This window comes from Zosterops lateralis (genome assembly GCF_965231275.1).
Source record: "Zosterops lateralis genome assembly, chromosome: Z".
Lineage (NCBI taxonomy): Eukaryota > Metazoa > Chordata > Aves > Passeriformes > Zosteropidae > Zosterops > Zosterops lateralis.
In genome coordinates, this window is record NC_139800.1 from 39,655,776 (window position 1) to 39,799,954 (window position 144,179).

General features: G+C 37.7%; 4 protein-coding genes across 10 annotated transcripts; 1 reads left to right on the forward strand and 3 right to left on the reverse strand.

Moving 5' to 3' along the window:
* Positions 1–4,086: 4,086 nt before the first annotated feature.
* On the forward strand, positions 4,087–34,702 carry HABP4 (hyaluronan binding protein 4). 3 transcript variants are annotated; one of them, XM_083884544.1, is made up of 7 exons: positions 4,087–4,465; positions 14,915–15,062; positions 15,841–16,002; positions 18,029–18,112; positions 25,148–25,316; positions 26,872–27,048; positions 28,068–34,702. In XM_083884544.1, exons 1-7 carry the CDS (start codon positions 4,174–4,176, stop codon positions 28,122–28,124), a joined length of 1,089 nt encoding a protein of 362 aa, XP_083740670.1. In that variant the 5' UTR covers positions 4,087–4,173; the 3' UTR covers positions 28,125–34,702. The 3 variants fall into 3 exon arrangements, with proteins under 3 accessions (XP_083740670.1, XP_083740669.1, XP_083740671.1); XM_083884543.1 differs by lacking the exon at positions 28,068–34,702 and having other exon boundaries at positions 26,872–27,512; XM_083884545.1 differs by lacking the exons at positions 18,029–18,112; positions 28,068–34,702 and having other exon boundaries at positions 26,872–27,530.
* A 1,782-nt stretch (positions 34,703–36,484) lies between these two features.
* Positions 36,485–79,601, reverse strand: CDC14B (cell division cycle 14B). 5 transcript variants are annotated; one of them, XM_083883754.1, is made up of 14 exons: positions 79,301–79,601; positions 71,370–71,463; positions 70,406–70,481; positions 68,399–68,491; positions 57,984–58,060; positions 56,405–56,471; positions 54,854–54,916; positions 53,926–54,013; positions 53,369–53,599; positions 51,456–51,594; positions 51,171–51,324; positions 50,316–50,416; positions 40,977–41,093; positions 36,485–38,115 (listed from the first exon to the last, which is right to left on the reverse strand). In XM_083883754.1, the coding sequence occupies exons 1-14, from the start codon at positions 79,443–79,445 to the stop codon at positions 38,079–38,081; spliced, it is 1,482 nt and encodes a 493-aa protein (XP_083739880.1). In that variant the 5' UTR covers positions 79,446–79,601; the 3' UTR covers positions 36,485–38,078. The 5 variants fall into 5 exon arrangements, with proteins under 5 accessions (XP_083739880.1, XP_083739881.1, XP_083739884.1 ...); XM_083883755.1 differs by lacking the exon at positions 40,977–41,093 and adding an exon at positions 47,718–47,863 and having other exon boundaries at positions 79,301–79,600; XM_083883758.1 differs by lacking the exon at positions 79,301–79,601 and adding an exon at positions 76,683–76,709.
* Positions 79,602–81,195: 1,594 nt separating this feature from the next.
* PRXL2C (peroxiredoxin like 2C) lies at positions 81,196–86,578 on the reverse strand (the record flags this gene model as incomplete). The annotated part of the gene is made up of 6 exons (XM_083883172.1): positions 81,196–82,733; positions 83,344–83,475; positions 83,718–83,823; positions 84,261–84,314; positions 85,832–85,900; positions 86,351–86,578. Coding segments are annotated over 6 exons (717 nt in total), but the record flags the coding sequence as incomplete, so codon positions are not given.
* A 47,180-nt stretch (positions 86,579–133,758) lies between these two features.
* On the reverse strand, positions 133,759–141,749 carry LOC310922387 (protein FAM240C-like). The gene is made up of 3 exons (XM_083882912.1): positions 141,643–141,749; positions 136,408–136,556; positions 133,759–133,967 (listed from the first exon to the last, which is right to left on the reverse strand). Exons 2-3 carry the CDS (start codon positions 136,551–136,553, stop codon positions 133,835–133,837), a joined length of 279 nt encoding a protein of 92 aa, XP_083739038.1. The 5' UTR covers positions 136,554–136,556; positions 141,643–141,749; the 3' UTR covers positions 133,759–133,834.
* Between the last annotated feature and the right edge of the window lie 2,430 nt (positions 141,750–144,179).

Genomic DNA, 144,179 nt, shown 5'->3' on the forward strand with positions numbered 1-144,179 from the left:
ACATTCACAAGGTGTAAGATTTTCACTGCTGGCTCTGAGATCCCTTTGCAGTGGGTGGCTTCAGTGACCTGATGGGTGCTGCATTTCAATCCCTACACACGCCACACTCTCCCTGTCAGACAGGCTTCCTTTGCCATCTTGATCCCGTGTTTCCTAGAGCAGTGTCTCAGATGGTGCATTCCTGGAAGTATTTTGATGGTGATGCAGTGACTCAGTAGCAGCACATGCTGTTTCTAAGTTTTGGAATCCTGGAGGCTAAAATTTCAGGCTTTCTGAGCTGAGGGATGCTGACCCTCAGGGAGACACTGCATTTGACTTGAGGCCTTGGAGCAGGCTTCTGAGATTGTGTGATAGCACAGGGATTGTGGGTGTGTAGTTAGAGTGGTGTTGTGTGATCTCACAGGGTGAAAATTTAGGTTTGGGGTTTTGGTATATAGTAATGTGTGTGGGCCAAGATGGAGGATTCAGGGTGTTGTCTGAGTTCTTCTTCTTCACATTCTTCTTCCATCTTCTTCACGGATCTGGGTGGCTTTCTCTAATTGGGTGAAAGATGTCTGCATTGCAAAAATCAAATGGTCACTATTGGGTCAAAAATATAAATAATGTAGGTGTCACTTTGGTATTGGGTAACTATCTCTTAAGTAGCCTTGGTGAAAGTTAGAAGCCCTCCATTTTGTCTCGTTTCTCTAACTAGCAAGTTGGTGCTCAAGCTGTAAATACTGTAAATAAATAAGATAGAATAAACAACCAAGACCTAACTGGATTCTACATTTCCCGTGTCTTTCATCCTGACCTTGGCCAAGATAAAGTAGGCAGAACTGTAACACTAAGGAATCCCTGGGCTTTTACACCCTTACAATCTGTGTGCCCATCCTTCACGCCCCTTGCACTTGCCCCTTTGGTCTAATGGTGTATTTTGGCTGAGGTCCTCTCCTGCTTTTTAGGTCCTGCAGAGTCTCAAGGTGACTGGCCACCCCCACCCCTACCAGCTAGAACCACAGGTCCCTGTGCCTTTTGTTAGCAGAAGGTTGGTGCCTATTCATGGCTTATCCAGGCTCCAGCCATTTGCTGCCAGGCAGGGCACAATGTCCAGCTCACACACAAACCTCTCAGTATTAGGTGTATTCCTCTATAAGCAGGCCCATCTTTGATGATACGGCTCTCCTTTTGGCTTAAGATTTCATGTAGTCGATCTTGCTTAGTAGAATTGCATTGCTGGAAAATGTATGTGATGGTTAGATCCTCTAAGCGACACTGTTACCCTCTCTACCTGTCCTGGTGCCCTGCCCTGGAATGGCACCTTGAGCCATGTTATGTGTTCATCATGTGAGGGATGTTTCTCCCTCAGCCAGGAGAGATGTAGGCACTAGAAAATGAAATGTCCAGGGATGAGAAAGTGTTTCTAAGAAAGGTCAAGGACAGGATGACCCTTGCTGGTGATTAGGTATTTAGCTGTAAAGCTCAGAGAAACACCACTCTCTGTTCTCAATTCTGTCTCTCGTAATTAGGCACTTTTGCACCTTGAAAAAAAAAAAAGGGAGAAAAAAGAAAAATAAGCAAGGGCTCTTTTGGTAAAGAGGCTGTTTTCCATATCTACACCTGCTAGGCAACCTTGTGTAGGGTGCTGTTCTGTGTGTGTGAAAAATCCATTTGTGAGAGAATGTGGATGGAATAGCCACTTGGGCAGGCAGCCCTCATCTTGACATAACATGAGTCACCTGTTGTCAGAAAGGTTAGGCACCTATGCCTAGTACTAAAACGATGAGATTGAGGCTTTGCATGCAAATATGTAATCCTGCTGAAGCCATCGCTGTTACTTTTTGGTGTAAAATTCCAGACAGAACATTTGGTTTCACTTCAGCAGTAAACTTGTTTTCCTTGTCTGTCGCTGTTGTTTGTGTAAGAATGTGACTTGACAATGAAAGGAATGAGAGGGAGATGTTTTTACAAACTAACTGTGGGCCTGCTGGTAGATAAGGCCAGATACTGATAGGTGAAAGAAGCAATGGTAGGAACCATAAATTCCAGAGGAATTCCACTAATTGACACAGACTGTTACTCACCCAAGGCTGCACTAAATTCCTGAACTTTGAGAAAAAGAACAGAGACACAAAGAAAAGGGAAGAGAGGAGGGAGAGGATACACAATAGAAGAGGGTCTGTTTGAGGTGATTTAGGAAGTCTGTACTTCTCAAGTACCTAAGACAATGGCGAAATCGAGAAGGAAATGGGACCGAGAAATTAGGATAAAAAGAGGCTGCATCCCTCAGCAATTCGAGAGATCCCAGTTTGGGAAATTGCCCCATGACCTCTCCTTTTATTCATTAATAAAGCTACGGGACTCCTCTGTCTCCTTTTCGGACATAAACCTCTGGCATTGTGGATTAATCTTCCTGACAGCTGCAACCAAAAAAGATGCAAATTACTTATATTTGTCATGCAAGACTTTTAATCAGTTTGGATGTTGGAATCTCTTACAGAAATTTTGTTTTGATTGACAGCTCAGAGCATCAGAAAACTAAGATTTTTTCTAAATCTTTGCATTAATTTTAGGAAATACAATTATACAGATAAAGATAAGTTATATTTATAGCAAACACTGGGTTTGGCTGTCTTTGTAGAATCTCTCTGAGCAGCTAGACTTTTTTTTCTCTTTTGAGAAAAAGAGAAATCTTTTTCTTCACAAAAACAAAGCCAAATCCCACAGAATACCGAATTTCTAATCTTACTGCTGAAATATTTCTGAATTCCTTGTATTCATACCTCTCCAGAGATATTATGACCTTCAAAGTACCTATTAAAGCTGCAAGGATATTACAGTCAGTGATGGCACTGGCCAGTGATGCTCCTCTGTCATCTTTCATATACGGCATAACTTTGACTTAAAGATGTAGAATATAAAGATGTAGATACGGTTTCTAGTTACTGTAATTAGGATAAAATTAATTTCTGAACAAGGTGGTGTACACAATGAAGCTATCATGACAGAGGAAGTATTAGTTTCCCCAGAATGATCAGAATAAAGACACCCTCATCACAGAAATCACGACTGCAGTCGCCATTCTTTGGGCGATTGTAGCTGGGGGCTAAGATTTTGTTGTTACTGTGGCTGACAAAAGTGCCACTGGTATTTCGCCCGCCCAGGTGCCCGTCCTCTGCCGAAAAAAGCTTTGATGGGTCTCACTGTCGGTCATATTTATTGAGACACATTTATTTTGGGACTCGCATCTCGGTGCAGACCCGTAAGCAGCCGCCGCTGCTCCTGCAGGGGCGGTGCATTAAATCCGCCGCCAGGGGGGCTGGGTGCCGGCGGAGCCCGGTCACGGTCTGGCCGGGCGGAGCCGCTCCCGGGCCGAGCTCTGAGCCCAGCGCGGGCTCCGGGCGGCGCTGGCGGTGCGGGCGGGCCGCGGGACCGCTGCGGGATGAACATTGCCGCGGGATGAACATCGCCGCCCTTCCCCGCAGACGGGGCGTTCCCGACACTTTGCGGTAACACCCGACCGGATCCCAGCGTGCCGGCCGCCCCCCGCGGAGCCGTCCCTTCGGAGCTCTCAGAGCAGCGAGCGCCTCTTTCCTTGGTGTCACTTGTTACAGGATGTACCGAAAGACACGCGGCGACACCGTTGTGTGATGGCGCCACATTTGCAGCGCTCGCCGCTCGGGAGCGGCCCCGGCCGGGACTGTGCCCGCCGGGACAGGCCCCTCGCCGTGCCCGAGGAGAGGCGGGCTCGGCCGCGCCGCCGCTGGGCTGGTGGGGCGCGCACCGCCTGAGTGATAGAGCGGCGCACCGCATTGGTCAGAGGCTGTGATTGACAGCTGCGGCGCTGCACGTTGGTTGGCCGAAACTGGGCACTCGGGGCGGAGCGGGGCGTAGCCCAGCGCCAGGATTGGCTGCTCTATTGCTCGCCGGTCGCGCGTGCAGGCCGTGGGCGGGCTCGGCCGCTCTTATAGGCGGCGGCGGCGGCGGCGGGCGCTCCGCGGGGCTCCATTGGCTGCCGGGGCGGCGGGGGGTGCGGGGAGGTGCGCGGCTCGTGGGCTCCGGGGCGGTGCGCGGGCCGGGCCGGGCCGGGCCGTCGTCGCTCTCGCCCGGCGTGCGCCTTGTTTCGGCCCCGAGCGGCAGCGGCAGCCTCGGCGGGGGCAAGGGGCGGTCGGGGGAGGAGAGGCGGCGGCGCGGATGATGACGGGGCCGGTGGGCAGCCCGCTGGCTGCCGTCATGCAGGAGAGTTTCGGGTGCTCCGTCGCCAATCGCTTCCATCAGCTCCTGGACGACGAGTCGGACCCGTTCGACGTCCTGCGCGAGGCCGAACGCCGGCAGCAGCAGAGGAAGAGGCGCGACGAGGCGGCGGCGGCCGGCGGGAGAGCCGTGCCCGGTGCCCGGGCGGGCGGCGGCAGGAGGGAGACCCAGAAGGAGCGCAGGCAGCCGGAGAGCGCCCCGGCACCCGCGCCTGCCGAGCCGCCACGGGCAGGTACTCTGGGGGGGCCGGGCGGGGCCGTGGCCGGTTCTGGGAAGGAGGGAAGGAGGAGGCTCCTGGCGTGTGGCCGGAGCCCTCGGCAGGCGTGGGGGCAGCGCTGTCACAGCACCGCTGAACAAAACCCGCTCCCCAGTGGGGTCGGCGTGGTGAATGCACCTGAAAGTGCCCTCAGAGAAAGCAGTGACACTTGGGCACGGTCCTGACACGATGTTGCGGAGCGCTCTCAGCCGAGAAGGTCTTTGAATATGTAAATGAAAACTTCAGCAGTCTCCCCAAGAGACAAGTGCAGGAACATTGACTCCTGCGGTGCGGCATCTACAGCGCTCAGGCTGGTTTAGCAGCCCTGATGCTGCTTTTCATTGCTTGTCACCCTGGGCAGTATCCTTCAGTGTCCGAATTTTCCGGCTGTGGTTTCTCGGTATCAGGGAGTTTTCTGGCCTTTCAGTGTCTTCAGGGTTCTAACATCACCTGGGATCTGTGCTTATTTTGCCTTGAACTTGCATTGGTGAATCAGCCTTTGAATAAAGCCTCATTTCCTGGGGTAGCTCTTCAGCACGGTGTTCAGGAATGGTCAGTTGCCATGTTTTGATGTGTAATATTGCTTGGGAAAAGAGGGAGTCAGTTGCGAAAATGTCTGTCACAGTCTTCTTTGCAGCTGGAGGCTTTGTTGGGAGCTGATTGTTATGTCTTAACGAGTCTGATTGTTGTTACTTACCCGATATTGAGCTTCATGTTGCTGGATTCAGTATCTGCAATATCTGAGAATTGGTGGATTGTTTCCAAGTATTGAGACTCTCTGTACGGGAGATTCTGTTTTCACACTCTTGGGTTGTAAATTCTCATTCTCCTGCAGGAGACAATGAAGCCTAACACATGATCTATTATTAAGATATTTTCTTCCATTAAACTCACAGTAATTGTACTGTGTGTTTTAATGCCCTAGAAAAGGCCTTTGAACCGGGGTTGTTGCTCCATCAAGTTGTTGCCAGTGTTACCAGTTCTATTGCTTAGGCTTACAGTCTTGTACACTCTTCCCTACAGCAGTTAGCTGATGCATTTGTAGGAGTTTATGGAGCAGAGAATCTTTCAATGCTAAATATGTCCTGGATAATGAGTGCCTTTGTAGAGGAAGATATAGACAACTTGTCACCATCTTTTTGGGCAGTTATACAAAATTAGTCTATTTGATGTTTCTCTGCAGATATGTGACTTTGTCCCCTAAGATCAATATTCTGACTATGACAGCTTATTTTATTTAAAGGTTACTCTATTGTGGTTGTCAGCAGAAGCTGAAGGAATCTGTTCAGTGAACAGAAAAATCTCAAGTTCTGATGAAAAAAGTTCTTGAACAAGAACTGGTGAGTATTGGTAGCTTACCAGGAGCATGGTAGTAGTGAAGACCTTCCTTTACCTCCTGCTTACCTGTAGGTGTCTTCATTCTTGGCAATACACTGTTGCCCTGTGGCCAGTATTCTCTGCAGCCTTGGTGTTAAGAAATCTCTTTTCTCACGCAGAGACAACGGGCATGTGCACCATGTTTCAATTTCCTGCTAATTTAAAATGAAGAAAAGACTGCTGACTATAGTACCCTTAGTGAAAGAGCATTAAGATCTAGTTTAAGAAGAGTTATTTCTCTTCTATATTTAAAAATGCACTTTCTTCTTTAAACATAGCATCTGTTCTAGATTTTATGTGTTTGTCTTCCTTGGGTAGGAAGTAAGGCCTATAAAAGTATAGTGATTAAGATGCTAAACCAGTGTGGATAGTCAAGACTTGGTCTTGACTGTGTGTTCTTCCTTGAATGTGCTGTCTTAGCAAATCTGCTCTGAATGGCAGGAACCCTCTGAGTTTGGGTAAGTACACAAGTGATGATGTAGCTGACAAATGTTAAGCAAGCGGCCTGTTGAGAGAAAAATCTTGCGGATTTTTGGAAGGAAGGAGGTCAGCTCTGTATTTAGGTCATACAAAGTTGGTTTGTTACATAGGGTTCAACCAGAAAACTTACAGATTTTATATAAGATTCAGAGGGCTATCAACTTAACAGGTGAGTGTGACCTTGTGACCCCACAGTTCGGCATAAAGCTTCTAATAACAGATGCGTTGCCGGAAGAGTGCACCTCTGTTTGGGGAAATAAATAGTACTGATTATTAAATAAAACTAATTGCCAAACTTTTAATTAAAAATAAAAAAGAAAAACAACACATCAAACTTAAGACTTTGTTAATAGACTTTCTTAGTGATTTCCCCACCCTCCCCCCCCCCCCCCCCGATTTTGGGCATAGCTACCTTTAACTTCTTTCTACTTACTAGTAATTAAACACCACAAAATAGCATCTAGACCCATCTGAAGAGCAGAATCAGATTCTGGTGGTATTCCAGTTTAAATGATGGAATTCACTGTATTCTGCTGGTGTTCTTGGAATCATCTCATGACAGAACAGGGCTGAAAGGCCATGTTGGAAGGGACCTCAAAGGATGGTCTGGTCCAAGATTTCCCAGGAAAGGTAGCCTTGGAGAGCTCATCTGCTGCCTTGTCCAGTTGCATTTTGAAAGCCTTCTTTGAAGGGGGCTTAACCATGAGAAGGTTGTTTCAGTGTAAGGTCGCAGCAGAAAGAAATTCTTAACACAGATGAAGTCTCTTGTGCAACTTGTCCCCGCTGTAGCCATTCACTTTCATGGGACTCCTTGTGCAGAGATCCTTCATCATTGTAGCCTTTCAAGTACCCGGGGTACTGTGATGTATGAAGCTTTATATGTATGTTTTATATTTATGATGTATGAAGGTTTATATGAAGCCTTGTCTGGGGACAATGTGACTCCTTCAGTCTTTGCTCATAAGGCAGTCTCACCAATCTTTTCATAACCTTCACAGCCTTCTTTTGGATATTCTGCAGCATAATCATCTTCATAACCCTCCTTTGGAGCCCTCTAGACTGTTCTGTCTAATTGCTAGTTTGTTCGCTTGTTTGGACTACAAAGTCTTGTAAAGTTTAATGATTTTTGTTTTATTCTAATATTATTTCTTGGGCATATTGGGTCTCTAGCAAAGGATTTTTAGAAAGACTGAAAGCACATCTAGTCTTCTATCTTGCAGTATAAGAAGTTTTATGGTAGTCAGAGATTTTTTCGTGGTATTATGTTTTAAAGTTTGAGTAGAAGATCTAGTCACAAAGTTCTGTAAGGTAGCTTTTTTTTAAAATATAGTTCTTCACTGAGTTTTCCAGAGCAGGTTTTACTAAATTTCTGGAGATATTTTCAATCTGAAGCAAACCTCCTGAGAGGCCTTTGCCAGATAATGTAATACTTTGACCTTTAGAATCCAAACTATTTATTATGAAAGGACACAACTGTAAGGAGAGCTTTTTAAGCTGCGTTTTTTATGGAGAAAATGGACTCCTATTTTATTGTCTACCAAAACCTTTTGACCTTAAATGTGTATTTTTTCTCTTCTACTGACTGTTGCTTTGTGGTTTTTAGACTGTATTAGCTGAAGATTTCAGTAAAGGCTGGTTGTGGGTATTTCAGCTCTTATAATTGCACCACTTGATGTTAACTCGGTTCATTCTTAGCACAGTGACCAAACTGCATTTGCCAGCTCTTTATTCAAAAGGCCCAGTTGCAGAGCTGGCATTCTTTATCAGTCCAGGAAAATTTAAATTTGTTGATCATGCAGTAATACTCTCTGTTCTTCTGAAATCTCTAAACCTTTGTTGCTAATATTCTAAAAGGTTTTCTTCTTTCACGTACATATGATGAGTCTGGTAACATTTATATGTAGCTCCTAAATACTGTTCTTTTGAGTTTTTAGCTGTGATTTTAAAATGGCATGGAAAGTTTTTATGTAATTTTATCTTTTACTGTAATTTTCTTATTTTTAAATATTTTATCCTGATAGGATTTTTTCAACTACAGTGTCATAAGGATTGCCTAGAAGAAAGTTGCGACAGATGATTCTGTAATTCAGCAAGTACTGGCACACATGAAAACAAAATGCTACATGATAGAGTCTAATTCCATGTGTCTCTCTGGTGTGTTGCTTGCAATAGCTGAAGCTTTTTTTTTTTTTGTATTTTGAGATACCCTTATTCTTTTGCAAATCATGTAATTTGCCATGCTTTAATTAATGAAATTAATTGTTTGAAGTTTGGTATAATAATTGTGTGGTCACACGCATTTAAAGGGGAGAAAGTAAAATTGTTTTTGTGGTCTTAATTCTTCTGCACTAAACTATAGCAAAATAAGTGCCTGAGTGCCTGAATTGCCTTTTACTATTTCTAGTTATGAAGTTTTGTTGTAAAGAAAGATTAGTTGCCTGTTTGTAAGTTGTTAGAGACGTTTATTCACCCTAGGCTTCCCACAGCTGAGTCTCTGACATCCAGTTTCTGGGGAAAAAACAGGAATTATTTTGTGGTACTGCAACAGGGACAGCTTAAGCTAGGTGCTTCACCAGAGGGACCCAGAACAAAGAAATACTTGTGATTTTATACCCTTACAACCTATGCACCTATTCTTTGCACACTTCACACACCTTGCATGGATCTCTTATTCCAATGGTGATTTTTGTTTTGGGGTCTTGTTCACTATTGATTCTTTCTCTGTACCTGTTTTTATCTGGATGGATTGCAGCTTCTGATGATAGCCATAACTTCTTAATCTTTTAGTTTGCACTGGTCTCTCTACTCCTAAACAGTAGTACAAGACTCATTCAGCATTTCAAGGTGAAAGTTTGCAGCTTGTGGCCTAAAACTTCAGCGCTTTGTTTATGCTAAGATAAAAGAATTCAGCTCACTAAACTAGTTGTAGACTAAACTGAGTCTACAACAGTCCTCCCTGTGTTTTTGCTAAGCTTTCCCACTATTATCAAAAGAACTCATGATGTCTTTCAAAGCATTTAACTGCTGTCCATAATGTCACATATGATGTTATTGCAAGTAACAGACATAATATCCTAATGCTTTAACAGCAACATAAGTGCACAGTAGAATGATGAATGACCATTTCCATTTAGGTTTTAATTTGGATTTCTGTGAAAATACCTTAATTAATAATTCAGTAATACCATTGAGCATGCCTTTTTTTTTTTTTTCCTCCAAGCTTTTTTGCATTTAACACACTGGGTCAGCCACTGATCTACTGATCTCCAAGAGGCTGGTCCTGGATGTAATTGCTTGCCAAACACTAGTTGTGTTGATGACAGCCTTAGATGTTGGGGAGGGCTATTTCCCAACATTGCATAATACCTTAAAGTATACTGCTCCTGAGCTTCAGGCCATTATAAAGCTATCTGACTACAAGTTGGAGGTTTTTTGGTTTTTTGGGTTTTTTTTGGTTGTTTTTTTTTTTTTTTGCGTTTTGTTGAAGCCTTTTGTATAAGCTTGAGAGTGTACGACAGAATTTTCCCTTGAAAGCTTAATAGCTACCAGAATAGAATCTGGATTTAAAATCCATCAGAAATGCTATTTTCTGCTGAAGCAAGGGACTCTCATTTTTTCCATATCATACCCCTTGCATGACACACTCCAAAAGCTTATTTAGACTTGGTATAAATAGTGACTCTAGCTGGTCATGTCATCACAAGGCTGCTTTTGCTAATTCAATTAATTTGGCCTCCTGGGCCATCAGCAAGGGTTGTAGAGGTTCCATTTTGAGCGCCTCAAAGTTTCTGAGCAATGCATAGCCTCTGTGCTGTTTTCCATTTACATAGTATGAAGATCCATTAGCGAACAGTTTAAGATCTAAGGTCTCTAGAGGCTGATTTTACAAATCTGTCCATAGCTGGCTGAGTGGAACACCTCATAGCAGTCGTGATGTGACTCTCTGTTGGAAGGAACAAATGGTAGAGTTGCTGAATTCAAAACATGACATTCTTTTAAAGTAATAGTAATTAAATTAATGATTTCAAATTCAGAACAATTCATGTTTTGAGGGGTCAATGTTTGTCTATTGTGTTAAGAATCAGTTCTACTTTGTGTTACACACACAGTTATGTGACCTATAACTATGTGACCTATAACTAGTATTCATTTTACATCTTGAATATCCTTTCTTTCTCCAGACTCCAATTCCACTTCCTCTGCCTTGATAGCTTTCAGTGTTTTACTTAACTGCTCTAGCCTTGGTAGTTGGGGTCTTCAGTACCCTCCTGTGCCTAAAAAATTCCTCATGATTGTTTTCTTTCTTGCTTTGTTTGGTCAAGGTATTTCTACCATAGCCTTGGACCTACTTGGTTCTTTTCAGGTGTCCTGGGCAGAAGGATCGTCTTTCAGATTTGGAGGGGGTTTCCTTCCTATTCTTTTTTATATTTTTTTTTGGGGTGGGGGGGGGAGGGTGGGGCGGGAAGTGGTTGTTGGCTTTTGTTGTTGTTCTGATTTTTTGTTTATTTGGGTGGCTTTTGTTTTGTGGGAGTTTTTTGTTTGTTCATTTGTTTTTGGTTTTATTTATGGATTAAGCACAAGCTCAGTTCTACATCAATGCTGATTTTACTCCACAGCTTTGTGGTTGTGGTTTTCAACAATTCTGGTATTTTTAACTCCTTTTGTAAGCTTTTGATGACCACACTGCTTCCCATAATGGTTAGGTTTATCCATTCAGGCAACAAATGTAATTCCATATCTCAGGTCTGTAAGAGGTCTCCTTTTATGCTGGGGAGTCTTCTGTCAATGCGACCCTTCCACAAACACTCTTTTTCCCATTTGCTCTTTGCAAGCAGTTATCTCTCTCAGCTTGTGAATTGCATGCCAGCTGCCACTATCACATCCTGATGTTCCTTACAGTAGGGAGTGGGAGAAAGAGCAAGGTTACTCCTTTAGTTTATAGTCACTGATAGCAGTTGCAGGCTGGGCTCCTTGTGGTGTTTGTCTGAAGTCAAGGCTTTGTAGAAACTTTTTTTTTTTTTAAACAAAAAAATTTAAAAAGGTGGGAACACACTCTCTCAGTACAAGACAGTGAAGAGCCACAAAGCAAAAGTCTCACTTGTTTAAGGATAGATGATAGGGATAGAGAAACTTGCTGAGAGCTAGACAGCAACACTGAAAAAGCATCTAGACTTTGCTGCATTGTTTTAAATCACTGTTAATACATATATATCCAGTGTCTGGGAAACCAAGCAATGCAGGTTATAAAAATTCAAGTTCTGCTTTTCCAGTTGCAGGTTCTATGTACGTATTTATTAAAAACACTGCTCTAGAAAATCTTCTTATCTAAATGCTGCAGTGTTAGTAAAACTAATACTAATAGTGAAATATTGTGGGCAAAATGAAAACTACTTAAGTATGTTTCCTCTTTATGATTTAGAGTTTTAACAATGTCTCATAAAACTGAGCTTTTTTTCTTTAGCATTGTCTAGTTCTAGTACCTGGTAATTTTAGTATTTACAGATTCTTTCCCTTTGATAATAATAGCTCATCTTCTTCTGGGGAAAAAAAAAAAAGCTAGGTCTGATGAAACACTTTAAACATCAGATTTTTTTTTTCTGATTTCTCAGTTTAAAAAGTAAAGTGTTAGGCAGCTTAGCCAACAGATTGGGCTGATGCAGTAACAATCCAGGGAAACTGTGGTGGAGAATAGTGGGACACATATTCAGGTGAATACAGATTACAGATGTAATTTTAAGACACAGGAAAACGTCTTTAAAGAGAGGCTAAACTAGGTAACCAGGAAAGAGTGATCTTTGGTTTTTAGAATTATGTTTGTAGGGCCTCGAGTAAATGACTCACAGAACTCCAAAGCTTTTTTTTGTGTGGTTTTGAAGAAAACCTGCATACCAGACTATATATACAAGCCAGCAGACAAAATTGGGGTGTACTTAGAAAGGTAGTTATTAAGCAAGCGTTCAAAGTGTACCCTAGTTCTTTAAGTTATTATGTCAGTGATATACAAGATGGTTCACGCTTTGTCTTGATTTTGTGGCCTTGATTTTTTTGTTCCCCAAAGGGTAGATGGGCCTTGAGCTCTGTAAATTAAACTGAGTCTGTGTTAGGACATACACGTGGCAGAGGAATAAAATTGTATAGCTTATACTATAGATGATGGCAAGTTCCAGTTTGGTTTGCGCTTACATGCAGAGCTGAAAGTTGTGCTGTTTTTTTTAACTGATTCACAAGCAGGTCACACAAACTTCTGCCATGAGGATGACTTGTCCTAATAGAGAGATACAGGTGCTGCATCCACTACAGTGTTGCAATCCCCTACTTCATATCTGTCAAACCAGTTAGGATGTTTTTGTGGCACTTACTACCTGTATAGAATAGTCTTTCTAGTGTTTAAAATCCATCTGCAGTCAATAAAGTTATGTGTTAGAATCAAAGTGAAATTGGAGTAGGACAGATGGCTCCATCCAGTATGTTCAGTGCTGCTGACATGTAATATACTGACATCTCCTGCAAGAAGACTTATTTTGAAGTACTTCTAAGTGGTACTAGGTAATAGAGCAAGACACTGTCTTTTTGAAATGACTTCTGCATCTTTTTTTTTTTTTTTTTTTTTTTTTTTTGGCATTGTTTTGCTAGTTCCAAGGAGCTCTTTGAATCTCAAGATGAAATTGAGGTTAATACTAAGTATGTAGGGATGGGTGCCCCTGACTACTGCCTTCTTGCCAAAGGAATCTTTTTAGAGTAACTGATGCTTCTGATAGCCAATGAGAGGATCAAAAATTAATAACACCATAGTCTTCTATACATTGTTGTGCATTCAGATCCAAACAAAATAACAAAATGAGGCCAGAAATTATTAGTCATTTTTTCCATAGCAAGATTCCAATTTAGAATTAACACTTACATAGTTGGTAGTGTAGTTGAGATTTGTGTAGAGCAGATGTTTCCCAAAAGCATGTATAATTCTGTATCTTTTATAATTTTACTTTGTGTTAAAACGTCCTGATTTGAAAAGCTTACTCAGAAACTGATTTCAAAAGTTGTCCTTTATCCAGAGATTAAATCATAATTTGGGTAATGCAAATGTGCTCAGTGCTCTAAGGATCAAGTAACTCTAAACCTTGAGAAAAGAGAATTACTGGAATGTATTATGTCAAGTGGTTTGTAGTTTAAAGAAAAACAAAGCTGGAGTTGCTTCTGCACCACACATAAAACTATCTTCTCTCTACAAATATGATTGTTCTTACTGCATAACAAAAAGCTTTATTTACCACTCACTCACCAAGTTGATAGTTCTTTGAAGCTTTCTCTTTGCAAATGGTATTAGACTTCCTCCTCACCACCTAAGCTTTGATCCAAAATCTTCTTATGTGGGCGTTTCTGTGGGGCTATGAATTAATTTGCATCTTAATATCGTGACATAAAATAGCCTTTTTTCTCTCTATGCTCTAGCAACAGAGGTACAGTAGCCAGGACTGTCACTTTTCCAGTAACCTGAGTTCAGTAATCTGCTCAGCATTCCACAGGTACTTCTTGTGGAAACAGTATCTTGGTTTTGTTTGAGACTGATTTTCCTGTTCTTTGCTTGATTGACTTACACTATTGGTGAAAAGGGTATTGGTTTAAATATAGAGGCCTAGCAGACAAAAAGGCTTTCTTTCTTTCTTCTGGAGAACTTGGTCCCAGATACAGAACAGAATTTGGGGAAATGGGAAGGGAAGCACATAAGGAACCTTAATCTTCTTCTTGATGTATACAGGTTGAGTGTAAAACTTCAGTTTATTGTATTATAATTTCACAATTTCTTTCCATTCATTCTGCCAACCCGATCCTCCGTGACCCCAACAACTGCTGAACAAAACCCTAAAAAGCTAAAATATATTTTATCTTGGAATATGTTTATATTCTGGAATTAGTAGTGTTGAAGTCTTTCTACTTTACTCTTTGGGTCTCTGCCACCTGAAGTCGGTTACTTTAGTGTTGTTGAATGATGCTTCCATGGAACAGCAGTGTGAGGCGGTGACCCTGTGATGGTTATTTGATACTGTGGCCATGAGCTTAGAGGACCTGGAGGCTTCGACTTCTAACTTGAGCTCATCTGGCTGGAGGCATGTCGTTTCACAATCAACACCTGTCTGTAAGGGGCCCTTCTCTTTCCCTCACCTTCATTGCTTCTGTTGCTACCTTTCAGTTAGCCTTTTCCATTGAAGCTTCTCCTCCTCATCCTGTACTATACTTTCACGATCCTTGAAGACATGAGAAAAACTGTTTCTGTTCTCCTTTTCTGTGACTTGTGAGCAAAATGAGATTTTTCTTTAGAAAAATCTTTCTTTTCTTTTCTGGAAATTTCTGACATATGTCAAAACCCATAGTATTTTGCAAGTTCATCAATACAGAAAGTAAAATAAATATGTGTCTTTCAAACAGTGTTGCCAACATTAACTATAAGGACTTTTAATATTTTGATGGACTTGGATTTAGAGGTGTAACCAACTCATTTCAGTCAGTGGTTTGGTAACTGCAGTTGTGTTACTGTTGAGCTGTCAGTAATCTCTGCATGTGTTTGTGTAGGCCCAAAGCGAGCACCCAGGCAGGGAGAACAACAAGGGTTCAGTAACAGAGGCACAGAGGGGAAAAAAGAGAAAACTGAATGGAGACCGTCTTTCAGGGAATACCGTCCCTATGGAGCACAAAGACAAGTGGAATTCTCAGTGGAACGGTATGTACCCTGCAGAGAGAACTAAGGCCCTCACAGAGGATCTGTGCATTATTAGCATGCAGGTTTTTTGCAAGGCTATTTACTTCATACCTGTGTGAGCCATAGTTTCAGCTTCTGGGAGGTTGAATTGGGACACTTTTGTTGAATGTTAGAAATATAAGGCAAAACTGAAAAATGTAAAGATCTGAAAATGTACCCCCTAGTCAGTAGCGTATTTAAAATGTTTCTGAGCTCAGTACTGAGCTTCGCTGAACGTGTGGGAGGTTCCAAGTTGGAACTTGCTGCTTGGAAAGTGAATACATGTTGATTTTGCACTCTTCATAAGTACTAGAAGATTGCACCTAAACCTTTAATGCTTCAGAATGTGGCTGTTCTTACTTTATACTATGATAGTTGATATCTGGCAGATAACAAGTTGTCTGAAAATTTTAGCAGTTGCATATATTTATGGGTTTAGACGGTAGAGCTGTTGTGTGATAAAAGTGTGAAGATTTGACAGTTTTATAATGTTTTCTTTAATTTCTGTAATGTTTCCAGTGTTAACAACTGCTGATCTTTCTGTGTACTATAATAATTTCTCCAAAGTTCACTTTGTCCATTTTTAATGACAAAACCAAAACAGCTGTAGTGTGTGCTGTATAAAGGTGCAGTCTAAAAATTGTGCAGTAGCTGTTAAATACTGATGTGTCCCACCACTGCACAAATATAACAATGATTTTTTTTCTTCTTGTTAACTGTTCTCTTAAAAAAAAAATCTGACTAATTATCTTCTTTTTAGACCAGTGGAAAGATTAGACTGTGAAAGACCAATAAGAGGTCGTGGTGGAGGAAGAGGCAGAATGAGAGGTAGAGGAAGAGGTGGTGGATTAAATGGAAGTTTTGATGGGTTTGACCAAAGAAGAAAATGGGAAGCTGAAAGACAAAGTGGGAATGATAAAACGTAAGTGTTCTGTGTGCTGTTTCTTACTTGATCTACAAGTAAATAATAGTCAGCACTGCTGTACTGTCTTGTAGGTATTCTGTTCCCTTCCATTATCCAGGTTGGCTGGCAAAAAGTCAATACTGATTTTAGTTTGAGGTTATTAAAGAAAAAGGAAAAAACCTCTTAAACTCAGAATTGCTTTCCTCTCTAGAGGAGTGAAAGCAGATGACAAAAAGGGTGGAGGTAGAGCTTAGAATAATTAAAGATGATATGAGGTATATCATATAATTGTGCCCATCATAGATCGAAATTTTCTGTAGCCTATGTTAGATCATAATTTTCATCAGTTTCGTGTCCATTTTGAGCTTTATAAGCATCGCTTTCTATTGTTGTAGAATTAATGTAATTTTACAGTTTTTTTTAACTTGGCCTCCTTCATGATAGTGAGATTAAATTGAAGGCAGGGCATGATGATACTTATTCACTTAAGACAGCCAGAGTATTTTGACTGGAGCTGAGTTGTCCTTTAATGAAAGTAAGCTATTACTTTTCTCAACAGTCAAGTAAGTGGGACTCTGGTGTTTAATGGAATTGCTCCAAAATGCTGATTCTAAGATTCAAACTCTGTTACTCAGCCTGAAGTCCAGTCTCTTTTCTGGGGTTTTATGGATGCTTTCTAAATTTGCAAAACCGTAGTACAATTCAGTGTGGCTCTGAAGGTAATACTGAGCTGACTGTGCCACTGAAGTATATTTTAAATGCTAGAAAAATTAATCACATGATGTGATTAATGGCCACTTTGAGTTTAAAAAATCAGAAATCTTCCATTCAGTTCTGTCTATCTTTTAGTGGTACTGGTTTCTGTTCAGATTTGTAAAACCTCACTGATTATGTTGGCTTTTGTCCATTCTTTGCACCTAGCAATACATTACTCTATCCAGTAGTTTTTGTTCTCATATACATCTACAACTCTTTAATTGAAGCCTGATGAAGGATGGATAAAAGGATGCGTTTTGAACTTAGAGGAAATATCTTTGGCCACATAGACATTCATTGACAAAATTGTTTTAAAAAAAAAAAATTATTTTAAAATAAAATCTTATTTTTAAAACTTAATGGATTCAAACAATCATGCTAAAAGATTGAAAAATACTGCTTTGGTGTGTAATAATTTTTGGGTCTTGATGTTCCAGATTCTTCTGAAAGGTTATACTAACCTGTCTCTCTTCTACAGAATTTCATACTAATATAATTGGTTAGGTACTCTGGCTTCTTAAAGGATCAGCTAGGTTATCATTGTTCTGAATGGACAGTACAGAACTAGCTAGAGAAAACTATCTTCTGTAGGATATCAGGGAAGGCTTTGGAAACTTACAAGGTTTTTATTGGCCCTTACATATTTTCTCCCTAGTTAAGGTTTGGTGGCTTGGTTTTTTTTTTTTCTGTTCAGTAGTGTCAGAACTGATATATCAGTTTTCTTGTGATGTGGTAAAAGTGGCTTAAATTTAAATCTCTCTGAATGATTTTAAAAGCATGTCTGTGTGCTGATTGTGCTAATCATGCATTGCAGCAAAAAGGTGTTAATTTTAAATATGTATGCCTGCTACTGGAATGAAAATAAGTTCCTGCTGTCATTTGACAGTGAATTAAAATCCATGTTACAGAAAATACAAATTTTGATTCTTTAAAAGAAGGAAAAAGGCAACCCCAAATGTCAGTGTTATACTGACAACTAATACTAATCATGATTAGTATTCATGATTGAGTTATTTAATCTTTGTATCTGCTTTTCTTTTTAAGGAAATAGAAGTTGTATTTTCCTAATACTTCTCATTTTGTTAGTTGCTCAACTAGTCATTTAATATATCTTTCTGCTTGTAGTCAGAGTTTTCCTTTTTCTTTTTTTTCTCCTTTTTTTTCTCCCTAGGGAATTCTGGTAAAAGAAGTAATGTATTGATTTGTTTTTTTCCAGTGTGACTCATGAAGGCTGTGGTTTTGTTTTGGTTTTTTGTGTGTGTTTTGGTTTGTTTGCTTATTGTTTTAGTGGGATGGAACAGACTGCACCTGTGGAGGAAACCGTGGAAACTCCTCAACAGCCAGGGACATCTGAAGGAGAGCCTCAGAGCAAGTACAGTCAGACAAATATTTTCTTTCTGAATGCAAAGGAAACAATTAACCCTTACTAATGTACTTGTAGAGAGGGGCCCACTAGAAATGTGAACTGTGAATGTACTAGTTGCTAGTGCATGTATTTAAAAATAGAAAAGCTTTGTCTTATATTTGTGAGTATCAGTGATGAGAGATGGGGAGATCTGAGTTCTGGTCAATACTTTCATACTTCTGATCAATACTTTTTCTCTCAATACTTTTATTGAGTATATAAGGCGTTTATATAGGGTTTTACTTGTATGGCACTTATATGGGGTTCTCTTTTTGGTAGCAATTTCCCACTGGTTACACATTCTTCATGACATCATGTCACCTGTTACCATTATCTTATGACAGTTTCACAACATGTTTCCTGGTCACTTTTTCACCAGGGAGCATCTATCTGTGTTTGTGTGTCCCATGGTTTCTGTTCAATCAGGCTTAAGATATCAGGCTCCTTTATCAGTTCCATTGTGCTTGCTGTTCTATTCCCCATACTGAGTATGGAAAATATGTGCTTATTCTGACTAAAGCTTGATTTATATAGTTGGAGATTGCATTTAATTGCACAGTGACGCTTAACTTCCTAAGATTTGGTAATAATTTAAGGAGGAGCTATGTATGTTTTACCTTGTTAACTTGTCTGATTTGCAGAAACTACCATGCTTTTTGATGTTCTCTGAGAACAGGTATATTCAAAATTCTCATGCAATTGTACAAACACATTTAAAATACACTGAGCTACTCTAAGTTTGTATTCACCAATTACTAATATCATGCAGATATCATGAGAGGACATGGCAGAACTTGGAAAAACTTTCTGGAAATGCAGTGAGCCTTAGAAGTAGAGAAATTGAGAGAGAAATATGCCCCTTGTCTTCTGGCATTCATTCTAATCAATGTCACAGCATATAAATTAATACTGATTTAAGAAAAATAACTGGACAGTCTTGTCCAAGTGAGACTTAAAGAATAATTAAACAGCATGTGGCGCCTATCTCCTAATGAGTGAAAGATGGCCACTGCAGTATGTCAGCCTCTTCTGTTGCTGTGAAGCTTTTTTTACCTCATGAAGCAGCTCCAGGTATTAGTGATATGGGTTCATTTCTTAATTATAAAACTAACTAGACTACAAAACTTGTTTTATATTTTCAGGTTATTTAACCCTGTAAGAAGTTCAGTTGATATAGCTTTGATTCTTTCAATTTTAAAGTAGGTTTTAATGTATAGCTAAAGATGTATGCACATGGGGAAATCTGTCTTTGAATGACTTATTACTGAACAAATGTTTTTAGGCTAAGTTAAATCAGTTGGGCAGTGTAGGTACACTGGCAAAAATACACTGTATTAGCTATATATGAAAACAGTTATTCAACTTTTAAAAATTTTTCATTGTGTCAATTGCTGATACCTTTACTTGTTTCACACTTGTACTTCGTTCTACTTCAATTCAAGCTCTTTGTAGATTGGTCCCAATATCAGTTCATTGTAGAGCTTAAGGCATGAGAAGTGTATACAGTGGAGAAGAACTCTGGCCAGAATCTGCCAGTTTTCTTTCTCTTTCGTCTTTCTTAGAGATCACTAGGTATTCAGTCAGACTGGATGCCTTTCTGGAGATTTTACTTGTGGGTGTGGTGTTTTGTTTTTTTTTTTTTTTTTTTTTTTTTTTTTTAATTAATTTAGGCACAGTCCACTGAAATTCAAATGATTCAAAAAAGCAAGTAACCTACAAGTACAAAATTCTGCACTGTGTACTCCTTTCAGTGCAATAAATACTGTCCCAAAGGCTTACAAATCTATATACAAAACATGAGTTACATAAATTTCCCTGCACTTACCTTTTTGGGGGTATCAGCTTGTATTTTAAAACAGGAGACATTGTGTGAACAGTGCCTGGGTCATTGGGGATGATTGTATGGCATATACCTCAACAAGATGGAATTGTTTTGTTGTTTAAAAGCAAAAGCTGGTAAGAGATAGTGTTCAGGGTTCAGGATGTATTTAAAGGTCTTAGTCGCCCCTGCTGTCCAGATAACACAAATTAGGTTACCTTCTGCTTTTTCTAGCCTCAATATTAAAAGTGTGTGTTGTGAGTTTGTATGGGCTGCTGCTAGGGTCTTTCTCATTTTGACACTAAAACACAGCGACTGCAAGGAAACCATTTATTTTCTACTGCTTTGTTGCAGTTGTGTGCTTGCACTGAGAAAGAGATTGAAGACTTTGGTTTGTTTCTTCTCTCATTCTCTTTCTTCTTGTGTTTACATTTAAAATTAAAAGTTAAATGTACTCTTGGAAGTTGGGAATAACCTGTCTGCATGAAGATGGTGTGTAGCTTTCTGATGTGGTACTGGCTAATTTTCATGCAACTCTGGAAAAGAGACTTTATGGGCTTCTGTAACTTACGGGGTCTTGTTTTTAGGACTCTGTTTTGCCATTCCTCAGCTTCTATTTGCAGAGTATTGCAGGGCAAGAGTTTCTTTAACAATTGCATAATATAAATCAAGCTGTTTTTTCCCATATCCTCAAGTCGTCTTGAGTGTATCAACAATGTTTCGCTAGTTATATAATCCCAAACTGCATGCTAATATGGGGGGGGCTAACCTCAACTCTGTATAAAACACATAGGTAGTGCAGAAGTGTAAACTTTCTTCAAAGCTGCTTTTGGTTAAATTTTTCTTCACAGTCCAAACAATGTAACACACTTGGGTTGACCAATTCAAATTAGATTTTTTGGTTTTATTCAGTGCAACACATGGGCTAATCGATTCCTATTCCTAAAGGTATTTGTAGAGCTTGTATTTAATCTTGTGGGTTTTCTTTACTTTTTTTTCTCACAGGATAGTTTTTGTTTTTGGTGGAGCTATGTATCATTTTGCTTATGTAATAGGAAGCTTTAACAATTTATCGTCAGGATTTTTTTAGGTATTTATCTTATTTGCTTATTTGCTTTGTGGTTTATTGGTTTTTGTTGTTGTTTAATGGTGACGTAAAGCTGTTCATAGATCCAGTCACAGCTTCATATTTGATTCAGTGTTTTTCTTCCGTAGTAAGTTTGTATAATTGTTGTTTGGTCTTACCTTGTTTAACTTTAAATTTTTCTGTGGCTGGTGATAATGCCCTTGTAAATAATGTTTAGTGGGAAAGATTCTTGTCATTGACTTCTTGATAAAAGCTGGCTAAGCATTTGCTTTGTGTAGCTGAATAATACAAAAATTGATCTGAGAGAGACCTGCTGTCATTATTTTTAATGATATGAAAATAATACCTGAATAGCTGACCTAAATGCCATTCCTTTCCATTTGCCTTTCTTCTGGTAAAAAGACAAGGTATTTTGTTTACTGCATGCACAATTATCAAGGCATAGTTAAAGGGTTATTGTATTGGATTGGAGACACTATTGAAGCAGTAGGAGCTATTAACAAAGGTGCTCATTTAGTGATTTGGTAGGACTTTCATTGTGAATTCAGTTTTTTCATGTCCAGAGGTTGTGCTTAGTTGTCTGGCAGTGTTTTGTAAGCATGATTGCTGGTATGCCAAGGAGCTTATTAATTTGGTTAATGAAAATGCACACCAAGCAGTTACTAAAAATGTGTACGGTTAGAAGGTAGAAAGCAATGCACGGAATGCACTTCCATGCTGGCTTGGTGCCCAAAATAACTTGCTGCAATTGAGTTTCTGTCCAAGATGTGATATGCAGGTTTCTGTTGCTGTGCTTCACTGATAGGTGTTTCCCCTTGGGAGTCTTGACATCCTAAAACAAATTTGTACTGCTAATACAAAAGCAGTTAAAACCATCCTTTGGAGGTAATGACCAAAACTGTACTTTGCAGTTGAAAAAACCAAATATTTGTAGTGTAAATCTACAAGTATTTCCTTTGGAACTGGGAAGTGGGTGTTTTTGATGTATGTGTACTTTTCAAAGTAATAGCTCTGTTTGCTTTTTGAGAGATCAAGTTTGCTGTGTGGTCAGATGTCCTCATGTTATCATATAGTCATAGCAATTCAGATCTGAAAGGGGAATTTCGGGCCCAAGGTATGACCAATTTTAATTGTTGCTTCTCATACCTGTCTAGTTGATTTTAATGTACTCTACTAATGGAGATTTCAATGTCCACTGGTGGTCTTTCCAATTTAGGAAAACAGAAGCTGCTATGTTAGTGGTTTTTTTTCCCCTGGGTGTCTTGCCTTAATGTCATGGATATACAAAACTTTTTCTAGCATTATGTATATTTCCTTTGCACATCTTTGGAGACTTCTTGTGTACATCATGTGTTTTAGACTTGTCTTGAAGTGCTATTGTGGACTTCTCACCTGTTCCCATGCAGAAGACATTACTCAGTTGAGATTTTTTCCACCCTACCAGCAATAACATCTGTTCCAAACAAAACTGTTGATGTAGCTCCTTATCATACATAGTATGTTGTTGAAGAATGAACAGATACTTGACTGCAATGCTCCTGCACAGTCTGGGGAGTTGGGGTCCCTCCTTCAGAACTTCTGCCTTGCTAGTGGTTCTTTCTGTGTTTGGGTGGCTGATACTTTTGCCTGAGTGTGTGTATTTCTGGTTGTTCTTGGGACTTTCTGGTGATTGTTGTTTTGGTTGCTTGTTTTCAAATCACTGGGTCACTTTAACATTTCTTATCACTGATGGTTAGCCATTCGGTATTCTTGAATACTTGCATTATTGCCCTTTTGTGCAGTCTTTGTGCCACAGAAAATGCAGTAAATATTTTACAGTTAAACTCCCACTCATATTCTTTGTTTTCTTTTGCAAATTGAAATATTGATAGCTAGTTCTCCAGCACTTTTTGCTATCAGTTGTGTATCTTTCTGCAGGCCTTACCAAGGACTGAAACATTGTCTCTGTAATGTGGTGAAGGGTTCATGGGAGAGGAGGAAAAAAGACTTCTAAAGTTCAGATATACAGTTTACTGACAGAGTGACTTAGGAAAAAATTAAGCCAGTTTAATAGAGATGCTTTTATTAGTTATGTTTTTCTTTAATTCCTCTGAGTGTTTTCCACTGGTCTTGTTTTTCTAACACTTGTTCACAAAATTGAAGCTTCAGATAATTGATCAAAAGTTATCTGGCTTCTTACTCTTGAGGACAACAAATGAAAATGTTTTGGGTGCTATGCGTTCTTAGCGCTCTTACAGGTGCAACAGTATCTGTTGGTGTTTCTCCAGAAGGAGCTGCTTCTTTCACCAGTATCCTTTTTATGTAACTCAGTAAACTAATTTTTTTCCCCTAACAGTCCTTCTGATTGTGCTGAGAGCGTGGAACTACAGCTCTGCTTACCAATCTTTTAACCGTGAATTTCTGGTTAATAAAGCTGGAATTTTCAAAATAGTAGGGCATAAAGGCATATCAGAGGGCAGGCATGTTGTCCAGACTTCCTTATTTTTCTTCTGTGAAGTGAATCTATAACTGTGTTAATCCTAGAACTAAAATTGAGGGCTACCTTAGTGTGCAGTTTCTCTTCTCCCAGTCGTATGCTGTGTGTTTAAAAAAATACTGTCTTATTTTGACTGGCAAGAAATATGAATGCTTTGCTGCAGAATCTTGTAAGAAGAGGGACCAGGCCTGTTCCTATATAGGCTAGATCTATAATGTACAGAACAGTCCCAAAAAATGTGTGTATTCCAATGGGCTGATTGTATAACTTTAAAAACAGAATACACACAGTCACTGATTGTCATTTGATTTTGCATCTTTCCATGATAAAAAAAATTCCAACTTGCACCTAATAAACTGTATATTTACATTGGTGAAATTATAATTATTTGGTAGGACTGTGGAACTATGACTGAATGAGGAAAACCAAATCTATTGTTCTCCCACTAGACAGATTCTAATGAAGGGGCTTTCCAGAAAAGTTATTGTTAGGGAAATATTTAATCAACTCCAACTGCTATTGTAACACCTAGCAGTTTTCTATGTAAGGAGAAGTGGTTTCTCAAGTGTCTTGGAGTGGGCTTTCCTGTAGTTCATGGTATTTGACCTGTTTATGCAGCAGACAGTTATGGTGATGTAGGAAGTTGTGCTCCCTGTAAGTGATGCTGGTTAGTAGGAAATAGCTTTCTGTTGGTATCATTAAATGTGCACCTATAGTGTTCTAAAAGCTGCTGTCCTGGGCAGGCCTGCCATGATCAGCAGCAGAAAAGTGGCAGAAGAGGGCTCAAGCAGTGATCAGTGGAAGATAAGATTTTTTTGCTTATGTATCTTCTCTCTGTGTGTCTTACAGGCATAAAACCTTCTGTCTTTACAGTTCAAAAATACGCAAGGCAGCCTCTGACGTATTGCATATGTTTTTCCAGAAGAGATCATTATTGTACTTAAGAGACAAATTAAAATTTGACTAGGATTAATCCAGTATTGCCCAGTGATAAATACTGTCTGCTTGTCTGTTACTACATCTGATAAAAAAAATCAGGGAAGCATCTTGTGAAATTAACAAAGGAAATATTAATAATTACCTGGAAGATCCCATGGTGTGATCATCATATGATGATCATTTTTGATGACTGAAAGCTACACTGAAACATGAATTCTCCTCATATTGTCACTGTGCAGTACAAGGCAATGAAATGGTGCAATTGGGGTGTTTTAAAACTTCTGTGTGCTTTTCTTTTTACTGTGGCTATATTTGCTAGAGGGTAGATCCACTATTAAACTGTAGGATTAAGAATATGCCAGATCAAAAGGCAGAATGATTTTGTCAGAATCTAAGTGCCTGAATTCAGGATGAGACTGGATGGGTACTAACACAAGAGGCTGCAGACAGCATTCGTTCATTTCACTAATTTCAAAGACTATATATACACTCTTAAGTTACATTAATGTAAAACTGTCAATGAAGTTACTGGGGGGGGGGAGTAGGTGAAATTGACAGCAATTTGGTGAGAAACATTCTAAATGTTTTGTTTAGTATCCTTACTTTGGAGATAAGTGTTCTTGTTTATCCTGGAAAGTTGCAAGCTAATGTTTTTTTTACTTTAAAATTGTAAACTTCTAGAGCTGCTGAAGGAGAGCCAATGGAAGAAGTGGTTCAAGAAATGACATTAGATGAGTGGAAAAATCTTCAGGAACGGAATCGACCAAAGCCTGAATTCAACATCCGGAAGCCAGAATCCACTGTTCCTTCCAAAGCAGTGGTGATTCACAAGTCAAAATACAGTGATGATGTAAGCACTGCCTCAGGAATTCTGTAGACTCCTTTATGGACCAGGGTTGGGAAACTGTTTCTATTTTTTTACTACTAGTTTTAGTATAATCTGAATAGGCAAGAAAACAGTATCTAAGCTTTATCGTTGCAATGACATGTGCCCCAAAACTGGCTTTAAATTGTGTATTCCGTTTTTTTGTCTCAGATCATTGCTGCTATTTTCTATGCAAACATGTAATATATCAAGTTGTCCTATCTTACTGCCTAGCTGCTGCCACCTGTATAGGTCTCTGATAATGCTGCTAGAAAAACTTGGTTTATGAAACTTGGTTTACTACACACTTCTTTTCCTAAGTTTGAATCCTGTTTAGCTTACTTGCCAGTATACACTTGCATGTATCTCATTGTGCACTTGGAAGTATGAACTTTTTATTATAGGGTGTGGGTTTTTTTGGGTCCTGCTTCTTAGAACTAACCCTGGAGAGCTTGTGGTGAAGTAGCATGCACCCCCTACCCACTTCCCCTAAACTTTACTCCATGGTACTATTTAGATTGAAATTTCAGGGAGAACTACTCCCTGGTCCTGAGGAGAGAGGGGGAACTTCTTTCAGATTCTAGCTTACTTAGATTTCAGATTTTCAGAGGTATGTGCATATAGTCTAGCACAATGGAAATTTGATCCTCGAAGTCTATGTGCATTTATGAATACACATCTTTTCTCTAGTTATGATGTTAACACCTGAACTTGCTTAATCACTTTAGATAATTTAGACTGTATTCTTTTTAATGAGACTTTAGGTCAGACTTATCCCCTCTTTATTTTCTGAAAGAGGTAGTGGTAGGCATGGGGAGAGTACCTTTCACTAACTCTGAAGAGAGAATACAGATGTGTGAAGAGGATGTACAAGTTTCTGTTCCTTTTACCCATAAAGTTTCTGTTCTGTAAGTATCAGGAGAAATTGTTAAAATGGACACAGAACAGGAGGTACAGGAACTGTGTAACATAGGCAAGTGAAATCCTTGAATTAGACACTGAATAAGTGATTCATCATTGTAAGGGATGAGTTAACATATACTTTGTCATTGCTACAGTCCCCATTAAAGTTACGCTGGGCAATAGTCTGACATGAACTAGCTATTAGGAACCACAGTTAAAACCACTGTAATCTCATAGCTGCAGGCATGTAGATAAATACATCAATTAAGCAGCTTTGGTAGGGCCTTTTATCCATTATTTGGAGATGACTGTAGGAGTAAGTAGCTTAGGTTTGATAGTCTAGTCCCTTTGAAAACCTAGATTATATTTCCGACAAATCTCTTCAGTATTATGGAGTTGGTACAGAAGCTTTTATTGTCAGGAATCTCTGAATCAACAAAGCACTATCCCAGGCATCTGGGAAGCAGCAATTATCTCATCTATGTTAAAATCTTGCGCAAGTTAAGACCTGTCTTCTACTCTAGATGCCATCTTGGTTCATCTACTGCTTAGTGCATAATGTAAGTGTGAATGTGTGTCTGGGAAGGGAGAAGCTCTTACATGGAAACTGTAGGCTTTAACCAGATCTTCTCTTTAGTTGCAAAAAGAAGACTTTGAAGATGATTCTCATGTCTTTAGAAAACCTGTGAATGATATAACTTCCCAGCTGGATATTAATTTTGGGAGTCTTCCTTACCCTGGCCGTGGATCAAGAGGAGCACGAGGTGGTCGTGGTCGTGGTAGAGGACCTGAAGGACCTCGACCAGAAGTAGTGGTAATGGATTTTATGTTTTTTTTTCCTTTTCTTTTTTTTTCCTTTTTTTTTTTCCTTTTAAAAATTTTTTTCCTTTTTTCCCCCCTTTTTTATTTTTTTCTTTTTTTTTCCCTTCTTTTTTTTTCCTTCCTGGTGTAGATGATGTTTGTGTGTGTCCTGCCCCTTTCTGTGGAATTTTGATTTCTGTAGTGACAGACTTGTTTCTAATTTCTGTCTCATAGTATGTTGTCCTGCATATTGAGTTCCTGGCCCATATTATTTTACTTGAAATTAAACACTGATTCAGGCTCTTAGCATATTTCAAAAGGTCTGATTACTAGATGCTCTAATGGTAACTAGAGGAAATGATGCAATGAGTTTTGATATAAATTGGGAAGTATTTAAAACAACTAAAGGCTTGTATCATCTGTGATCCTACTGAATGATTCATGTGTTCAATATAACCATTATAAAAAACTTCCACTTATTTTTCCTTTGGAAAAAACACATTCGTACACTGGAAAATGGCATCTGCATTCTTCATACTAACAGAAGCTTTACTGTGACTAAAATGCTTTAAGACCAGGAACATTCAGAATAATATAAGTGTTGATGTATTTATTTCATCTGGATGAAAAAGGTTTTTTATGGTAACAGATCAGAGAGATTAAAACTACAACCCAATATGTCCAGTAGTTCTAGAATGTAAAAATATAGTAGTGCTACTTCTAAAAATATGCAGTATCTAGCTTGAGACTGCTTTACTTTTTTCTTCATTCAGTGCTCCAGAACTTGTGACTTTCTGATCCTTTCTAGGTAGCATTATAAAAACATTTACACTGAGAAGAAATTATAGTAGTCATAATTTCTGAGATGAAAGTTTGTGATAGAGATGGATACAATTTGAATAGAGGTAGCATTTAGGAGTAGTAGCATTTGAGTAGAAGAATAAACCTTTTGAGGATAAAATACGTATACATAGCTGTCAGATACTTTTGAAATGCTTTGATTTTTATAAAACTTATTTTCTTCCTTTACAGGTGCAGCTTGTTGCTCCAAATCCTGATGACCCTGAGGATTTTCCAGCTTTAGTTTAAAGACCCATAGTGAGTGGTGGAATCTCAAAGTCACTTTGTAACTATGAAGAGACCAGTTCTATGCTGGTATGGATTAAGGAAGCCTGTTTCTTTCTGGAAAGTTGTTTGGGTGTTTGGTGTGGAATGATTGCAGCTGTCTGCTAATAGAGTTGGGTTCTGGAAATATGAGTGGACTTGGGATCCTGTCACAGGTTCTAATGTCTGCCTCCATTTGTGAAACCTATGGGAAGGCTTACAGTACTTCCCTATGAGGCTTCAAGTGAAGTTAAAGGGAAGAGTGTTTAAAAATGTATATATAGAGATTATATCAAGTTCACCATGGCACCATGGTGAAATGTAAACTGTACAACATGATCTACAATTGGGACTCAGTTTCACTGTACATTTGAAAGTAGTTTCCTTTGGGTGAAGTGTATATTTCAGAGAGTCGCAAGTTGCAGTTCCTTCAGAGTTTGGCAAATAAAGAAAAGTGCACATTGGTTTGGGTTTGAGGTATTATTTTAAGAAGTCAGAGTGATCAGTGCAAGCTTTTGCTATTTGGATGTAGTCTGGGGGAAAAAAAGTGGGGGGAAAAACCCAAACCCTAAACAGCAATCTGTACTTACCAAAAAAAGAAAAAAGTGAACATCTCTCTAAATGGAAGTGATCTTTAAAATCAAGGCAGCACAGACGTTTTGAATTGACACCTAACCGTAAGTCCTACTTCAGTAACAAGATAGATATAGCCTGGAATTACTTTGAAGATTAAATAAAATAGGAATTTTGATCTAAAGACACAACTATATTATTAAGGAAGCTTTTCATTTTAGCAGAAGCAGCTACCAACTAAAATGTTTCATGCCTTACCAAGAAATTTGTGATGTTGGGGATGAGGTGCCATGTACTTTCATTGCAGCTTTAACAATTTGGCTTCAGCCAGATTTTCTAACTGTTTCCTGTCAAGGGGACACTGAGAGCCATTCTAGGGGATCTGAGAGAAACAAGAAAATGGTGCCAGAGGTGATGACAGAAAGAAATGAGAGGACAAGCACACTGGACATTTTGGAAGTAGCTGTCAGCCTCAAAGGAGTCTTCAAATGCCTGTTCAACTTGAACATGTTCTTTCAATGCACTGGGAAAGCAGATGACTATAAACCTTTCACTTTTTCCAGTTCTGTGCCTCATTTCTAAGCAGTCTCCTTTGAGAGCAAATAGTGGATGAAACTTAAAAAATGTTTTGCTTTGGAGTAGGCTCTAAGAGTACTCAAAATCTTAAGACTTTTCTCACTGATAAGGCTTTACTCAAATAGGATGTAGTCATTCTAGAAAGACTTGTTTCTATATGCTCCAAACAGATGGTCTGCAGAGTAGGTCAACCCAAAGGATTTTTTTTTTTACATTGTTAAATTACTTATATGACAATTTGCTATAACGCGAGATTTTGTGTTTTGCAAGAAGTTCATTGTAGTGGCATAGAGATGCTCTGACTTGTAGTAGGAAGAATGTGCAAAAAGGAAGTGTTGGTGTTAGAGGAACCCATGCTGCTGCTATTTGAATAACTGATCTGGATGAAATAATGCATGATTACTTCACTTTGTAGTCACAAGTAAGTTATTTAAATCACTGCAATTTAAGATTTACATGATGCTGCCCTTTTTACAAGTGTTAGTTGTTTCTACCAAAAATGGCAATTTAATCAATGTGGAATAGAAATTATTTTGTCTACAGGGTTCTTGTTCTTCATTTGTCCTTCCCTTCTTTTTCCCATTGGACAGGATAGAATGTGTCTGAATTTTTATTTATATTTTTACTTGCCAGGGTGAGTGTATGCATAGAGATGTGGAGAGCTTCTTTGCAGGGCTTCCTTCTATTTCCCGTCATGTTTTGAATGTAGCCTTCTCTTCTACTAAAACCTCTTTTTGCTAAGGAAAGTGTTAATATACTTAAAAGTAACCCTTCATTTTTCTACTAAAACTTTAAATTTTTGCTATGCTGTGCTAGTGAGCTCAGTCTCCCGTGATGCCTTCAATTTAGTTCTGACTGTTTTCTGGGAAGGTTTGAGAGAATTGTTTTACTTTTTCAATCTCCTTCCTGCTGCTGCAAAGTTACCGTTTATTCCTCTAACTTTGATCTGCCTTTCAAAACAGAATGACAAATAGGTTCTTTGGGGAATGTTTTAAAGGACTTGTGAAAATGTATCTGTATAATCCACTTTTGGTCAGCAGATTGTTAAACTCCTGGTTAAAAGAAAAAAAGGCTGGTTAAAAAACTGTTTAATCAAAACCAGAACAAACCAACTAACCAAAACTAAAAAATACAACTCATCCAATCCAAAACTTCGTGAGAATGAGATTTAGTATAATTGATTACTGCTTAAACCAGAAGTTTTAGAGCACCTATGTGTGACAAATTTATTTTTCAGTCTGTCAGACTTGAATATGACTTAAGAGTGTCTCCAGTTGATGGTATATCCAAGTATAGAAAAGAAATTATTAATTTTAAGTGATGACAGTGATGTGATTTCTTTGTCTAGCTGAGATAACAGAACTGTGAATCTCAGTCATCTGTCATATTTAAGGTACCAAAACAGCTATATCTGCAAAGCACAGACTTGCTGCTGTCACTCCTGCTGTAGCTTTACTCCTTAATGTCAAGCAGTTGGCAGCAGGTGTAAATATATATACAAACACTAGTAGAACATGGCATGCATGTTAAGAAGAGATTAAATTATGTTGCAGACATTAGTCATGTTATTCTTTAACGCACTACTACCAGCTACTCTTTGGATTAATGTAGTGAGTGGCTTAGGAAAAACTGCTACATTTCAGGTTTAAGTTTTAGATTCATGTTAGTCGCAATAAGTTTGCAAAGAAAGGAATTCACCTCCCTCCATGACTGTCAATTACATATGATAGTGTTGATATGATGTAGTTCAGTTGAATCATATGCAGTAGTATGATTTAGGATTGGTAAAGATATATTAATATGAAAGTGCCTTTAGAAGAAAGAGGAGAGAAGTGTCTGTGCTTAAGATAAAAATGCCAAATAATGAATAAAGGCTCAGAAGTAAAAAACTGAGTTGATAAATAGGAATATTGGGCATTTGAGCCCACAGGAAATGAGCTTTAAGCTGGTTACACTTTTTTTTGCATGAAAACAGGCCTTAGGGTGTAAGTATGCTTTGGGCCCATACCCAAATACTGTACCTCTAGTACACTTAAGCCATTAAGATAATTCTTAATCTTATATTAAACAATTTTCACATAATTTTTCCTTTTTTTTCCCAGAGCTGTCACAGGCACATACACACACATTCATATAAAAAACCAAATATATGTATGTATGTACACACACACATGTATATATCCATGCAGTGTTGGAAGAAATGCAATGCTGACTCATTATCAGTGGATCAATAATTGAATGTGAAACATTATTATCTTTGCATAAAAAGTACATTTCAGTCACTGAATGGGCATGAAATTCGAGCTTTTTCTCTTCGAGTAGCATACGCTGAGCAAGTACTGAACAGTTTGTGCTTGGAGTCGGGCAGCCTTCAGTCTTTGGAAGAAATAACAACTGTTACACTTTGGCTATTTTACTTAGAATTTAACTTGAAATACATTATATTTTAAGCAGCATTTTATTTCTCTGAAAACAAATGCCTTTTAAAATTTGTGATACAAGTATTGCAGATAGCTGTGTCTTCAGTGCAGTGTAAATACTGCATCACATTTAATGACGGTGTTATGTTGGAGATGAACCAGCCCTAAATAAATTGAGTGAAGTTTCTGATTTCCCTGTTTAGGTAACTAAACTAGTTACTACTAAAACTAACTAGTATGACTATTCATAATCTGTGTTCTGTTGTCTCTACAGATGTTTTACAGTTAGCAGGATTCAATAAGCTGTTTGTTGCTTTTAGCAATAGTAGTTCATTCCTCTGTTGAGATTTACACAGTAGTTACTGTTTAAATGAAAGATGCTGAGTTTTTTGTACTGTAATTAAATCAGCAGTATAGCTCTGCCAAAACATAAAAATAACAGCAAGGTTATGATAAGCTAACATACTCTGATCCAGGAATGCTATACTTGTTAGTTGTTTGGTTATATTTCTGTTGCTTATGGATTGACTGCTCCTTTTCAGTTTTTGCTAGCTCTAGCAAAGACTTGGAACTTCAGAAGCTGTTGTGGGAAAAGTAAAACCTAGTAATCTTTTCAATGAAGCTGCCACCAGTGTGAAAGAAGACCAGAGGCTGCAAAGGTCTGATCAGTGGGAGAAAGGGAGAGACAGAACTCAAATCAACATTAAGCAGTAGTTCACTTTAAAATAGGTATGATGCTGGTGTAAGGAGATGGACAAAAAGCACTTAGAAACATGAATGCAGGACAAATATCCTGTGTTGTAAGTACTGACTAGAAATTCAGTCCAGTGAGCATGCCATTTTGGGAAGAATGGTGAAAGATCAATCTTGTGATAGCAGAACATGACCTCAGGAAGAAATACAAGGACACCTAGAGAAAAGCTGTGTTTGAAGGAGGCATGAGGAGGTTGAGCCCTTCCACTGAGTTGAAAACAATGGAATTATTCTGCCATCTTAAAAGAATGGCATCAAAGCACTGACAGAGGCAAAAGCAAGCTCACCAAGGGCAAGAAGTGATGTTTCATTATTTGCCCTCCTGCTATAGGTACCACTGTCAGTTTGGATTCTCTTGCATTAGTAACAGCTGATGCCAAGGGTCTGTTCCCATTGTGCTGTCAGGGTACAAGGACTTTTAAGATTTGCCACTTTATCCTATTAATGCTGTAACTGAGCTGCAGCAACTGGCATGGTTAGAAGAGCTAGGAGTTGGAGGCTAGCAACACAGAAGAGCTTTTCATCTGCTCTTGTGCAGCAGGGCAGCACCTGCTGAGTTGAGCGATCAAAAACACCAGTGTCTGGACTCTTTATTAGCCTTGAGAACTAGGACAGACTTTGATGGGGGACAAGGAGCTGTTTGAAGGACAGACTTTCTAGGTGCCGCCTTCTACCTGCTTTGTGACAGTCCAACACGACAAGGCTCTTGGAAATATCCAGTGGATGGAGGGTGTCATGTTTAATACCACATTTACTTACTTCAAGATGGTTCATGTGACATGGCATTTCTGGTTTAGAGTGATATAAGGTATACTGAAAACACAAAACCATAATATTATACTTAATATAGCAATTACAGTACACAGATTAATCACAATACCAGTATGACTCCCTTTACTAGTCCTGATGAAATATATTCTCACTTGTCACCATGTCAGGTGTCCCCAGGTGTCAGGATGGAATGGGAGGGTTGATCAGTTGAAGTCAATTTCTCTCTTTGAAATTCTTATGGCAGTTGTCTATGTATTCATTCTCCCCATGCTGGCCTGGTCTTCATTCTTCCTAAAGATCACTTGTTGATCCACTCAAACTTTGATAGCCATTTATCCAAAACAAAGGCCACCCCATGTTCCCCTTTGAGTTGAGATAAAGTCATCTTTGCAACTGCTTTGGTCTGTCACTCCCTGAGCTTCAAAAGCATCACCCTTGTCTATGTTCTCTTGGCCTTATTCCATATTTAGGATTTACTAGGCAGTCACATCCATATTAAACCAGCCCTAAAGCCAGATATGCAAGTAAAAAGATCTCTTCTTTACCAAACCCTTGGTGAGGTAGGTTTAAAGCATACTTTCTCTCTAAAACCAGACTCATATTTCACATATAGCAACACATCCTTTTTGCTAAAGCGTGCTTTTTCCTACTCTTACATAAGCAATGTAGAAGCAGCAATGCAAAGGAGGCTAAACAGACCCAAATTGAAGTTACTCAGAACTACTGTGAATAGATTATTCTTGCAGCGCATTAACTTCTCAATGGAATTGTCTTGGGCCACTGTTCAACTTTTCTCTGTGGGGTTCTTTTAGTCCTCTGCCCTCCAGTGCCCATACTCCTAAAACTGCTGCTGATGTGACACATCTTAACTCTGTTTTCCTTTGGGCATCACGTGCATAAACTGGTGTTCTCCCAGGCAAAACCCACCATTCACTCTTCATCAGGCAGGTTCGTTGTTAGGAAAAGCCGCTTAAACATCAGATAAGTTTGGAAAGGATCACCTTATAACAGAAGAACACAGATTTTCCAACTATAAAACTGTTTTTGAGGCAGGCTTGTCAAACACGCTCTGCTTGGTGTGTGCAAATTCTCCATTTTCTAATATAGGTGAGGTAAAGGTGATAAGTATTTCAGTTGGTCACTATTTTTTGCTGTTGGGTATTTTTTTTAAATACTTAGCTAGGCAATCACCAGTGCTTGTGCAAAAATCAGTGTTCCTAAAAATTTAATTCTTTTGGGAAGTCTTCATCATGGTAAGTATCAAAGTAGAGAGTATTTAAGATAATGTCTGTTTCTAAAAATTAATACTATATAATCATAGGGGAAGGAGAAATAATAACTAAAACCTCACTGATTTCTCTTGCTGTGCTTTTTTCACTGTGTAACAGTATCCCAACAATTCAAGTAAAGGTACCTTTTTCCAATGTGAGTTCCTGGAAATGTAGAAAGTCTCTATTTTTGAAATTTTAAAAATGTGTTTTAAGAATCTATGCTTTAATTAAAGGTTTTCAGGCAGCTGAGTGTGGTGTGTTTTTTTCAGTGTGCATATGCGTCAGTCTGGAATGGATATGGCTTTGTGATCATATTGGAAATAAAACAGAAAAAACCTTCTGATTACTTTTAATTTTACACAATTCATGCTTACACTTCTCACTGTTTGGTATCTTGTATAAAATCAAATGCAATCTGCAGTATTTTCAAATGACACACAAATGCATATTAAACTACTTAATATTACAAGATAATATGAAACTTTATCAGAAAAATACCTTCAGCAAAATAAACTTTCATTCTGTCAATCCAAGTTAAAAAATATTATTAGAAATATACAGTTTAAATATAATAAGGATGAACAGTACTGATCAGTCACAAACTTTTGGACCTTGATAGCGTGTCCATGAATTTGTGTGACAGTCTGCAAACAAGTAATATAAAAACTGCAGTGCAACAAACTGGTTAACATCACATTTATGTTTTGTTTTGTTTGTTTTCTACACTCTCTTTTAAATCAGCAGTGCTTCCTCTACTGTCAGATTGGGGCAAAAAGACAAGGTCTTGGTTAATGTCTGAGTTTTTTAGATGCTGTAATGGAAAGTAGCTGTTTCACCTAAAATACTCCAGCTTTTGAGAATGCAGTATCTTTTAAGAGACTGAGGAAGAATCTATCTGTCACATATTTGAAAGAAGAAGGAATTTCTAAGGAGAATCTCCTAACTGATGGCAGCAGAAATAACTTCGTTCAGCTGCTCTGTTACACAAAGATGATGCAGCTCCCACAACACATTCCATTTTGGCATGTAACACTTCACAATTCAAAAAAACATTTAGAAACCCAGGACTTCCTCACCCATGCCCACTCTTCATTCTTGTACTTAAGACACCTTTGGTATGGTATATTAAAAATGTTAGAAAAAGTAATAAAAATCTGTAACAAACTAAGCAGTACAATCAGATGGAGCACAATGAGGTGATTAGTTAATTTTCTATATAAGGCTGTTTGGAAAGTTCAAATTTAAATTCCTTTTGCCATTTATGTGTTTTTCACTAAGATACTGGATGGTGGCTGGGGTATCCTGAAACACATTGATGCCAAACATGCAGCTTTGGTCCAGCTAGAGTTGCTATTATTTGTGCACTTGTGTTGTGCAAATTCACTTCTGATGAACCTTCTGATGAACCAGACTCTTCTGGTTACTTTAAATGAGGCAAACTCTGATTTGGAATTTGGAAGGGGTGAAAAAGAGACCAATTAGTTTTAGCTTAAAAAAAAAAATGCTAAAAAGAAGCAGGTCAGCTGAGAGAAGGGCAAAGACAAACACAGTAAATATTACTAAATCTTTATTCTGATTCTCACTTCACTATTTGCAGCCCTTCTGCCTTCCAAGATGAGAATTTTGTTCAAAAATAAACATAGATTCATATTTGCACAACAGATCTGCTATTGTGATTACACTTACTGTACATAAGTGCAAATGGCTTACTGAAAAACCCAACCCGAACCACACAACCCTCACTAAAAAAACCCTAAGCAAACCAAAAAACCCCTGAACTGAAACAATCCCAAAAATTCCAAATAACTCCCCACAAAACAAACAGACCAACCACATTCAAACCCCAAGAAATTTTAATTGCCTTATCAGGATGACATCAGTCCTTCTCGTTTAGATGCTTTTTATCTAGAAGAAAACGGTGTGAAAGAGGAAGTTCAAGAAGAAAACAACAAAAAAATTCAGTCTGAGCCTTCAATGGTCCTTTATTTTGCATTGAACCTTTTTAATTTGTATTCATATTTGCAGATTTTGACTATTTACGCATATGGATGCTACCTGTAAGCTTACTTACACTGCACATCCTGTTTCCTCTCCAATGCATGATTTTTTGCTAGAAAATGTTTTCAAACCATTGCGTGATATTCATACTGGCATTCAAATGTCACCAGCCTAACAGAAGGCTTAGTTTTCATTTAAAAGGATATAGATTGAAACTAGTCACTGAACATTTACATTAATTGAAATAAACTACCCTCTCTCACAGAGGTAATCTGCATCTTTAAAAACTTCAGTTATTTTATTAGTAGCATTTCATATTTCTCCATTTCTTCCATTTTGTACTGTAAGAGTCATTAAATCAACAGATAACTGATTCATATTTAAGGCTATGTGGTAACAGCCCTCATATGAGGGATATGCAGCTATAACCATCAGCTGGTGGACAAGGGTACATTCATTTTAAAATGTCATAATGTGAAAATAGGAAAAAAACCACTGTAGTCCTGTAGGGGATGAAAATTTCAGTCTCAGGCCGATTCCTCCAAGAATTACACTGCTTTTTAACAGAGGTAAATTATAGTTCTTGATGTGTTAGGTGTCAAAATTTTTACCTGACCCTGAATTCCACTACCTTAGTTGTATGACAACCTTATTTTCCATTTTTTGTGTGCTGCACTCATTAAGTGTCCCAAAGCTAAACACCAGCACTTGTCCGCATTACCAAGCGTACCAATGAAATCTGGGGGGAATTCTTACCTTTCATATATGGGTAATTTAAAGTTTCACCTAAAGGACTTGATAGGAAAAGTAACAGCAATGTTTCAGGATGATATAGTAGTGACATTTCGGTATGACAGCACTGCTTTAAATGGTAGTGTTTTTCCACCCCTTTAAAATCATACCAAATTAAAGCAGTTATAACTAGTTCAAAGAGCAATTGGTTGTGAACAACTAAAAAGCTGTCACTATTAAAAACAATTTAATCACTTACAATTAGTTTTTCCTAAATACACAATCTTTGACAATAAAGCACTCTTTGGTGGACAATAGTTACATTGTATACTCAATACTGCAGCTTCATAAAAAACTTCATACAAAGTAAGAAAGAACAGCCAATCAACACAGGAGAATACCAATATTATTTTTAAAAAAAGCTTTTGTGGTTGATTATCAGACTCAAGTGAAGACTTCAGCCCAGTCTGAATGGACAACACAGATTTATATACTTAAAAGCCCCCACCATTTGGTGGTCAGCAGCTAAGTGATTGCCATCACAATTCATCACATACATCATACATACTAGCAAGCCCTCTTTATAATAGAGAGCTTAAATATTTACACCTGAGTCTGAATGTATGTAGATTTTGTTGGTTTTGAGAAAGTGTTAGCACGGTAGAAAAAGATCTACCAAATACGTTGATAGTTCATTTTATTCTACAATTAAGAAAGAGATTGTTCTATTTCATTTTTTTGCTGAAAAACAGAGCCAAAGTGATCTTCCTTGAATTGCATCAAGTCCCCTCGGTATCCCCTTCACTCCTGAATATCCTCTTCAACACTGGTGGCTTATTCGAAATTTAACGCAATACTGTTCTAGTCTTTGTCATGGACTGGCTGTTGAAATAAAACAAATATTTGAGGGAAACAGTTAAAGATTACTCAGTATGTATTTCAAGCAAGCATTTCTGGCAAGGTAAAATGAGCAAATGGCACTTCAAAGAAAGAAACAAAAAGTAAAAGTCACTGCATTTAATAACACGGCAATACTGATTGTTAAGAATGCACAGACTGGTCTGATCACAGACAGTATGAAGAAAATTCTGTTCCATGCAGAAATGCAAAATAGGATTCAAAGTGCCATAATTTCATTAATCACATTTGTGTAAAGCATTCCTTTTCTTTTTCTCCCTTTGAGACTGTAGGAAAAGTAGGAAGAATAGGACAGAAACATTAATATTTGTTTAAAGCTAGGTTTAGATTACATATAGAAAAGCTCTGAAATGCTGCAGGTAGTTTTCAGTATTTGAACAGAGGTGTAGAAGGCTGCTTTGTAATACCTGGCAAAGCAAAAGCATATGAGATTTTTAAAGTGTATTCCTCTTATTTAGATTTTGTGATATCCCTCAATACCGTTTTCATTCTTTAATACCCCATACTCCCCATTATAATTTTTGTAATAACTTTGCCTGCTTCCCTTAAGCACCTCTACCCATCAAAATGCCTTTACCACTTAAGACTTCATTCCTGGTCAACTACTTACTGTAAGTTTAATTTTAATTCTGTTCTGTGTGGTAACATGGAAAAGACCATTTAACTTGTGTCTTATGACTCAGTTGGTTTGGATGTGAAGTATGCACCTTGTTAAAATACAGACATGAACTTCTTGGTAACTGGCAAATTTACAAGGAAGATGTCTTTACTAGAGGAATAAGGGCATCCACAGAGAAATACTGGGTTACAGTCTAGCAATGTGATTTCCTGCAATTCAAAACCACTGTTATTTCAATCACAAGATAGGTGTTATGTCCATCAGAACTTTCTTTCGTAGAAGGCAGCTGATGTCTAAAGATGTTCCACAGAGGAAATGCAATGAGTGTTATAGATTCGGTTGAAATTCTTTGTTCTCTTTAAAAAGCCAGAAGAGTATTTTAGCTGTAAATAGCTGTTTTGGCTGAAAAATCATTCTGGAGACAATCCATGGCAGTGTGTCCAGCAGTCTGAGGGATGAAATGGCAAATGAATTCCCTAGCTCTGCAGATTAATACTGCATTAGGATGGGTCACAAGTGTGATTCACACACAGAAAGAATTGACTAAAGTGACATAAAGCAGCAAATGAGATTGATGTAAAAATGGTGAAAGATATTTCCACTGCAATGTATCAGAAAGAAAATGAAAGAATAAGGATACACAGTAATGCCAGAAATTCAGTGAAGTAAATGAAGTCTTAACAAAGACAAGTGTTGGTTAGGGCAGGATGTCAATATTGTAGAAATAATTATTCTCTACCCTGCAATCCACTTGATCTGTATTAAGTTCAATGAATCTGAGCAGTATGAGGTAATACGAAGTGTTCATACTTCAAGAAATTAAACTTAAATGAAAAGAAATGCTTAAAAAAAGACTGATACTTTTTCAAATGCTACAGGAAAAACAAAAGGACACCTACAAGAGTAACAACAAGGTACTGCATTGTAAATCCATTAAATGATATGATCATACCAACACATCCTTCAGAGGGCCCATCACCCAATTAGCCCTCTCAGATTATAAAACAATTAAGAGCTCAAAAATGGACAGAACAAGGATAAATTTGATTATTGGATGGAAATATAAAAGTAACTGACCTTCTTAGACCTCCAAAGTTAGAAGAAAAGAAACACTATATTATGAAGTGTTTGGGGTAGAAGTTTTACGAAGTCCATTAAAATTAGAATGAAGTAATTTATGAAGTTTGAGATCGAGGCCTGGTCCTTGGCCTTCAGAGTCATAGACCTGGCAATACACCTCAAGGACTTCTTAGAAAATTAATGAAATCTTCTGTGAACTTTGCTGTTTTCTCCTAAGGATAGGTATTCACAGATCACACAAAACAAGGGTCAGCTTGGAGAAGTGCTTTCTAGGAAATGAAAATCTCTCTTCAGATCACATATATGCATGAATGCAGTGACGAAATGTTGCAAGCAGGTTAGGTTAAAACAGGGAGAAGCATGAAGAATTAAAACAGCAGGCAGAATCCCATCAATTCTATTTAGACCAAAACTGACATGGTGAAAATTAGGCAAAATGGAGAAAAATCCCAACCAACCAAAAGGAAAACCTGGAAAAATATGACTGATTTTTAATAAAATATTTATTTTGGAAAAAAGATTTTTTTTTTGGTATGTTGTTCAATAAATCAAAACAAAGTCACAACTAAAAATTCTCTGAATAGAATTTACTGCAGTCCCTTGACTATTTCCACTGACTAACAGAGTGAATATTTCATAACGTGTTACGTTCAAGGTAACAGGATGAAGAAAGATAAAGAAGAGCTCTGTACGGAAAAAGAGTGTATTTTATACACTTCACCTTTCCACAACCACTGCATTTCAGCTGTCCACTGAATTTTTGCTTGTTTTGACTTCATGCACTGGCTAGTTTTTGACAATGCTGTAAAGAATTTTTCCATCTTTTACTCCAGGCAGAGGGTTTTTCATGTTACCAAAATCCCTCATCTTCAATAGTTCTCACTCTCATTAGGAATTACTATATAAAATTCTTAAACTTTTGCAGAAGACTGAACAACATAAATAAATTACCTAAGATGTAAGGTGCCAGGTATTCTCAGTACCTGACAAAAAGCATGTAATTATTGTATCCACTGCTGGGAGGAGCTTTGCTGTAGTTCAACTCCTTCTCCTAGCAATGGAAAGTGAGAAACAAAGTATTTGCCTAGAAAATGCTTACAGGATCTGTAAAGAGGGTAACTCTCACCTTTTTAAAGTGTTTTTTCTTGCAGCAGACCTGGTAGTTCTTTTAGTAATGTCTGTACTGGCAGAAATGCAAGGTTCAGAGGTTTTATTTTTCTGAACACTGGACTGGAGAGTTACTCTGTAAAGAGTAGGAAAAAAGAAAGATTATATAATTGGAAAGTTTCTAAAAACACTGGAAAGAGGGTGTTACAGTTGCAATAGCGCTAACAAGTATCAGCTGGCTTCTCACAAATGAAGTAAACTCTTCTGCCAGAAACACATCGTTCTCTTTCCTAACATCCCTGTTATAATTAGGGTAATGCAAGTTGTTTTTATTAGGAGCATAGCAGCTTGCTTTGCTGGTTGGTTTTGTTGGGCTTCTTTTGCTTTCAAAGAAGTGATCAAATTAATAATTTTGAATATTCTGTTAGGTTTTTGGAAGACAAAAATATCCAAAGCTGCATTTAAAATTATGCTACAAAAAACCCCAACAACAACAAAAACAACAACAACAAAAACAAACAAACAAACAAACAAAAAACCCCCACCCAAAAAAACAACCAAACAAACCCCCCAAACAAACAAACAACACCACCACCTCCCCTAAAAACCCCCAAACCAAAACACAAAAAAGACCCCACCCCCATCCGAAAATCCAAAAAATCTTCCCTGAAGTATACAACAAAAACAAACCTTATTTTCCAGACTGACATGGAATATACAGAATGAATTCAAAATAAACCCCAAGTAATTCAATTTGTGATGATCTAAGACTAAATCTTCAATTAACCATGAGATATCCCCTTCAAATAGGAAAATCATTGCAAATATTAGAATTTTGCTTTTAGAGGCAATTACCGAGTTTCAAATACTCAAAACTCAGCTTTACATGCTGGTTGTGCTCAAATGCTTCTCGAAAAGGATCTAGTGCAATATATTAACTCTTCTTAAACAAACAGAAAAATCCTAGTGTTATGTTAAAAAAGAATTCCAGATTCCAAAATGCAAATTGTTTTTATCCACCAGACAACTGAAAAGAAAATGTTGTCTTTTCCTATATACCTGTAGTAGAATTATGACACTATGGAGAAAGTGACAACTGGTCAATGAAGTCCATGGATATCTATTTAGTGCCTCATTTTATACATCTATTTTCTATTCCATCTGTGCAAGGTTCCAGCTATGAAAGTAAGCACCATTTTAGAGATTCTGACCTAAGAGCAAATTAGCTATTACTCTTTATTCTCCTGCTATTATTAGACTCTAATTTTCAATGGCTTCACTGAGTCCAGTTGTATGAGCAGATTACACTAGACTGGAAACCAAAACCTTCATTAAATTGTGTAAGTTACAGTCTGGTCAGTTAATACTCTGAAGAAACTACTTTCACAGAATCCTGTACATGAATGCTGAATGCTAACTTTTGGAGCAAAAGTGAACATGAATATATGGGGAGAAAATATACATTTATATATTCATGTAACATACTCACCAAAAACAGAAATGGAAAAAATATCCAATGTTTCCATTGTTTTATATGGGTTTGATTTCAAAATCAGAACATGCATTTGAGATAACACAATTTCATTTAAAATATATTCTTTATGCAGTAAAACTGATCAGCAACATTATTTTACTGTACATTTCTTGATTAGCAAACAAATGAGTACATAACCACAAATTTCAAGTATTTTAAACTTCTACTTGAAAAAATCTCTCTTAATAGTTCAGCCTTGAAAAATATTGTCACTTGATTTGCAAATGTTCAAAGAAAACAGCCAGTTGCTCTGAGGTAAGATACAAGGTTTCAATGACAAGTACTATGAAAATGCAATGCAAATTCTACTGTAAACACAGGACATTCGAAGCTGAAGGAATTGCTTTTACAGGAAGCAGAAGAAACCACCCTCAGATACCTTCAACCTCATATCATACTTCTTTAGACAAAATAAATTCTTCTAATGAAAATGTTTTCCTTGCATGCCCAAAGTGAAAACATTTTAAACCTGAAAACTTAAGCTATAGTTTCTACTGTGATTGTAAAACAGTTTTTACAAAAATATTGTTTGTTAAAATATTAAAATTATTTTTTCAGTGCTGCAGTTGTCATAAAGAATGAACAAATTCAATCTACCACACTTTCAACCAAGCACTAAACATTACAGCAGTGGTGAAATTAGACTTGCATTATACCTTTCATCTGTGCTGATAGAAATTTCTAGGAATAAACAGAAAGGCATGAAGTCTGCTAAACTTCATAACATTTAGTCACTGAAATATAAACATGAACAAATCATGGCACACACTGGTTTACTAGTGCTTATGCAGCCAGAAATAAGGAAAAATTATGTTTTCTCCTTAAATACGTACATTTGGTGTCTTTCTGCATAAAATGCATGCAATGTAGATATAAAAGAAATCAAAAGTTATTGGAATATAATTTTTATCATCTTTCTCTCATAAACACCAATTTTTTCTAGTTACCAGAAGTTCAGAAAACTGGTCAATGTACATGGTTTAAACCCATGTACTTATCTAACATGAACTGAAATATGAGCCAGCAGTGTGTCCTTGTGGCCAAAAAGGCCATGGTGTTCTGGGGACCATCAGGAAGAACACTGCCAGCAGGTCAGGGGAAGTGATCCTGCCCCTCTGTTCAGCCCAGGTGAAGCACATCTGGAGTGCTGTGTCCAGTTCTGGGCTTCTCAGGACAGGAGAGACATGGAACTCCTGGACAGAGTCCAGTGGAAGGATATGAAGATGATGAGTGGACCAGACATCTCTCTTATGAGGAAAGGCTGAGGGAGCTGGGTCTGTTCAGCCCCCAGAAGAGACAACAGAGGGACCTCATCAGTATCTGTCTGTATCTGAAGGGGGAGTGAAGCTCTGCTCAGTGGTGCTGAGCAATAGGGCAAGAGGCATTGGACACAAACTGATGCACAGCAAGTTCCACTTGAATGTGAAGAATTTCTGAACTTAATACCCAAAGTTCTTTACTGTTCAGGTGACCGAGCACTGGAACAGATTGTCCAGAGAGATTGTGAAGTCTCCCTCACTGGAGATTCAAGAACCATTTGGACACAATCCTGTGCCATGTGCTCAGGGATGAGTCTGCATGAGCAGGATATTGGATCAGATGTGGTCTGTGGTCTATTTCAACATTACCCATTCTGTGATTCTGTGAAGCACTATGAATTATCAAGGTAGCATTTTGCACAAACACTAAAACATTCATCTTTTCAACATATCATAAGGTAGCCCTTACTTCCCAGAGAATTTCATCTTACCTGTTCAAAACAAAGAAAGAAAATAAAAGAAGCTCTAAATGGAAATGTGACTTATAATAAAAATAGCCAAAACAACCATCATGAAACCAAAACAACAGTGAAAACATCCTTGTAAGTTTGCTGCATTTGCCAAAAGGAGATAACAAGATGCCTTATAGGACCAGTTCAGAAACAGCTGTGAGCAGGATAGAATCTTTAACATCATCTGCTCTTCAGTTGATATGTAATTTTTACATCTCAGATATATACAACTTCACTGGGCTACTCTACAGTAAAGAATAATTGAAATCGCTGAACAAAACATTCGCTAAATTATCACACAGATATTTTTATACAACTAGACTTCCAAGTCTGATAGCACCTAAAGGAAAACAGACAAGGTTCCATTTACACCACTGTCTCACATGTTGTTGCAAATAAACACCCGGAGCTGTCTTTGACCCTGACAACTGTCAGCTGAGGAGCAGCAACAGTGCTATCACAGCTTTAATCAGAGTGCCACTGCGTATATGTTAAAGGTGAGAGAAGAAACTAATGTATGGAATTTTGGTTTAGCGCAATTAGACTAACAGCATCACTTGACAGCAGATTCAATAAATACGTTTTATAATGGATGTAGATGAAACCATGGTAGAGGAAATCTTGCCAAAGTGTCAGCATGAAAAAAATACCCCAAACTACATTACAGAAGTGTAAGATCTCAGGACACCTACCTTACTGCTGTAGCTGTTCACATAAAATAGTATGTCATAAACTTCCAGAAACACCAGCAAAATCATCTGATGTACACAAAGCTTTTCTAACTCAAAGGGATATGATAAAAATGGAAAAAAAAAAAAAAACCCAACCAATCAACAACAATTAAAAAACTCCATAAAAACAACCAACCAACCACAAAAAACCAAACCAAACCAAACAAATCCCAAACCAAACAAAAAAAAACCCCAAACCTGCAGGCTACAGGATGTTGTAATAGTCACACTTTTAAACACACATTTACACTAAGAATTTTTCATCTCCAGTTCATCTGTAATAGAAGCATAACTTGGTAGTTCTGATCCTAAATACACACCACAAATAGCAACTAGTTTATACACTGCTTTCTTATTCAAGCAAATACCTTGGTCTTTAAACAAATAAAAACCTGTTTAAAAGGAACATGTTTGGGTCTGTAGCAGCAACTTTTAAATAACTCTTAACTTTTTTTCATCATTTAACTCAGTGCAAGGGTAGAACGTGGGCACACCACCAGGACACAGAAACCCAAACTCCACAACCCAAGACAAAATCCACAAAACTTGAATTGCAAATAGTGTAGTACACATTGGACAGAAATCCATCTACATGACAAGTTTTTTTAAAATACATGATTGCAATATCCTAAAAAGGGATGAAGAAAAGAGAGGTTACACAGGTGCATGTCTTCTCTGTCTGCAATAGGCATTTTAGTCTTGCCAGCCAGTCTGGGCAACCTGTATTACAAGGTCTGTCAAGTGCAATACTGCTTTCTCCTTCACCACCTCATGATTTTAAAGAAAATAGACCTGAGACTTCTTCTACTCTTCCAAGTCATTGATAAGCAACAAGTGACTGATAACTCTTCAGCATACAGAGCTCCAGCCAACACAACTGCCAGGCTAGCCCAGATTGATCCATGATCCTTACTGATAATTTGATCTCTTAAAACACGAGAGACATTAGCTGCAGAATGGAGAGAAAGTTAGGTAAGCTTTTAAGAAAAGCCTAAGTGTTTTTGATCCCTATACTTAAATCAATATTGTATGATTGTTAATCCTGAAAATCAAGCAGCAGCACCAGTAATTGGAGATTCACAGCAAATGGGAATAACCAAATTGCTTGCATCACATCTACCAACATCAAATTGTCTTTTTCCCTCTAGCAAGGAAAAAGTGTTACTAGTTTTTAGACAGAACACAGACACAGTATGGGAAAGAAAAGATGATAGTTGACTGAAATTTATCTTACAGCACAGAACTGCAAAACAAAGCAGAGATTGTTTCACCTCTTTAACCTGTGTTTTAAGTTTAGCTTTTTAGTATGTGTTCAGAAATCTGAGATCTGACTTCCAGAGACCACTGAGAAAAGAAATGATGCTCCATTCAGTGTAAAACTTTGAAAACACACTTCTTGTATTATTTGAAATAATGTGTCTCAATTATGTTATTTGACAAAGTTAGGGAAAAAAATTAAGCTGAAGTGATCTTTATTTCTTCACCATTTTTTTTCTCAAAAAGAACAGATTAAGATGACCTCAGTGAAGGCTGACTGAATAACTAACCTGTCCAAAGTCTCCTAGTTCTTATTCTATAGTTACTCAGTCACTTAGGTTAGCAGAAAGAGTTTCATGCTTTTCTAAATTTTGCAGACAAAAAGCTGCAAGGCCAAAGTTAAGGATGACAGAAAATCTCAACCCTCATGCCTGTCATGAGAGAATGCCTATTCTTACTTAGTAAAAGATTTTCTCACCATTTTTTAAATCTGAGAGCAGCAAGGTTTCAAGCATTCACCGAAAGTAACCATTCTACTTTGTGGGTGGTGATGACAGAGAAGCTCCAGGGAGACTCAGAAGCAAGCAAGAAGTTCATTTGCAGTTCCTGGTAGTTCTGTGTGCTGTTGGAATTTTTGTTTGATCAAAAGATATAAGTTGTCATTTGATGAAACATTGCACCTTTTAAGTAGAAGCAAGGCACAGAAATCATTGCAGCTACTCCGATGAAAGTGGAGTGAAGAAAGAGTGAAAATTGTACTCAAGGAACTGAGATGCTATTAATGTTTTCTCAGCTGATGAATCCAAGTAACAGAATAAAGGAATTTAAGTCGTCTCCTAAAGCTCCAGAAAACATAAGTGTGAACAAAAGACAATGAAACCAGACTGCCTGGGTAAACAAGTGAGCCGTGACCTAACACTGCAACCTGCCCCATCTTTTATGTCAAAAAGGTAAAAGTAGTCATGTTTTATGCCATGACATATAATATTTGAACTCTTTATGGAAATGAAGACCTACTGACATTTCTGACAAATTCTAATTCTTGGCATTTCATGGGAATAAAATCATGTGTTGGGAAACTAGCCTGCTTTGCAAATTCATGAACTTTGAAGTAAAACTGAAGCTAACTTTGCTAGCATTTGCATCTGCAATATGCAAAGGATAGAATCATATTTTAAAGCAGTACTTTTTCTTTCTTACAGATAATTTTGTTTATCTGCAGAGAAGAAAAGCTTCAAAACTAAAAACTATTCTAATTATAAGAGCTTTTGCCTTTGCATATTGCAAGCAAGCCATAAAAAGCACTCAATTATTCCAAATAGTATACACAAGAATGTAACAAAGCCGAGCAGTGAAATGCACTCTTGCAACAAAGCCAGTAAGAAACATGACACGAAAACATGCATTTATGAGACATACTAGACAGAAAGTGTGAGCTATTGTAGAGAAATGAAATGGGACACTTACACAGTGGCTCTTTCTCAGGGGGTCCTGATGGTTACTATGTTCTTAAACCATCTAGACAGAATAGCAGGCTGGGCAGAAGGGAGCCACATACAATCCACCAGATGACAATGCTACACAATGTAGACACCAGCATAGCTAGGAGCCATCTAAAAAGGGATTGGAGGGGGAGGTAGAGATGAAAAAAAAATCAAAAGCAAAAGCTATTCATGCATTTTAGCTTGTTTCAAGTTCTTCAAAAGGATACTGCTTTATAAGCTTTGCCAAGCATTTTTTACTTTCTAAGACTAACAATCCAGGCAGTCATAATTTGCCAGTGTAGCACCCATGTGCTGCTGGAATCAAAGCAAATCTGAAATCCTCACCCAAGCTACCTATTTCAAAGAAAGTCTGTATCACTGTTGGAAATAAATGCACGTGGGAGCAATACATCTATGACCACTTGCTGCCATCTCTTACACAGTTGTATCAGCCTGTATTCACACATCCTACTGCACAATCACACATTCTGATACTAAAACATTACATCAGAGACAGGTAAGTTTGCAGAAACAAAGAATTTATGTAAACAACTAGATGATGGGGTGTATTACCTTTCTGTGTAAGAAGCAAAAGCCAATTCTTAATCCTTTGCCACAGGTGCAGAATACTACTTATTAGAATGTATTTAAAATATCCAGTCATCAACATATGAAGAATTTATACAGCCAACTTCAGTAAACACTCTATACAAATCTCTTGTAACTTAAAAGTAAATAATGCCTCTAGCTTTCAAAGACTGTAACTGTCCAAGCTTCTGGTGCTCTCACTTTGCTCCCCCAACCCCCCTTTTTTCTTCTGAAATAAAACTGCTTGGAAGATATAGAAGCTTCTGTTTGTTTGTTTAGATAAAAGTAAGTAATTTCACTGCAAGAATAAGTATTTTAATGGGCTAAACTAAACAGGAAAGAGACAGACACCTCTGGTAGTAGAAAAAACTTCTGACTCATATAAGGCAGCCAAATATTCCTTGCAATAAAAAACCAGTAACACAAAGAAATGTATGAATTTACACATTCATTTTTCACCAAATTATTTCAGTACAAGCTGCAAACCATAAAAATAACTCAGAAGAACAGAAAGAGGTAAATTGAAACTTCTTGAGTGACAATGCACAATGTAAAAACCAGCTATAAGCTCTGGGTCAATTATTTTAATTCTACACGAGTACAAGCTAATTAGAGCAGACAGGTTGCAGAACATTTCATGAGCCAAATAATATTTTAATAGTAGCTAGGTCTTGTATTAAGAAGACATTAGGACAATAGCTCTGAATAGATTATCACACAGTCTACATTTATTGTATGGAACATACAGTAAGTGTGTGGCAATTAAATACTTGACAACTAAGGCACTTCTGTGCCTTGGAAACTAATCTGCAAGGTAGTTGTTTTTTACTGTGCTATTTGAGGTAACTGAGGTGATGTGTTTTGGCATTTTTTAAATGTCAGCTGGGCACAGTCTTTGTTCTGAGTATGTTGGTTCGTATATGGCTGCCTGTGTAAATGATAAGCATGAACAGAAGACAGTAATTTAAAACAAAAGCAGAAATTAGACATAGCAATGAGTGAAGGTTTCCAAAGATATATTCCTTTACCTCCATCACATTTTTACTAGCTACTTTTCACTTTTTCTAAAAGTCTGATGACAGTGGTGCTCTTAAAAAAGAAAAAAAAAGAAAATAAAAATGCCAGCAAGGTAGGAGCATCATATCCTATAAAGGAAAACACAACAAAAGTCCAGTTGACTGTGGCCAATGACTTTGGTGATGTGCCATTTGCAAAAGTCTGACAGCCAGCCAGGGATCACCATTCCTTTCCTAACAATCAAATGAGATCCAGCCAAGTTTTGCAAGTATTGCATTCTCTTGCAGTTTATTTGAGGGCATGCAGAAAGATTTTGTACTTACAGTTGCTACAAGCTACAACCGATGCAAACTTTCTTTTACAGGTGGTGTTTCAGGACTAGCCTAAAATAAAGAGACTACCAGTTTCACTGACAGAAATGCGCTTCTTTGAGTTTGTTTACTGAAACAGTGGCTACTCTACCTTCCAGATCCATCAGACATTTTCACAAAGCCTATAGGATTTAGGGAAGTTCTTTTCCAAGGAAGAGAAAATGAAAGGAAGCTAAAAATCCTTCTTTCAACTCTTTTCAGGTAGCTGACTTTACTTCAAACACCAGCACAGATGTTATTTGAGCCAATTAAATAAAAACACAGAGAGCATATTTGTTCATTTTTACACTACTATAGGAAAGACAAGGGAATGTTTGTGATTAAACTAAAAGTAAAGCATTCAAAAGTGCTATAGAAGCTTGTAAGGTGCAGAATACCAGCACCAAAAGCTACGCAGAAAACTAGAAATTCAAACATGCAGTTCTTCAACCAAATTGTCCTGCCTCCTCAGGATTCACCAAGCCTTCAGAGAAATGGTGAATCCCATGTTTGTTTTAAGGGAGTAAAAGCAGCATTGATAACCAACATCTGGGGGCAACAGGAAGTATGCATGAAGAGAGGATAGAAGTGTTTCTGGCATTTTATATATTCAGAAACTGACTTACGCTAGTGGAGATGCAGTTGGAGCTTCTGCTTGCCTTTTGCTTTTCAGAGCACGAAGCTTATCCCCTTGTGTTAAACAGTTTGTTTCATCATCATCACTGTACTGGATAAGTGGAGGGGGAAAGGGATAAATCAAGATTAAGTATAGACACTCTGATAGGTTAATTCTTAACTTTATCTTAAAGCTTAAAATCAGAATTATCTCAACAGGATAAAGTCAAAGGAAATTTATTTGCATAAATATAGTTTTGTTCCTTCCAGTTTCCTGTTTGCTGCTTTTGAAGCTGTAAACCATTAAGTGGTGTCATGCATCAGAATATTGTCTACTTTTAATGCATTGGAAGCAATATATTATAAAATCTTTGCTTAGGTACAGTATGATCTTCACTAAATACAGCATTTCTCTCCTTCACTTGCCTTTTTAAAACACCAGTACTGTCTTTTTCAAAAAGCACTATCAAAAGGTATTATAAAGCTGCAATTACTTAGAAACTAAAATGAGTAAAAAACTTCACCCTTTCATCCCCTCCCTTTAAATACACACAGTGAAGAAACAGACAATCCAAAATGAAATCAGTGTTTTTGATTGCAGAATGTGAGTACTTTTTTTCTATTATTGACCTAATTACAAAAGACTACAACATGGTGATGTTCCTACTTCACCTGTGTTCTAAACTCCATTTTTCATAATTGCTGTGCCTAGTTTTTCCTCCCCCCATATCCTTTTATACAAAAAGGGTGAACAGAAAAAAAAAAATTGATTAACAAAGTTTTAGTTGTACCCACAGGTTTTTTCAAAACCTGAGAGATTCTCAACAGTTCCAACTTTTACAAGAGCACAATATTTGGATGGTTACCAGTTCAATGTCCTTTTGGATGGTTCTCCTGTTTCTTGTGTTATTAATTGAAATATCATCTACTCCTGACAGAATTCTTGTTACAGCAATTTTATGGTTTCGTTTCAACTTTGCACGGAAAATATCCCCTTCTGTCCAAAGTTCTGCCTGTTTGCTATCATAACATGGAAAAAAAGGCCCAAAACACAACAAATTAACACTGAAGATTGTTAAGTGTACAATAGAAGAAGAAGAAAAATGCATCTAGATTTATTTTTGGAAATAATTAACACTCAATCTACTTACTCCATCAGGAAATGCTGTTGTGGTCCAATCACAGAACCAGGTCTATTTATTCTGATCCAGGCAATAGTTTCAGCAGCTGTCATCCGATAATGCTTCATGATGTAACAGGCAATAAGTGTGCCAGTTCGTCCAAGACCAGCTGTGTAAGATAAAAGAATTACTTCTTTTATATATCCATCTTCATCTGGAATCTGCTGTAACTACAGACACTGTTACTTAGAAGTAGTTACCTGCCTAATTTATCAAAACAAATTTCTAATTATCAAATATAGTAAGGGAAACTTACCCTTTGATCTTTTTCTTCATATACAAGGTTACTAACACACTGTTCATGTTTTTTTGAGCGAGATAACCTTCCAAAGCCAGCAACTTTACAAATACCCGTAAGTTTACTTTACTTTTTTTTTTACTTTACTTTTTTTTTAACTTACTTTACCTTTACTTACCTATCTACGAATATGTATGAAGGTATGAGAATGTTTTAAGCATGAGATAAAACAGTTGGCTTTATTTTTTTTTCCCCAGAATTCTTCCAGCACCTTCTTGCAAACTAATCATACATTGCACTGAAATCAGATGTTCTTCCAGCCCCTCCTCTACTTATTTTCTTTATTTCCCAAGAAAAAGACAAATTTTGCAATAAGCAAGTCTGGCCACTAGTACACAGGCAAGAACTACTCTAGAGTGAGAAATCTGATTTTAAACAGCCCTCAAAACAGTTCTATTTGCTTTGGGAAACATGAGAAGCAGAAGAGGACAGCTCCAGCTAAGTGGCATCTCTCCTCAGTCATTTGCTGTACATGCAAATCATATACCACCTTCCCTCATTTAACAATTCACTGATCAACACCAGTATAAAAATTTGCGCATAACACAACAGCCAAGACAACCACACAGCACCTTCCACGACTTGCTCTGTTTTAGGAATGGGCTACAACATTCTACACTTCCTCAAGAGTATGTGCAGGCTAGACACCATTAGGATGATATCTACCACAGAACACTTTTGAGTGACAACAAGGCATTTGTATCACTCATACTCAATATTCTGGCATAACCAATTAAGTGAAATGCCTGAATTTATCACCTCAGTGAAGAATAAGAGTATGCACTTGTTTCCCCAGAGTCAAGATGCTGGTTTCAACAATTCTTTCACTTTCCAGTATAATTCTGTTAAATACAGCAAATGGATGGCAGATACAGGAACAAAAATGCGGTCTTTGCAGGGCCAAAGCAAACAGGTTAAGAAAAGGCCCTTCTCCTTCAATCGCAGCATTATCAGGTACACTAGTGATGTAAAATTGTGGAGAAGAAATGTCTGATAGACTATTAAAGATGGTGTGGGAAGGGAAACATACTGCTTCCAGAACCACAGAAAACTGAGTAACTACACTAGCTGCACTGGCCAGGCTCTTAAAATCTTTGCAGTCTAACTCCAGAGGAATGGATATTCAGAGCATGCCTAAACTAATATAAAGAGTTTCTGAGGGATGAAGATTTTGGTGGTTGTAGAAGAATACTCATATATTTTGAGGAATCTCCCCAAAATGCTGCACTGTTTCCAAAAGTTTAAGACTTGGTATATTTAAACATGTATTTTCAGAGAGAACTTGACAGGAGTTCAAAAGCCTGCCCAAAACATTCTTTGAAAGTACTAACACTTTCTAGTAGAAAGAGTTGTTAATGTTGGAAATCTCACTTTCCCCAATCTCATTTTGGGAATGGCTGGGAAGATTTTTCTGGAACTTAACAAAACTAGAAGAAGTACTGAACAGAACCATAGAAATAATTTGAGTGGAAAAGTTGCAGTTTGGCAGAGTTAATAACTAGATGTAGTAGAATTATACTGAAAATACCTCAGGAACTGTAATTATAAACATCACTTGTAATATAAACTGTTTTTTACATCATACCTTTGCAATGAACAGCTATTACACCTTCAGCATTTTCACAAATATTTAGAAATGTTTTAACTATAGTATCACTAGGTGTGCTTCCATCAGCAAAGAAGAGATCAAAATGCTCAAATCCAGCATCTGTAAATCGTTTGGCATCATACAGTTTTTTGTTGAGGCGTATTATAGTGGTGACCTTATGTTGCTTGAAGTATGGGAAATAAGCCTCGGGAGCATGGTGGGGATAGCCTATTTGAGAACAGAAAATAAAAAAAAGAGAGTAAGGCTTAAACTGAAGAAATAAAAAAGACTAAAAAACAAGGTACGAAAACATTTTCAAAATAGAGACAACATAAAGAAACAGACTAACTGAAAATGAATTTTTAATACAATCACCTAGGTCAGATACAATTAAACCAAGCATTAAAGTTTTACTGCCAGAGTTCTTATAAAAGGAAAAGAGCTAAGGAAAAAACACACTGTTTGAGGAACAATTTTTAAAGCTTGTTCTTACTGATAACAATCAACTAAGAAAGCAGTGGGCTTGTGTTCCCCACCTCCTTTTTTAAGCATACCATTTTCAATTTTACTTCTTGAATGAGGTCCACTGAAGGCAATGAATTTGTTTGGTATTATCCAGTTAAAATCTCCATTTTCTGCTCTCTGTCAAGAGAAAATGCTTGGTTTATCATTATCCCTGTATTTTCAGGCTTTTCCTTATTGTTTCAAAATACATGCTATATAGAATTGATATACTATTTTTGTCAAAGGAAGTTGTGTTAGTTGCCTGCTTTCTTTTTCATCAGAGCATGACGCTCTCAACCTCACGTTTCTCCCCTGTGCTCCGGTCTTTCTAAATCAGTTTTAGAACAATGCAACTGATGCCCCTCAGACAAAGAGCAATTTCCAATTTTTTATTTTTTATAGGATTTTAAATTGGTCTTACCAATTGGTCTGCTCACAAATTAAATAATACTTTTTTAAGCTCTAGGAGCATTTAATTTTCTCTTTACAGATATCTGGCAGCTTTGCATTTCTGAGACTGCATATGGCCAAGAGTTGCAGTCCTTCATTGTCACAATAATTTCCTATATCCGAAAGTGAATTTTATGCACTTGAAAAGTTTCCCAGCCCTGTTTCCTTTTTTACCTCAAAGAGTGTTATTACATTTTTGCTGTATGTTCTCAAATACATACTTTGATTGTTCTGTAGCATTCAGTTAGACTTGGGCTTGCATGCCTTTTAGTTTTTCATCAAGACTGCTCAAGAATATCCAGGGTTTTAATAATAATGGAGACTCCCATTTATTTCCATTTTTGAGCATAATTATGCTTAAATCTGAATTTTAGTATTCTCTCTCCGACCATGAACCTTTAACTATCATAACTTAGAGACAAAACAGAAATGGAACTTAATACCACAAAAATAATAGCAAAAATTATAAGTGATTGTTTTAGCATTAGTAACAGCAAACAAATAAAAAGATTGATATTGAACACTTACTTCATAATGCTCATATTCATTTACATCAAACGTACTAAAATCCAGGAAACCATACTGCAAAGCCTAAAATTCAGAACACAACTCTTAACAAGATGCCTCTTCAATGAGGACAATTTATCACTCCTCCTGGTTACATAAAGGTCTTTAATACACACTCTCCTCTTTCTTCACATAATGTAAGAAATACAGATAAACTCAGTCTTGCTTGAAAACAAATTTCAATGTAAGTGAAGTTAGATGAGTAAATCGACTTTTTTTGTTTTCACTGAATCACTACAAAAATCCCAGATTACTGAAGTGTTTGGTCTTTTCATTATTGCTAGGTGCACCAAAAAAAAAAAAAACCACAAACAAACCCAAAACAACAAAAAAACCCAAAACAAAACAAACCCCAACAAACCACCAGCAAAAAATATCTATTGAAGCTATAAGTAGATTCTAAAGACCACATTCAAGAACTGGAAATATTTTTTGTGCACAAATGCTATTTGCCAGTATCTTCACTGATTTGAAATTGTTTGCAGTCACAAAGCGCCAAGTAGATACTACTGTGAGTCCATGATGTCCAATAATTATCCACAACCATAATACTTAACACTGTACAAAAAATGTAATAATTTGGGTAACTAATAGTTTTGCCACTTGTTAAAACAAGCACAAACACAGATAAATCCCATATCTCCAAATATTAAAAATACTACATTCTAATTTTCTCTTTTATTACCTAATCTTTTGTAGCCTTCCTTGCTGTTCACCAGCAAGAACAGCAATGCACCAGTCTTGGCATATAAGTTCAAAATTTCAAAATATTTAAATACCCAAAACACCAAAATACCCAATTTCAAAATACCCAAAAAAGCTGAAAAGTCACCAGTCTTCAAGAAGATGACTTAACCAGTAAAAACATCAGTATTTGGTAGAGATAGCCATAATACAAAAGACAACATACAAAGTACAGTGGAGAGCTGCAGAATTCCCCATTTTACTACTCATATGGACTAAAAAGAATGTGTTTTGATTCCTCTACCCTTCAATGCTGTATTACTTCACTACTATATTGCTATAAAAACTAGATCTTATAATTTTATGGTTAAAAAAGAAGCACCTACCTCCTAACATTTGTTCTATTTCTATTAAAGCAAAACTTGAAATCATTAGCATGTGCTGCAAATGCCTGAAGTGTATAGCAAACCCATTCAAAACCACTTTCAAAGGCTATGTTCAGCCTAATACGTAACACGAGGGGGCATATAATAAATTTAACACACAGTTCTTAGGATTAGAGATTAATTACTGTCCTGAGAGATTACACAAGTAAAACTCAAAATTCCCTCCCTAGTGTCTTCACTTGTTGATTATATACGGCATTGATTGACTTCTATGAATGCTGCATCTACTCTTGTGATAATGCATAATGCATAGTAAACTAGCAACAATCAGCATATCTGCTACTTCACAGCTCTAATTGGATCCTAGTTCTCTAAGCCTTCTTCTTCAGATAAGCAACACATAGCTAATTTTTTGAAATGTGAAAAATATTAGTTTACTGACCTTGTTTATTGCATGAAAACAGTCCAGTAAGGTCAGATGAAAACTGCAAGTACCAAAGGAAGCATCCCTATAAGATATGATGACCAAAACATAATTATTGCATTTTAATCCAAGTGAAAGTAATTGAAGATACTTCTCTAAAACACTTTTAAAAAATTACTTCAAGATAATTATTATTAAATGAAATAATTATGTCAAATGATGACTTCATTTCCCATCCCGTGAATCTTACAAGAATAACAAAACATAAAATAAATTATGTTGACAGATCCAACAGTGTGATTACACCAGCTACAGTTTCTGTAAAGCTGAAATGTTTAATTTTTGACATGGATTGTTAGGATAAACATTTTAGTAAATATAATAAAATATTTTCCTTAAGATGCACAAATAGTTCATGCTTAAACAAGAGGAGAAACTAGTTTCATTAAAACTGCTTCTTTGAAACACAAGTTTTTTAATTCTGTTGATCCAGGAAGTGCATATTCTTAGTCTGTGACCATTACCAAATTTCATAAGCACCACAGAGTAAGAATTCTACAGGAATACTATAGTGAAATAAACAAATAAATTGAATTGAATCTACACCAGAGAATATTATGCCTTGGCAGAACACCTTAAGACCATACAGTCCTTATCAGCTAATGTTTCTAATAAGTAAAAAACATATCATGTTCGAATTTTAACGGAGAGGAAGAAGAATTTCGAAGAATCTGGATGGCTGTCTCTAGTGTTTTTTTCTATCCTTTCCTTTCTTATGAATCAGTGTGTAAAGAGGCAGAGATTAGCAGGAGACAGAAATAACAGAACCTTATTGAAGTAAAAGAAAGGACACATAAAGGTGACATCATAGTAGCATGTGTCTCTTAGACCACCTGATGAGAAAGAACAAATGGTAAAGCCATCTACAGATAGAAGCAGCCTCATGTTCTCAGGCCATGGTCCCCACAGGGAACTGCAACCACTCGGATGTGTGTTGGAGGGATAGCACATTAGGGCACAGGCAATGCAGAAGATTCCTGGAATGCACTGATGACAAGTTCCCACTTGTCAAATACGTGCAGCAATCTGTAAATACTGTCTTGTGCATAAAGAATGCTATTAAGTACTGCAAGCCCTCTGTGGTAAATGACAGATATTTTGCTATGTTTAACTATCAGCTACTGGCACAAAATCAGACTGCCAAATGAGAAGCAATGTAGATCAAAAAGCTCAGTGAGTGGATACAAATGAGGGGGCTCCTTCACCTTCTGCTGGCACACTTCACTACCACCTGGTAACACCTCTGATTCACTGAGCACCTAAAGTTCAGACACTGAGTGTGTCCCAAGTAAGAACTTCAAAACGCACACACAAAAAAAACCCCAACCAAAAACTAAGCAGACAACAATCCAACCAACCAACAACAACCCACAAAAAAACAAACAAAAACCCCCCAAATGAACAGAAAAAACACCCCAAGACACAAAACCAAATAAAACAAAACCCCAGAAGACCAACAAAAATTAATACTGAGAAATGTTACATTATTCTTCAAAATATTAAGGTATACAAAAAGTTCCATCAATTTGTTATTTACCTGAAAGGAAGATATGAAACACTTCCGGACAATATAAGCCTGTACACATCTTCTGGGGATTCTCTCAGGTATATTATCTATTTTTGGAAAAAGACAGAAAAGGAGAAAGATCATTTTAAGACAAGTGTCAATAATTTCAAGTCATATGTTTACTACAGGAGGCATAATTAATTATCATAGAGTGCAAAAGTACTGGAAAAGAGTGGCATCAAGAACAAATGTTTGCAAGTGTGCAACAGTAAAACTAACATAAACAATAAAAAAAAAAGTGGTAAATCTAAAGAAACATATATTATAAAACAAACTTTATAAATTTGTGTAGGAGCTGTTCAACTACAGACTACAGTGAAAAGGCTCCTGGTTCATCAGGATTCTTACATTTCTACTACAACTCTGTTTGATCAGTTTGTAGATTTTTTTTTTAATTAAACTTTTAAGATGTAAATCAAAACATTAAACCTGCAGAGATATCAGCAAAGCTATGAATCATCTGGTACACAAACTGTTGGAACACTCAACAGACAAGACTAAAACAGTTATTTATGTATGTTTTGATCTTCCTACATCAGAACATTTGCATTAATCCAAATTCTGTACTTCCTTCTTTGCACTGCTGAGGCAATATCCAGTAACTAAATCCAGATGCCATAAACTAAGAGAAAACAAAAATAAAAATGAAATCTGTAGCTTCAGAGGCAAAGTACTAAGAATAAAATGAATCAAACTTTCTACTGTAAAAAAACACTCAGAAAAGAATTCACGAAGGACCAACTTACGATCCGTATGGTCTTCCATCACATGTCTGTTCCCTCTTGGATAGCCTTTAACACTAAGGTCTCCTTAAAGAATACCTAAAACTCCTCTTTTTTGCATATCTCTTCTTCAAATACCATTAAACACTATCCCCAGCATGGCCAGGAGGTAACAACTGTTATAACAAGTTGTCATTAACAGGTCAATATTCAGTAATTTTAAGTTAATACTTTTTCTTTGAAATTGCTTTAACACTCTACAGAAATTTGTGGGTTTTTCACTAATGTTCAGTAAATTTATTTCTTATATATTAATGACACCTTTCCTTAGTGTTATTTGAAAGCAAAAATCCTCATGAGTATTAATTAAGCATCTTCCAAAAATCAAAACATGGAGTATTTACTTTCTGTTGCTTTGGACATTTTTTCTTTAAAAAGTTGGCATTGCCTTTCAAATTTGTTTGATGCTGCCTCAAAGTCAGTTTGAACAAATGGCTTAACGTACCTTAAACATGTTCTTCTCCACACACACACAGAAAACAAGAGTTAGAACAGACATTGCTAATAAAACCCAACAAACAAACCCAGCTTGAAACACAACCTAAACAGACAGCTAAAACAGATGTGGCCAACAGGTGACCCTTTTGATTTTCCTGATTCAATTAGTGTGTTAAGTATCTTCTGAGCATTCTTCCCTTGAAACTGGCAGAAGAAAACAGAAAAATAAATCTTTCTTGAGACATAGCTAAGTAATGAAAACTGCTTGTTTTTTGTGTGTGCATGCTTTCACTGGGGAGAGATAAGAGACTTCTGCATTTATATTTGCAAGTATACACCCAAAATAGAAAAGATACTTTAAAAACCTCCACAAGTATCATTGAATAGCTTATCCTCCGATGGCAAAATTCATTTTCAATTCTGCAGGCATTCATTGCCTGATTTGGATGTAAAGGTTATCTTCCAAGAAATTTCAAATTGTGTGCTTTGATACAGTCCTATTTTGCATCTTGCAGCACAGTGAACACATACTGCTAGCAACCATACAAATCAAGCACTTCTTGTTTATCAGGAAGGGAACCCTGCCCCTGAAAACCTTACAAACCTGAGACATAAAATGGAATAAAAACCAGATAGTAATTAGACAGAGTTTGTAGCCAGAAATGAGTCACCTGGAAAAAACAGGATTACAGAATCACAGAATCAATTAGGCTGGAAAAGATCACTGAGATCATCCTAGTCCAACCTTTGCCCAAACACGACCACGTCAACTAGACCATGGCACTGTGTGCCACATTCAGTCTTTCCTTAAACATCTCGTCCACCACCTCCCTGGGCAGCCCATTACAATGTTTAATCAATCCTTCACCCTTCCTTGTAAAGAAATTCCTCCTAATGTCCAACTGGACTTAAGTACTATCACACTGTGTAGTATACAGAGTACTAATTGTACCACAGGCGAATAGAAATGCAACTAATACTAGCTGATTTTGTAAGCACATATAAAAGCTCAGCTGAGGTATGGGAGAAATCTTTGTCTTTCTGAGCTACCAGCTTCTTAAAGGAAACAAGATTGAATTCAGAAGCATTTGTTTACAAGTGTAACAGTTGCAAGAGACATTTTTTTTCCATCTCATTGTGTTGTATTAAAATAAGTTAACTAGTTCTAATATGTTAGTTCTCAAGCAGAGATCCTGCTTGTGAAATTACATTATGAGTGAAGCTGCTAGAAACACCTTTTTAACATACATGTATATGGGCATGGACTTTTCTTAACACAGCTACATAAGAACACTTCCTCCATACAAGGACATTGAAAAAACCCAATCTGATTTTGCAAAGCAAAAATACAACTTGTATTGTACAAGTAAAGCAAAATACAGTGTATTTACTGAAGAAGGAAACCCATTCTGAAACAGAGATCCTACTACACTCAGCTGTGACACTAGTACACACAAAAGGCACAAAAAGTGAACAGCTGCAGAGACAGCAGTTGATGAAATGGTCAGATGGTGTAGTCAGTGGAAAGTGTTTGCAAAAATATTAGGTTAGTATGAGAATAGCTGGATGAGTGCATGGTGTAGAGTGCTTCAAAGGGGAAGAGTGATATTGACACATAATGGAAAAGTGGAAAAGACCGTAAACCTAATTACTTCATAAGGAAAGTATCCTGGCTGTAACACAACACAAGAAGCTGTGATAGTCAAAGTGGAGACAGGATCAGTTTCTGTCACAGCTTAAGGGAGTACCCAGCTAGAAATCCTGGATATGACCAAGGCTGGATGAAGGCTGAACATGGGTGGGGCTTGTTTTTAGGCTGGGGTGAACCATCTACAGTAACAGGTAAGACTGAAAAGCTTAGAGAAGCAACAGATGTCAAAGGCAGCCGAGGCCACACATCTGCACTAGGGAATGGTCTGCACCAAAAGAATTCCATGACAGAGAGCCAGCACTGAAGATCTGACATCTTTACTATATACTTCCAGCAGCTTTTAAGCTTAACAGCTGGGTTTAGTCTGGTCCTGTGGACTGAATGTCCATTATTTGCTGGGATTACTGCTACACTGCTCCCCAGGAAGTAAATCAAAATTCAGTAGTCAGCATTTAAGGAAAGATAAAGTTCAAAAAATATTTCTCACACACCTGTATCTACATAAAACTAAATATAATACTGCTTCTGACCTGGAGGAGGCCAGCAAAGCCTTAAAGATGAATAATATCATTGGAATGATGTGAGTGAACAAAGGACTAAAGAGAGCAAATAAAGAGGAAAGAGAAAGTAGTAATCAAATATCTGTAGCAGACAGAAGTGTTGAAAGAGAAAAGGACTTTCTAAGGCAGCAAGCAGAACTGAAGTTTTAGAAGAGAAGAGAATGGAAATGTTGATCTGATGAATAAAGAAACAAAGATATATTTGTAAATTAATGAGGTATGTTCTGGGGGAAGGAGAGGAAATGAGAGAAGACAAACTCCAGAAATCAAAATATACAACAGCTGGAACTAATTTGTCCAGATACTGATTACAATTTATGTTTCTGCTATGCTTTCTAAGATGATGAAAACTTTAACAAATAAAGTTGTTTTCTTAGGTTAATACCAGTAAAGAACCAATAAAAACGACTACTAAAAAGATAAAAATACTAAAATAAATTTTAAGCAATTATATTAGATGTTATTTAGGAGAAGCAGACATTCTCTGGGATAATTTTTATCCTTTTGTGTATAAACAAATGAAGTAAATACTATTAGAATTTTAAAATTATATCTCAGGGGCTCCTTTCCTGCAACTAGGAAAATATTTAAATTTAAAAAAAGGCCTTATTTCAAAAAAACTTAGTCAGTGCAGCATGCATCTACAAGTTCAGCTTTTAGAATTTTCCTACAGTCACATGCAATTGCAGATAGGAGTACACATACATATCTATACACACATAAATACAAACAGAAAACCTCTTAAAATCTTTTAGAAATCTTACACTTAAGTACCTTACATGAAAATTGTTACTATAAGGAATTCAAGGCAAACATTTCATTTTATCACAATCTGCAGTCACCTTGTATACAGACAGTTTAGAAATTAACTTTTTTTTATGCATACATAGAACATCCTACTGAACTTCAACATATAGCCAGGAATTTGCTATTAGCAGTTGAACCACTAACAATGTTCTAATCATCCTTTTCATTTAGGACATCTGCTTCTAATTAAGGAATTGCAGGCACCTCTGTGAATGGTCAAGAACCATCTAAGCACTGAACAGTGGGAAGGGGCACTCAAGCACTTCTCCTGCCACCGTCGCTACACAGTCAACAGCCGCTTTCAGGTTCACTCAATGAAATACAAGGGTTTGCACAATTAGGTAACCCAGTCTTCAATTATGAGCATTTAAAATCAACCAGAGAATGAGAGCTTTTAGCAAGCCAAGTTTTTGTCTGATTCATTAGTGTTTTCAATTCAGCCTTATTTTTTAAGCAACCATTTCCTAGATTATAATAATTGGAATGGTATCCACAATAGGATGCAAAGTATTCCTGGTGGAAAGGGAAATGAGTTTCTGGTTAAAAAAGGCATCTTAACTTTCAATACATGGCACTGCCAAGAGAAATAGTAATGCTGCGTATAAGACAAAATATGTTTAGTAATAATAATCTATGATGTAACGTTGCTTTTTCAGGAAAATTAAATAGGCTATTGAAATAAGTTCTACCATTAGAAACTATATCAACTGAAGTCTGTAAACAGCACTTCAAATTCATATCTACGATGTGCTCAATACAAACATGCTTATCCATCTGTTCACCCTCAACTGAAAAATCTGCTTAAGATTGCTACTTAAATCATACATTTTACCAATCATGCTGACTTAGAAGCCAGAAAATAATGAGATAATTAATTTTAAACTGCTAACAAGCAAATTTTATGAGACACGGCTATGTTCCAAAAATGTCACTCACCAAAGACAGCTTGAACTGCTGTAAAGAGAAAATAATTAAACCCGCCCATTCTGAATAAATGCAAGTAACTGCTGCATGCGACCAGACTCAAACACAAGCTCATATAGTTGTTATAACTTTAAAGTATTAAATTTTTTTTTTCATTAAAACCTCAATTGGATATACTACTCAGTTAGTAGATTAAATTTCAAGCAATATTCCTTAGCACAAAACACTAGATGTTGCAAAATGAAAACAGAAGTTTATTAGAACAAAAAGCTTCCTGTATGGATTTGTATTATAGTGAAGAAATGCATGTGGCCAACAGTTTTGGTATTGGCAGAAACAGTCATTAAGTGGATAAAAGCGACAGAGTGAATAACTGCCTGTCTCTGGCAATTCTCTTCGTTCATCATAAACAAAAGCAAGAAACTACCAATTACTTTTTAAACAGCAGAGGGAAAGTATAAAAAACTCTGAACTGACTGAACTGGGCACATCACTACTTCATGCCAGGTAAGAAAGCAACCTAAGACTATAGAGTGAGGGACCTCCAAAAGAACAACTCTTCTATGGAGACAAGCAGTTTTGTAGGAACATTCTGGAATAGAACCTAGTACAAACAGCAGGAAAAGTTGCCGCTGTGAAGATTAATCATGATTTCCCAGATACAACTCAGAGAAGGTAGCATTTTAGAGGATACAAACTCAGAGACTGCCAAGACTCCAGGCAACTTCTGCTTAAATGAAAGGTCAGTACTTTGTCTATCTTGTCCCTGCCACTTGCTCATCAAGCACCTCTCACCAAAGCATAGCTGAGGGTAAACATGGTTCACCACTCTAAATTTGAGCACTGCCACAGTTACCCATTCACCATCACCCAGCCTGGATCACTAGACAGGTTTATCTCAGGCTTAGCCAGAGATAATTCTGCAAGTGTCACAGTAAGAACAGAGCAGTTCAACGTCACACCAGTGGGTGCCAATTGATTCTCCAACCTCCAGCTTCTACCCAGTGTTAGGCCCACAACTAGGAAGGATACTAACAAATTGAAAAGGCAAAAAACCAATACTATGGATTAGAATGGATGAAGGAAACGCTGCTTACCCTGAAGAAAGAAGATGAGAAAATAGACAAAGTACAGAGATGAGTCCTGGAGAAGGTGACCTGAATTACAGCAGTTCATGGGGCGGTACCCTGGGAGGGTCACCCTCCAAGTACATAATTAGTGCCAGGCCTGAGAAAAAAAACACTGTTACTAAGTTAATGTAGCCAAGGGGAGAGGGGGGAGCTTGGGAATTGGGTGGACAGGGCACAGAGAGTACATTTTCTTTCGTAAAATAGAAGGAGCAATGATGGAAGAAGCAGACTTTCCTCACCCACAGTCAAGTCCTGGTGAAAATCAAGAGAAGCCACTGTAGATACCAACTCAGAAGATCACTGCTGCTTTGGTAGTGTGGTAAGGCCTGAACAGTGCAGATAGCTTTCAAGGAAAAGATTTTTCTTTAAAAGGTGAAGAGCAAAAGCTTCCCCCCTCCTCCCTTCTTTCCCTTTTCCCCCTCCACCCAAATAAAGTGTAAACATTCAACCCCAACACACTGAATTCTGGCTACCCTTTGTGTGGCTGAATATGCCAAATTTTTGCTAACCTACATAGAAGAATATTATTCCCATTATGTCTGTAAAAATGTAGAAACAAAATACAGAATTAAAATAGATAAAAGATGAACAATAATGGGATTATGGTCTAAATTGTTGAGATTTACTCTAAAAAATTAGTATTTTATTCTAAAACTACACATAGAACCATGTATTTGTAAATTTAGTTCTTCACTCTTAAGGCCATGTTATACTGAAGAGCTTGAGTTAGGCTGTGCTGTCACATCAAGGTACACCTGGAAGGAAGCAGCAGATGCAGGAAGGGGGAGAAAGAAGTATGTAGTCTGGAGAGTTCATAAACTATCTCCACTGAAGAGGAAAGAAAGACAAGTTAGATGAAGGGGAATGAGGGAAACATTAAAACACATCAACTGTGAAGAAAAGACTGAGAACAGATTTTGCTCAAAAACAAGAATACTAATAGCCGCCCTTAACACACCACAGTTAATGAAGACTTTCATAATTGCCTTAGTAGTCCAAATGAGCATATTCCCACATGATATATATACACACATATACATTTGAACAAAAGATGACAAATGATAAATCATGGTAATATATCCCAATTCCTTTAAGCAGAAGTTATAATATTCTGTTTAAGAATACAAATTTGAGGTCAACAAGCCTTTGAAAAGACATACTCAGAAGTTGAATGTTTATGAGGGCATAGAAGTGCCAGAGGAGAACTATTCATATACAGTTCATTATAGTTTTATAGTTTAAATGTAACTGTATTAAAAAAAAACCCAAACAAAATCAGAAATCACACAGACTCCCTGTGTCTTGCTATTCCTGAAAACCTTGCAGCCTGTTATTCCTAATAAGTAACTTGCAGCACCTGCACCAACAGAGTAACTTGCACGCAAAATTGTGCTTAAGTGCAGAAGCACTCTTTTTGTGACTGAATCTGCAAAGGCCACATTCCCTTTTACTTCCTTCCTCTTCCTTGAATGAACTGAAACTCCCTCAAAGTAATGTATTTCTTATCCTTCCTCAACCTAAGGTAGACTGTTGAAATGGGAGCCCACCATGAAGCTAAAAAAATAGAATCAAGTATGAAAACATATTCAATCCATAGCAAACAAAATGCAGTATCAACCTACAACTTATACTGTAAGATCATAAAATAATGACAATCAGCTCAAGCAACAAAGAGTATTACCAATATGACACAGTCTGATTAACTAAAATTGTAGGAAAAAAACTCCTTAAAAGATTTGACCAGTATTTGGATCTTTCTTCAACAAAAAGCAAAGCATTCTGAACTAAAGAAGGTAGACACTTAAGCCTACATATGTTTTAAATAAAGAAGTCATCAATATTTCCTTACAATCAGGAAATATGCTTACAGATATGTTTATCAGGCATTCTGAACAGATCCTGTATCATTGCTTGCTCCACAGAGAACAATCCAATTCTCCCTGCAGAAAGCAGAAATACGGGACAAGTATGTGTGAACACTTGAGCAATGAGCTCTGTAATTAAGCTTGCCTCCCCATGAAAGATCATCAAAGCATGCCACGGGCAAAAAAAAAAGCCTCAGGGGCATAGTTTCTCTTCTGTGATCTTTCTTCAGTGGAATACCTCCTACACAAGAAACTCGGAAGAAACTCTGCCCTACTGTAAAGAAAAAGCAGTACCAAAGCCAAAATGTATTGCACTGGAAAGAAAATCAGCATCTAGCTAGAGCTAGCTCACTATCCTAGACTTGCAAATTTGCAAGACAGACATGCCTACATGCAAGAGGTGACTGATACTCATACTATGCTTCACTTTCCCCTGGCCCTTTCAGGGAAACTGCCAAAATATTCAGTGTACAATACAGTAACGTAAGCACCTCTCCAAACTCTAAGAACTACTGGTGGTTTTGATTAGCCTCTTTCTGCTATATGCCATGTGTCTGCAACTAGCCCTACCACATGCCTTGGCTAGGCAGTCATGATCTCACATCATGGATCTGTGTGAGCATCCTTTCTTTACTCTGAAACTCCCACTTTCTACACTGCAGCTCTGTAGAGTAAAAACTGCCTACTCATCTATACAACCACCTCCATTTTTAATTACTGTGCTTTGGATTGTCATAAGCCAAACATATTAAACTTAGAGCTTTATTCAAGACTGTTGAAGCATTCACCTTCACCTGCATGTTATTATTGCAACACGGCAGGGCTGCCAGGTGATCAAAAATAAGATTTATTTTAGGTTTTCTGTATACTTTTGCATAGTCAACCAGAGTATTTTCTTATTAGATTGTTTTGCCATTAGTAAATATTTTTGTACCAAAATTCTGCTCAGAATTACAGCTGCTGTGCCACACAATGCTACTACTACACATATTTAGAAGAAGAGTGTAGGAAAAAACAAAACACTTTTTTCCAAATAACGGCTGATAACTGAAGCCAGTCCCTTCTTGCTCTCTGGGCCTCAGTTATGATCAAGTAATTAGGAAGAAGTAGTTTTCCTAAAAGCTGCAGCTGTTTTGTCAATATAATCCTTTAACAGCAAACAAGCTTAGCAACTGGTATTTCCAGTCTCCATGTGGTTTAAGAATGCACAGGACTACAGCAACATTCCTAAGTACCTGTGTTTCAAATACCAAGAGTGATACACTTTGAATTTAGTTCTCAATTTGTAAAAAGTGCTATCGAATATAGACAACAGAGAAATCCCAGGGAACAGAAAACAGACATCCTGCATGATGCAGAGAGGCAGCAAGGAGACTGCCTGCATCACAGAAAGTACTGTGTTGCCTTTGCAGCCAATAAATAGGAATAACCTAAGGGTACATTAACTTCAATCTCCCAAATCTCCAACATAAAACGTGCATAGCTTCTCATTTCATTCTATTACTCAGTAGACAAGAGAAATTATTACTACCAAGGTGTGTTACAAGTCAAAACAGAACATGAATATGGTACATCACACCTTTCATCCTGAAGTATTCAGCGTTCTATTCCTTGACTACACTTTTGTGAAACAAATACATGCAGTTGTGGTATAAAGCCAGTCCTTTTCCCCACTGCAGCCACAGACTGGCTTAGTACCTTTCTAGCCACATTGTATCTTCCCAGGCTTTACACAGGCTCTAAACCCATCACGTATTCTCACCGCTTCTCCCAGGTTAATTGAAGAGATTACTTTGTATTAGAGAAGAAGCAGCTGGGGAAGGAAAGGTTTATTTAAACATGAACAGGCAAATGATACATTATATTTTGTGCAAGATACTATTTTTCTATTTAAAGAAAAGAAAAAGAGGTGTGGTTGGGGAAAGGCAAAACTTCAAAAACCAATAATTTTGAATCTAAATGAAAACATTAATACTGATTTTTTTTTTCAGTAATTCTTTTATTTCTAAAGAACAGAAATGGCAGTAGGGAGGAGAAAACCCTAAAATCATACAACTTCACTCACATATTTGCTAGACTTTAGAAATTCTCTTATTATGTCGTACATTACTATAATTATATTAGTAGGAAGATTATTGAAGAGAAATGAATTGTTTTTATCTTGCTGTTCTAAAAATTGAGTATGAAAAAACGAATACAGCAGCTGATGTAAAAATTTAAATACTTACTGCGTAGGAGCCTATGAGGAATGCAGCGTTCGCTTGCTTTTTCTGATCAAAGCCAGTATAATGAATTATTTTCTTCCTTATCAATGAAAATGACTGTATCAAGAAATGAATGAGATTATGATTTTGCATTTTAGATCTTTTAAACCTTCTTTTATAAAGTCAGAGGAATGCAAGTGTTTGTTTACCTCCTTTTATCCAGACGCAGTCAGAGAATAAACAATACTGTAGAGTAGTCCCTCAGAAGCTTTGGAAAACTGTATTGCATCCCTACCTAGATTTTTCCAGTATTTTTCCCAGTATCCAGCCTAAATAATTTTTGGTACAAATTACTGAAATATTTTCTTTTTCTTCCTAAATGCATTTGTATTTTTAGTTAGCATTTTTGACTTCTATCCTTACGTAACAGACAGCCATTCATGAGAATAGAAAGTGGCATTCTTAAAAGCATCACAGGTATATTATAGCTGCAAAAAATTTAGAAACAGAGTTTACACATTTTCATTCATTTTGCAAACTCAGATGTAGATAAATCCACTAGTATTTGTTTCTAAGGATCAGAACCATGTACAGATTAAAATATTTTGAAAGTATTTCTGAAGTTCATCATGAATATTTTTAAGTGTCATCTTGGCTTGGCATACAGTTTCTCCATTTATCTTAGAATGTGGGTGGAATGGCATTTTCAATAGAAAGGAGACACACATGTGCGGTGGCAGTTATCCCCTCACTGGTCCTTGAAATAAATTCTGATGTGCTTTAAACTGCACACTTTCATCAACTGCTAAGCTATCATAAAATGTCATTTTATGCATTTAAATAGCAACATACTTGTTCAAGAGACCAGATTCAATGCATTAAAGAAAAAAAAAAAAAACAAAAAAAAAACCCAGAACAGTAGCAGAAATATGTTCTCAGAAATCCTAACATGTCAAACACAGCATATGGAAAGGGACTGTAACATAGACTTGTGTTGCTTCAGAGCATCCTGTATACAAAAATCAGAGAATCTCATCTCTGGCAAACTACAGTTACCCAGGTGGGAGTTTACCACCTTTCAGCCTGGACCACTAAACAGGCTTATCTCAGGCTTAGTTAGAGACAATTCTGCTTGTGCCCCAATTAAGAACAGAGCAGCACATCACACCCATGGGTGCCAATTGCTTCTACAACCTAAAGAATAATAAAGCAAGTCTGAATTATGCAAGCTATTATCTATGACAGACATGAAGGAACAAATACACTCATTCTATATGTGCTATATATTTCCCACCTTTCACAGTTCAGTGGCAGTTTAAAGATCCAAGTAGTCTTAAAGAGGCAAACTGTGGCATTAACAAAAATAAGCTTTTTAATCTGCCAAACAGGTTTTATATGCCAACATCTACTAAAGGCCAACAAACTTGTAGTCAGTTGTGTTAATTAATTTAAGAAATCTATTTTAAAGACACTGTGCTCTATCAAGAGCCCAATCCCAAAAATTACTGAGCTCCTGTAAGAGAGAATAATCTGCAGTGTGAGCAGAGCACACACTCTTTCAGGCCAATGCTATCAATGCTACTAAAGATCAAATGTTGTTCATTACTGAGGAATGTCAGCATCAGAAGAGAAGATCAAGTCAAACAAAAACCATTTCAAATAAAAACATAGCACTACACTCTGAAGCTCACTCAATATTGGCAGATTGCCAATAAGAGAATTCCAGGAAAAGCAGCTTCTCCTATAAAAAAGGCTGTATTCATTTAGCAACTGATCTTCTAGAAACTTAACAGTTACTGCCACAGTTGTGCATCTTCTTGTTCCTAAAAATAAGTGGGTTTTTCACCCCAATCCTCCTCCTCCCTAAATTCACTTCACTAAAATATAGCATTCATATTCAGAATTCAGCCGCATTAGGAAAATAGGAAAGCACCTGAACAACAACAACAACAAAGAAGTTTTGGGCCATTATTTTTTGTTTTTTAAAAAGCCAGTAATACTGGCTTTTGAATAAAAAAATCCAAGCATTACCTTTAATTTCTTATTTAGCTTGCAGCAGTATCTGTAGACCATCGCCAGATTGAGTGGTCCGAAGTCTGCATAGAAGCTGTTAGAAGAAAGGGGAAAGATTGTACATGACCCCTATAAATGCCTTTTTTTTAACAAGATGCACAAAGCAAGTAGTAATAATATACATATTATACATATACATTATTCTAAAAACAAACATACTTTTTTACATAAATACATACTGTTTTGTTAAAGGAAATGTTTTGTTCTCTTTAAACATGAACTAATTTTTTTTTGTTTTCCACACAACACCATTCAAAACCAATACCCCAGATTTTAAGAACTGTTTCCCACTACTGTATAGCTCTATGACAGAAGTTTTTAAACTATTTTAAGAGGAACTCATAAGCTTTACTTTAAAAGGAGGCAATTAATAGTGCTAGAGAAAAGGGAACACAGAGAATAAAGATTGATTAATGCATTAAAAAACAGCAAGCATGCCCTTGATCAAAACTATTTGAAGAATTAGCAACATTCCACATCATGTAAAACACACTGTTCACTACAAGGGAAATAATATATCCACTGTCAGCTCATAAAGGCTTGAATTGACTATGTCGTTTTCTTCTCTGATTCAAGGAAGTTCAGACATTGCACTTAATACATGAGAAACCAAAGATATCCCTTTTAGTCTGGCAGTACAATGTGCACTTCTGAATTTATATGCTGCATTACGTTTCTGTGTCTTCTAACAGAAATGGGTACAACAAAAGCTTCTGCTTTGAAAATGTTTTTAAGAAATCTTGATGGCAAAGCAAGAAACCTTTGAAAGGCCTATAAATCATCATGGCACATAAGTCATAGAAGACCAAACTCATGTAATTAATTCTCCAATGGGATTGAGTCCTCGCTGCTGTTGTTCTGACTAATTTACTCCTGAAAAAAAAAAAAACCCACGAGGAAAAAAGACTAAGTTGGTACTTACTTCTCATACACAAGTTCATCATCTATGCAGAAATAATGGGTATTTGCAGCTCCACTCTTTGGTTTTTGGTACAGAATTGCAAAATAAAGGCGATCTGAAATGCAAAAAAATGGGAAGCTTTTATAAGTGTGTTTTTCTGCTGAAAGTCTAAAGCATTACTTGTCAATGAGACAACTTTAAATGGTTTAGAATGAAGAAAACCTTCTTTTAAGTATTAAATTAGGTATTATTATTTCTCCAGTGTTAAACAAACAAGGCACACAAAGACTGAGGCTTTTTGCTCAGTGGCATGCCTGTAATCCGCAGCTCCTTAGTGTTCTTTCCCAAAGTGTTCCTTGCTTAATGACTTCACAAAATAGCAGGAGCCTGACTTGCACCCACACACACAGCAGACACTTCCCTCGGCAGGTTTGGTTGCACTCTAAATACCAATGCGCACACACCACCCCATGAAACTAAACCACAAATCCCTCTGCACCTCTGAGCACCTACGTTAAACTAAATGATGAAGCACACATACCAAACACAGGCAATTCCTCCTGTAAAGCCATGATTTTGACAGGAGTGCCATCCAATTAAAGCCTGCTGGTAACAGACTCAGGAGGGATGCAACTGGGCAGCTCATGCTGCTCATGGGAGCACCAGCCAAGCCTCCACCCGGACATCTTCAAGTGAATTCCCATCTCCACCCCAGCTGCCCCTTCAAAGCCTGTGTGCCTGCAGGCAGAAGGTATCTTTTACTTGTCCTAGCTTCCTTTGTTAAGCTGAGGGGAAAAAAATACCAGTGGCATTCACATAGATATAAATTACTTTTATGGCCAGTGCAACTGAAGCCCCAGTGAACTTTATACACTGACTGTGCTCCTGCTATAAATTGCTGTGCTTGTGGTAATTGATCAATAAAAATTCAGGCTTGCAGCATCACAATACTTGTCTTCCTCCTGCTGAGAAAATATTATCATAAAATATTTGGATTAAAATTTAGACCTAAAATGAAAGCTTTCTTTTTTTTTGTTTTTGCAAATCAGTTCCCTAGAACAGATTTTTTTTTAAGTATCAAAACAGGGTAAGTGCATGTATTATTTCAAAACGTGATCTGTGATGAGGAAAAACTGTATGTCAGTTTTTAAACAGCAGAGGGGGAAATCACTTTAAGTTTCAAAACAATATCATCCATGATGTTATTTTGTTAGAAATCATTACTTGTATCTTGAAAATACATGTCCAAGTATGCCATGAAAGGAGTTACCATATCTATATTTCAACAGTCAGATGCTCAGTGCTCACCTACATACACTAATATCTCAAGGGTGAAGGTAAACAAGACCACCAAAAAGTGTACATTTTCTTAATGTTTTTTTTTTTTGCAGTAGAACAGCAGCTTGATGTGAGTGGTTTGGCTTAAACATTTATGGGCCAGGAGCAACAATGCAATGGATAGTACTTCCTAAGCAAGTCAGGCACCCATTTTTTTACTCTCTAACAGAAGCAAGGCACTCTACTTGCTTTTTTAATTTCTAATAGTCCCATCCTGTAAGCAGAGCTGCAAGTACTAGATGTGAAGTGCATTACCTGCTTCTGTACCTCTAGCCAAATCCTTCCATGAAAGCATGTCAAAGGATAAAATTTAGAGTAATGTGTGCATTTTAAAGAAGTGACTAAATTAGCCCAAAGTGAATTATGCATGGAGAAGCAAGTGCACCAATACTCCAGCTGGGTGCAAAATATACTACGGTGAAAATTGCTTCATAGAGATGCAGTCCTGGGTGTGGACTTTTGGGGGTGGCTCCTCACCACCGTTTTAATCATTGAGCTGTGTCAAGGTGGATTTGCATGAATAAGAAACTGTAACAGGTATCCCTGGGCAATACTAAAATAAAGAAGAAAGAAAATAAAAGGGAAATAAAAGGAAAATAAAAGGAAAAATGAAAAACAGGAAAAAGAAGACAGGGGAAAAAAAAAGGAAAGGAAAAAAAGAAAAGTGTAAAAGAAGGTTAAAAGCGGCTTTGCTGACTTACTTCCTTCTGCTCTGAGAAGGAGAGGTAACGCGTGCAGGAGAACTGAGGGCAAGGGAGGAAACAGAAAGGAGAACTGAGAGGATGTGATATCTAGGGATTGTGTTTAAACTGACATTGCTAGATTAAACACATGTCACTGCAGCCCCAAGCTATAATTTCACACCACTTCTAAACTGATTTAATGGCTAGCTGCCACCAGGTTCCTTGGAAGGAAAAATCTTCTGAGTTAGCTAACTGAACCAGCCTGCTGGGGGTTAACAGCAGGAATATGCAGCCAAAATTTTTCCCTCCATGGCATCTGTCCTTAAGCGCCAGTCTAATTATTGACTAGACTGAGCTCTCCCTCTTTATTATACATAAACAATAACCACATCAAAGTCTTGGAAGAATAGCAGTAGTATTCAAACTGAGTACCTTGAGTATTCAAATGCTACCTTTTTGCACTTCAGCTTCTTCACAGAAACTTTACATCACTTTTAAAATATAAAAGTACTTTGCAAAGAGCAATCCAAAATCTTCAAATGCAAAGATACTGTATTTGAAATAATGAAAATAATAAAATGAAAATAAATACAATTTGCACATGTCAAAGACCCCAAATAATTTAGCATTTTGCTCCAAAACAGGATTTGGAATAAAATATTCGCTTGCATCCTCAGTGCTAGTACTGTTACTGAAATGCTTCTGCAGCTTGCAAAAATGTCCAGCAAAAATAAGAAATCCTATCTTGAGCAAGAAGTGTGTATGTGGCCTTCTGAATTGCTATTGGCAATGGTTCTGCTCTGGTATCTCTAAACTGTGTTCATTGTTGCTATTCTTAAAACACCTGAAAGAAACTTGAGTTTAATGAATTTACAGAAGTACCTCACAATAAGAGCAGTGTGTGTCAAATGCCAATATCCTGAGCAGCATTCCTGTGCACTGCTAGCAATTACTCCCTATTATGTAAACAGCAGGCTCCATTTTTTTAACATGTTTCCTATGGGGAGATTTTAGAATGAAGAAATTTCCTGTAAGTGTATTTACCCTTCCACTGATTTACCAGTCCAGCATCTGACAAATGCTGTATTACTCACTACATCTGTTTTCACCCGATTTTTCCAAACACATTCCAAGTTCTATTTAATCAAGGATTAGTGTGTTGGGTTTTTTTAACAGAAATTAAGAGAAAGCAGAATTCCTTCATTAAGGGTCTGATTGCAGAGAGTTTGAGAGTTTTACATATAAACTCAAGCATGGATGGTTTGATTTCACTAGGATTCTACAAAGGTTTGGACTGCCAGGAGCAAGGCTTCTCTTCCACTATCTTCATGTTTTCTTTGCTAAAATTCTAACTTTTTAGTATTTAATTTACAAATAATGTACTTGAGCACTTCCTAATTCCTGCAAATTTCTGATAAAAAACCATCCTAAAACTATCAAACTAGAGCAGACCTTTCTAATCATTTCTCAGAGGAACGACAGAGTAGGGCTCACTGCCTTACAGGCTGCATTTGCTCTGCAATTAGGAGATACGGCTGCAGCATGCTAGATAGACTTTAATGCACTTAATTTGTCAGCCTCATATAACAAAACAGTTAAAAATACATAAGCAAGGATGTCACTGCAGGCAATTAATTTGAGTAAGCATCCAATGTACAACAAAATGAGCCTACATACCCCTGACTGAGGCACAGGTTACCACAGCTGTGTTACTGCTGGTACCTCAGCTAGGGAGACTAAAGCTATCACAAGCATGACTGTCCAAGCTGATTGCAGACTGTTACAGAAGAGAGAGCACTTCGCTTGTTTATCAGAGTCACAGTGTTCTGTGGAAATAGATGTGTAGAAAATTGAGAGCTACCACTTCAAAATTACACTAATGTGAATTTAGAGATGAAAAAATAATCTCCTTCCTTTACTCTCAACAAGCCTGATACTTTTCAGGTTGTGCTGCACAGGCCTTCAAGAAAGAAATTTCATTAATTCAAGAATTGCAGTTGGACTTGATGATCTTAGAGGCTTCTTCCAACCTGAGTGATTCTATGACTTTAAATGACAGCTAAATATTTAACAGGCATTAGTGGCAGGACAAGTTTGCATATCATCAGCAGACATTATTTAATATAAACATAAATTCTAGAGTTCTATTGTTAAATAGATGACTTAGATGAAAAACTCAGTGACTGACAGTACAACAAAACCCAGTGTTAATCTGTTTTGAATCACCAGGAATATAACCAGAGTTTTTACTATTTTAAGAGGAGTGTATTTCTAAATTCAGAGTTGGTATATGGAATTTTGTTGTGTTTGACTTAAAAAACTTCAAAATATTTGAAAGACATAAGAGAAAACATAAAAGGCAAATTCTGTTGCAATGTCAAGGCAAAATGCAAAATTGTTTAAGAATTTATTTTTAATCATTCTATCCCTGAAAAAATTCATTCAGTCATCATCATATTTCCAATTTAGCTAATGAGAAAGTTGGCAACAGCCTGGACTCTGAAAAAGAAAATGAAAGTACACAAAAAAGATAAACAAACTTTTTTTTTAAAGAAAAAACTCTGAAAGCATTATTTTCAGTGCTATGTCATGACTGATCAACACTGTTACTTCACTAACACAGAGTGCTTCCACTCTCCTGCTCTCGACTGATACATGAGATTACATGATATATTCATGCACTTTCAGAGCTGGATTAGACACTAAAAGCCTTAAACATGTATTTAAAATCTTGACTTTGGTAAAGACTCACAAATAAGTGGGGTCTCATTGATAAGAGAGTAAACACAGTTTTTGTACTGAGATAGCTTCATAATGAAATCTAATTGAAAGTGTTGACAGTCATAATACTGGAAGCTTAATGATATTTATTAGAAGTGTCCTTAGAATTCTAGAAAAATAGCCTCCTATCGGGTACACCAAATCTATAAGGACAAGCCAGCACTCCTGGAAGAAGACAACTTAATGGTTTGAAAAAAAACAACAAACCGCAATACAAACCAAAAAACTTCCCCACATATCAATGACTACATTAAAATGAATATTTAATTATCAACTTCAACTGACAATATTAGCAAAATGATTCTCAATGAAGAAAAAAAAAATAGGTATGTACACTGTAGCTTAGAGCGTCCTTTAAGATGTTAGTTCCATTCTGTAAACAAATTGGATATACATTCAGCAGGATGAACAATCAAATGTTGAGAAATTACCCATGACACTATATAACTTAAAATTTAATCCTATGTATAGTTATTGTAGTTATTTCATTTTAGAATTAACTACTCAAAATAGATGAGAGAGAAACCCACACCTTTTGCCTGAGGTCTATGCATCATAATTCCACCTCTTCTTTAAAATGTTTTTCTATAAAATCAGAGCAATAAGAAAGAAAAGCAGCTGAGGAAAGGAAATTAACAGCTTTCAAGCATCTCACAGAGCATTGCTATATTTTATTTAGATCATATAAATTACTTCTCTCGGAGATCAGAAGGATATGGGAATATGCTTCTAATAAACAGAAGAAATACATTCAGTTCCAGCAAATTGAATTCATACCAGTCAGCCTCATGCACTCATTGATAAAGAGAAAATGATAAAGCTTAACACACCAAAATAAACAACTTTAGTCTTAATAGTAAACAAGAATAGTCTTAATAGTAAACAAGAATATTAAGACAGTTCTAATTAATAGTTATTTGGACATATGGCTGATGCATATAGTTACAAAAAAAAAGAAATGCAATGATTACTGTAAGTATTCTGGGTATAAAATTCCTAGAATGGATTTGAAACTTTGCTGTTTATGCATGTAATATCACACAACAAAAAATCCACTAATCTTGACAGCAATTTGGGTTTATGTTCTGCTTCTGTCCTTTGCAAAGATGAAAATAAGGGTAGCCTGCAACATTCTTGAAAAGTTTGGCACTGTTTCTGTAAGCAGATAAGCTAATGCAGATCTTTCAGCCTTTACAGTGATTGAAATATTTACTAGTATGTCCATTTAAAAAATAAGACGTTATGCTTTGTCTCCAGTCCACAACTATTAATTAACTTCTCAGAACTGCATTATGAGAAGGCAGAACTATCATTTCAAACCTTGACACAACTTTAAAGCAGCTGAACAAAAATAACCCTGGTATCTTATTATTTTAAGATTTCTCTTTAAAAAAACAAGTATGACATAGCAGCAAACTAAACATTAGACTATAATTCGAATCAGAACTAAAAATTTGACAATAAACAGAAGCCACTGTGCACAGCAAGGTAAAGACAAAATGAAGTATTGCCAAATATAATATTCCAGAGCACTTTATTCAATTTTACTATACTAGGTACTGCTGCACATAGTGAAATCCCACTGAAAAAACACAGATCAAAGCTAGGTGCTCTACTGAATTTAAATGGGTGAACACTTCCTTGAAGGAGAAAATAATTAATTTAATGGGCTTGTTGATGCCAGATACACACTACCAGATCCAAGCAACTGCTTCATGAGAATGGTTAGACAGATCTGTTTACTGGAGATGTGAGGTGGACAGGACTGCGTGGTAATCCAGGCAGTGAAATCACTTTGATAGCAAAAAGTCATTATGTGTCACATGAGGGGTTTCCACAACTCACCTTAAAATCATACTATCATCATGTTCTTTATAAACAGTTGCTGCCATAGAAACAAAACACATATGGAGTCATTGGAGCCTTAGAGTTCTGTAGATAAGTACACAATTATGTTTCTCTGTATAGATTAGGCCTAAAATGCTGATTTTTTTTTTTTTTGGCTGGAATATTTAGGATTTTACTCCCTGACAATATTAAAGCTTTTTATAAAGAAGAATCTGGTAAGCTCTGGCAGTTTATTTCTTCCTATATTGCTATGCCGAATTTTCAAAACAAAATCTTATGGTTTTCTAAACATACTGTTATCTAGAAGACACACTAATTAATATAAGGAACCATGCTTCTTGGCACAGAAATAAGAGGTACATTGGTGCCTTTTCTGCATGTTTGCTCTTTATATTTTTGCTTGCCCTGTCCACAGATATTTCCCATGCCCTTCACAGAGATGTGCTGGGAGGTTTATTTCTTGCTTCTCATGAGAAGTTGTAAATACACTAAAATTCTGAGATTATAACATATGACTTAAAAAGTAATTTTTGTTGTTGTTGCCTTTAAGCAAACTAAACCCAAAGACACCTTTTAGCTGCGGAACTCAAACCTAAACACGAAATTTTCCGGCTGCGATCCAACAGGCTTCTTAAAGGAGGCAGACTCATGTGCCAAAACAAAGCGGGGCTCGGAGCCTGGAGTCACGAAAAGGAGGGACGGCACTGAGCAATCCTGCCTGCACAAGCCCTCAGCAATTGCGTGTCAAGAGGCGCTGCGACGTTTGCCCATAATTTTACCCATTAGCCAGCAAGCACTGATGCTATAATGGCATCAGGGGAAACAAGTATCTATACATATACATATATATATGTATGTATGTCTGCGTGCGTGTGTGTGTATGCGCATATTCCCCCATGCATGGAGAAATATGCTACTTTTTTTCCGCCCCACAACGTGTTGAACAGACCAAAACGTGTTTAACGTTGTATTCCGTTTACTCTCTCTGGCAGGCAGAAAACGCCAACAACGAGTCAATCCGCGCTGGGCACGGCTCGGTACCGGGGCTGCTCTCGGCACCGTGAGTTACCCCGCCGCACCAGCGGCCGGTTCCCGACAACACTCGCTGAGGGACAGGCACAGCTCCGGGCTCGGGCTCGGGCACGGACCGGCTCCCCGCGCCGCCGAGCACCCCGGGCTCCCGCCGCCGGCAAGTTCTCCTGCCCACGCGGAGCCGGCGCGGCACCCGCCACCGGCGGGACGGGACACCGGGACACCGGGACACCCCCGTCCCCGCCCCGCGCCCCCGGCACGCCCCCTCACCCGCGATCCTCAGGCAGGTCTCCAGCCCGGCGGGGGGCGGCTGTCGCCGCCGCTCCGCCTCGCCCCCCGCGCCCCGCGTCCTCTTCAGCGCCGGCAGCGACGGGGCCGCGCGGCGCCGCGCCTCGGCCCAGCTCTTCCGCTTCATGGCGGAGGCGGCCGCGCCGCTACGAGCCCCTCATCCCGCGGGGCCCGGGCGGCCGGAGGGAGGGGAGGACCCCCGCGGCGGCGAGGGCGGCGGCTGACGCGTCCCCGCGGACACCGCCCCCCTCCCGCCGCACCTTCGCCCGCCGCCCGGCGGAGCGCCCGCCGCGCCCCCAACGGCCGCCCCTGATTGGGGCGCGCGCTGTGGCGTCACCGGCGCGGAGCGGCGGGGGGGGTGACGTCACGGCGGCCGCGGTAACAGGTGGGCCGGGGCGCCCGCCGGGGCACGCGCTCCCCCCGCCCCCCTCCTGGGGCGCCGCCTGTCCCGGCGCGCGCCCGGCCCGCGGTGCTGACGTGGCGCCGGCGGCCCCTCAGCGCGCGCCCGCCCCGCCTCCCCCGGCGGCCCCCCCGCCCTCCCCGACGTGCCCCCTGAGGGGCCCGGGGGGCTGGCGGCTTGTAGGGCCCGCTGAAAACAGTCCAGGGCATGCGGGCTCCTGGTCTAACGTTAAATGGACTCATCTGAAAAGTTTAAATAACTGGGTTTGAATCTGCCTCTTTGATAGAGTGATACCTTAAAACACACAGTTATTTTAAATAGCTGGAGCACTAAACCAAGGGAGTAGGTAAAACAACTTCTGAAAACCACTCCCTTCCCACCTCCGTCTAATTGGCCATGATAAAAGCCCTTGAGGAAGTATTCTACCATCTGCTGAGTGTGCATATTTGTGAAAGAAAACCTGCTGGAAACCTACTAGTTGCCACTTTTCATGGCGTTTTTTGAAAATATCCTTTCTAAATAATACCCGAGACCTGAAATTCTTCTGACACTTCGGAAGCAAATTCTCCCAATAAAATTATTCTTATCCCAAGGATAAATGTGGCCGTTATTTGTTCCAATTAATTACAAAAGTGGGAGTCATTGTCTCGCAGGCGTCCAGCAAACTCTCTCAAGCTGTCGCCAGATGCAACAGGCAGGGCCCATGCCCTGATTAGGACACTTCAGCTCTTCCTCCCTCCCTTTGTTTGTCCACAGCTTGTTAGTCTTTCTGAAGAAATGATTTTGCTGGGATAATACATAGGTTGTGGTATGGTTGCTGTCAGTATTGAAATGGTGAGGGTGGATGACTTCAACCTAAAGAGCTGTAAAACTACAGTTTAATTAATTCCAGTATCTTTTAAGAATCCATAGTTCTTTCAGCTGTAGTTAATTTTGTTAAATGTGCTTATTAGGACCAATAAAACCATTACAATTGTATACTGTTTTAATTATACTAAAAGCAAAATAAGCAGGAGGCCAGCTAGAACATTTCTTTTAAAATCAAAAGCACCAAGAAAAACTGCAAAATAAAAGTGGAACAAGAATCATTGTCCTCGTCTGTGATTATCAGGTGAATGAAGCAGAGTGGAAGTACTACCAATAAACTGAGTATTCGTCATTCATTCTCTTTGAAAATAATGTTTGTTTACTGTCTTTGTTTTACAAACATATGACCAGTTTTCCAGCCTGCTTTTGGCTGTTGTTTAAGTAACATAAGGCAGAGAAGCAGATGCATTCCAGAGTTCCTGGCATGCTGAAAAATATTGTTGAACTGGAGGAGTGCTGGAGGGAGGAGACAGCTCCTTATTTGAGACTGTAGGGGCAGTAGTTCATGAAAAGCAGACTTCACTCCCCTGTGAGCCTAAGCTGCCTGTCCCAGTCTGTTATGCCAAGTTTGAGGAAGCCTCTGGCCAGCCCTGAAATCACAGGGGTTCAGAGTCTTCTTTAGCCCTGTGCCGAGTGCTGTTTAGTCCAAACAGGGAACTGACAACAGTGTTTTTCCATTAATAATATCCTTCTTCCAAACACATAATATCAAAATAGGGATGTAATGAATAAGTTGCTACGGCATTGTATCTTTAATAGAATTACATTGTTCACTATTATTATGTTTCTTAAGCAAGCCTTTTATATTTCATCAAGAAACAGTGCACTTAATTTCACATGCTCTTAATGGTGTAAAGCTTTCCAGACCTTGCTCTGGGCCCGCCAGTGACCTTAATGGATGCAGGAACAAGCATCTTCAAAAAATGCCATTTCACAATTACATTAAAGCTTAAAAAGGAAGAAAATTTGCAGTTGAGACATGTATGCATGATAGCATTTTAGAGTGAAGGTCAAAGATCAGAGACTGCAGAGAAGGATATGCTCCTCCATACATCTTGGACATTTTTATTTTTTTTTCAAATTGCTAAAAAGCAATGTCTTCTGGATGAAAGAGGGCATGTCTACTTTAATAAAAGCAATAGATGTTGAACATAAACATTTGTAGATAAATGGATAATATGAAGTACGCCGGAACTGCAAACCAGAATGCTGTTGTGCTTACTTCAGTTGTCTAAGAAATAACTAAGAATAATTTATTTTAGAGACCTCTTGCTCTGAGAGTAAAAAACATATAAAGGAAGAACATTCTGCTGCAAATCTTCAGAGGAATACAAATAATCTGGCTTACTCCAAAACTGATAATCTGATCAGATACAAATATAAGACAGACTTCTCTCTGATCTTACAGACCCATGTTTTTGTGTCACACAAAAGAATTGCAGACAATACAGGATGATGTATTTACAATATTTACTTGAAATTGTGAAATGTATTTCATAACTTCTGCCAGTGCTGGATGCAAAAGTAGGCATAAGCTTAAGTCCAGGTGTTCAAAATTGTGACTTTTCAAGGTGTATTTCAATACAAAATTGTCATACAGTGCTGGAATCTCTAAAACAGTGCTGAGAAGTCTTGGATTGAAAGCCAGTGTTGATCTGCTGGAGGCAAGAATCCCAAGTTCTTCCTGAGCAAAACCTGATTTTTTACTTTAGTGCACCTTGAACACTGATTTTTAAAATATATTAGCAAGATTGTTTGATGAGACTATAATAAGCTCCAGGATCTTTTGCAATCAGTCTCAGTTGTGTTTTGGTTTTTATTATATCCAGTGGAAATAGCACTTTTGTATCCATCTCTAGTCAGGTAGTCTATGCTCTGATTTTCTACATAAAGTTTCAGATGTCCCACAAAGACACAACAGAATCAATGCTTGTTAGAATTCACTGGAGAACTGTTCTTGTAGAGCACAAATTAACAAAAAAGTGTCAGTGTCATACACTGTCATACACATACATCAGTGTCATATGTCAATAATCTGGGGTTTGTTTGAGAAATTCACTGTTTTAACTCCTGCCAGCTGCAAAACTGTATTAATGGGAACGTGATCCAGCCTGTTTTTATCAAGGTGCAAAAAATGAACTTCATTTCCTGGAATGAGAATGACATGTAAATTATTGAATAACATATTTATTTATTCAAAGATGTAAGTGAATTGAAGCAGCATTCTGACTACCTACCAGTTAGCATATAAATGCATACTAGTTCTGTAGACTGCACAATACACTGTATTTTAAACAATTACAAAAGGTTTTTTAATTATGTTAAAGAAGCAAGGACATTGAGGCATGTAACTAGTTTAAATCTGCTATAGCATGATGTTTCCTAATAATGTGATGATTGTCATGTTGCAATTCCCCTTTCATGCTCTACCCCTCTACAAAAACCACATTAAATGCCTCAAATCAAATGTGAAAGCAGAATGTAGGTAAATATGATGTCAAGAAAACCCTACAAACTTTGAGGTAGCTGTTCCATCAGCACTCCAATCAGTTTCTGCAGGACTGTGATCAGCCTTATGCCACCTCTGTAGGAGATGGAACTATAAAGTGACACTTTGCGGATTTCTTCATATGACAGAAATCTCACAGTTCAACACAAGACTGTCTCATGGCACCCACAGAGACAGCAGGTGAAATGGCAGCAAACAAGTTGTCTGAAGGAGACAGTTGTAACTTTCACACAAAACAAAACAGCTCACCTGGGCCTATAATCAAAGCTCCTCCCTGCTGAACAGGGTCTCCTTGAAAATCAAAAGCTGGGCCAGTCATTGCTCTCCATATACTCCTAATGCTTCCCAGAAATGTGTTTGATTTCACATGAGGGCTCCGAACTAAACAAAACCACAAAACACTTGCTATCTAGAAATATGAAAGTATGTAAGAATAACAACAATGAACAGCTGCTATGAATAGTTTAGAGATTACTGATTACCAGTGTTTTCACAAAATATAGCCTACAAGAGACAGTCTGGTGAACAACTCACTTTCTCTTTACAGTGTGATCAAACTATTTTATCAGAGCAATTTTGTTTTGTTTGTGAAAGTCTAAATAAGGTGAGAAAATAATTCTTACCTGATACATTATTACCTTCACCTCTTTTCATGCCAAGTATTTTATAAATTTCCCTTTGTGGATCTACATACATTTCATGTGTATACCCAGTTAAACTGCAAAAGGGCTGCAAAATATAGGCATACACACAGACACAGAAAAAGAAAGCAGTATTTGTAAGGTTAAGGCAGTAACTAGTTAGGGTCTACTGACAACAGCAAAAATACCGACACCCTGCCAGCTCCACACTCTCCTCTCTTATTTGAAAACTTGTATTTGTTAGTTATGTTAAAGTGGAAATTTTTTTAGCCTCAAAGCCTCTATTAAAACAAAGCTTCCAGTGATATCAAGAAAGGATGTTTCCTTAGCAACCCCTGGTAGTTTTTAAACTGCAGGTTTTAATTATTTGCTTTAGTCATAAATTACTATTAGAATTTTCTCGTGAATACTATCCTTTTTTATTGCCATTGCAAAAGACCACCTTTTCATGCAAACCAAATCCCTTAGTACAGACCATTAAGACATAATAGAGGATACATTGTATTTAGTGACTACTTTATTTACCTTGATGTGATGATATGATGACTGTCCAATAACTATAAGCCTCACATTTGATTCCTGGAACAGAACATGGGTATTGAAGCTGTTAAGAGGAACTAGGTACATGAATTCATAGCATTAATAGAATCTGGTGTCTCGAGTTAGTAATCACAGTGCACTGACTTAAAATTATTTGAGGTTAACATAACTTAACATGTTTGGAGACTGCACTTTTGTATATCACCCGCAGTTAGCAGCTACATTCATTTATTAAGAGAAAAATTATTTTAAAAGATAACTTGTGAATTACAGTTGTGTAAACTTTGAGTTTCCTGTAGCATTGGTAGGATTGTCTTTTCAATTGATTGCAACACGCTATGATTTTGGAAACTCAAAATTGCCACTCACTTGCACCTATATCTAAAGAAGCAGCATTTTGGTGCCCAAACATCTGTGATTTACATATATGAATCCACTGATAGATAAAACTTGCATTCACATGCACTGCTGTCTTATGCAGGTGCAGCCTTAGGCCGTAGACTAAAACAGGGCCCAAAACTGAAGTTCATTTAGATATCAGTAAAAACAGGTAATAAATATAAGGTTGTTTTATTATATATTTGTCTCTCCCATATCGAATAATTTCCCATACAAAATCATTTTGCTTGTTATGAAAAGAAGCTCTCCTAAAACCAGAATATTTACACCAAGAGAAGTGTGGACATTTTTGACTCTCTATACATTTATTTGAGGAGCCAAATTAAGAAAATGTCCTTTTGAGTAACACTGATCAAACAGTTTAGAAATATCTATCCTGAGAAGGGGAGCTGACAAAGAAATTTCTCTTTTTTGTCCTCAAATTCCTAGTCCATCTCAGAAGGACTTAGATGGAGTTGCTGTTGCTAATAAGCTGAGTCTCTGTCATTGGCTATGCTGCTGTTGGGAATAAACTATGACAGAATTTCAATCAGTCTACAAGAGACAGTTTGACTTTCCACATTTAGCAGGAAATCATTGTCTTCTCTGGTTTCTCCTACCACCCAAAAAATACATGTCAATAGCAACCCCTGCCCACTCTACTTCTCTTTTCTGTCATTGTCATTCTTGTTTGTGCAGCTGCCCTGGAGAGCAGAACACACTACTAATGCAGCTTACAAGTCACCATAGAAAAAGATACTATTTTTAATCCAGATCAATTTTCTGATCTTGTTCCGTGCACAACTGTCAGTCAGCCCTACTAGCATAATGGAAAGGGCAGTAGTTAGCAGTCAGAAGACAGCTGTCCAGGGCACTACTAATACTGAAAGAAATGCCTGTCAGATATTGTCTAACTGTTCTGAACACAACAGTAAAAAGAGCACCAAGCTAATAGGGTAGGGGGAAATAATGCTGTTGCAAACAGAGCCTGTAGTGCCATAAATCCTCTCCTGTGTCTCCTAGGCAGGTTCATTATTGCTATTATAGCAAATAATGAAAGCACTTCTTCTGAACTTTTCTCTTCCTTTTTTTTTAATGAAGCCTTATGTAAGCCTGTAGATGGACATAACACATCTGCTTGATTGCAGCCACAAACACATTAACGGCAGAGTACTTACTTGTAAAAATGCCTTGGGGACTTTTGCCAGATCTTCTACGTACTCCTTACAGGTGTAACACAAAAAATTCTGCAACATACCCAATTGAATGTGTCAGAAACAGATATAATTGCATAGCTATGAAGCAGCAGACTTTGAGCACACACCACTTTGGAAGTGATCCGGAACAAGGAATAGGAAAGATTGCAGCCACCAAATTTGGATTAGAATACTGATTTAATCCAAGCCTGAACAAGGACACTGGGCCTGCAGCCTTGCAAATATTTTTATCTCTAGATATTTTAGGAATGTGATAGCTGGCTCGACAGCTGGGAAGTCAAGGAACACGATACTTGTTTCCCTAAACACCCGGCTGAACGATTTCCTTTCTGGTAAACAGTGTTTGACTCCACCAGAGAGCAGGGGGGTCTCTGGGGCGGCACTGCCCTCCTTTGCGCTCCTTCCCCTCGGCTCCCGCCCGGCCCGCGCCGGGGCCCCGCACCCCGCCCCGCCACAGCCCCCAGGCGGGCCCCTCCTCACCCGCACGAACAGCACGATGGCTTTCTGCTCCGCGTACAGGGCCTGGAAGGGAACGCTCCTCCCGTCCGCGTCCAGCACCAGGCAGCGGGCGGCCTCCCGCAGCTCCTCCCGCTCCTGCTCCGGCCGCCGCCCGCAGCCCCGCGCCCGCCCGACCTGCTGCGTGACCGGCGCGGCCATGGGAGCGGGGCGGGAAAGGCGGCGCTGCAGCGGAAAGGCGCGGGGCGTTGTGCGACGGCGAGGAAGCGACGGGGCCGAGACGGAGCGGAGCGGTTCGTTCCCGTCCGTGGGAGCCACCTCGGGCAGCCGCGCCGTGGCCCAGGAGGAGCTGGGGAGCGCGATGGAGAGAGCAGCAACCTGCGGCCGAAACCGCCGCGCGTCCGCAGCCAGAGCCGGGGTGCGGGGTGTGCCCGGGAAACACAGCCCGGGGCTTCGCAGGAACGGCGTGCAGGCAGGAGCAGTGACATGGCCATACGGAGAGGCCCCAGCCCTGAAGAGAGCCGTAGAACAGAACTGTTCTGGAGGAGATGTTGAGCTGCTGTGTCAGACAAAACCCACACCAAACCCGGTGTCCTCCTTCATTCAAAAGCAGAGCTTCTCAGTGCCTTGAGAGCTGGTCAGCAGAATAGCTCGAGTGCATGCAGAAATGAATGTACATTTCTTAAAATAAGAAAAACCCTAGGTCGTTATAGAGTAGTGTAATCTTTTAGATTGTTGTGTGAGCTGAAAGCTTATGAGGATGAGGGTACTTTTCTTAGTGGGCAGAGGAAAAAGAAGTATCAGGCAGAATGAATAGGTCTTGGGGGATCTCCAGAAGTTACTCTGCTGTGTGAAAATCTCTGATTGTATTCATTCCAAAGTTTCTCTTGACACACTGTTCCAGGGTCTATATGTTAATGTGATTCAAACTTAACATCCCCTGTGCTTTGGGTTAAACCATGACTTTTATATTACCAGGAGTGAGCACACAGAACGGGTTAAGTCTTGCAGTTCCCTATGTCCTCACAAGGACTTTGATTTAAAAGGTGATGAATTCAAATCAGTAAAGATTAGTGAAGAACTTCAGAAAATTGTGAAACTTATAATTCTCCTAGATGCACTTGGACCCAGTGTTTTTAAAGGTCTTTTCCAACAAAAGTGATTATGTGATTCTGAAAGAACAGGGGCAGTATTCCCCATTGTTGTTTTCATCAGGCTTCCTTGTTCAGTTACCGGTGTGCTGTCCAACACATTTCTTCCACTGGCAGTTCACAAACCAAACTGTGTGCTCTGCAGCAGTGCCCTGAAGCTCCCTCAGCAGTACTGATGGGAAAGTGCTGTCTACCCCTGACTGCTGCAGGACACAGCGAAGCAGAGAACTGACAGCCTTTGACAGGCTTTGGTCTTCATCTTGAAGCTGAAGTGGATAGGCCATAATCTCGCTGTGTTATGCCTGCAGTAAAACTGGGAAGCATTGGGCAGGACTCAGGGGCACAGCTCAGAACTCGATCATCAGTAGAACTTAAACCAGGCCCTTTGCCACTGCAGCTGGAAATCAGAAGAGGCAGTCATATCACTGTAGGGGATCTGCTGCTTCAGTCTCTGAGGGGGAGCATGCATCAGGATGAGGCTGCTGATGAAAAGAATTGGACATTGTGGTGTCACAAACTCAGAGAACACTGCCCTGAGTCAGTCTGCATGTAGCTGACCTTATGCATCCAGAGAGCTAATTCTTTCTTGATTTGAAATGAAATCTCCCGAGAAGCCCAAGAGAGGCATTCTGCCTGTCTAGGAGAGGTGGTAATCTTTCCTACTAGGCCAATGAAGACTGCCTGCAGACTTTGCTTTATTTATGTAGTTTGGCCTCAAACTAGCTGAAGAAGCACATCCTTAGCAACAGGTTTCAGCAGTATACAAGTAAGAAACAGCAACTTTCTTCTTAGGATATTTGCCAAAGCATTCTCTAAACCCCCTTAAGCAGCATGTTTCTTACTTTTGGTAAAGAATCTTAGGTGTTGCAAGAATAAAAATTGCTGTCACCCCCACTTTTATAGAGAAGCAAAGGCAGTTGTATTCTGACATGTTGAGAAAAGAAAGAGGGAACAGTCGAAGTTAGCAGTCATGTTCTGAAAGCTGAAGCTTAAAGCCTTTCATTAATACATGCTTAACAAAAATACAGACGTAAGTTTCACTTAGTTGAGAAGAAAGAATCCATATCTGCTGATACTCTGGACAGTACTAATTGTCCAAGTGTGCAGTCTGCTAAAACCACATAATTCTTCAAGATGTGCTTTGAATGCGGAAATTTCATTTCTTTCCTTTTCCCTCTTTTCTTTATAGCTCGCAAATATAGAAATGTGGATAATTTTAAAAAGCACATTTGTCAGAGTGGTGTATTTTTCATTGCCCTAAGGAGAATCAATCAGTGCATTTAAATTGTTATTTTTGATTCAGGATGCAAGTTAATCTCTTCACTGAAGTACAATTTACAGTTGTAGAGAGAAACTTAGCTAATATTTAATTAATCAAGGATTGTGTTACTTTGTACTGTGGATAGGAAATTCAAATTCCTAGCATTTCAAGAGGGAAAACAATAATTATGCAAAGATGGTGGTTAATTTATTTGTTCTGTATTAACTAGTGAAACAAAATACCATCTGTAATTATGCAACCTTTATTCCTTTATATATCACAGCTGAACAAAATATTTGACACGGGAAGTGTGGCCTGTATCAATACCATAAATGCACTGCCTAAAGTATATGGTATTTATTTGTAAAGCAACATGGTGTTATCAATTTACTACATGATGTACTGTTTACTTAACTCAAGGATATTTATTCTTGTTTATATTCTAATCCTAATTTAAATCTAATATTGTTTAACTAGAGATAACAAGGTTATTACTTATCAGGAAAAATAAATAAGTGTTCTCAGTTCTAGGGAAAAACATCACCCTAAACACCAGCTAAGAATCAGTTGTTTTTAAACTGTTGTTGTAATTACAAAGGAGTAAAAATGTGTGCTGTCCTGTAGAAGAATCTTGATAGATTCTTCTCTATGAGGATGGTTAGAGAAATAACTTGGAGAAGTTGTGGACTCCTTGTCCCTGATAGTGTTCAAGACCAGGCTGAATGAATGGGCAGCCCGGTGCAGGGGAAGGTTCCCTACCCAAGGCAGGGGGGCACAACTGGATGATCTCTAAAGTCTCTTCCAACTCAAACTATTTTATGATACTATAATAAGAGACTTTTTCCTTTATGTCTACCTTTCATTGTTCCCTTAGTGTCACGATATCCTGGGAGTATGCTTGAATAGCATCATGAAGTGATTTTTCTGACCAGCAAGAACAGTAATTTGCATCTTGAAAGTAGTTTTGCAAGTGGTGAGTTCATCTCCAGTTTTGCTACCTGCTGTGTGTTCTCATCCCGATGTTATTTCTCATTACTTTTGCTTCCTGTTTTATGTTTTGTGGTTATTTTTTGTTTGTTGGTTTTGTGTGTGTGGTTTTTTGTTTGATTTGGTTTGTTTCTCTGTTTTTATTTGTTGAGGGGAAGTTGTTTGCTTGTTTTTGTTTTGTTTTTCGCTGAAGAGGGAGTTATTACCATTTCAAAGCTTGCCTAAGTTTTGCTTTTTGACTCCCTTTAGAAGTTCAAGATTATTTACCAGACTAAAGGGCTTTGTAAGTCCGGCTGCAGTATCAGAGTATTAGTGCGTGTTTCATATTGACTAACTTTTCACAATACAGGTAATAGAAATGTAATTTAAAATCTAATTTTAATTTAAAAGCAAATAGTTCAGGGATTGTAACAAGAAGGGAGAAAATATTGGATATATATGGAGAGAAAATATTTTTCCTGTTATATCTGATATATTCAGTTTTGTAAAGCAAACCCTACACAGAGAGCAGTGGTACAAACTTTACTACACAACAGAGTAACAGTATTAAGTGAAATGTGGACATTTTATTTAATATAGCCTCGAGGCACAAAGAGAACTTTTGATGCATTTTTTTCTAAGAACTCTCTAAATTTGATCTGTTTCTGTTTTGCAGCTACCTACTCTCTGTGCTGCCAACAGAAACAGAGATGACCATCTATGTGTCAAGAACAGTAAATTATGTGTGAAGGTGTTGTTTATTTACTCTAAGTGCCACTGGTTTGAATCTTTTTTAAAAGAACTAAGAGGTAGCAAAATACCACTTAAATAGATGAGACATGGTCAAAAAGTGAGTAAAAGATATGCTACAATCCAGACAAGCCAAACAGAATTGCCTTATATCTTGTTAGCAATAAGGCTCTTAGAAAGTAAGCTAATTATCATTAGTGTAAACTAGATGAGAGGATTAAAATATAAGGAATGTGAAAAAAAGCTGAGGTGATTTCATGGAGTGTTTAGTGAAGATTAAGCCTTACTTAAGACTGGTATCTTGCAAGATAAATAAAAGCTTTCTTGAAAACTGTAGATACTGCTCATTTTTTAGCTTCTTAGCTTCTCCCTGACCCCCCCTGTCCCCTGCCACTGTGTTGTGAGAAGGTTGTAGTTCCCAGCTACTATTTCTATTTTCTATGTTAATAGAGAGTTTGATGTATACTTAGCAGAAGATTCAGTTCAAATGGCTCTTTTATTTATGACAACATTGATATTTAGCTACAGTTACGAATTCCCTTGGGAATTCTTGGGACCAGTGGATGGTATAATATTTTCACTGGAGACTAATAGCTTGTGCTAATTATAGCACACACTTGAAACAGATCTCATTTATTTCTTGCTATATAATTAAGAGTTTAGATATATCTCTTGAACCTCTTTGCTAGAGTGATCAATTAGAAACCCAGGCAGTTCTCATAAAGAGGTAGATTTGATTCTTTCACAAGCTTGCCTGACTGCTTGTATCCTAAGGACTACAAATCCACATCCCATGTCCACTCTCCTGCCTTTCAAAATGGCTAAAAATTGTTGCCTCTTTTAATATTGACTGACTGAGGCGATATATGTGCCAAACTCTGATGAAGTAAGCCACAGTTTTCATGTAGTGCATACATCTTTAAGAAATTATTTAAATAAGAAAAGGAGTCCGAAGATAAAGTGGCTACTAGCATGTGAACCCTTCATCAGAAGATTTAGACATTACAGCTTTCCAGCTGGGTCTCCTAGGAGGGCCTTTAAAATCCTCTCCAGTGGAAATAATGTGTTTGGTTTGTTAACAATGAAAGCTTCTACTACAGCCAGTAAAATTCATGCCAGAGCTGAGGTGGAGAGCCTAGCCCTGAAAGCCTTTTTGGTTTGGAGTTCGTGTGGATACTGTTGTGGATCTTGCATTTGGTGCTTTGAGAGATGATAGTTGGCTTAAGGCTCAGAATATGGCCCCTTTTGTATCTTCAGTGTTTAAACAAGAAAGCTGTTTTTCCTTCTTTTGTTTGCACCGTAATTAGGTTACTTAATTCAACAAAGATGTCAGTCTGCTCCAGATTTTTCTTTCATAATGAAGCTATTTATTATTTCCCTATTTTTCAATTTCTATTTTCAATTATCTTTTTAATATATTTCTAATGCGGTCATTTTTTAATGCACAAGTCTAGCAGTTAAAGTGAAGATCAGAATAAAAAGGTGAATATAGACACATTAAATATACTTCAGTTGGAGACAAACATAAATTAACATATATTAACGTATCAGCTAAACCACAAAATCTTTGACTGAAATGCCTGTAAATGTAAAACAAGTGCTATCTTTCTTTGCATATTTTTCATATGGTGAAAGGTAGTTCAAATTAATTCAAATTTATATACTATTGTTTCATAACACCATCATCTTTCATGTTGTAAGTTAGAATGTGCAATATCCTTCTGTCTGCAACCTAAGATTCCAAGCTGAAGAATGAAGTGCACAAACCCAAAACCTGTTGAAAAAAAAAATGGGAAAAGAATGAAAATTCCCTGAAAGCTCTATCTGTTTTATTTTTTTATTGTCCTCATTGTTCCTCTGTAAAATGTTTGCAACAATTTTTGACTTTGTTTTCTTGATGCTGATGCTTATTCATCAATCATTTGTTAAATGCAGCTACTGCCATTTCTGCGTAGTACATGAGACAGGTTTTTTTCAAACTGAATTGACTTGTGCTCTCTCCAGAGAATGATCAACAGCCCCTGTTTAAAAATTCTCTTAAGACACTTTAGCATTCAAGCTGTGGCTCTCCCATGGTTTCCAATGTCTTGACTTAGATTTCAGTATCAGTTTGATCATACGAATAAATTAGCTAGGTGTCATAACAATCAATCTGCAAAACTTATGTATTTCTCTGTTGCTGCTGTCATTAATTCTACAGAGGGAAATCCTTTAAAGAAGTAATAGTTGTTGTTTGAAAATATCAGAAGAGAGAAAATATCTGTCTTACAGTCCAAATGGGATCCACACAACTGTGTCTGGAATTGCTGTACCAGCAGGAATCTCTTCTTGCTAATGTAATTTATGTGTCCCTTTCTGAGTAGTAATTGCTGCGTTGCTTTTCTTAAATGAAAAGCCCGCATGACAGAAAAGATTGAATCAGAATTGAAGAATTCTTATTCCTTCCTACTGCTTAGTGGACTGCCAGTTGCTAAAGCAGGCTGAGTCTAAGCAGGGATTGTTTGTATTTATTTATTTATTTAAACAAATTTGTAAAATAAATTTTGATTTTCTTAGTCTATGGACATATTTATCTTACTCTAAAAATGACTTCAGGAAGTATGGTCCACTTGAAAATACATGTGTAATTATTCTTTTTCTCCATGATACATTTTTCACATGCATGTGTATCTGCTTTGGAATGCTGCTTCTGTGGCCTGTTCTCTGTGTCTTGTGGCAGTGATTTTTGCATAAAAGCTTTGATAAAGTACTATTGAAAATCATACTTTTTAGGTATTTTTGCCGGTATGTCTGTGCAGCTGTATTCTAAACATGCCATTGTAATTCAGCCTCTGTTTCTGATAATGTAATAAGGAGCTTGTTCACACTTGAAAGTTAATTCTGATTATAGTAGATGTAAATTTAATTTCTGTAGCTATTGCTGAATAACTCCACTTGTGGTTGTGCTTATTTGAACTCTGCTTAGCTGAAATAAATTTCAAATAATGAGACTAAATGAGAATAAGGAATGATTCTCTAGGAAAAAAAGATGTAAAAACGTGAGGGTGTTCAGAATACCTATAACTCATATTGCGGACAAACTATGAGGAATCTTCAGTGGGACATGCTTGTAGCTTTGTTTGGGAATTTCAGATCATAAAAATAACTTGAAGTATCTTTGTTGTCATTGCTGATGTCATTTAGATAAGAGAATTTTATCTAATTTGAAATTTACCTAAGAATTCTGCTTTTTTTGAAGTAAACTGGTGACAGTCTTCTAGAGCAAGTTATTTAGTGGATTCCAGTGCCAGAGAAAAAGAGCATTAAGAGCGGGGAGTCAACACCTGAATGGTGAATGGTGGATAGACCAATCTTTACACAAAGCGGATGATACAGTATGTCTGCAGTTTTCCACACAAATTTAAATAATTTATGTAGTCCAAGAAAGATTTTAGGCTTTCCTCAAGTTCTTAGAAAGAGCTGTCACACCTGAAGTGGAAGAGCTATCTGCTTTGAGTATGAAAATTTCATTTTCCTGGATGCACTATCTGCTTCTGTGCATTTTTGAGTCACTTGTGGGGTCAGAACAGTGGTTTGCTTTTAAGCATAGCACGCCACAATACTTGCACTGGGAGACTTGTAATAAATGGAGGGCATGGGAGAATAGTTTGTCATGAGTGTGGAAGTCTCTGTTAGTTCTCGACTACTTCAGCAACATATCAACCTGGAGTCACAACCTTTCACTAAAAAGTGGCTGGTTCTGCTTCTGTAACAAACAGAAGCTTGAAAATAATGATCATGAATGTAAAAATCCAAATTCTGCTTAGAAAGAATTACCAGTGTGACCTTTGCAGAACCACCTTTGAAAAGATTCTACATCAAAACCAACCTTTACTTGAAACTGGCAATACTGAAGGCTACTACTTCTTAATGCTTTCTGTAAATGCTGCAATGTCTAGCCTGTCTCACTTCAAATTAACAGTGCATGACTTGTGCTTCTACGGGGAAATGTAGTCGTACCATTCTTCTGAAGGCTGGGTGAAATAAAAGCTCTTTTCTCATTGAAGCTGTGGCATGACCTTGTCGCACACTTCTTGACAATTGGGGTTCTAAAAGTGTGCACAACTACAGCACAGCAGTTGAAGACAAGAGGCAAAGGAGTGCAGAGTATTTAAACAAAAATGCAGTGGAAAATTTAGTTTGACAGAATGCAATTGCAAAAATGTGATTTAGTCAGAACTCCAGGGAAAACCTTGTTCACAGTGCAGTGGAGCTCTCTAAGGACCATAAATACTTCAGGTATAAGTTTAATACTGCATCTAAAAGACAGTGAAGCCAGTAATTCAGCCTGACACCATTCTGGCAAATTATTTAATACTACATCTTAGAGGTAAGAATGCTACCTATGAAGTCATTAATGTTAATGCTTGCTATCTAACTTAGAAACAGGTGCTATTTGACAGTTACTTGTTACCTTAAAAAGAAGAAATCATACAACATATATTTTGTGTGACTTACACATAATAAACTTTCAGATTGAATAGTCTTTCAAAAAATTGGAGTATATAGTAGCACTTGGAGGAAACAAATATTTGTGAAACTCTTAATTCTAGGCTTGAAACAAACCCATTATCTCTGAGGGTGCAGAAAGAGCCAGAGAGGGCATCCACCTTTCATGTACCTCTCACATGATCTCTTTTAAGATTATCTCAAGCTGGTGGTATTCCATTCAGGAGTCATTCAAAAACAAAACAGTCACAATCTGGGGAGGTGGAGTTGGGTTTTACACCTCATATTTTCTTTCTCCCAATCTTTTCTTCTTATTTTCCTCTGCCCCAGCGTGGTTTATGCATGGGTAACCATCTCTTTGGGAACCTTCTGCCCTGGCATATGTTCTCTGTGGGTCATAGTCCCTTTGGAAATGTCTCACTACTGGTAGTGATCATCTATGGCCTGTAGCTCTTCAGGGGTGTCTGTACTCTGGTGTTTGTGTCACTAGTGGACCACAGTCCCTTCAGGGCATCCTCACTGTGGGCTGCAGTCCTTTCAGAGCACCTCCTCTGCATGTGGAGAACCTCTGAAGAGCACATGTCCATCCATGCCATCAACAATATCCCCATCATGAGTCTTCTCTGTTCATCCTTTCCTGGCAGCTGTCACATTTTTTAAACCTGTCTGAATGGAGGCACCATATTGTTGGTTGAAATTTTGGTGTGGGACATGGGATGCACAGTGGTTGCAGAGCCAGCTGGAAACAACTGTGACTACACAGTGCAGCTGTTGAATTCCTCCCTGCAGGACACCCTTGCACCCCCTGGGTACAAGAGACCCCCACATTTGTGCCCCAAACCAGCTGGGTACAGTGTCTTGGTATAGCATGCCCTGCCCCTGCAAGACAAACTTTTACTGAGTGGATTCCAAAGATATCCCAGGATGGTTCCGGTTCTACCTAAATAGTAAAATCTATTTTATTTATTCTGTAGTTATGTCTTGTTGCTTGATACCTATGAAATACTTAAAACTGTAATAGAAATCAGTTGCATTTCTTGTTTGTTAGTAGAAATGTCTCTTTGAAAATGGCTTCTCCTAGAGGATGTTAGAGTGTCCACTAGATATAACAGTTGAAAACAGAGGAGAAAAATTAAAATAAATGGAAGTGGAAGTGAGTCTGTTCAGAAATTATATATGATAATGATATATTCATGACACTGATTTTCTCTGAAGAAAGAAAGTGCCTTCAATTACCAAGGATGAGTCTTGCAAAGCAATGGGTTAATTCGAAGACTGAGGAAATACTAATCATCACAGGAACAAAGCTGCTGCAATGATTTATATCTGAAGCTGCTGATAAGCACCAGCTTTATCTGGTGTAAATGATGCAGGTAATTTCCATTTCATAAACAAATACACTACCAGAAGTTGCTATGCTTTCCATGATTCTATATAGTCTCCTATTTGACTTCTAGTATCCATAGTATCCATTCGTGAGCCTTTAATATTTTTGTTTGTTTGTTTGTTTGTGATTTTTTTTGTTTTGTTTTGTTTTGTTACATTTACATCTTGATGAGAAAGATCAAGATGTAAAGGCTGTAGTTAAAAATCTCTGGGCAGGTGAGAAAGGTTCTTCAGTGAAGTCACCTGACTATGAAGTAAGCTAATGGATGAAATGAAAATGAATTTAAACAGCAATTAGCAATGCTTGCCTGTTAGGAAAATTTTTTTGTGTGTATGTTACTGCTGACAGAATTATCTTAATAGAAAGGTTAAAAATTAAAGAAGTCAGCAAATGCGAATTTGAACATGCTTGGTTTAAATGTCCACTGGAGACACAAGGAGTTCAGGGTCCAATGTGAAGCATTCACTGAATGACCTAAAGATTTGAAAATGCATAGAGAACTGTGGTCATGGCTGAGTTACATGAAGCAGAAATAAACATAATTGTACTCATTTTAATTGTTAATTAGACATAAACATTTAAAAGGAAAGTGGATTTTTTTCCTGAATTCTGATCACAGTTAATAAGAGCAGATTTTTTTACAGCTGAGGGAGTCTGAAGACATCTGGGCCTCAATAATCATTAAAATTGGGACACAAATTGTCTCAACAAAATGGCATTTGTTTTGCAATTCTTCTTGGCTGGTTTGTTTTGTTTTCTGGCTTGCTTCTCTAGTAGCAGTATGGGAGGGAAAACTGTTACATGCCAGGCTTGGGTTTAACTTGTGTTTGGGCTCTTTTTGGTTGCTGTGAATTTGATTTTAAAATTTTTATTTTTAAATAGGTGTTTTATTTCACAGAATGTTTTAAGTAGGTGTTTTATTTCACAGAATGTGCTATGGTTCCTCTCAGAATCTTTTAAAATACTAATCTGACTTCTGAATTGAACACTATTTTGAGTATGGATGAAAGAAAATTAATTTGAAATATAAAGGGCTGGAGTGAAATGAAAATAAAATATAGGTGTCATAACATGGCTTTATTATGAAAGACTATCCTAGGACGTGTAATCCAGCCGAGAGTGGGCTGAGGACCTTTGGGTTTAAAAACACCTTTAAAAACAACTTCCTTTGAACAGCCCTTTGAGGGCTGTTCGAGTGACCGACAGAATGCACCTCTACAGACAAACCACATGGTGTCAGGAAAGCGTAGACCAGAACAGCTCACGTGTTGAGATATCAGTCAGGCTCGACGTGGCTACCATTGTGTAATCTTATTTTTGTTATGTGGCTTCAGTAAAAGGCTGGTCCTTCTACTTCTTTATTCTTACTTTTCTTTCTTGTTTTTCAATTTTTTTTCTTGACCCCTTCCCCCAGTACTCCTACAGTCTTTATCTTGCCCTTTAGCTGCATAATTTTTTACTAAAACCCTCGTATAATGAAGTCCTGCTGGTAAAATAAAATCGTGCTGCAATGTATTTGGCAAGAGTTGAGTGCAGGCAGCACAAGCCTTTCTGGTTTGTTTTTTTTTCTGTGCTCAGAATTTTTTCCCAGAATTGCAGCTTGAAAGAATGAGCCTTTAAAGTAAGCTCTCTGGCTTTAAAATTTTTTATACAGGATATTATAAAAGTAGGTTATGCATCTGCTGAATTTTTTCTTTTAAATCCCCATTATTTTAATTAGGGAAGAAGCTGCTATAAATTGAGTAAACATCAAGGAGAGCTAGGTAACAACCTGATTTTTTAAAAGGATTTAGATTACTTGGCTCTCCCTTCCCTCCCTTCCCCAATACTTTGTTTCTAACCTTTGCACATGCATTCAGCAAGGTATTGATCAGTCTCTTCCATCTCTCCCACTTCATGAACATTTTGAAAAGCCAAAGCGGCAACAGTTTTAGTATCTCTGTGCTGGGAAAAACATAGTTCTTGTTGCAGCCAGTATACCTGCCACTGTGCTGCTTTGAGCATGGAAGGGTGAAAAACAAAGTAAGGAATGAGTCTCATAAGCCAAGATGAAAATGTAATATAGAAATGTGGACACATTTCTAGGCAAGGACTTCTTCTCTAGAAATATAATGTGCTATATTTAATGTATCTTAAATTAAAACATAGAGCCATATCTAATACTGGGGTGTGAAGGTGTTTTAGAGTATCTAAAATCTAGCGGTGTCCCTAGACTTAGCATCTTGTGTTCCTGTTTGTGTTGGAAAAGTATTACAGCTTCTCAGAAGCTCTTGCTTCTCCTTCAGACAGGGCAGAACTTACTCTGACACCAAGTAGGTTCTTCTGGATACTCAGTAGTTGCTAGGTGGGCATGTTTTTGTGCCAGTATACTTGGTAGAGAATTCACAGTTTAGTTTTGTGTGAGTGCCTGTTGTGACAAAAAAAAAGTTAGGTTGTGACTGCCTTTTCAAGGAAGCATTTATGAGAAGATATATCTGTCCAAAAAAGAGTTAAATTTAGACTGGGGTTTACTGGAGTGGTGATTTGGGGAAGGCGCCCTCTAAGACAATAGAGGCACAAAGCCAGGATGGAGTAGATCCTATTAACTCTAGCTTGCCACAGCCTAAAATGAATACTGTTTGAATGCTGATTCTTTCAAGCCACAAGGAACCCTGTCAAGCCCACCCCCCCTACCCCCAAATAACTAAAAAGGACAATAATGCACTTTTGTGTTAATAAATGGAAGCTGTTGTGAACTCTGGAAGATTGAATCCTCATACTCTATTTCTGATTGAAGTATTAGCTGGGGTAGTTTTCAGAATATGGAAGGAAAAAGTGATATATGCTAATGCAGATTGTATGCCCTTAATGCAGTCTTTCTAGTTCTGTAAACAATTGAATGTTTACATCATTTTGCTTCCTATTGCCTAGCTAAGCTTCCTGATTCTTTGGTGCCATAATTCTTTGAAAGCTGATGCAAATATATATAGAACACAAATATGAGGTTACAAAGCATTGTGGTTTACAGAGAATTTCCATATACCACACTTTTAATGAAGCTTCTTATCCCTTTCCTCTACGATTCATTGGATCTCCCCAGCCTTTGACGTGACATTCTTGTACATGGCAGCTTTTCCTTTTTCATAAATCAAAATTGGCCTATGTGTATATCTTAACTATTTTGATGGGAAAACCTCATTTTCTGTCCACCAAGGCTATCAAAAATAGCCTTTCTTTCAAATTTGAAAAGAAAAGATCTTCATGAAATAAAGAAGGAAAATGAATAAATAAAGCTACATACAATTTGCACTTACAATATACTGTATCCCTGTCACTGCCCTGACTCTTTACACATCCACTCTGGATTAGTTTAAATTGTCATTAACATTCCACAAAGTGCTGTGTATAATAGGGATTGAGATGATGATTCTGGGCGAGTGGCAGTGTGAAATTCAGGAGATCGTTTAATATTCATTGTACACACTTTTTACAAAGTCAGAACATGTTTTTCAGCTTCACTGCACAGCTGTGCATTGTTGCATTTACATTGTGAGCCCTGGTGGCTACTGAACAAGCTGGGCCAAATTTGTTATTGGTTATAATGTTAAAAATCTGGATAAATTGTATTCTTTTAAAAACAGAGATAATCTCTCTACGCCATTGTTGTAGAAGGCAGATCAGAGGCCCAGTTGTTTTTGGCTGCTGTGATCAGTTGGTCTGTGTTTAATGATGTTACAGGCCTACTGTCTCAATTCAATTTGTTGTTTTTAAAGACTTATGTGATACTCTCCTTAGGAAGAAACTTTAAAAAAGAATAATAAAAAACCCAATAAAATAATAAAAAAAGGAATGCCGGCCTCTTCTGCTTTCAAAAAAGATCTTTTGGCAGAGCCTCCTGGTCTCCATCTTCTACAAGAACCTACTTCTTTCAGGAGCTTTCCTTGTCCTCTAGGTCAAAGCCTTAGATACTCTCAGGTTTTCTTGGCTATAAATCTGGGTTCTAGATAAAGGTTTCGTATGGTTGTGTATCAACGTACTTTGTCTTAGAAACTACAAAATCACCTCTTATTGTGTATATTCTGCTGTATATCCTTGCTGAGTGCTGGAAATCAAATCTAGTTCTCAGATGACAGGACATACCACTGCATACAGATGTGTGACATGTAGCCTGATAAACTGATTTTGGTTTTCATTTATCCTGAGTTATATGGTTCTGGTTGTTTTTTCTAATTTGCTTAATCAATGTCACACAACACAGCACCAATATGATTTTTCTTGTAGCTATGGAAGTTTCAGGGTTAACTTTATACTGAGCTAAATTCAAAGGAAACTGAGATGCATAAGAATGTTACTGGGATAAATGATTTTTGTTTGTTCCCGTATGTCTATTGTCAGCAGAAATTATGCTAGTAAAGCATGTATGAGGTAAAAATTCTCTACTTCATGGTCCATAGTACTTAGAATCAGAGCATTTCTGAACTAGCCGTAATTATGGAGAAAACTTTAGTGGCAGCTGTCATTGCTAACTACTTCACTTATGAGTATAATGTATGGTGGTTGCAAGAGGTGCGTTGTGAATATTTATAAATATGCTATATATTTATGCTTTCAATGATGCTGGTAACAAAATTGCTCAGTTCATAATGTAGGTTGTTGATTGATCCTATCTGCCAACCCAATCTGTGACTGGAATTCTGAAATTTTTTTCCTAATTTAATTGTGCCCATCCTACTTGACAGCAACAATTATTTTAAAGAAGGTATAGAAATCCATTTGTCTCATTTCCATGTGGGGATGATTTCATCCTACCCCTCACATCTTAGTAATGTTTATCACAGAGTAGCTGTCCATCAATGCCGTTGTTTTTGGGGGTTCAGTTTTCATCAGCTTTTCATCAAATTGTTGATTTAACTGTTATAAACCCTCTTTGAGGATAGCATTTGTCAAAAAAAAGTGCAGAAGAACATGCAATCTCTCACACTGTTCCTGTCTTTGGCACAGCTGTAGTCTACTGGCTGTCCCAATTGATAAATTTAATGTTAATATTGCTAGAGGGTGTACTAGGCTTTGTTACCTCACAGTTAAAAGGCTTTAGGGCTAATACTAGTTGACGAAGAAGAAAAAAACTTGCGAGTTTGCATTTTGGAGGTTGTTTAATACTGTATAAGGAGGACAAAAAATTTGTTCATCTGTGAGTTGACTCTATAGAAAAAGACCCAAAGAAAATAAAATTGAAGTGCAATAGCTGGAAATTACTCTTAATGATGAGAATAAACAGACACAAGCAAATAAAAGGCCACAAAAAGAGTAAGAGCCAGAAGGGCTAGATTTTTTATTTCCTCTGTATTATGGTGATATGACTCATATTTCTGTGGCTTGCTTTATTTGATATTGATTGATCACTCCACAAAGAACTCCCTGACTCATCTGAGCTTGTTGCTAAATATCTCATATTTTTGAAAGAAATTTCATGTTTGGAAACTTGCCAAGCTGACAAAATAGTATGTCTGTGTCTACAAAGTGCTAGTTCTTAAGAAGGAGAGCTTCAGATTTTTCCCCATTGTTCCATGGTTCTTCTTCAAACCTGCCTTATAGGATACACCTTTCTGAAAGCAAAAAATGTTCAATCACCTTGCTTGTTGAGTGTAGTCTTAAATGTGAAACAAAGCACTTTAGCAGTTACATACTTCTTGTAAAATGGAAGAGACAAGTGTATTTATTTGTTTTACTTCTTATTTGAAGCAGTGCTTTAAGAGTGAAAGGTTTTTTGTCTTCCTTCCCAACTAACATATTCCAACAGAAGAGATTCGGCAGGCCTGAACTGCAACATTTTATCTGGCAGCATACTCTGTGTATAAGAATATCTGCTGCTTATGCATCTTTGAAAACTTTTTTTATGTTAAACATCCATACCAGCTCTGAACGGAGTGGTTCTTGAATAAAGCAAACCTTCAGGTCTCTGCAGCATGCTTTGCCAGGAAGGGCTCCACAAGATGGCAATGTGTATCCAAAATCTGTTTCTGTCTGCTTTAGATGCAGAGATCTTCCACGTGCATCAGCAGATTTTGCTGGTGGAATAAAATATTTAAGAGTTCCATATGACAAAACCTCAATTTAATTAAATAGTTTTGATTATTTTGCTTAAATTAAAATCATTGTGCATTGTTTTAATTTTGCTAGATTAATGTGGAAAAATAGAATTACTTTGTAAAATATATGTTTTCTTTCCCTAATGCATTCCATATCATAAAATTTATCTTTGACCAGACAGTATTATTTTATTGAGATAGATGACTCAGTATAGAAAATACAAGTAATTATGTCCATTCATAATTCAAATATTACCCTTTTTAAAAGATGGAATCATTGCAAATTAATTGTTCCTGTCTTTGTATCACTTTCTCTGCCCAGCTTAGTTGAAGATTGCTTTTGAGAGCATCCTGACTCATACACATAAACTGTAAATGACCAGTCAGTCCCTTACAGATTAGGAATGTCTTTGTGGGGCAGACTGAGCAGGGAGGAAATTCTCTTGTCAAAAGAGGTAGGCAGAGAATACTTTCCTGGTGGGGAAAGACAGGAAAAACTCCCTTTCAGCCTGCACAGAAGATAATCCTTGCTTCTTTATTACTGCTGAGCTCTAATGCCTTCCTTCTTTACATGAAGTAATGATAGGCAGAGGCTGTTGGTCTCAGGGGCTGCGTGCAATAATACATGGGGAGCAGAAGGGCTTGGAGGCTGCGTTTCACTACAGAGGCAAAGTGGAATCAGTGGAAAAAACAACCAAGGCTGTTTTTTCAGATTTTTAACAGTTTATCACAGATGCACAAAAAAATGAAACTCGTTTGTGAGACAATAAAAGAAAAGGGAGCAGGACTGTGAAAAACAGTTCCTCCAGAAACTACAATGCTATTAAGACCATCCCAGTGGATGACTGTGCCTTATGGGGTCTAATAGGTATGAGCTCCAATCTAATCTTGGCTGGCAGTTGGAATATTCAGAGACTGCTGGGGAACACCAAGTTTCTCTTTCTGGGGGTATCTCAGGTGATTAATAATGTCAGAATGCATGCCTTAGCCTCTCCATCTTTGGGTCACTAATGGGGCCTCTCTCTTTTCCTTGCCTGCCTGTTTCCAAGGAACTTCCTTTGAGACTCCTTTGTCTTATTTGGCTGAAATTGAACATAAAGTTCAAATATTGCCAAAGGGAAAGAGACTGGCAGAAACAGACTGAGATATGGGCACATAACAAGAGTATGTAAAAGCAAGGTTTTGTCCTTCATGGTGGTAGGGGTAAAACAGAATGAAAAAAATCAATTTCTGTTCCTCAGTTTTAATTTTTGAGGAAGATACAAGATCAGTACTGAGGAAACAAGGCCACACGTGAAATGGTATGTATTTTAGCAATGATGCAACTATTTTGGGAGACAGATGCTTACCTGCATTCAGTTCCTCAGAATAAATGGAAATGCATTTTTAGTGCTGGTGGGCTGCTTGTCTCTCCTTTTACCCTACTGATCTCCTAAATTGAGAAGACCCTGCTAATTTTTGCCACTAGAGTATCTGAACTGTTCTTACTGTACTTGGTCACTGGTTTTCCTGTAATAAAGACAAGTTTGTAGAAATGCACATTACTGAGGAAATCCAAAATATTTGCTTCTGTGTAAATTAATATTTGCTTAGAACTGTGAATTCTAAGCATACATTTTTAAAGATTCCATTCTGGCATGATGTTGAATTTGTTTTAATTACTTTAATCAAGTAAAAAACTCTTTACATAACGTTGCTGGCCTGCCTCATTATAGTCTGTCTTTAGAAAATACCTAGGAATTTTGTAGTATATTTTCAATTTGCTGAAAACACTCAGCACTTTCTCAAAACATTTCAAAAATACATCTTTTCTTAACATAAATGTATGAGGTAACAAGTGGTCTTCTGGAGTTATCTGAGCCACCAAAGGAAAATGCCAATTTATCCATGTTTCTATCTGAGTGGTAGCACAAGTGATTTGCATTTTGCTGTGAGACTGGCAATGTGATTCTCATTTCCTGACATTATTTGGGTCATGCAAACCAAAAGTGACCCTTATTGAGTCTTGCTATGTAAATAGAAGTTGAAATTTTGACTTTAGTGAAATTAAAACAATATCCTTACATACCTCAATAGAAACCCAGTTGTATGGTTTCAGCCCTGCTGTCTGAGAAACGTCTTCTGAAGGACTTAGACTTAACTAGGCAAAATGAGGTTGGGTTGGGGCTTTTTTGTTCATTGCTTTGTGGCTTTTAGATTGTTTGTGGTATTTTGGGTTTTTTTAAGTCTGAGGAGGGGTAACTGAAATATGAGGAATCTAAGTGAGACTTTTTAGAAAGTGCACAGCTGATAAGTAGTAGAACCTGGAAACTATAAGAAACGCCTGCGTATAACACCTGTTTACCATCTTTGTCAGTGACATGGGCAGTAGGATTGAGTGCAAGTCCAGCAATTTTGCTGAAGACACCAAGCTGTGAGGTGTAGTCTCCTCATGCTCCTGGAGAGAAGGGATGCCATTCTGAGGGATCTTCACAGCCTTGAAAAATGAGTCTGTGCAAGTCTCATGAAGATAAGTGTTGTGAGAGCCCTAGAAGAAGGAGCTGGGGGTGTATTGGTTGATGAGCAACACTGCATGAACCATCATTGTGAGCCTTTAGCCCAGAAATCCAATTGTTTCCTGGGCTGCATCCAGAGCAGTGTGGGCAGCAGGGGAGGGAGGGGATTCTGCCCCTCTGCTCTGCTCTGGCGAGACCCCAGCTGGAACTCTGCACTCAGTCTGGGGTCCCAGCACAGGAAAGACATGGAACTGTTGGACTGAGTCCAGAGGAGGACCATGAAGATGATACTCCTTTACCTAAGTATCAACCCCAAACTGAAAGGCTTATTTAAAATTGGAGATGTGGTAGTTGACTGCATCAGCAACATATGTTGCACAGCGTATGAATAAATCAACTCCCATCGATGTTTAATGAAAGGCTTTTCTATACGCTTAACACGAAATTACTTTTGATTAAAAAGCTTACTGGAGAGACAAATGTAAACTATAGCTAGGTGCACTCACGTTAGACAGTTATGTGCTGAATCTAATTTGAAATGGATAAGTGCTAACTCATTTAATTTCCTGCATACTCAGTGAGACAATGTTCGCCTTTTTTTAAACAGTAATTTCGAGTGAGCCTTTCAAAGTGCTTGAGTCAGCACCATAGCAAAAGTGTTTGGAAAGATGATCATGCAAATGGAACTTCAAGTGATTTAATATGCTCACCATCACAGGTAGATAGTTTGATCTATGGCATACTTAGAATGATGGAACAAGCTGTATACATCAGTGGTGTATTTCAAGCTGTTAGTATTCACAGCAAATAATGTTTAATATGGGTTTATCTTTAGTCTGGAAAACTTACTAGAAGGGGTGATGAATAAGAAAATTATGGAAGTAACAAAATAAATGAGAGTGGGTATCTGGCTGTAATAACGGAGAGGAGAGAGAAAATAAACTGTCTGGGTTGCACTGTAACTAGTTTTGAACTTTTTATGCTAAATCATGTCAGAACTGTGATTTCTTTTGATTATTCCTCAGACTGGAAACTTGAAATCTAAAAGAAATAGCATGTGTGGTACTAGTCATCACAGAAGGGAAATCATACAGCTATGTGGAAAAGGATGCAACACTGAGTTCAGGGTCAGTTGAAGAGGAGAAGTAACTCCACACTAATAGGTGAGGTAATGAAAGTACTAGAAATAGGTAATGTTATACTAGAAAAGGGTATTTCTTAATGGTAAAGGAAAGAAATGCTGTTCACTGATAAAAGCTTTTTAAAAAGGTAGAGTCTGTGATAATTTTCAAAAATGTAGCAGATTCTCTTTGTGATTGTTTTTGCTCAAAGGTTGCAATCTAAACAGATATTGCATTCTAAACAAATTAATAGGCATATATTCCCATCCTAGCATCCTTTTCAAACTCCAAGAAAGCAATGAGTACACTCACTCTTTACTCAGTGGCATTCCCACAAGAGATTTTGCCCTTTATAACTAGCAGTATAAAAAGGACATTTTAAAAATTAAATGAATGCCTGTATAAAAAAGAATGTAGTTCTGACAGCTCTGAAAGTCTAAATAGGTAGCTGCTATTTTTTTTAATTTTGGAGGCACTTAAAGTGATTTTGAAATACACTGATATTGCTAGATTTTTCAATGTAAATTTATGGTTTGAACATAACTGATTTTCTTATTTCTGTTCTGACCAGACTTTGGCCACAATCTCTGTGATGGCAGCAATCTGCTATTTAGTTTGATGTCTCACCTGCAGCAGAAAAAGGAGCCTCTGGACTCTGGTGAGGCAGGGTAGCAGCTGCACAGACATAGGTCTATGCTGAACTGAGCAGGAATAATAAATCTGAACAGCTCCATACCCACTGGTTTATTAGGCTTTTTGTCCCTGAAATTTCTGCTTCAGATAACTTTTTTTTTTAAGAATTGTTTTTCTTTTGCTCTAATCAGGTTGCAAGGAAATTAAAAATATAAGTAAATAGATATGTTGTATTCCATGTTAGACATTACAAAGAAGTTTACATTAAAACGAATCCTTGGAAATTACCTTGTCCAACTTGCTATCAAAAATGAGGCCCTGGATTAGATTAAGTAAGGCTGTGTAAAGATGAATCTTCAGTGCCTCCAAGTGAGGAAGATTCCACCAGTTCCATGGTTTAGTTGACACAGAATCAACGAATGATTGAGGCAAGCTGAGACTTCTGGAGGTCATCTGGCCTTGCTCAAACAGGTTGGTCAGGACTGTGTCTTCATGTGAAGTGTTGTTTTTGCTATATCCAGATGGAATTTCCCCTGAAGCAACTTATTTATCTTGCATCTTCTGGCACCTGTGCATTCCTGTGTAGAGAGTGATTTCATCTATTCTGCATTTGCCTGTTAGCTACTGGAATACTGTCATAAGGTCTCTGCTGAGCTCTTCCTCTTCTAAGCTGAGCAAACCACATTTCTTCAACATTTTTTTTGTATATCATATTCATCAGTCCTCTAATCAACTTGGTGAATCTTTGTTGAACCCTCCCCATTCCTTCAGTGTTTTTCTTGAGCTGAAAAATAGGATGAAGTATTCCAGATATAGTCTGACAACTGCCAAGAGGAATAATGGCAGCCCTCAAGCTGTTTGTTGAGTTGGCTCTGGCTGACACAGTCCAGGACTCTCCTGGCCTCATTTCTGTCAGGGCACTGTGCTCACTCTAGCTTGCTGTCTTACAGGGACCTTCCTAGCAAGGTATTAAGTGTCCCCAGCCAAGCAGTTGAGTACGTCACCAGGCTCATCCATCTGTATGATCTTTACTCAGGACATCTTCCCATGTTCTCTTCCACCACTTTTTACTGCCTGTGTGTGGGTCTCATGTGAGAAAGATTTCAAATGTAAGTTAAATTGTTGAATTTTTCTACTCCAAGGGAAATAAAAAAAAAACAACAAACAGGGCCCATGCTAAAATTTTAGGAAAAGGGATAGATATGTTATGGCATGATATAGTAAGATTTCTGTTAGAAAAAAAAATACCTCAAGCACAAATTGTACTTGAGCCTGACCATTCAGGCGGAGTCAACCTGAATACTTAACCATCCCATTTTTGAGGAAGGGATGATATGCTATTCCTTTTCTGTTCAGTGAATTATTTAGTTAAAGATAGATATCTGCATTTTATGTACCATTTACCTAAGTGCTGAGATTTTTTTAAAATTTTAAAGTACAAAAGAAGAGAGTCAAATACAAAAGAGACAACAGAAGGTACAAAAGAGATATAACCAGCTCTCCAACACAAGTGTCAGCCTCTGTGTTGATTCCATTGTACTTCATGTGGCTGAAAAACACCAGTCCTTCATGCCAAAATTGATTACATCATACATCTTCTGTTTCTGATGTTTGTATAGGCTCTTAAGCATACTGAGACAAATGTCTGGTTTTCATGTTTCATCACCATTACTGTACCTGTGGAAAAATGTGTACTCTTATTGTGCTTAACCCAGCTTAGTGTTAATAAGTACTGTTTTGTTTAAACTCCATATTGTGGGATAATAATAAACAAACATATTGTTATTAATCTTCTTTTAGTAAATCTTAGATTGATCCATGCACCAATGCTTTAAACTGCCCTTCACATTTTCTGTAATAGAGAGAACACCTTGTTATCGGGATAATACAAATAGAAGAAACTATAGTCCATACTCCATTTGCAAAAACGTTTAAAAATCTGAACTCCATATTTAATAGAATTAGAAGACAAAAGTTAACATTTGAAAAGCAAAAAGTAAATGTAATACATATTACATGACATACTATTGTTGTATAAGTAATCTGAGATCAAATACTTTAGAAGAAAACATGGCTAGAATTTGTATCAATGGCTGATGAACCTCTATTCTGTAGCATGGTATGAATTCTCAGATAGCTGGATAGTGCTTGACATAATAGGTGCCTTTTCTAAAATAACAATATAATTTGTGAAAGCAAAAAAAAAAAAAAGGCAAATGTGTAAGTTGTGTATGCTGCTTTCTGTCATATGCATGTTTATTTCATGAAGCTGCAACTGTAAAAAACATCAACAGACCTGGTAGGAGAAATAAAGAAAAAACCCCTATGTAAATAGGTATACATGAGCTGTTATATCACTGAACTAAGTACTTGTTAACACTAATGCTTTCATGTAAACTCTTTTGTTACATGGCAATATGTGGACTAGAATCTGATCAGTAATAATCGGAATCTGATCAGATCTGTTCTTAAAATCACCTCCCAGTTTCTGTTTTATTTGTAAACACCTACAGGCCCCTTTGTGATAAAGCTCCCACAGAGTGCATAAGGAACTCCATTATCAATTAATTTGCCTGGCTTAATTTCCCAGCTGTATGTCAGTGTCATGCTATGCATTAAAATGTCTGTCTTCGTAGATTTTCCAGTAGGAAATAAAATCAAAATTATACTTTTTGAAGCTTAACTGAGAGCCAATAATATAGACATATAATATTTTCAGTACTGCAAAGAGAAAATTCACATTTCATACTGATAAAAATCCCTTCTGTTGAAAATTATGAACATGCTCCCTGGTAATATTTTCCTAGGAGGATTTTAAAATTCTGTTTCTCAGTCCTTCAGTATTCTCTATTGCAATACCTGTGTTTATATTATTATTTAATTATTTTATAGTATTGGATGCATTTCAAAGAAAGCTCCTTGTTACCATATAGTATTTTCCTCATTAAAATGATTTTATTTCATAATATGATTATATATTTTAACCTCTGGTCATTGTGACACTGTTTAATTCTGCATTCTCCATTTTAAAAAGATTTCTCAAAGACCTGAACTCTCACTTAAGACAGCAGAGTTATCATAATTCAAGGACCTACCACCATGTGTGGAACCTTAATGCAGGTGGGAAAAGATGATTTATCTAATAGGTTAAATCTGCATGGAGGAAGAGCTTGGAGTAGGTGTTGCAACACTAACTCAAAGGAGGTGGAGATGGTTGGCTGAGGAACGCCAAAGGTCCTCCTCCAAGACAGTGCCCTGCATGTCCCCTCTCTATTTCCTGTCTTGAGAGAGTGACTTCTGCCAAGTGAAAGCTCATTGTGTGTACAGTGCTCATTTAATCTTTGGCTGACTTGGTGACACTGCTGACAGAAGGGCAAGTTTGAGCCATCTGCAGTGGTCACGTTCTGATGGACAACTTTGCTGCAGGATCTGATCTGAGGTGGCCAACTCATTTCACACAGATTACCCAACAGCCTCCAGATACAGCAGTGCTGGTTGTTACGGACCTGGGCTGGATTCAAGCTGTTAAAGCATGAAGGGCTCCATATGCCAGTGTGTCCCCTGAGCCATTAGGTGACATATGGTTTCATTCTCAGAAAAATGATGCTAAGCTGATCTGAAATTATGTATGCAAAGGTTAAAGGCGTCTTTTGCCATACCTCATGGGAGCTTTTTACAGATATTTATATCACAAGGGAGAGATCCGTAGTGTGGAAATTATAAATCCTCTCATTAATTTAGTATGCCTATTCATGTTAAAGTGAATGAACATTGGTTTCCTCAAATGACTGAAGAAGCCTTTAGGCCTTACAGTAGGGTTTTTTTAGCTTCAGTTTTTTGGTGTGGGTTTGTTTTGGTGTGGGGATGTGTATGTTGTTTGTTTTTTGTGGTTTGAGGTGCTTTGGTTTATTTTCATTTTTGTAGTGGTGTGGTTTTGGTTTTATCAGTTTTATGTGTGTATTTGTTCCTCGCATTTATACTTTTTTTTAAGTTGCAATGGTTTGGTCCATGTACCCCATGTTTAACCCCTTCATGGCTTCCCCTGGGTTATAGTTATATGTCAATCATCAGTTATATAACTCCTGGGTCCAGTCCATCATTTCGAGGCCTCTCCCTGATGTCAAGAAAGTTCTAGTGAGGGCGTTGAATGATTGGCCAAGATCCAAGGAGTTCCCTCCCTTGCATTATTCATTTGTTCTATTGATTGTCATTTATGTACCCCTGATTGGTCACACACTGTACCTTTCCCTTTGCCCCTCCCCTGCATTTAAGGTGTTACACCAGGGAGATCTGTGCTCTCGTGGGCAGACTTTCTGGTGGATGCCTGGTCCCGTGTGGCCCTCAATAAACTCCAGCAGAAGTTCCTCATTAGAGTCCTTCCTTTATTCCTCATCATTGCTCACGCTGCTGCTGCGGCAAGGAGCCACAGGATTGGGGAAGTATCTCAGGATACTGAACTGTACCTTCACTGTGGCCGGTGTCAGGGCTGGCAACGCAGGACAGGGGTCCCAAGATGCACTGGACACATTTTGTGGTGTTTTGGTTTTCTGTGTTTGTTTGTTGGTTGGTATATTTGTTTTGTTTTGTTTTGGTTTGGTTTTTTTTTGGGGTTTTTTTGTTGTTGTTGTTTTTGTGGCTGGTGGGTGAGAGTGAAGATACTTACATAATTTATTTTTTTGTTTACATTGAGCTATGTTAATGGCTTATGAAAAATATGTCTATTAATTTAGTTTCTATCTACAATTTCCATGACACCTGTATGGAATTCTTGTATAACCTAGCCAACAGAACTCCTAAATCTACCTTTGCTGCTTTTAACTGATAGGCATAGCTGAACTTCTGTTTCTGTACTACTCCAAAACACAGTTAGAAAATCTGAGAAAATTTTCGGAGGAGGTTGGCTATCTACAATTGAAGATCATGTTGACATTGTAATTTCTTCTGGACTATGGATAAAATATAAAATATTCAATTTTCTTTTTCCATTTGTGTGAGTCCTACTATCTAAACCACACAGAGATTAATTTCACTTAACTTACATTTCACACAGTCCAGCAGAAAGAAAATCAGCAGACCTTTTCCCCTTCCCTCAACAAGTATTTTAGAAATCTACTAAAATTGACTTTAAGTATGTGCATATTTAGAATAATGTGGCCTCATGGATAGGTCTTTACTGCCAGTCTGAAAGACACCAACTGAGGAGAAACCTAGGTTCATCTACACCTCTGGCTAGGTTTGCCAAGAAAACAAATCCTTGGAAGGAAAGAGAAGTCTAGGAGGGACCTAGGATCTTTACTCACAAAAATCTGGTTGCAGGCAAGATTTCTAAGGCTTTTGTTAGCACCAGACAATTGCTCCTATAGTTCTCACCCTTACAAGTTCTCACCTAAAAGGCTTGTGGCACATCACTTAAGTTGGAAATACTGCATAAAACCTGAAGCAGGCCTGGTTATTTCACTGAGAGTTTTGTGGTGTTTTTATTCTCCTCACATTTCCTTCTTCTTAGTAAGCAACGTAAGTGCAAATACTACAGTGGGCATAGGAGACATGTCATTATTATCAGATGTGGGTCTACAGCTGTTGCACCAAAGAAATGTTACTTCTGATTCCCCTAAACTTTTGTTGTAAATATGTCCCCAGAAGAATAAAATAAGATTGTTAAAGGAGGGAAGCTACATGTGAGGGCATGCCCCAAGAGGAAGCAGAGAATGATTGAAGTTTCAAGAGAAAGCTATAGGAGAAAAAGTCTTTTATAAACCACAGAGAAGCCTGGAGCATACTCTGTGGGATCTGGAGGAAGAGATAAAACCAAGGAAATAAAACGTGTTCACTCATAAAATGATGTAAGTAAGCTAGGAGGAAAAGAAGAAGAGGTTGTAAAGAATGAAATTATGTATCAGACATCTGCTAGAAATGAAGATGAGACAGACCAGGAACTGATTTTGAAAGTGATCCTATAAATTTATATACTGTCTTTATATATATATATATGTATATATATATATACACATACTGATTTATAAGCAGCATGAATGGAAAAGGTATTTTTAGCCTTTAGTGCAAGTAAGAAAGAGTAAAGAGCATGTATTTTAATAATTCATTTCCATATGCCATTTTTGTAAACTCATTATGAAATACCACAAAGTCCAAAATTTGAGTTGAAAATTTTATATCACCATGGACAACCAAGCAAACTGAAATTCTGGCTGCTGGAATAATTCTGAGGACTGAGTGTATGAAATAGCCTGTACCCAGCATATTTTGCTTACTTTGTTTTTGTGCCATGTCACTCTTTTATTTCTTTTTCTATTCTATGCCAACATGTATAATTAATTGCAGTTTGTTCTGTTTTGTTTTTTTTTCCTGGAGCAATCTACAAAAGCTCTGTGTCTATGTAGCTCTTTTAATCATAACCATGAAAAGAGCTGCTATGAGCTGGTCAGAGGTCAGTGCTAATTAGCAGAAGGACTTGTAAGAGGAATAGTGTGACTCTGACATCAAGGCTGGGATATTTGGACAGAAAAGAGCTGGATGGACACTTTGCTTCTTTTAGTGTGAGAGCTCATAAAGCCGCAGAGGAGGAAGCTGCAGTAGTAAAGATGAGGAAATGAAACGTGTTAGGATTTCAGCAGTGATGCTCTTCAGGCAATGGCCCTCCCAATCTGCTGCTTGCTGGGTGATAAGGGGGGAGTGAGGGCAGACTACTCAAGGATCAAGTTCACAGTTCAAAACTGGGCCAAATTTTTCAGTTGCTTTCTGTATTGGAGCAGCTTCTTTCAATTTTAAGTGTAAATCAGCATACTTTCACTTAATCGGAAAGCTGAAGATATTGCTGGGAAAGTAGAAAGGAAAAATCCATAAATTTATCTGTTCATGGGAGTCAGGAGGAGAGAAAATTATGCCATTGCCTGTGTGTCTTGAGTGTCTTCTAAACAGAAATGACAGCCGAATATCATTTTATTAAAACTGCTTGTACTGTCTCTGACTGATTTGTAAGTTTTTTGTGGGAGGTCAGGGCTGTTTTATCTCAAGGTGACAATTTTCCATAGGGAAAATTGATAATTTATATTCAGAGTCTAAACAGCTGAATCGTTTGAGCCTAAAGATTACAGATATATCTCTGCAGAGTGAAAACTAGGATCTGACATGAAACTATTTACACCAGCCATGGATATACAGTTTAGTAAAGTGAGTCAGGTTTTAGGCAGGTGATTATTCTAGCAAATCTGTTCTGATATTTGCTATTTTATAATCCAGGTCATAAATCTTTGCCACTTTCTACTGTTTTGCTCCTTAGAGAGGCAATTTTTTTTTTACTATACAAGCTGATCTAAATTTAACCATAATTATGAATGCAACATGATCTATAAGCATTTAAAAGCCTCTCAACTTGATCTACTTAAACCAACATTTGAGTAATAAATAATTATTTTATGCTGTTAACCAAGGTCCTTTTAGTTTGTACATCTATTTCCAATAGGTGGCACTCCAACAATTTCTGTAAATCTTATGCTGTTTGAGTCTGAACTCTTGCAAAATTCAAGGACTCTGTGCAAATAATGAAAAATTGATCTGTAATTATTTTTTAGACGTCATATAAAATTTTTCTGTGTTTTTAAATTATGTATTCAAGGGTGTAAACTAGGGAAATAGTAGACGAAGAAGAAAAAAAAAATTCTGAAATTGTTTGTTTATAAAATTCTGTGAAATGTGTTGTGACAATTTTATTTTGTACCCTCCAGTTATCTCCCAAAACTACTACAGTCCTTGCCTAGGATGTCTGGAGTACATGGCAGGGAGATGGCTCTACTGCCTGTGATACTCTGGAGTTTGATTCCATAAAGCAACAATTCTTCTTCTGTCTCTTAGAAGAGCTTCTGCCAGTGGGAGAGAAACAGAAGGAATAGAGTTGAAGGAGATCAGCTTACAGGGGAGTACAAGAAGTAATTATGAGTCTGGACTTACCTAAATCCACAATAACGGTAAAATATTCTGAGCACGATGGTGTGGTTGCACCTAAAACTGAGCTGACTCTTAATTCCCTGCCATTCTCCGGCTGACAAATGAAGCTGAGAAGAAATCCTGGCAACACTGAACACAGAGGCAAAGCTCCATTAAATTGATAGAAGCTGAGATTTTACTTTGTAGCACTTATCTTCCATCCACTGTCATCTCTGGTGATACAGGGAGTAGCAGAGCTTTGGAAAACACCGTAACTGGTTATGAATGATCTCTAAATCTAGTGTAGCCAAGAAAACAAGTGCATGTTTTTCACTTTACATGACGTAAATTTGGTGACTCAGTGTGCCAAATAGAATCACTCACAGTTCAAAAGACTGGGGCATCTCATTCCAGAATGCAGCAGTAGTGTTATGACTTTTCGAAAGCTTACTGTGCTGCTGGTACTATGTATGTTTGTCATGGATCTTTATTTTTATTCAGGATAGTCAATCTTGCAGAGCAAAATTTTAGTAAAGTAAAGATAATGTCTTGGTGATTTCTTAATTAATGGGTACTGTTCTAGACATTCTGTCTGTCATTCTGGGCTCATCCTTCATTCTCCCTGAAATCTGTCAATTTGAAGGCAAAATACAATTTCAGTTAACTTCTAGTGTAGTAACAACCATCTAACTCCATTGCCTGAGGGAGTTTGGCATGGTTAATGGAGGTTGCAACCAAAATTCCTGAAGGGTAAAAGTGGGAGTTTTTAGTTAAACTTGCTGAAATCTGGTGAGACAAAACAAAATGTAGTATTAATTTAAAAGTTTCATCATTGTGTAGAGTTAGTTTCATGTTTGCAGTAAAGGGCACAGGACTTGTCTTCACTGAAAATTTACCTGGAGTACAGAGAGCTTTAGCCTATATTCGATGGATTTTTTTTTTTTTTTTTTTTTTTTTTTTTTTTTTTTTTTTTTTTTATGAGATGTGGGAACATAACTATGCAAACCAAGTACATAACTATGCATTGTCTCATTGTGAAGAGCTGTTTATAAGCGCATACTAAAGAACTGTTCTGAACACTAACTGCAGTGTAGAAAGACTTCCCTTTTTGTCAGCTGCTCCTTTACCATGCCCTTCACATCATGTTTGGTCATGAAACCTCACTGCCTTTTTCTGCTGTCTGTATTTGTTTTGACCAGTCTGTCAAAGCAAGTGGCAACAATACTAGAGCGGGACTATGCAATACTCTTTATTTTCAGGTTTCTGTAAAAAGTGTATGTCTCATGTAAGAGCCGGGGAGAAAAGGCATTGTTAAGGAGGAATCCTATTGTAAATTGAACCACATAATTTTCTCCACCCCAAATTAGCAATATAAGGTAAGACAGATTGGATTTCAATAGTTGTGACACTCTTCCCTCTGTTCTAGTTCACTTGTTCTTGTTTCATCTGGAGAGAAAACAAGCATGTTAGAAGGCAGTATAAAGCAGATAACTTTCATGAACAAACAAGCATCTTTCAGCATCAGGAAGTTTTTAAAAATCCAGCTATTTATCATTTTACATATATGTTAATTGCCTTGTTTCATATATCAAAGCAATATGATCATACTTGTCAGGCAGAAAAGTGAATTTCTAGTTGTGTCTTCCTGGTGAACGGTTCAAATTTTTAGCTCCTCTTTTGCATCCTTTCTAATCCTTTTGCCATCCTAAAAGGATTAAGATTTGGCTCCTTTGATTATCTACTTGCCTCAACAATTCTGAAAAGTGGCTGACTGGAGGGCATAGACTAACACTGACTTTTCCTTAGTTCTGACCAGAGTGGTTTGCACGGGCTGGCTCTCTCTGACAGCTTCAGCTGAGGATTTAGGACTCAAACAGATTAGCTACATCATATTTAGTTGCAGGAGTTTCGGACATTACCATCCCCACCTGCCCATTTTTCCTTACTAGCTGCAGGTTAGTACATTTCCTAGCCAGGGTGACAGAATGGAAATTACATCTGTACTTCAGTTCTCCCAGGTCAAGGACTCACATTTCAGTGTAAAACCTTCACTCTTGGCTTAGGCTGGCTCACCAAATTGTACCTGTATGCTTAGATGGGCTGAGAGCCTGGGAGCCAGAAAACTGGTACCAACAATTAGATGTTACAGTACTAAATCTGCCAAAATATCTCTGTGGGAACCCTAGAAAACACTAAAATTGAAACTTCTACTTTGTGTTGCATAAATAGAGCAGTTTTAAACCACAGAGCATTTATTTTTAACTTCTTGGGAAAAAAAAATCATGTTTATACAAGAATTCTGACTCTTTGCTTTCCTTTTGCTTTGAACTCATCAAAACCCACCTATATTTAGCTTTTAATTTGGCTATGAATAAATGTGTGAAATTTTAAGTGGGCAAAATCCATATGCATAATTGCTAAAATATTTTTGCTTATTATATACTGTATTTAGTATTGATATTAGTACATTTTTTAAATATTCTGAAAATACAGGTGATATTTTGGTTAATTATTGCTCAACATTTTACTTTGTTTACATACTTACTTTGCTCACTTTCTTCATTTATATTTTTATGACATCTAAACAAAGCTAATTTTTAACAGAAAGCATATCTTGCATTTAGTTGTATTGAAGATCTAAGATATACAAATAATTGTGCTATAGAAAGAAAGATTGGGTGTTTATTAAGATGCAGAATTTTCACAAATACAATTTAGCATGAAACTCTTGGATCTCTTTTGGATTTCCTAAAAAAAAAAAGAGACAATACCGTGCATGGTCTAGGAGTTCTGTATTATGACATTACATATTCTTGCCTCAGAGAGTAGGTAAAATAATGTCACTCTATTTCCTGGCAGTTGAGGAAAGATGACAATTAAAGCATGGATTTGGTTACCTGTGCTTATTAGCCTATCCCTAACTAACAAAGCAACAAGCTCTTGAGTTTTTGGAACTGAACTATATTGTGTTTAACTCTCTTACCCTGTGAGAATTGCAGAGCTGAATCTTTTAACAATGCTTCTTCTCTTTGGAGACAAATAAATGTTAAATGTTGTCAGTACCCTCCTTCACAGTTTCTCTTTTACCTCTGTCTGAATAGCTTTCTGCTGTTACTTATTCCCTTGATGCAAATTTTATTGAAATCTCAATTCCCTGTAAATTGGATCTCAAACTACCTTTTGAATTTTATCTAGAGGAAACATGAAACATTCTCTATTGAGAATGACTGTTCCTCTTTCTCTTTTCACTCATTCTCACTAACTCCATAGACAATTAATTATTATTTTACTCACTTGCGCAGCATCTTTTCTCTTCTAGCTGACAGAGATATTTACATCGTATAGTGTGACTTGGAGGTCTTGATGCTGTACTATGAGACTCTGACAATGAACAGAGAATTTATAAAAGTCAAGGATTCCTGCTGATTTGTTGGAGAACTTAATCAATGGAGATTCATTATGAATTTTCTGGATTTCCTTTGCTGCTACAGGTTGCCAGAGCAAGACTCAGAGTATTGAATGCCTGGAAGTCAAGGTCTTCCAGTCAACCTTCAAAGCCTTGCCAGAACTGCAGGCAGAAAATGTTAGCTTCAAGGTGGCTGCTCATCCTCAGGTCATATGATTCATTGAATGAAAGAAGCATGGAGGCAATACCATGGCTGCATGTTCACAATTGGCAGCATAAAGCTAGAATTAGGGAGTTATATGTTTTGTGTGTGAATTTATGATGACAGCAGGGAAGTTGCCTGATGTGAGTGCAGCAGATTGCCCCTGGTGAGGGTTGGCATTAGCCAATCTGAATGTGAAGGTCAAACATATACCTCTTCTCAGCTGCAGTTCCACTCCCAGTTTGACTCATGTGATTTTTAACTGTGCTCAGCCAAGGGTGCTTGTCCTGGGTAGGCCAGGTCTCCCTAACCCAGCAGAAGTCTCGCCCAGAAAAGGTCTTACTGGTATCAGAGGATTGCATTAGTGTCATATTTGCAGTTAATAGTTTGACTATTTTGCTTAAAATTAGCACTGAAAGATCTTGCCTTGACTTCAGTTTCCATCTTCTATTTCTTTGTTGCTTAGACATTCCCTCTCCTGTCATGGAGCTGCTAGGGAGCACTGAAGAGAAACATTACCTCATGTGCACTGGCCATGGTTTTCCCTCTGACTGTTGTGCTGCTGCAGATGGTTGAATTTGGAATTGACAGGAGAGCAGCCAGCAGTTCTCAAGCAACTTCAGTCAAATGCCATTCAGAGTGACAGAGAAGAGAAAATCAAAGTGCCTCTAAATTCTCATCCTTGAAGCCCTTTCCCATGTTACCAGTCACAGACCTAGTGGGCTGCTGCTGCTGCTCTCAATAACATAAGGGCAGCTTCGAGTAGCTCGGGAAGACTATGAAAAGTGGGGGCAGGAGGTCACTTTGTCTCTTCCCTGCTAGTAGAGTGTCAGCTGTGGAGGCAGCTGTATGGGTGGTCTTTCATCTCACATGGCCTTCTCACAGAGCTCTTTACCATTTGGAGAAGATGGAGCACACTCTGCTCTACTCCTCAGTCCCCCTCAGTGACACAGAATAGAGGTATGAAACAGGTCCTGCAGGAAAATGCAGAACTTATTTCCAGACTGAGGGAGCAGAACCCCAGGTTGCCACTGCCAGGGACTTGAATGTCCCTTCTTTATCCTTGCTCCTCTGACACATCCCCATACCCTGCTTAAATACACATCTAAATAAATGAAAAACAAACAGAAAGAATATTTTAAAATCTTTTGCTCTGTAAGAAGCTTTATTTTGTGTTTAGAGCTTCCTAGAACTGTGTGCCTGAGGTTGCTGGGGATGTGCTGAATCAGTATTTTACATTCCGTAGCATGGTGTTGCTCTCTGGTGTATTTCTTCTATAGCAGGGAAGCAGCTAGGTGCAATTGTTCAGAACACCAAATATTAAGAGACCAGGAGATAGAGTACTCATTGTGTTGACATGGGGCATTAGAAATTGACCTTTTCCTAAAATTGAGATTAGAATTGCTGAATTTCAGTAATTTCATTGTTTAATGTTATAACTGATTTAATGCTGCTACTAGAAAGACTACATTTCCTGCAGGCAAAATTCAAATGTATGTGTTTAATTTGGTTTACATTTTAATCAACATGTTAATCTGAAGTAATTTGGAGCATCAAAAAGCATTATTGATTAGTTTTATTTCTATTTGCTTCCAGTGATTAAAAAATAATTTTCTGAATCAAGTCTTCCAAGTAGAATTTTCTTGTTAGGAAATATATACACATACAAGTCAGGAATTGCTCTGCGGCCTAGGAGATACAGTTTGGAGAAGAGGAACAGGTAGAAATTACATGCCAGACCAGAACAAAGCTCCTGAAGCCTATCTAGAATTAAATAGAGTTGACTAGAATTCATGCTAGAAGTCCATATTTTTCCCAATTTGTTGGGAAAAATGAACAGGAAAAGCTTACAGATATGACTGCTGGACAAGAAATTCTGAAAATATAAAGTCTGTGAGTGAAATAGAAATGAAAGCCAGCTGGAGGTGGGTTGAGTAATAGCAAACAAAGGGACACCTAGGGGCCCAGGGGAGGAGCCCTGTCAAGGTATCTGGGAAAATGTAGACTAGAAAGTAGCCTTTAAGGTTTAGAATACAGAGTGATATGGTAGTATAGCAGTTCTCATAGGCTGTATGTAAATCCTGTAGGATTTGTATTTTGTGCTGATGGGTTACTGTAAATTAGAATATTAACAGGAAAAGAGATATAATGCATTGCAACAAGGGCCTGGCTCTCTCTGGGGGCACCCCTTCAGCTGAGGCTGGTGGCTGGAGGCAAGGCTTATTCACCCACGACCTATGCAATAAACCATGTGTTCCAAGAGCCTCCTTGGTCTCCAGGGACCCCTCTCCCTGTTGTTGATGGATACTTCTACACCAATTCAAATTTGGATTTTGTTTCTTGACAACATAAAAACCCCCAGACTCCTGTTTGTAAGTCCTGCAGCCTACATGTGCACTCTTGTTGCCCACTTGCCAGCAGAAATACCAGATTTTCTTAAGGCTAGTTGAGGACTGTCAGCCAGAAGAATTTGCACTTGGATGTTAGCCTTTAAAAGTAAAGTGCCAGCGATTCCAAATAAGAAAGTACCTCAAAGAAAAGATAGCACAGATGGAACTAGGCAGTGTAGCTGATCAAATTTACTGTCTTTTGTTGAAAACGATAGCTCAAATCTAGCAGAATTTGGGCTAGTCAGTACTGTATTTTTTAAAACTAGCTCGCTGGGAGAAATGTTACTCTTATTGTCAGGACCAGCTGTGTTCTTTGGTGATTCCACAGTATGTAAAAGCAGAGCTCAAGTTAAACTATAAATATAGCAGCCAAAGTAGTAGTTCAAGGTATATTTATTTTCTGCATCCTTAATCTTTGTAGTGATACATTAAGAGTGTTGTCAAAATCTCTGCAGTAAAGCAGTAAGATATGTCTGAACATACTTTGAGAAGTTCTTCAAAGGTGACCTGTAATAAAAACACAACCCTTTTCGTTTTGAGATAAAAGGATATTTTTAACTGCATACACCATTTAAAGCACTAAAACATCCAATAGCATTTTGTCTGAACATAGTGAAGTGTAACATATTAATTACTCTGTGGTATTGTTCCTTATTAACTGTAGTTGCCAAAGGTAACTAAAACTAAAATAAACAAAGCCTGTACAGAAATTGTCTTCATCCAACACATACTACAAAAGTTTGAAATGGCTCCAAAGGGGCATTTTATAGGTAGGAAGCACTGAAATTTGCCTGTGATTTAGTCATAAAAATTTTCAAACCTGTGTGCACTCTGTTAGTTTGTTGATAGACTCATTCCACAGTCCTCTAGTACATATAATAGAGGGGTCATTAGTTCTGGGAAAATTGAGTATTTTTCATCTCTGTAGCAGAAGTGTGTACATATCATAAATGGAGCCTGAAGGGATTTAGTTCCAGGTTATTAAGTGTTCATTTGAGATGGTGGATAATAACTGCTGTTTCTGATATTTTAGATTAGATGGCCCTTATTGCTTGTAGGGCTTATTTTCAGTGACTGTAGTCTTATTATTACAAATACATATTTAATGATTGAGGCAGTATCAACAAAATCAGTAAATCCAGGTGCTATCCAAAAGCTGGAAAGTATTGATTCATTAGTTAGCACTTGATCATTAAATGAACTCTAACAGAAACTCTGCTGCAATGACGTCCAGTAATTATTGAGACAACATTGTTATTTCAAACTTTTTATGTAAAAATGAATAATAGTGCCATTGTTCACTTACTAGGATATATAAAAGGTAAGATAAATAAAAATCTTAGAGAAAAATTTTCCCTATAAGAAGCTGCAGTGGAATCACCATCAGGCTGGGAAAAAAATAAATAAGACATCTGGGCAAACATAGGTAATTTTTCAAAAGGTTTTTCAGAAATAACACTATTGACCACTAGCATAATGCTGTGTTTTCCTTGCCTAATTAGATTAATATCCTGTACTGCATCTTCAAACCCTTAACAATAATGATGCAGTTGTTAAATGAAATAGCACATCAGAGGGAGAAAAATAGCATTAACTATAGCAAACTCTATTTGAAAACATAATTTTCTTCTGCCTATTTATGAAGAGACAATACAGACTAAGCTTTTTGTATCAGTATTTTGCAGATTTGATTACTTGGATTTAGATACTAAGTCTACTAGAATCAAGAACTTTTCCATATTAATTCAATTTTTTTTAACTCTTCCCTATGTCTGAATCATCAGCATACGTTGTGAAGTCACAATTCTGATTAAATGGCACCAATATTTATGTTGGGCATGTAGTACAGTCATAGTGGAAATCTAACACAAAGGGACTGTGAGGACACCTGCTAGAGTTGGGACCTTATTGAAAAAACAGAGATAATGGCTGGAAGCTGGAAAAAATCCCTGGGGAAAAGAAAAAAGAAAAAGAGAAAAAAAAAGAAAAGAAGAGAAAATAAAAGAAAAAAGGAAAGGCAAGAAAAAATGATCTTGGAAAATCCCTAGAGGCTGATGAAACAGTGGAACCAGAAGTCGTGGCTGCTGGTCAATCATGGAACAGGGGAACCAAGGAGAGAAACTGACAGCTAAGGTCAGATATGTTTTACATCCCTCAGGGCTAATCAGATATAATTATGGGAAATGTAATGTCCAGATCTCAGAGAGACGCCTTAGACTTTCTAGACTCTATGAAAAGGGAACATCTTAACGGTTATCCCAGAGGACCAACTAAAAGACATTTTACACTGGGTTCATGAGCAATTCCCCAGTGCAGTCAAAGGAGCTCTTTCAACCCCTTTCTTTGGGACTCAGTGAATCTGAGATTGTATAACGCTGCTATGCTCAGAAATACAGCGGCGGCAAAACCCCTTCCCACATGCAGGGTAGTTTATGAAGTTATAGCAAGAAGATGCAATGCACAAAACCATGCAGATGAAACAAGGGAGATTCAGCCCATGGAGCTGAAAGTGGAGAAGAGACCAATGCTCCCTTCCTTCTCTCTGGCAGCAGTGGCAGCTCTTGAAAAATTGCTGACCACTGCTCAGCCAGAGTTGGGGACAAACCTGGTGAATAGTGGACACCCTAACCCTGTGGAGGCACTCCTAACAGGCAAGGGATCCCCGGAATTACTGGGGACCAGCCCAGGGCTCGGCAGACCCCTCAGTGCACAGAAATCAGCAATTATGCAAACTGTAAAAGTTATGCTGTAAGAGCCTGAATGAGAGATATGGGACTCCAGGCGGCTCTTTAAAGGTGCTGTTTATTTCATAGATTGAAGTTCAAGCAGTCATGGGTTACAGAGCCAAGCCTATAGCTGTCAGCATCAGCTTATAGGCAAAACCTGAAGCCACTTTAGCTCTGGTTACAATGCATTATATAGTTTTCTTTACTGAGCATCTTAATACATAAAAACCAATCATCATCATCCACATTACCATCATCCACATTACCATTACCTTTAGCCTATCATAACTACTATCATTACCATATTATGTTACAGTTTAAGCTTAAAGTTGTTTTTCTATTTTCTTGCAGTGGAAGATCCTTAGATCTTTTTTCTACTTGGTAAAAACATGTTTTCTGTTTGTCTATAGTATCGTTTACTTTTCTTGAGACCTCTTTCTGCTTGCTAAAAACATCTTCTTTTTTTTTGTGGCCAACATATCCTTTGCTCTAGCCATAAAACCTCTTTCCAACTCAACGTAACTTTTGCCTTTTTAGTTGTCCAGTAACTGGCTCAGCAATCCTTAATTTAGACATCTTTAATTCTTCTATATCAAAATTTGCTTTTATCTCTATTCCGCTTTCAGGTTCCACGTTCGGAGAGCCTTCTGCTAAGCATTCACGTCTGTAAAACTTTCTTGTAAACATTCATCTTTTCCAACATTACGCCAACTGCACAGCCAGCAACTGCTCAAATCACGGTAGATGAGCAGATTGCGCGACCACCACAAACAGCGCAAAACACCAAAGCAGTGCTGCTCGGGGCAGGGGAGTGATCCCGCCGTTTGAACTGAACAGAGCGGCCTAACACCTGCTTATAAGGCACAACAACTAACTTGCAGTCTAATCCATAATGACAAAACAATCAAAGTTATAGGTTTCCTGGATTCAGGAGCGGAGGTAACAGTGATTTCTCATTTGTTCTGGCCAAAGGACTGGACTTTAGTGGCACCTTTAGATCCTCTTGCAGATACAGAAGCCACTGGATGTCTACAAAGCAGGTACATGATTACAGTTAAAGGGCCTGGAGGGAAGAGAGCAGCCATTTATCCTTTTGTTGTACAGAAATCTATCACATTATATGGGGAAAAGACTTACTATTGCAATGGGAAGTTAAATGGAAGAACATGTAATTTGCTGGACCCTTGATTTTGTGAAAGGTTTTATTATTCGTTACAATCTCTGTTGTTCTATCTTCTGTAGATAACACAGAAAAATTAGTGACAATTTCACATTGTGGCTGTTGTTGGTTGTAAGCTGTTGTAGTGAGGTTTTCTGTGTTTTATCCCAAGGTCATTAGTACATAATAGTTTAGAAAGGTGTTATCTCAAATTCCTTAGATGATTAGTACTGATATATTGGTTACATGATATGAATTTTTTGATTTTCTACATTCATAGCCACTTTTTATATGCTTTAACATCTCTTTTGTAATTATCCAAAAGACACATTCTATTTCAAGATCCTTCCTTTTATTTTCTAGTTGCTTAAGCATCTCCTAACTACTATTGTTGAGAGCTTTGTTTTAAAATGTTTTAAGGGATGTCACTCTAATTTAGAGCCTGGGCCCTGGCTATGCCTTGACTCTATCTGGATGGATGTTCTGCCAACAAGCCCAGATGTTTTCTGCATCAAAACTAGATTCAAGTCATTTTGACTTGGAAGTTTGATCCTGCAAATATGGCAACTGAATCAATTTTTAGAGTGAGTTTGGGAATCATTATCTGGAGATGATTGTCCAATTCTTCACTGATTTAAAGTTTGTCAGCTGTTCGCAGACTCTGGGGTGATGGTACAGTATTTTAGTGATTGATAATCATCCAACTTCACATATGTTATTGTTAACAGTCATTAATTATGCCTGTCATCTGAAATATTCTTAGTTGTTGTACCTGTTTTTTCCTGATTGCTGTCCGTTCTTAACAAGAGTCATGCATTTTTTTCATCAAAATACCTGTGCACTTATGCAATGTTTCATATTTCTAGGGATCAAGCTAAAGCAATCATAAATGCACACCCAGTCAGCCCGCCGGTGCAACCTCCTATATTTATGGGACCACCCAACCCACAGGGATTGTGGATCTTGCAATTATAGCAAACAGGTCTTACCACATACCTGTCTTTTGAGAAATACAAAATATCCCTTCATCAGTGGATATACCCCTGTCTTGGGTTATGTAACCAAAAAAAAATATGTTATTTTATTCCAGCTGTTGAAACCAGCTGGGGAGGTGTTTTATTTATCTCTTGTAACTCCAGGTGGGAGGGAGCGGGTGCCTTCTTGTAATGGGGCAGCTGTTAAAACCAGGTGGAATGTTGTTCCTTATCTCTTCCATAACATATCCACCCTCTGGGGTTATCTTCTGTTAATGTGCTGTTAAGGCTCACCAATGACATGATGCATTACATCATCCCGTTGTGAGATGGTCCACCCAGTAAGGGGAGCCAAACAATTCCTGCCTAGATACAAACCGAAACATAGGAAGACCAGGCATTCAGGTTTTCCACTGGATTCCTGAAGGAAGATTAGACGCATCTCGCCATTACTGGGTCTTTTTCTACAGGACCATCTCTACCCCAACAGAACTACATCTGCCACTCAAGGAGGGGTTACTTTGGACTGCTTCCAACATCCTGACCGACAGGGTGTCAGGTTGTATTTCTGACTCTGTCAGGGTTTCTAGGATATTTGTTTGTTTTGTTTTCTTGTTTTTTTGTGCTACTACATTTGTATTCTTAATATTTCTAGCAAAGAACTGTTATTCCTATTCCCAAATCTTTGCCTGAAACACCTTTAATTGCAAAATTGTAATAATTTGGAACGGGGGGCAGGCATTTACCTTCTCCATTCCAAGGGAAACTCCAGCTTTCCTTGGCAGATACCTGTCTTCTCAAACCAAGACAATCCTTAAATGCAATTTTACATTGGTACACATAAGAAAAATTAAAATAATATCCTTTAGTTTTGATTGGAAATTCAGAATCAAGACAAACTGAAGGTACACTTTCTCTATTAACCATGGGGCAAAGGGGCTTGCTTTTGTTTCTGCAGATATGGGACACAGGTGGATTACAGCAAAGAACATGAAGCCATATCAAGCACAGAAACATGTTGACAACTCCAAGAACAGAGAAGCAAGCATGAAGACGTGAATTGCACAGAAAGTGTAGCTGATGGCAGACATCTTTTGTCCCGCATGCAAGAACTGTGAACCTTGGGTTTTCTGTCAATGCAAAAACTGTGGGAATCTTTGGTATCATAGAGCTCTATTGGCACAAGCATGGTGTACCTTGCATTATGGTTTAGCATTCCAAAATACAAAGCCATTGAAATTTTGCAGTTGGCCATGGAGAAGAAAATAGCCCCCATCTTCCTACTCTTCAGGAGGAATGTAGAAGGAAATTTTTGAGAGAATCAAAAGTGATTCAAATTTGCAGAGTGGAATGCAAACAATAAAATTTAGAGCCTTATATTTGGTTGGTCCCAGAACAAATTTGGGAAAAAACAAAAAAGGAATGTGCTAAAAGATTTTCTTGGAAATTAAGACTGAAAAAGAAAGTGCCCTAAATCAAAAAAATAACCAAAGAAAAAGCATGAAGTTAAATCAGGTATCATTTTTATATCTTATTTTCTTTACCTTCAGCAATGCAGCCTTACCTGTCAATCAACCAAAGACCAAGGTCTGGGGATAAGTAGTATTGTAGAATTCCTTTGTTAGATGATAGTTTAAGGGAAATATGGGGTTCAATTAAATGTTATGCTTATGCTTTTTTGCTTGCTTGCTTTTAGTAATTTGCTTGCTTTTAGCAGTGCAAATTTGCTAGTTAGACAACCTAAAATAAATATCTGGGTGGCTTTAGACAATGCATCAGATTTAGATATATCTTTCCTATACAACTCCAGAAAAGACATCTTCTACCTGTTTAGTTAGCATGTCAGTAGAAGCATGGGACTGGTGGATTCCTCACCTTCCCAAGGCATCTTTTGAACCTGAAGAATTGGACATCTTTGATTCTATAAATATGATTTTTCTTGTGCCAAATTTAACTATACAGGAAAAGACCAATCTTTGGTCAGGGATGCTTCTCCCTACCACTGTACATTAAAAAATTAGATTAATTGGTGTAATCATATTTCTTTAATTCAATCTGTATTTAATGATTTCTCTTATCAGTGCATGGATATGAGTGTGAAGACTTTGATGGAATATGTTGCATGAACCTTTCCAACCATTCGATATCTATACATAAGAGCATACACCAATTGCAGGAAGGTATGACCAAACTCAGAATCAAAGAAGGATCATGGTTAAATGATCTTTTTGGTTGGCTGAGCCTTACACCATGTGGAGAGACCTTTTGAAAATAGGCATGTATGTGTTGTCATCATAATTATCATGGTATTTATGCCTTGTCTACTTCAGTGTATCCGACAGAGGTTTGACAAAGCTGTCAAAGCAGTTTTCAAGGTTCAGACAAGATGGGGAGATGTTGAAACCCTGGGCATTGAAAATTTTAGACTTTCTCTGCTGACAGTCACTGACCCCCAAGAAAATACTGCATTTGACCTGTGGTCTTGGAAAAGGCTTCCAGAATTGAATGATAGCACTGGGATTATGGGTGTGTAATTTGAATAGAAGTGTGTAATATCACATGGTGGAAAACTTAGAGTTTAAGTTTTTAAAATATAGTAATATCTATCTATCTATCTATCTATCTATCTATCTATCTATCATCTTTATATATATCTCAAAGATGGAGGCTTTAGGGTGTAGGCTAGTCCTTCTTTTTCTTCTTCTTCATGAGTTTGGTGGTATTTCTTAATTGGATAGAAGAGTCCACATTGCTGGCCACAGATGATTGGTTATTGGGTTCAAACTAAAAATAATGTACGTGTTATTTTTCAGCGGGACAGTTTGTCCTTAAAAGGCCTTGGAAAGAGATAGATATGGCTCCATTTTTACTTTGTTAGCTAGAAGTGCTGTAGACCTCACAGTCTGTGACACTGTAATATAGATAAGAATTAATAAACATCTGAGTCTGAACACGAAACACCATTTCAAGCATTTAATCCCAACTCTGGCAGAAAAAGAAGATAAAAGCAACAAGGGACTACTTTTTAAAGAATTGGCCAAATAGCTAAACCAAATATATTACCATTCAGATTTGCTACTGCATTTTTTTCTGCCACTTTGATTCTTGACAGATTTTTTTTTTTTAGCACTGTAGCTCTCCTTGATGCTACTACTGTTTGCTATGGAAAAAAACATTGACCCTGAGTATGAGCCACTGAAGTCATATCATTGAGTCTGAACACTGGCACTACCTACTAGTAGACTCTCACATTCCATTAGATACTAGTAGGATATTAGTTCGCTTAAGGGACGATGTTTGAGAAAAGTGCAGCTATTGATGGAGGTAGCACATGATGACCCAGTGTTAAGTTTGGCTTCCCTGGTAGTATAGTCCTTTTTCAGTCTGTTTGTCAGCCTGTCACTCTTGGAGCTTGAATTTTTCCTGCTTTCTGTCCATTGTAGCTTGAAATATATTTAAAACACTGGTCACTAAATAACACACATATGGACAGCTGAAAGAGTTGGAAATAATAAGAAGAGTTTTGAATTGTCTGTCCTAACTATTGAATTTTTGTATTCAGTTTTGTCTTAAATCTATAACATTATGGATAGATCCTGTTCTCAGTAAGAAATAAATAATATAGTAATGTTTAGTTCACAAATGGAAGTGTTCTCAGCAAGTATAAGACTTTCTAGAGCTACTCTCTGGTTCATTCTTACTTATCTACAGATGCCTTCTTCAATCCAGAAGTATTTTTATGTGATTTACTATTCCTTATTCACACTGTGGTGCAGTTAAGTGCTGGTTATTAGGAAATATAGACAAAAACATCCCTCAGGACACGGGCAATTTGTAATTAGTAAGAACATTTGGTCTACAAAGTTGGTAATTATCCTCATATTCCTATCATTTGACTGTAGAAATGAAGCATACATGCTGTTTTATGGTTTCAGAAGCCAGATCTATTCTGAGTTTTGTGAAGGGAGGCTCTGTTCCATCACATGTAGCTCCAGTGAATCGACCAAACTGTGCTTAGTTGTGCATGCTAGCATATCTACATAGCTAATAAATTATCATTCCTGACTCAGCTGAAGTCCACCTTTAGATCTAGATGAAACATATTATGGTGCTTTTGTTTTGGTTGGGTTATACTCATCTACATTAGCAGGTGACTGAGCAGCTCAGTAGATCAAAGTGGCAGCTCCTGACATGTCTGCATTAGACTATGCATGGTACAGGGGCTACATCAGACTCAATTTAATTTGGTTAGTTGGACCAAATATCGCTATTATGAAGGTGTCTCAAAACTGTCTGAAGATCTAGTGCTTGTCTCAGATCCTTAGAGGCTAGGGTCCTTTTATGCGCACTTGTAACACATCTTTTGGTCTGATTTTGGGTCCTCAGAAAGATATCTAGTTTGCATGTGTTGAATTGGCTCCAAACCAGTATGTGGTACATGCAGTCGGTCGAGGGTTTAGCTTAAAAAATGTCTCTCCTGCTCTGAATTAAGTGCAAATTCAAGTGGAGCAGCTGACAGGTGTTGAGTTGCTGCATCCTGCCTATAACAAATTGTGTGAGTGTTTTACAATGGTGTCCAAATGAAGTCAGACTGCAGATTAACGTGGTTTATAGTAACCTTTAGACTGCCTTGATTTAAGTAAGCCAGGCTACAACAACTGGCTGCAGCTCAGAGTGAGTTTAAGAAAGCAAACTGCTGTTTCTCAGGCATTAGTCACTGGTTCCTGGATCAGACAGTGCTTAAAGAGCAACAATGTGAATGGGTATAGATTGTGCTCGCCATGTCTGTCATGCACATAAATCTGGGCATGCTAAGTGGGTGCTCTACAGCTGACATCAGTATGCCAGCTTAAGTGCATGATCCACACCTATTGCATCATATACCATAAAGTTAAAGTCCCTTGACCGAAATACTAGCCACTGACCTATCCTGTACAAAATTAGTTGTTTACTGGCTTAGGCAAATGCCAGGGCTGGTTTATGTGGTGATGTAAAGACATAGTAGTGCAGGGTCAGAGTGGTACTCATTATGCAGATTATTATTCAATTAATCTCACTATATTCAATAGTCATTAGTCAATAGTCATTCAATAGTTCATTTTCTATTAGGCAAATTATTAAACCTTATGGAAAAATATCTGGGCAATTAGTTTCTCTTCTCAGATAACTAACCCAGCTTCCTTAATATAGTAACTGTAATCTAATTATTTTTTTATTTTTTTTTCCCATTGAAATGATTGAGGAACTAGGGATACAGGAGTTAAAAAATGCTGTATGCAGTTGAATTGACCTACTCTCCTAAGAGATTATGATCACTGAGTAACATATTTTATATAAGGCGCCCATGCATATGAAGAAGACAGTTTTTAAAAATACAACAATTTAACTTGAACTGACTTTTGTTTTTTTTTTATTATTGAGAGCCAGATTTAACATTTTCATTTATGTATGAAATATCTAAGTTCAGGCTTGAATGTCACCAATTCAGTGAATAAAGCAAAATGATGAAACATTATTTGCCACCTTTCTGTCTATCCTCAGCTTTGCAATTTGCAAGCAACATATCTGACTACATCCAACTACTAGACTTTATTATTTCCAGTACCTGATACCTGTCTCAGTCTGGGTGTATGTGCAAGTAGCAGTGAAAACTGAATGAACACCTGCATTTGAGGACAGAAACACCTGATGGTCAATACCATGGAGGTGTCAGGTTACCTCTATCATGTAAAATGTGTGCCAGAATAGGTAACCATGACTAAGGAATGCATATGCACTTGAGCAAGGCAGAAAGAGATGTTTTTTGTTAGGTGTGGGAGCATTTTGGTTTTTCACACTTGTGATATGCACACTCTTTGCTGCATCAGAAATCCATTCACAACTGAAATAGGTTCCATGCACTTGTGAAGGTAAACAATGCCCACAACACTCCTTTGGTGTGTAGCTAACATGATGCCAATTGCTTGTAAGTGGAAGTGATTTCACACATCCCCAGATGCCCTCAGAGCTCCTTACAGATAAAGCACTCCTCAGAGAGCTAAAGTAGTTTTTGGGGGAGTGCTGAGATTTGCTTTGTGTGAATTACATCTACTTGTGTAGTCCTTTTCCTATCTTAACTAACTTCATAAACAACCAGAAGGAGTGCCATAAAAGTCTTCTTAATAAATAAAGACATTGACCTGAAGTGTAAAAGAACAATAAATGCTTATTGAGGTAGCTTTTCTTGGATCTTCTCTTGTCACACTGACATTGAGTATGGATAAACTGCGCTGACTTGGTTGGCATTACATAATTCAGTGGTTAAACTAACAAATCTACTAGATCTGGTTTTCGGAAGTGGAGAATCTGGCATTTCTCCATTTTGATAGCCCATGTCTGTGTCCTTTAGCAATGGTTACACTAAGGTAAATTAGTCTAGTTTTTGGTAAATTGCAGCTGGTTCAAATTGTGTTTGATCTACCTCGCCAAAGAAAAAGTTTAGCTTAGGTGTCATATTTTAGGAATGATATTACTCAATTTAATAGTCCCACTAAAAAGAAAACCACAAACCTCTGGTAGCAGAAGAAAGGTGGAGATTACATCTTGAGATAAGAACAGTTTACCTGAAGCAGCAATGAAGTAGGAAAACAATACTAATAACAGAAGTACTCAAAGAGAGGGTGATGTACATGCAAAAATAACTGACTGACATGCCAGTCCCTGAGGCAATGAACAATGACCTATGAGTTCTCCACCCAGACTGTTCTCCCACCCCAAGGCATTCCCACCTTCTTCCCAAAAGCACCCTGGAGTTCCTACCCCCAGAGATGGCATGAGGTGGTATAGAATAACACCCAGGCATGGCCATGGAGCTGTAGGTTCCAATCCCTCACAGCTACTGTGGAAAGTCAACTCTGTCCTGACCCAAATGGGAATACTGGGTTACAGAAAGAACTTTTCAGAGAACAGTGAGAAATAAGTGGATGAGGAAGAGAAACACCAGTCTTGCAGGGCAAAAGCAGCTACAACTTTATTATTTTGCCAGCATTGCTTTTCTAATGGAAAATAGCCATTGAAAGAAACAATTGCATGCTTTTTGGGTCAGTTTTTATGAAGAGAAACTGATACTATGATCTCTTCAGTTTTCAATAATGGAACAACATTTTATAATTTTTTATTTGTTTTAATCCTCTGTAGAACAACAGACAGCTTGTTTTTTTTCTGTGGCAGGATTTTGTAAAAGTGAGAACATTTTGTAAAACTTTGTGTTTTAATTAAACATTGTTTTAAAAGGATAAAAAAAGCATTTCTGTGAAGTCAAAATGGTTTAATTTTCTTCTGTTTTGAAATGTATGAAATGTATTCCTATCTAATTCTTTAGTATAAATATAGATTCAAAGTAAATTTCTGTTTACCACAACACTGTTAGACAAAAACAGCTGTTCAGACTTACAAGTTGTCTCTTGTGTATCAGAGATTATTTGAAGGGAAAACAAATAAATGTTTTAATCCAAAAGACTAGTATTTAGATACACAGATATATACGTAAATAGGGTACACTGTTATTACCCTTTGTTTAGTTATTCCTACCTTTGTTTCACCTAACCCAGAATAAGATGCAGAAATTTGGATTAGTGCATGTCAGGTATGGGCAAGTGATACTTTGCAAAGCATTTCTGTGCTGTTATGAGTCGCTGCCTTCTGTTTCAAACTCTCACACTGACTTGCTCTTACTACTCTAACATTTGTCAGACTTGCTCACAATAATGGTTACTGGCTCAGTAGTCTTTCTCTTACATATCCCAAGAAAGTCAAAGTAATTTTTTTCTGTTCATTTAATTATTAAGATCAGTAAATATTCTTATATGTTGATCAGAAAAGCTGGTTGTTTTTTTTTTCCCTCATTCCATTAAAGAATATTTTTCTCCTCCTGCCCAGCTGATCAGGCTAATCCTTAACTCCCTCAACTGTGGCTCTTGAAGGCAGAAAGAACATCTTATGTCTGCATTAAGCCTGTGAGCTCAGAGTAAGCCAGACTCTGTGAGCTGTGTAAATGGAAATGTGCAATTTTGCATGCAGCTGTCTGAATGTATTATTCCTATTTCGTTGCAGTATGTTGTTGTCACTTGGAAATGCAGTTACATAAGAGAACCCTGATACATCACAGTAATAATATATCATGGAAAATTAGAGTTGTCTGCTTCTCATGTATTTCTTTGCACCTTTTTTCCCCCCTTGTAGCATTATTCTTGCACTGAATTTCAATAGGACTTTAATAGTAGCTCTAGTAAGTGGTTTGGAAAATGGGCAGAATCTGACCTTTTGGTTGCTCAGCCGTGTAACTGCTGGTTTATAGGCACATGCAGAAGGTCAGAATACAGCCCAATGCTTGCTGTGTTTCCACAGAAACTTTAAGCAACAGTTTTATCTGGTGAGGGAAGAGCCTCGATAGACAGTGGTGTCGTTTGTTCTTCTCGAGTTTTCATGTGCGCCTGGACCTGCCTTACTCGACCTTCCAGCCGCAGAGTCCATTCCTGGCGAAGCCTGCAAAGGGAGTACAAGTGCTTAGCAGTTATTGAGCCAAATCCTTCAAATGTATCCAGGGCTTTTCAGCAGGGTAGAAGCTTTCCTCTCTTTCATCACCAGAGCACTTGTCCTGTATTTATTTACCAATTACACATCCCTCTAGCTTGCTGGATTGGGAATGCAGGGGAGAGAAGGATAGTGCTGATAATATCAGTGGTTGACATTGCTGGATTCCAAATGAGTCAAACAACTGCTGAAATACTGTCACTGTGAAGAACTCTGGTTTTCCCTCTGGGGTATTCTAAAAGCCACACAGGAGTACTGCCTATGCAGTAAGGTCATTCAATGTGTAAATTAAAAATTGCAGTGCCCCAACCCCTCAAGTTCTGCTGTAAAATGCTATGGAGAAGAGCAGACTGAACTTAAAATACGTCCTTTTGGGTAAAAAAAGAAAGCAAAAACAACTCTGCAGACCTTGTGTGTGTTTAATGAAAGGAATTGATGTCACATGCAAGAGGAGCCACATAGCTTCAAGACACTAGTATAGTAAAAACAGGAGAGAAAATCTCTAAGGACCACTGCAAGATGTTGGCTGAAGGAAATGTTATGAAACACCTGACCCAGCAATGTTATAGGATTAGATATTATATGGTAATGCCAAATGCATCATAGAATATATGGGGTTTTAAATTACATTTGGTGTGTTGAAAAGAACAGCAGCCAATGATTTAATCTGAGAATAACTCAGCAGTAGCTCTTTCACATGGGTGCTTGTGTTTAGATTCTGAGATTTGGTTTTACATTGTGTTTTGAACTACCTGATCTTCAATATTCTTTTGTGCATATAGATAAGCCTCAAAAAGAGGTGCAGTGACTTAGGAAAAATTTGCCATTGAGAATATTGGTGTTTCTCATCAGGGTCCTACATGTCACAAAGGGTGCATTTACCTTTATGTAAAACCATATCATTCTCCCAAGTGCCTCTTACATGAGGATATGTATATTTTGTACCATAAGTGTCTATTACCTCCTGAAAGTATCACTTTTTTTCAAATTATAGAACACTTTGTGAAAAATCTGGGCTTTGACTAGACAAGAGACTTTGAAGGAACTTACTTGGGTCTATTTCAGTTGTCATGGGTCAGTTAAGACATACTGAATATGGAAGTTAACCTATAGTCAAGGTTTTTTCTCTGCATTTCTTTTTTTCTCTTCAGAGTAGAGCTTATAAAAGCTTTTAACATTTTTAGCTTTGTGAAGTAAAAAATCTTATCTAAACCACAAACAGTGTTTTGTTGGCACTGTCTTCTCATGGTAGTCTTCTGTGGTCTAGGATGATTAATGTTTCCAGCAAAGCTCAGCACTTTATTGGATTTTGTCATATTTAGTTTTTCTCCAGCAATTTTGTGATTGGGATTTCACAATACTATTGACTAGCTGGAGTAGGATACTGGAAGCAGGATTGTCCACATCTGACTTTTTCAAGACACAAGGTCTACCCAGATCTTGATTTCCAAGTATGTAAATGACAGTACACCCTTCTTGGGCACCAGGATGAAAGCACCTAGATTTTTTCCTAAGAAACAGTTTTTAGCAACACCTTCTAATTTGTTGAAGTCAAATTAGTTTATGTGAATATTCCAGTTTTGAGAAAAGTTTATGCAGGAAAACCCTTGTTAATTTCAGGAGGAAAGCACAAAAGGAAACCACACAAGACATGGTATTTCTTGTCCTCTGTTTCTATCCATTAGTAGTCAAGAGATTCACTTAATATGCAGGAGACCCTGGTTCAAAGTTCTGAGTTGCCACAAGTTGAACAATTATTTGAGGCAGTCCATCACACTTGTGCAGAGTATCTGTACCACAATACAGCCATACAGCTTTCTCTAGGAAGTCCCTGTTGTTTTATATTGCTTTGTAAATGCCCCTTGCTCTCCATACAAAACAAACAAGAAATCCCCAAAACAACAAAACCCACACAACTTTTTCTATTGAGTGGGGAAATCTCATTGTGTCATTTTTACCTTTGGGCTTATATGATGTGAAGGATTGTTAAGCACGACAAAGGTGCCACAGGTTTTTTATTCTACAGATTAGGTGGGTGGTTTTCCCTTTAATGTAATATTATTTTGTTTATTTGTGTATCTGTACCAGTTCTAGGTGAAATTCCTGCTATTTTCTGGCTGTCACGAGCCATAATTCCAAAGTGCTTTATTTTTTCATGGCTATGCTCCAAGGCCTTTGGAGAATGCTCATGAGGTTTAGGGGTGAGGGGTGTCTGAGTTTCCATGCAGAAGAGCCATGGTAATATGAGACAAGCAGCTGTGAGAGGAAAAGTGCCAAAGATCCAGAACACAATCTGTGCTATGAATAAAACAGTACAATAACAGGTTACCTTATTTTAAAACACGTGATGATGTGCCTTTCTGTCTTGTGGAAAGGAAAAAATACCACTTACTTATTCAGGGCACTTTTGCTCAGCCTAGACTCTTCAGCTTCTTGTTGCTTAGTTTGCTCTTGGATGACCTTTTCCCAGAAGTTCTTCAGCTCTTCTGCATCATGACCACCCATCCCATGGCATCTAAAGTTCATGTGCTTGCTCATTTTCTGAAAAGCAATTTGGAGGCCAGAGAAGTCAAAAGCCTGACCTGAGGCAGACACTGTGTTACTTAGCCTCTTGAAATTTCATTCTCAGGAAGTGCTATTAAAATAAAGTATGTCACCTGAAAAGAATAGGTAACTGGTGCTTAGTCTGCCTTGAACCAAAATATAAGGCATTGAAACAGGCCTTGGGTGACAGTTGAATGGCATTAACTATATTTTTGCTACTGAGTAATGACTGTGCAGGCACAGTTCACTGAAATATTGTGGATGCCTCAGTATGTGTGAGATTTTAAGTAATTGTAGAAGAACTTGTGAAAAATGCTTTATATAGAATATAAATATAGAGCCATTGTCACTGGACTTCAGATTGGATGTGAAGGACTTTCCTATTTTCTATCTCCCATATTCTGAGAACAGATCATAGTTGTTTTACCTCAGGGAAATGCATTGCTCCTAAATGATTCCTTTTGCTACTCCAAATGATGTCATGCACAAAATATGTAAGAGAACTATGAATCTGAATTGAAACACATGGAATGCAAAGCCTGGGACCTTGTTATAGTCGTGTTCTGTATTTTATCAAAATTCAGTCTTAAATGCCGTTAAAAGTAGAGCTCATAAAAATAGAGGGATCAATTCCAATAAATTATAAAAATGACAGAGAATAGGTGAATTTGTCCTTGCTAAATGCACATTATTCAAACATTAAAATTCTCATAGTGTCTGATGTTCTTGCTGATATTACCATATTGTGTTGGTTATCAGATTGTAATGGTACTTAAAAAAGTTAAGTTCTGTTGCCTATTCCCTGAATCAGCCTCCTCCACTAAACCCCACCAGGAAGTAGGAGGATACAAGAAAGAAAAACACCAAAAGCCTAAACTCCAGAGTTTTCTATGACTAGATGAGCACTTAATTTGATGGTTGCTATGAAATAAATCCCTTTGCTTTCTTGTGTTTATCCGTATTCTGCTATCATTAGATATTTTTTCCAACACTCTGCTCTGTAATGGTGATGAATTAATGCCTCATAGACACTGATATGTACTTGTGAACCTTCTTCCTAGATGATTTCATACTTCAGCAGCTATTCCTGATAAATACAACGAAGACTATACTAATATAGGCAAATCTGAGGAAACTTTTGCTTTGTACAATGCTGTAAAGTGGAAGATCAGAGTAAAAGAAAAGGAAAGTCAGATGAAACAAAATTAAGGCAGATTTCTGAAAAGTTACTATCAAATACAGTATTTGAAACTCCTGCCCCCCTAAAAAGACACATAAGTAAGTTCTGGACATCTTCCTAAATTGAGTATTTTAGATTTGTCATAATTTTCATGAATCGATTTTTTTTAGAAGATCAGTAATAACAAATAATTTTGCCAAACTTGGTGCAAAGTCTGGCTGGAATGGAAAAAACTGTTTAAAAAAAGGAAAAATCTTTTTGAGATACATTATTTTTCCATTGAGAAGTCCAGTTGCTTAAAGACCAGCACAGCCCAACTGGAGTGATAATCATGAACTGGTTAGAACATGTAATATAACCTCCTGTGTGATGGAGTAGCTCAAATGGTTAGAAAATTGGTCCTCTTCACAGCAAGGTCCGCAAGAGCTGCAGGATCACCAAAACAACCAGGTATTTTTCTCTGAGGCGAACAGCATTTTTCCAGTAATTTCCCTTCATGTGGACTGGGGATGCTGGAGATGTAGCACAGCCTGATACAGCAGGAATTGTTGCACTGATGTGGGTACAGCAGTCCTACTAACACCTTTTGCTAAATGTGTTGTGTTTGGCAATGAATATGGTCAAAATGTATAAATGGGTAATCTTAATATTTTGTCTCATGCTGAGGCCCCAAAATAATACTATTATTTAAGGCTTCATCTTGCAAAAAAATATGCATGTCACGAATTCACTGGAACATGCCCTATCTGTGTCCTAATTCCATAGGCCTTGAGCAGTGTTAAAATAAGTGTTCTGGTAATAGCTTGTTACAGTGAGTGATGGAATCTGATTATTTCATCATTCCTGGATCAGCAGGTCACACAGGTCTTCGCACCATTTAGAGGCTCTTCTATCACTAGCAGCTGCCCACTTGACACTCTACAGATAATTATCCCATTGCCTCAGAAGCCAAGTGCAAGTTGCTGACAAACTGAATCAGTGTGCCCTCCAAACCCTATTATACTTTGCCTCATATAAGAATCTGCCATAACATATTAACCTTTAATTAGAGATTAAATTTTTATGATTATTAAACTTCTAGTTGATGTTCTCCAAATGGTACAAGGAGCATCTCCAGCCTTTATCTGAGATTTAAACTAATTAGATTTTGAGGGGGTGCGTGAGGGTTTTGGCTGCTCCACTCAAAAGAACATGCTGTGATCAGAGAGGGGCCCAAAAGATGGAGGTACTTCTGCAAGTTTTAGTCTGCTAGGTCTGTGGGTCTTTTTGCAAGTCAAGAACATTTATTATATAATTCCTAGAAATGTCAGTGACAGTTAATATTTCACATGGTATTGCTGTGGTCCTTGCTAGGACAGATTTTTGATGTAAAACTTTTGAAGACTGTACTCTCTGCATTGCTGGCCAGCCTCTCTAAAGGTATAATGTGTGAACATGTCCTATTTTTGAGCCTGGCATTATGATGTGTGATTTTTTTTCTTTTTTAGATGAACCAATAGCATAAAATGAATTTACACTGACAACTGGACTTAGCCACCAAAGTTGTTCTTGATTCCTTTGCTCAGACAACTCAGAGCCCAGTAACAAGTAGGACAATTAGATTTTTCCTATACATAAAACACACACTTTCTTACAGTCACTTGGCCAGTTTTGTCTGGGTGGAAAGTGAGCAAAGAAAATAGGTTCATCATTCCAGAGATATTAAAGGAAAGTCAGGGAGGCGTCTTTCTGACTCCTAATGGCAGGTTCTTTTAACATGTTTATCCACTGATACAAATGTAAAATACCCAAGAGAAAGCATTTCTATTCATTTAAAATTATTCATTCAGAAGACTTGAAATATTTTAAGTATCATTTCTGAACTTAAAATTTATACTATAAAACTTTCTGCAATATATTTTCTATGAAAGGTTACTAAAATGTGCATAATATTGGTGCAAGACAGAGTTCCTTAATAAATCTTCACCTAAGATACTTAAGGAGGAATTATGATTATATGGGTTTTGCAGTCCTACCTCCCCATATGAAGTATAGGTTACTGCTTTTTTAGAGAGCCGAGCTGATAAAACAACATTTAAATAAGGATGAAATTAGATCGTTGTTAAAGTGGTTTATGCATTTGGTAGCTCTGAACCTCAACTGTCAAAAACATGTAAATGTGTACAAAAGAGATTTTACAGTATTCTATTCATCATTTACCATGTTTGAAGTGCGAATGATGAGCAGTTTTCCCTCTACAGATCTATCCCATACAAGGGAGAGGAAATTTTGCTTCTAGCTGTAAGTTACATACATGAGTTTTGTTCACTGGCACAAAACAAATACAGAAACAGCTTGTGGTACAACCTTCTCTCATTTAATCTGTTCTGCATCTGAGTGTGCTTTGGTAAAGTGTTAAATTAGTAGGTTTCCAAATGCTCTGGTCTTAGCACCTGCCTGGCCTGCATAATTTGAATTATTGTAATCTCAGTCTACATCTGCTGAGATACAAAAAAGAGTTTTAAAAAATACCCAATGCAAATAATTTCTGTTCTGCTCACTTTATAATTTCTTCTTTGTACTATTTCTGGAGAAATTTCAAGAGCCAGAAATGGCTTTTGCTCTTTTGAACAAAATTGTTATTTTGAGTTACCTTTATGTGAAATAAACAAGCAGGAGAAGACAATACTTTCTAAAGTCCCAGGAGGCATTTTTTACCTATTTTTCCTATTTGACATCTGTCTTAAGCTAGTCATAGTCTTAAAAATTCAGTTTTATACAGGCAAACTTTTAGGCAAAATATTTCTTCTTTTACTTTTTAGTGAAAAGTATTTCAATACATTTAGTAAAACTGTTAGTTGAATATATTTGGAAAAAAATCAATGTGTTGTTTAGTCTGAATTATGCATAATTTAAAGAAGAATTGGTTTGGCTAAAAAAACCCCACCTTATGCTCTTTTCCTTATTGGAAAGTATTTTAACCAGTAATGTAAAACAACAATTGAACATTTCCAAAGTTAATTTCCAAAATTTTTGGTGGAAGACAACATCTTTAACAATAATAGATTTTTTAAATATGTATATATATAATTAAAAATATTTCTTTTCTAGAAGTTGGACATAAGTCTAATTTAAGATTTTTCAATGAATTTGACAATTCAGCCAATTTTAATATGGAACATAAGCATGCTCCTGGAAGAATTTCCACAGTCACTTCAGAGGCTTTTTGGTGACCATTGTAAACAATGGAAAGATTGTCTTTAACTTTAACTAGACTCAGTCCCTTGGGTCATATCATGACCATGAGCTGGTTTATCTTTGTCAGGACACTAATAAATATCCTATTCCTTTTGCCCTTCACCAGGGTTTGTTTGCCTAAGCATGGAATGTTTTCCAGCATTATATATCTACTACAGTACACTTCAAAGCCTGTTAATAATGTTCTGAAAAAAAATTAAAAGCTCAAAGCTCTGAAAAGTTTTAAATTACACATATACAATGCATACTTTTGATGAATATCCCCTTACATGTTCCTTTTATGGTGGTTTTCCTTTCACCTGAAATGTGTGTAATACAGAAGTTTTAGTAGTACCAAAAAAGACAGTAACAAATAATAGCTTAATAACTGAAGTTATGATTAGAGTAAAATGAAATAGTGATACTTCTTATATGAGGTATATGAAAAGATATGAAAAGATACCTCTTATGTTTTATAAATCACATAGGATCAGAATAATTTTCATAAATGTATACTGAAATATACAGAATTCTAGGTCATGGAGGTAACAAGAAATAAACATTGTACAAATTTGCTTGATTTAACAAAACATAAAATTAATGTACACCCATGTATATCTAGGCAGGTTTAATAAGCAAGAAAGGAAAATCTTATTTTGGCCAAAATACAAGAATATAAATGCTTACTTTGATTGTATAGTAGCTTCCTCTTCTGTCAAAGTATGGTTTTCTTGAGTGATTAGTGAATCATGTCAGTTTTACGCCTGGGTTCCCCTTTTCAAGAGAACTCCAACTGCCAGGAATAACTGATGAAATCTATTAATCCGTCACTCATTTTTATTTGGGAGTGATGACATCTGCTATTATGAATTAGCTTAATGGCAGGGGGGAAAAACCCCAACCCACCATGTCATTTTGTGAAGTCTGCAACACACCACGAGGAATGACCAGACAGTTACAGGGCACAAACTCTGAATGCCATGTTTGATCTGTGCTATAAATTTTGGCAGGTGCCACTGATGTCATAACTTGGCTCTAGAGAAACAGTTACTCTTTTACAAGTGTGGATCACTGTAGCATAACTTCCATATGACTTGCAAGAATTCAGCACTATCCCCTCCAAGAAAAAGGGTAGATCTGAAAATAACATGTTAAATAACACGTCTTGTCTCACGTTTGTGCTACTGAGTGACTGACAGATAAATAGATTTCTTTTTCACCCCATTTGAAGTCTTGGTCTGTAAAAGCACCTGGTAGACTACATGACAGATTCCAGCTAAGCTGTAAATACATTCAACAGGGCAGGAATCTGACCAACAGCAAGCTTAAACATAGCATATATAATTTGTTACAGAATTTAGCACTTCTGCTTCTTGGACAGATTCTTCCTTCCTCTCCTGGTACTTGTGGGTGAACAGAAAAACACAAGCAAGTAAGGTGCTACTTACTGTGACAAAGGAGGAGCAAATGGTGACAGACCTGCTCTCAGCTTTTATTGGCAATCTGACTGCATAACCTTTTGGTAGCTTGGCAAGTTCCACCTTCAAGTTAATTATGTTTCTTACTCCAGATATTTCCAGTGAAAGTTTGCTCCAGAATTTTCTGTGCCAAGTAACGTAAGTTTTCTTTTAATCTAAAATCTAAATGTATTCAAGAGACAAGTACCCCTCTCTTGCCTTCAAGCTATGTAGGACAGAAATCCCCTCCCTTCTCCATCCTTGTTTTGATATTATAACATTTAAGGAGTTTGGACTCTTCACATACTCATTCTCTTGACAGGACATATCATGACCCTTTTCGGTGGTCTCATGGAACACAAGCAATAAGAACTGTATGTCACATTCCAGCTGAGTATTCATCCCTTGTATGCTTCCTTATTTTGTTTGGATGTAACAACTGGAATCTAGAATCACTTTCATCTTTTCCAGAGAAGTACAATGCTCATTACAACTTTTTAACTGATCCATGCGCTCACCTAGTTCTCTTCCTATTTTTTGCAACATATAAGGTTCAACTTACGACAGAAATTTTAATTGTATCTCAAGTTCACAACATGCTTTTTGTGCCATTTTCTCTATTTCAGTCCTTCTGGTAATTTCTTTCTTTTGTTTTTGAAATTCAGTGCCCTTTGCTTATGACAACCTTTGTATTCTCCAGAAAATTTCTTTAATTTACTGCTTCATTTTGTGTCAAATGCTTCTGCTCAAAACAGTAGTAACATTGTGTCTAAGACAGCTCTGGATAAATTCCTTTTTTAAACTTCTCTGAGTTAGGGAGTTTTCACTAAAAGATGTTAACTCATTTTAGCAATTTCTAAGTTTAAATAGATAAACCCTGATGAGATCATAAGAAGTGTGGTGGATTGAGTGCACACTAGAATTATTTAGTCTTTTTCTGTTGTGAGATAGGATTAGGAGAACAGCAAATAAGGGTTAAACTTTAAAGATATAAAGAAAGCTTTATTACCATAACTACAAGAGGGAAAAAATAATTAATAAGAATTAGAATGAAAATTTCAAAATACTTTTCCTCCCCTACAACTTCTTTCCCTTCTCACTGAAAATATATAGAAATAAAACTTGAAACTTAGGTTTAGAGATGCACTACCTCTAAAATAGTGTTATCAGTTCTTTTAGGGGGAGGAGTCTCTTTTGTTACGCCATGGCAACTTCTCTACAAGAAAAACATTTCTCTTGTGGCTTTAATTTTCACAAATACCAGCCGCCTGGAAATCTGCATTTGTGAAGTCCTTTCCATTTCACACAGTCTTCCCACAGCTGCCTTGATGGGCCATGTAAACTCATGGGGTAATATTTTAAAGATGAGCTGTTTAGAAGCAAAGGTTTTCTTTATATCTCTCTGTGGTAATTTTTATTTCTAGGAACAGAGGTTTTCTTCTCTCCCTGGGGGCAAGTCTTCATCTTCATCGCATCTCTCTCTTTCTCTGTTTAAGCTTCTCATGAGAAACTTCAACATTTACTTATTCAACAAAAATACTCATATTTGCAGTTTGAACACTCTTCATCTCCTCATACATGTCTTCTATGAATTAAAGGAATATTCTAGTATATCACAATATATTACTATGGCCTTACAAAAGAATTTCAGTCTAAGACTAGATATCGTCTCTTTCTCATCTCATCTAGGACTCATCATCCTCCTTCACTAACCTTAATGTCTTTGTATTCTCTCTACATGTCTTCACTCTAACATTTTCTCTCACT

Coding starts and splice junctions, on each gene's coding strand:
- HABP4 (XM_083884543.1), top strand. CDS start 4,174: ATGATGACGGGGCCGGTGGGCAGCCCGCTGGCTGCCGTCATGCAGGAG. Junction 15,063..15,840: donor GTGGAATTCTCAGTGGAACG/GTATGTACCCTG, acceptor TCTTCTTTTTAG/ACCAGTGGAAAGATTAGACT. Junction 25,317..26,871: donor AGTCAAAATACAGTGATGAT/GTAAGCACTGCC, acceptor TCTTCTCTTTAG/TTGCAAAAAGAAGACTTTGA.
- CDC14B (XM_083883754.1), bottom strand. CDS start 79,445: ATGAAGCGGAAGAGCTGGGCCGAGGCGCGGCGCCGCGCGGCCCCGTCG. Junction 51,325..51,455: donor CAACAGCATTTCCTGATGGA/GTAAGTAGATTG, acceptor ATGTTATGATAG/CAAACAGGCAGAACTTTGGA. Junction 50,417..51,170: donor TCCAAAAGGACATTGAACTG/GTAACCATCCAA, acceptor CCACTTATCCAG/TACAGTGATGATGATGAAAC.
- LOC310922387 (XM_083882912.1), bottom strand. CDS start 136,553: ATGAGCAAGCACATGAACTTTAGATGCCATGGGATGGGTGGTCATGAT. Junction 133,968..136,407: donor AGCAAAAGTGCCCTGAATAA/GTAAGTGGTATT, acceptor CTCCCTTTGCAG/GCTTCGCCAGGAATGGACTC.